At 41.5% G+C, this 144,179-nt stretch overlaps 3 protein-coding genes across 14 annotated transcripts in view; 1 reads left to right on the top strand and 2 right to left on the bottom strand.

The window, feature by feature from the left end:
* Positions 1–27,267: 27,267 nt before the first annotated feature.
* LOC135515374 (chromobox protein homolog 5-like) lies at positions 27,268–33,141 on the bottom strand. Its single transcript, XM_064939049.1, has 2 exons — positions 33,053–33,141; positions 27,268–27,949 (listed from the first exon to the last, which is right to left on the bottom strand). Exons 1-2 carry the CDS (start codon positions 33,069–33,071, stop codon positions 27,714–27,716), a joined length of 255 nt encoding a protein of 84 aa, XP_064795121.1. The 5' UTR covers positions 33,072–33,141; the 3' UTR covers positions 27,268–27,713.
* Positions 33,142–42,942: 9,801 nt separating this feature from the next.
* On the bottom strand, positions 42,943–117,244 carry LOC135516326 (multiple PDZ domain protein-like). 4 transcript variants are annotated; one of them, XM_064940512.1, is made up of 49 exons: positions 117,067–117,244; positions 115,031–115,104; positions 112,412–112,581; positions 105,917–106,078; positions 103,293–103,432; positions 102,670–102,883; positions 102,031–102,159; positions 101,822–101,905; positions 101,542–101,646; positions 100,867–100,969; positions 100,639–100,727; positions 97,035–97,251; positions 94,714–94,794; positions 93,251–93,330; positions 92,775–92,921; positions 90,338–90,508; positions 89,339–89,515; positions 87,207–87,416; positions 86,029–86,160; positions 85,377–85,538; positions 82,823–83,182; positions 82,203–82,311; positions 81,596–81,794; positions 77,361–77,402; positions 73,016–73,111; positions 72,725–72,820; positions 71,865–72,042; positions 71,632–71,742; positions 65,430–65,483; positions 63,171–63,327; positions 61,267–61,463; positions 60,869–60,960; positions 59,757–59,832; positions 59,445–59,525; positions 58,444–58,533; positions 57,614–57,688; positions 54,832–54,997; positions 53,825–53,973; positions 52,844–52,927; positions 51,304–51,497; positions 49,943–50,090; positions 49,525–49,611; positions 49,137–49,239; positions 48,994–49,034; positions 48,654–48,776; positions 45,221–45,325; positions 44,801–44,910; positions 44,449–44,572; positions 42,943–44,168 (listed from the first exon to the last, which is right to left on the bottom strand). In XM_064940512.1, exons 2-49 carry the CDS (start codon positions 115,044–115,046, stop codon positions 44,022–44,024), a joined length of 6,183 nt encoding a protein of 2,060 aa, XP_064796584.1. In that variant the 5' UTR covers positions 115,047–115,104; positions 117,067–117,244; the 3' UTR covers positions 42,943–44,021. The 4 variants fall into 4 exon arrangements, with proteins under 4 accessions (XP_064796584.1, XP_064796585.1, XP_064796587.1 ...); XM_064940513.1 differs by lacking the exon at positions 77,361–77,402; XM_064940515.1 differs by lacking the exon at positions 82,823–83,182.
* Positions 117,245–126,226: 8,982 nt separating this feature from the next.
* Positions 126,227–144,179, top strand: part of LOC135516327 (adhesion G protein-coupled receptor L3-like) — a 318,499-nt gene continuing 300,546 nt past the window's right edge. For all 9 annotated transcript variants that reach the window (XM_064940528.1, XM_064940527.1, XM_064940520.1 and 6 more), the window contains exon 1: positions 126,227–126,825. The gene's annotated coding sequence lies outside the window, so the exon portion shown is untranslated. The remainder of the gene's footprint in view (positions 126,826–144,179) is intronic.

Here is a 144,179-nt window from a genome sequence, read left to right as displayed (position 1 = left end):
GAACAAAGGACAATGCCAAAGGACTAGTCAGCCCTTCCGTCCTCTGAGGAGAACAAAATGTGTCTCGGTTACAGTATCCAAAGGACTGACTATTGAATGAGTGATAGAATAATGATATAGTATCCATGCTTGATATCTATCTGAAACTTGTTCTCTGGGGATAACTCTGATGCTGTCTATATGGATGCATGATCTCTGTGGTAACTTGTATCTGGACAGGGTGAACTCTAAATTACGCTCAACAAGGTTCTATTGTCCTCTCAGGCATGTTGTCTGATTTTCATTGGTCTCATCCCCCACACAAGCTATTAGATGCTATGACATCCTGTGGAGATTGGACCTTGGTTACACTGTAAACTTGGTATTGTTTGACTGATCAAAGGTGATAGGTTTTGTGTTGAAAAGGTTACAGATGTTATGAATGGAATTGAATGCCTTCGTTCTCTGTCTTATTCTGTATTCAGTCCACGGAGGAAGGTTGTACGATCAATTTTCATTTCCAAAGCTCCTAAGCCTCTGGCCTAGTAAGACTCTCTTTGTTCATGCTTTGTCTTCTAAGTTAACCTGAGGATCCATATGCCTAGAAGTATGCTTTGTAATGCTTGTTAATACTTGTTACTTAAGCTTCATGCCTTGTATGTGAATCCATGAATTGTACCATGTTAATTAAATATCCGCCTTTGATATAGACCATTATCAGACCAATTCTTACTAGTCAATGTCAACTCATTGCCTAATGTTTGCATGCATATTTTACTTATCTTTATGGAGTCAGATAAACATTTCAATAGGCTAATTGCTTATTACAAGTCACATGTGAGGTATTTATATAATATCATATACAGTATACTGTATATACACATGTCAAATATTATTGCCCACTACACTCCCACCAGCCTCCTCTGGACCAGAGACTGTGCTGCAATGAATCTGAGCCCAATACCTATTTTTAGTTTCGCAAGCTGTAACACGTGAATATGCAGTAACCACATGAATATGCACAAGCAAAGCAAAAAGCGAAGCCTGTCTCAAGCATTTGACAAAAGCTTTGATTCGCAATACATGGCAGAATTAGAGCAGCAGCAACATTAATCACAAACCAAACTGGGCTCCCGAGTGGCGCAGTGGACTAATCAAATAAAATTGTTTTTGTCACATGCGCCAAATACAACAGGTGTAGACCTTACAGTGAGATGCTTACTTACAAGCCCTTAACTAACAATGCAGTTTTAAGAAAATACAAGAGAAAAGAATAACAAATTATTAAAGAGCAGCATTAAATAACAATTGCAGGGCTATATAGAGGGGCAACCGGTACAGAGTCAATGTCTGGGGGCTCCGGTGTCAAGATAATTGAGGTAATATGTACATGTAGGTAAAGTTATTAAAGTGACTATGCATAGATTATAACAGAGTAGCAGCAGTGTAGAAGGGGGGGCGCAATGCAAATAGTCAGGGTAGCCATTTGATTAGGAGCCTTATCGCTTGGGGGAAGAAGCTGTTTAGAAGCCTCTGGGACCTATACTTGGTGCTCCGGCACCGCTTGCCATTCGGTAGCAGAGAGAACAGTCTATGACTAGGGTGGCTGGAGTCTTTGACCATTTTTAGGGCCTTACTCTGACACTGTCTACTATAGAGGTCCTGGATGGCAGGAAGCTTGGCCCTGGTGATGTGCTGGGCCATACGCACTACCTTCTGTAGTGCCTTGCGGGAGGATGGGCCGAGCAGTTGCCATACCAGGCAGTGATGCAACCCGTCAGGATGCTCTCGATGGTGCAGCTGTAAAACCAGTTGAGGATCTGAGGACCCATGCCAAATTTTTTCAATCTCCTGAGGGGGAATATGTTTAGTCATGCCCTCTTCACGACTGTCTTGGTGTGCTTGGACCATGTTAGTTTGTTGGTGATGGGGACGCTAAGGAACTTGAAGCTCTCAACCTGCTCCACTACAGCCCCATCAATGAGAATGGGGGTGTGCCTGGTCCTTTTCCTGTAGTCCACAATCATTTCCTTTGTCTTGATCACGTTGAGGGAGAGGTTGTCCTTGCACCACATGGTCAGGTCTCTGACCTCCTCCCTATAGGCTGTCTCATCATTGTCGGTGATCAGGCCTACCACCGTTATGTCATCAGCAAACTTAAAGATGGTGTTGGAGTCGTGCCTGGCCGTGCAGTCATAAGTGAACAGTGAGTACAGGAGGTGACTGAGCACGCACCCCTGAGGGGCCCCTGTGTTGAGGATCAGCGTGGCGGATGTGTTGTTACCTACCCTTACCACCGGGGGCGGCCGGTCAGGAAGTCCAGGATCCAGTTGCAGAGGGAGGTGTTTACTCCCAGGGTCCTTAGCTCACATAGGTGTTCCTTTTGTCCAGGTGTGAAAGGGGGCAGCAGGTAGCCTAGTGGTTAGAGCATTGGGCCAGTAATTGAAAGGTTACTAGTTTGAATCCCTGAGCTGACAATGTAAAAAATGTGTTGTTCTACCCCTGAATAAGGCACTTAACCCACTGTTCCTAGGCTGTCATTGTAAATAAGGATTTGTTATAGTAAATAAGAATTTGTTCTTAACTGACTTGCCTAGTTAAATAAAGGTTCAAAAAAGGGCAGTGTGGTGTGCAATAGAGATTGCATCAACTGTGGATCTGTTGGTGTGTTATGCAAATTGGAGTGGGTTAGGGTTTCTGGGTTAATGGCATTGATGTGAGCCAGCATTTCATGGCTACAGATGTGAGTGCTATGGCTTGGTAGTCATGTAGACAGGTTACCTTAGTGTTCTTGGGAACAGGGACTATGGCAGTCTGCTTGAAACATGTTGTTATTACAGACAGGGAAATGTCAGAGAAGACACTTTCCAGTTGGTCAGCACATGTTCGGAGTACACTTCCTGGTAATCTGTCTGGCCCTGTGGCCTTATGAATGTTGACCTGTTTAAAGGTCTTACTCACATTGGCTGCGGAGAGGTGATGCTCTCATGCATGTTTCAGTGTTACTTGCATAGAAGTTATTTAGCTCATCTGGTAGGCTCATGTCACTGGGCAGCTCCCGGCTGTGCTTCCCTTTGTAGTCTGTAATAGTTTGCAAGCCCTGCCACATCCTACGAGCATCAGAGACTGTGTAGTACGTTTCGATCTTGGTCCTGTATTGACGCTTTGCCTGTTTGATGGTTAGTCGGAGGGCATAGCGGGATTTCTTATACGCTTCCGGGTTAGAGTCCCGCTCCTTGAAAGCGGCAGCTCTGCCCTTTAGCTCAGTGTGAATGTTGCCTGTAATCTATGGCTTCTGGTTGGGGTATGTACGTACAGTCACTGTGGGGACAACGTCCTCGATGAACTTCTTGATAAAGTCATTGACTGATGTGGTGTACACTTCAATGCCATCGGAAGAATCCCGGAACATATTCCAGTCTGTGCTAGCAAAATAGTCCTGTAGTTAGCATCTGTTTCTTCTGACCACTTTTTTACAGACTTTTATAGACACTGGTGCTTCCTGCTTTAATTTTAGCTTGTAAGCAGGAATCAGGAGGATAGAATTATGGTCAGATTTGCCAAATGGAGGGAGAGCTTTGTACTAGTCTCTGTGTGTAGAGTAAAGGTGGTCTAGAATTTTTTCCCTCGGTTGCACATTTAACATGCTGATAAATGTGCAACTGATTAAAGTTTCCCTGCATTAAAGTCCCCTGGCCTTCCCCTTGTCTATGTCTAGGGCACTGCATCACAGCGCAAGAGGCGTCACCATGGTCCCTGGTTCAAATCCAGGCTGTACCACATCCGTGATTGGGAGTCCTATAAGGCGGCACACAATTTTTCCGGGTTTGGCTGGGGTAGGCCGTCATTGTAAATAAGAATTTGTTGTTAACTGACTTGCTTGGATAAATAAACGTTAACATTTAAAAATTAAAAACTCTAAATGATATGCGATAAGACCTTCTGTATTGAATATAGCCAGTAATGCATCCAGAAATGTTTTATAATTTGTAAATTCATATTTATATTCAATGTGGAGATGATATAGGAGTTAAACAGTTGATAAAATGCTGAATGGGATTTAGCTCTGCCTGCCTGTCTGACTGACTGTCTGACTCTCACTCTCTCTCTGTATACTTATGCACTGAACAGCTGGTAAGAACAGCTGGAGTAGATCTGATTGGCTGCCTGATTGGTATTCAACTACAGTCACAACTAAAGTGCTCATTATACAATGTGCCACTTGATCAAAATCTTGATGTCCCCATCCCCAAAGTGCTGTATTGAATATCAGGAATATGATGGAAGATTTGTGTTAGTAGGGAATGATATGTTGTGATACAACTCTGTCAAAGTAATGAAAATCAATGGTAGCATTCCCCCCCCCCCTTGACGTTAGTTTCATTCCTCTCACTATTTCTCTCCCCTGCCTATGTAGTTTCATTCCTCTCACTGTTTCTCTCTCCCATTTACTTTATTTTTCACATAATCTCCCTCATCCTCTTCTCTACTGCATAATCTCATTCCTCTCTCCTCTCCACCCCCTCTCTCTCACCCCTCTCCTTCATGACCCCTATCTCCATCTCCCTCCCTCCTCTTCCAGTTCCTCGCCTCTTTGCCTCCCTCCTCTCTCTCTCTCCCCCTCCTCTCTCTCTCTCTGCCTCTCACCCCCACCCCTTTCTCTCTCCCTACCCCTTTCAACTCCCTCTTTCACCTTGATGTTTGTAGGGTTACCTCCCAACACCCTCTGTCTGTCCTGTTTGATTTCTATCTGGGATAGATGCGCTCTCTCCTCTACCACTCTATACAGAAGCTGTGTCCCAAATGGCAGCCTATTCCCAATAAAGTGCCCCATGGGTCCTGGTCCAAAGTATTGATCTCTAAAGGGAATAGGCTGCTATTTGGGACACAACCTGATTATTAATCTACACAGCTCAGTGGATTGATTAACACAGTGGAACATCAGCCAGGAAGCTTCAACTGTAAAAAAAAAACATTTTTTTAAAATACAGTTAAAACATACTCCTCATTGAATTTGATCTTTTTACATTTTTAAATGTTACTTCTCTCGAGCCCAGAAACCCTACATAGCTATATTAGGAATCAAAGACTAGGCTGTTTCAAGGCTTTGACACCTTCAGTGCTTTTGACAGCTAACTTTATGTATCATGAGTGGTAATAGATTGCAGAGAAGAGACAGGAGTTATTTGTTGTTGTTTACTTTGAAGAGATTGTTGATTGTTCACTTCTTATTTCCACCAGCATGGAAATTGTTATCACGCCTAATATGACAAATGTGGAAAGTTGTAACTTCATTAGTGTAGAGAGCTGGAAATTCCACCTCAACACCTCAGACACTGACCTTTGAACATCAGATCCGATGAGGCCAGTTTCAGGTCAGCAGTGTGTGGTCAGACACCACATCAACAGATAAACAGGCTTACAGAGGTCAAGTGAATTTGATCTTCTGCCCTATAGAACATGACCCCCCCCCCTCTGAACCACAGCCAGCATTGGGCTTCCGCAGTTGACTCTGGATTTTGGTTTTATTAGCTCATGGTACATGTTAAAACCTTTTTGGGTTAACGTTAATATGGTAAATTCATTCAATTTGACTATTGAATGTTTGTGTTCCCATATGGCAAGACACATGACAAAAAAACATTACTCATGAAAATGATTAATCTTATGTATTTCCAATTCAACAACATTACACTGCAATCATGTCATTTCTAACTTCATTCCATCAGAGAATTCATCTAGAACCCCATATTGTATTGGCCTTTCGTGGCTCCTTTCCTGTCCTGTCCATGCATTGTGGAAAGAACAATGTGCAGCTTTTTAAGACTGGCTGAAGAAAAAAAACACAGCCTCAAACCCACACACACACACACACACACACACACACAGTATTCAGTGAAGACAGACCAGACAAGATGTGACAGAGACACAAGTGTGTAACCTGTACAAGTGTGTGGGGATAAATGGAAATGTGTTTTTTGCATATCCAACTGCCCTTGAGAGAGACACACACAGACATGTCGAAGAAGGTAGTTGACATCGGAAAAACATCCTGTCAGACTTCAGGAGGACTCCCCATTACCACTGGCTGGAGCATCTACAGCGCTAGTGCTGGTGCTGACCGATCTACTTCATTAAGTCTTCATTTTAGTTCTGTCTTTGTCCCCCGTCCCTGTCCCCGTCACTCTTTTGGCTCAATTTCTCTAGTTGTATTAATGTGTTCATTCAGACTGATTTCATGTCTCATTATTGTCATTCAGGTTCAAATACTATTTTATATCATCTCAAATACTTGACTGAGCTTGCCTTGCACAATGGAACAAATAGAATAGTTTGAATTGCAAACCCCACCTATCTGGCACTCCAGGCAGGCTAAAGCAAACTTTAAATGTATCTGAAAGATTTCAAATAGTATGTGAACCCAGTTCTGTCATTATGGGGCACCCATCATCCTCTGTTCCAAACCGTCTGTCTGCACTTCCTCATAAAAATGTCTTTGAATGTTTTGACATTTCTTAATGTGGCTGATGTGAAATGGCTAGCTAGTTAGCGGTGGTGCGCTCTAATAGTGTTGAAATCTGTGGCGTCACTCGCTCTGAGACCTAGAAGTAGTTGTTCCCCTTGCCCTGCAAGGGTTGTGGCTTTTGTGGCACGATGGGTAACGATGCTTCGTGAGTGACTGTGGTTGATGTGTGCAGAGGGTCCCTGGTTCGAGCCCAGGTTGGGGCAAGGAGAGGTACGGACGCTACTCAGCAGGGATGCAATTCCCATGGGAAGAAGCACAAAGTATGTTCCCGATCACTCTTTTTCCAACCAGATCGTGTAACTAACTTTATCGGATCAGTATACAGTATATCTTCCTCTTTCACAGACCTCCACTTCTTACAGTCTGAGATATCGCTTTCAGCCCCAAGTTTGATGATGTGACGGCGCAAAACAGACAAAGGTCTGGTTGTCCATCCCGCTGCAACTGGAGTATCGTAGGGAGCCAGAAATAGGAATTCACTATTCAAATTTGAGGCTAGACCGCAAAAAAAAAAAATCTATTGCAAGACAGTTCTAACCGATGTAGTATATAAAAAAATCTACCCAGGTGACCAATCCTCATCAGAACTGGGTTCAACTACTATTTGAAATCTTTCAAATACTTTGAGCGTTTGCTATACTCTGCCTAGAGTGCCAGATGGGCAGGGTTGATCGTTTTAGGACTATTTTATTGGGCCATTAAGCCAGACAAGCTCAATCAAGCACAGATGAAGTATTTAAAATTAATTCAAGTACTATTTCAACCCAGGTCTAATCCTCACTCCACCATCAAGACCGTCTAAACAGTGGTTGGTTCATGAGGAACCTCTAACATCTGGGCAGACTAAGCCTTGATACTGACAATGGTTCCTTGGCACAACCTAAAGCCCCATATTCAAATAGGAAGAAGATAAATAGAAGATAATTTGTAGAGAGGGGATTTGGAGCAGCATAATGTCAGCAGGTCCAAATAACTGTCAACGACCCCTCTACTCTCTCAACGACCCCTGTTCTCTGTGGTGTTTGTTCTCAAAAAAACACTGATGCTTTGTAGACTCATGTTATTTGGCTTCTGTTTTTCCAAGAAGAAATTCCAGACACTAGAATTATATCCTAAATTAGTTTTACATATGCGCCATGATACAAGAGCCTGATGGATAACTAAGCCGATGAGTACAAATGAAGTATATTAAAAAACTTCAAGTCTTCTTCCAGTAGCCCTTTACACTCGTACCTGTGTGCGGGTTGAAAACAGCAGATTTGGACATTGAAAGCGCTTAAATTGGAACGCAGTGGCTTTATACTAACATACTATACTTGACGTCAGACCTCAGGGTCTGCGCTTCACAGCGCTGTATGGGTTTTTGCCAATGATGTAAAGTACCAGTCAATTGTTTGGACACACCTACTCATTCAAGGATTTTACTTGACTTTTTACTATTTTCTACACTGTAGAGTAGTAGTGAAGACATTAAAACTATGAAAAAACACATTTGGAATCATGTAGTAACCAAAAAAGTTTTAAACAAATCAAAATATATTTTATAGTTGAGATTCTTCAAAGTAGCCACCCTTTGCCTTGATGACAGCTTTGCACACTCTTGGCATTCTCTCAACGAGCTTCATGAGGTAGTCACCTGGAATGCATTTCAATTAACAGATGTGCCTTCTTGAAAGTTCATTTGTGGAATTTCTTTCCTTCTTAATGCCTTTGAGTCAATCAGTTGTGTGGTGACAAGGTAGTGGTGGTATACAGAAGACAGCCCTAGTACTTTTGTACAATGTACAAAGAAAATAGTAAAAATTAAGAAAAACCCTTGAATGAGTAGGTGTGTCCAAACATTTGAACACAGTAAACGTAAATCCTGGATTGCTGGTACCATGTATTGGCCATTGAGTTGCTTTGACGCCACCGGTCGGCCATATTGGCACTCCCCAGTAGAAGTAGTTTTCCATGGAAATGAATGGAATTCCACAGTATTTCAATTAAATGTTTCAAGGACAAAAATCATTTGTATTTAAGTATTTTTGTTGTTGTTGCGGGGACAGTAACATTAGTAATCTCAAAATAATATATTTTAAGAAAATGTTTATATATTTCTTATTTTTTATGTTTAGCTTACATAATATCATTTAACAGTAGACATTAAGGTGTCTGAAATAGAATTCATGTGGCAAAAACAAATGTAGACATTACTATAGCTTCCAAAATTACAACAGTGAGGGAGTGCAAAGATGAAAAATGTGTCTGAGTGGGGACTCTATGTATTTTCAAAGATGAGACATTGAGGATTATAATAAATACAGCTTTGATGTCATACAAGCAAACCATTCACTCGTGAGTCCAAATGTGCACTTCACATTTCCATATCATGAAACCCATGTAATATACAGTGTCAGCGTTTATGATTACGACTACCTGTCCCGATAACTCTTGGCTGTCCCCGTCCTCCTGGTCATGCTGCTGATCCAATTTCTGCTGTTTTGCCTGTGGCTACCGAACCCTGATCTGTTCACCAGACGCGCTACCTTGTTCCAGACCTGCTGTTTTCGACCCTCTCCCTCCCTCCCTCCCTCCCTCCCTCCCTTTACCGCACCTGCTGTCTCGACCTCTGAATGCTCAGCTATGAAAAGCCAACTGACATTTACTCCTAAGGGTCTGACCTGTTACACCCTCTACAACCACTGTGATTAGTATTTGACCCTCCTGGTCAACTATGAAAGTTAGGAACATCATGAAGAACGATCTGGCCTTAATAGCCATGTACTCTTATAATCTCCACCCGGCACAACCAGAGGTGGAGAGCCTAGTTCCTCTCTAGGTTTCTTCCTAGGTTCCTGCCTATCTAGGGAGTTTCTCTTAGCCACTGTGCTTCTACATCAGCATTGCTTGCTGTTTTGGGGTTTTAGGCTGCATTTCTTTATGAGCACTTTGTGACATCTGCTGATGGAAAAGAGGCTTTATGAATACATTTGATTTGATTTAAGAGTTTTTACTGTCTTTTATGTCCCCAACATGTATTCTTTTTTTGCTCAGAAAACTTTGGGGGCCAAATAAAATCACCACCTGATGTGGGACCCTGCTCTAGCTCCTCAACAGTACAGGTTAGGAGAGCTCAAAAAAGCACCTTGTGGAAGAAGACTCTTCTTTGAGTCATAATAGTGCAGTGAAATAACTTGGGGACTGTGCATCCTTTGGAGAGGTGTGTGGCCGCTTGAGCTCTCACTCAATATCCTTGCCATTTTATTGTTTTATGTTGCACCTACCCAACATTTTCCAGGAATATTCTTATCATGTTACTGAACGTATCAAGAGTATTATCAGATTTTGTCATCAACAAATGCGGCGAAAAGAACAGTAAATGTAAAATTCACATAAAATCAACACTAATGTTTGAATTCAGTCTTGTGTCAGGTGAACTGTTGTGTCCTCACCTTTAGTCTAATAATTTCCCCATAATCTCCAAACTGTTCCCTCTCAATTGCTACCATGGTTATGCATATGCATTTCTTCTGTAAGAAACATTTCGATTTAGCCCTATCCCTATAGGCCAATTCCCACAAGTGTAAGGAGTTAAGTGGCCACAAGCCATTACCTACAGCTGTGGAAAACAATTTAATGCATGGAAAAGGCGGTTGAACTCTTTAACCGTTCTTTAAGCCTCTTCTCTTACTGGCCATTTTGAACTGTCCCAATGTTTATTACCTCTAACATACAACAGAATATCCATTATATTGACCAGATACTCAAGTGGCTGCTCATAAAAATGTATTGTGGAAAAAATTGAAGGCAGTCGGGAGTAGGCAAGATCAGGTGGGACCATTCTAGCCAATGAGGGAAGCGGCAGATATGCGTGTGGAACAACAGGGACAACTCCGATATAAAGTGTTTTTTTCTCAGAATAGCCAGGATGTGACGTGTCCTACGTATATCAGTACACTCGTAACAACCTAAGCATTATGGAACTTCTATTCGATCAAATAAGACAAAGAAAATAAGCCATTACATTTTTGTTAACCAAATTTGACACTCATTGACCTCAAAACAAAAACAAACAAAAAAATATGCCACTTGCTGGAGAAGACAGATTTTGGGCGCAGTTATCCCTCTCGCATCGCGCCTTCCTCTCTGGATATACCTTTGACCCAGCCATGGTAAGCATGTTGTTGAACAGTTAGAAACCGTTTGAAACACACACCACACACCAGCCGACACCACCACAGCGCATTTGTCTCAGCCACTCACCAACCACCCTCCTCAGCCCCCACATACACTCCCCCTGAAGATAGCCCAGTTGACTCCAGGGATCCCCGGATCCCCTTGGCCTAACAGACAGCTCTTTGTGCTTAGGAGTAAAGCCTCTTGGCAGCATGTTACTCATAGGACTCCTGGGGCCTCTTCTGTTCAAGGAGGAAATACAACTCTGTATGTTCACTCTGCTGTCGTGGGTTTGTACTGTTATGTTTTTACTCAACGAATACATCGCTTTTTTGTGAGCAAAGAGTTAGGGAATTGAAGTTGTTCTTATTTACTTAGCTATTATTGCTACTCTGTTCAATTTTGATTCATCTCTACAGTATGATTCAGTGTGATTTATAAATAACAATGAACAGAAGGCTAAAGAGCCAATGAGTCATTTGAATCAATTGCAGGTAAAGCATTTGAGCCTCCCCTATGCCAGCGTACTTTACCAGACACATGAAGTAGCTACATTTCAACCTACAACACTACTCTGCCCTGACTATTTCTCATTGGTCCTTACAGCGAGGTCAGATTTGATCATTGCAATTATTAAATTTTCTACAACACATTGTAAATGTGTTTGATTTTTTCTGATTTGAAGGTGAAAGAAATGCACACCTGTTTAGGCGAGGTGCTGGCTAGCAGAGTAGAACACTTGAAAAAGAAAAGGAGAGCTGCACATTCTAGGAGCTCAGATGCAATAATTTAATAACCTAATAACCAACATTTGGACAGACAAGCTGATTTCTTCTGATTACCTGAGGACTCTGACCTTTGCTCTATGCCAATTTACAATGACTTCAACTCAAACACACGCCAGAGAGACATTGTCTGCTTCCCAAAACGGCACCCTATTCCCTGCATAGTGCACTATATAGGGAATGGAGTGCCATTTGGGACGTAACCAGCTGGCTGTGCATTGCAGCGACCAACAAGGGAGGTCATTGCAGTAAGTCATTCAGCAGTGACTGTTAATGATTATCTTTAGGCGGACTAATCATTATGCATCCCACTGACAGGTACCTTGTCTGTTCATTGAGGAGGATGTCTAACCCTTATCACAGTCCTCAGTTACCATTGTCATTGGATAGTGAGACATGTCGTACGGCTGGGAAGACTGATAAAGACAAATTAGTTGTCAGATGTGTAAATGGTCATTTATGTGGGAACGTGTGAATGTTGTGGGATTACATACGTATACATTGTTGTGTGCCTCACGTTTGAGAATCTCTCCCTCGTTCCCAGAGCAAACGTTTGTTAAGTATTGTTAAAACCATTGGTCTGACAGGAAGATCTGGGACACATTGTCCCAATGTAACCCCGTGGAAGTTTATTTAATGTCGGTAAAAAACTTTTGAAAGTGACTCTCTCGTAGCTTTCACTGCATTTCCTCATTTCAATTCTCTCTACATCACAGCTTGTTTGCAACATCTCTTGTTACTGTCTTCAGAGACTCTCAGAAGATGGACAAAATAGGATGTCACACATCACTCAAAGATAAGCCCTTTCTGTTACTCTGGAAAAGGAAAGCATTATTTCATTACCTGATGAAAGAATGAAAAATGCTGCTAATTCTCTTTGGATATGGAGGTTTTTCAAATAGCGCAGCAAGTCTTACTGTGAGTAGCACAGTACAGAAGTGGGAAGTCGAGCGTTTGTAGAAAGAAAAGTAATTCTGGCATAAGCACAGATAAGTAGCTGGCATTAGTCATTTGCTGAATGTTGGCTAGCTAGTCACAATGCAGTAATTCCTTTATAGCCCACCAGTGAAAACAGTAGGATGATAGATTCCCAGAACGAACTGGTTGGCTGAAAGACCCCCATTTGTAGTCAGAAGAGGGCTATTGTCTGTGGAATTATGGCCAGAAAAATAGCATTTACTGTATTAAACATTCATTAGAATGTTAGTATTTTGCATTTCAATTGAATACACAGTTATATTTTCAACCTCAATGTTTTTGTCTATGATATTTTCCACTAAGGAGTGTCTACAGCATAGCAGATGTACCAACCAGACATACCAACTAGTAACTACTAGCCAAACTGGAACATTCAGGTAGGCAATTGGTGACTGATAACCCTCAAACCACAAGCGAGAGACTTGCTTATTGGACGTCACACAAGTTCAAAAGATACATGTTCTACTATTGTATAAGGCTGTTTCCCCCTAAATGGATTGAAATAGCATTGGAATGAATGACATCGATTGAAATGCAAACAGGCCTAGCCCCCAAGTCTAATTTAAATGTACATGTGAATACGAGAATTTAGCGGTACCATTCAACAGAAAGAAACACATGGGAGGATTATCCATTATTGAATCACATCACCATTAGTCATTGACAGCATTGATGATTATGTAGTACCTACAGGTTTTGACCCAGGTGAGTGTGGCATGCTGTGCTGCGACGTGTGCAAAACAAATACTGCATCTTTAAAGGGATACTGTGATACAGGCGTTTTTCTACTTTTCCAGAGTCAGATTAACTTGCGGATACCATGTTTATGTATCTGCAAGTTTATGTATCTGTATGTTTTAACTAATCTAATGTGTCTATAAAGTAGACTCATGCAATATAATTTTATGGTTATGAATTACGATCTAATTCTATCATTCTTTCTTAGACATTTGCCTGTAGGAGAACAGATTAACATGAGGTTTGAGCATGTCTAAGTTGTTGATCCAGTGAACAGGTTGATACATGTCTGATGGAACATTTCAGACAATGTCAGTGAAGGAGGACTCATTCTGCAGTATCGGATGCTTGTGTATGTAGCCAAGACCTATTAAAGACAACTACTACCACAATCGGGACAAATCGAGGTCGCGTTCAGTAGACACCAAATTGGAGGAAAGGTTTTGATGTACTACCTGAACTGAATAGGAATTGACACCTTTCATTTTGTAGTTCAAAAAGCACACAATTGGGTCAAAGTGAGCCAAGCAAAGACAAGCTGTACTAGAACCAGCACAGTAAGGTCCCGTTCGACCCTATAGTGTGAAACGGGCAAAAGTGAAGTATGATTTTTAAAAATGGAACTGACAACACTTTTCAGAAGCTGAAAGCCTTTACCTCAATGAGTAATGCTCTGTACTTTAGACAGTGCAGTCAGTTACCAGGTGTGTGTGTGTGTGTGTGTGTGTGTGTGTGTGTGTTTTAGTTTGGTTTTATTAAGGGTTGGTTTAAGGGAAAATAGGATTTTGAATGGAAATACATTCTTGGGTCCCCACAAAGATAGTAAAACAAATGTGTTTGTGTGCGTGTTTTGTCTGTATTTATATTCTTTATTAATGTGCCATTAATTATATCCTTGTTTTTGCCGATCCAGTCGGGAGGCTAGTGGCGCGTATCTTAAATGCTTGTTCAAACCCTTTAGCCTCCAGCACCATGGCATGATCTTAACCACACTAAAGAATCCACGGGGTGAACATATTTCTGCTGTAATTATTGCCTGGAGACGGCGGACGGCATTCCACTCTCCACGGTGCAAAGGTGACAGACAGCATTTGCATCACAAAATTGCTTCCATGGAATCCACTCCCAAGGAGAGATGAAGAGTTTAGGCTGTTGTTAATCATGACTGCAGCTGTACGTAACCTACACCATCAATGTTTACTTACTGTATGTATGCATTTGGGTAAGTAAAACAGATTGGTGCAGTGTAAAGGAATGCAAAAATTCCATCCCAACATGGTCGTGAACTCACAACCCTCTGCTCACCAAGTCAAGAAGCACTGTCAATACCACTGACCCCAAACAGCAGCAAGGTTGTCAAGCTGCATGTTTTATGGAATTTAATGGGGAGGTAACACTCACCTGGCAATGGGAGTGTAAACAGGTTTTAATGCCCCTTTGAAGATGGTATATTGCCTGTCACACTCTATTTAAGAGGCATATGGCAGCTCTTACGAGCGTCCGTCCTAATGTAGACATTCTATTCCCTACATAGTGCACTACGTTTGACCAGAACCCTATGGACCACGGCCAAAAGTTGTGTACTATAAAGGGAATGTGGTGCCATTTGGGACAGAACCCTGCTGCTTCCTCTCCAGGGTATGCTCGTAAATCAAATGGTGGAACTGGATTTGAAGCACTGCACAGCCACTATGATACACTGGTAGTTCATGTTTTGCAAAGACAGCATATGAGCATAAAAAAATTCTTGTTAACAAAAGAGACCTTGTGTTTTGACATTCATTATGGAGGACAATACCATGCATTATTGTGTTCACCGTTACATGTGTGGTAAGGTGAAGTATATACAAATCAAAAGAAAATACATTTCTTTAATCTCATTGGCCTATAATGTACTGTAAAGCCAGACTGAACTTAACATTTTCAGCATCTTCGAATTTAGGGATACCTACAGTACCAGTCAAAAATTTAGACATACCTACTCATTCAAGGGTTTTTCATTTACTTTTGACTAATTTCTGCATTGTAGAATAACAGTGAAGACATCAAAACTATGAAATGACACATATGGAACCATGTAGTAACCAAAAACAATGTTATCTTTGAGAGTCTTTAAAGTAGCCACCCTTTGCCTTGATGACAGCTTTGCACACACTTGGCATTCTCTCAACCAGCTTCATGAGGAATGCTTTTCCAGCAGTCTTGAAGGAGTTCCCACATATGCTGAGCACTTGCTGCTTTTCCTTCACTCTGTAGTCCAACTCATCCCAAACCATCTCAAATGGGTTGAGGTCAGGTGATTGTGGAGGCCAGGTCATCCGATGCAGCACTCCATCACTCTCCTTATTGGTCAAATAGCCCTTACACAGCTTGGAGGTGTGTTTTGGGTCATTGTCCTGTTGAAAAACAAATGATATTCCCACTAAGCACACAACTAGATGGGATTGCGTATCGCTGCAGAATGCTGTGGTAGCCATGCTTGTTAAGTGTTCCTTGAATTCTAAATAAATCACTGACTGTCACCAGCAAAGCACCCCCCAACATCACACCTCCTCCATGCTTCATGGTGGGAACCACACATGCGGAGATCTGATCACCTACTCTGCATCTCACAACGACATGGTGGTTGGAACCAAAAATCTCAAATTTGGACTCAGAAAAGGACAAATTTCCATTGTTCGTGTTTCTTTGCCCAAGCAAGTCTCTTCTTATTAGTGTCCTTTAGCAGTTCTTTGTTGTTGCAGCAATTTGACCATAAAGGCCTGATTCATGCAGTCTCCTTTGAATAGTTGATGTTGAGATGTGCCAGTTACTTGAACTCTGTGAAGCATTTATTTGGGCTGCAATTTGAGGTGCAGTTAACTTCATTACAGTTATCCTATGCAGCAGAGGTAACTCTGGGTCTTCCTTTCCTGTGGAGGTCCTCATGAGAGCCAGTTTCATCATAGCGCTTGATGCTTTTTGCGACTGCACTTGAAGCAACATTTTTTTTCCTTCGAATTGACTGACCTTCATGTCTTAATATAAAATGACTCAAGTAAAAGTGAAAGTAACCCAGTTAAACACTACATGTGTCCAACATTTTCAGATTTGAAATGTACTTAAGGTCAGTGGTGGAAAAAGTACTCAATTGTCATACTTAAGTAAATGTACCAAGTAAAAGTAAATTCTACACAAATTCCTTATATTTAGCAAACCAGACGGCACAATTACCTTATTCATGACTTTAAAAAAACTTTGACAGCCATGGGCACACTCCAACATAATGTACGAAGTCTACCATATCAGAGGCAGTAGGGATGACCAGGGATAAGTGTGTGAATTGGACCTTTTTCCTTTACTGCTAAGCATTCAAATTGTAACTCGTACTTTTGGGTGTCAGGGAAAATGTATGGAGTAAAAAAGTAGTCAAAAATGTAGTAATAATATAGTAAAGTACATATACTCCAAAAAACTTATTGAGTAGTACTTTAAAATATTTTTAGTTTACACCACTGGTTATTTCATAGTTTTGATGTCTTCGCTATTATTCTAAAAATGTAGAAATGAGTAAAAAATAAAGAAAAACCCTTGAATGAGTAGGTGTGTCCAAACTTTTGACCTATGTCGGGGAACTTGTGAGTCATTTTTCCTTTTTATAGGTCCGTCTTATTGCCTAACCTTTCAAGAATGTCTTTGACTTCCTAAAACCATCCCTGGAACACTGCTCGGCTGATGAGACGATAATAGAACGCTGCATAGGAATCGCTGCAAAAATGCCATTGAGGGGTTTTAACTGGGGAGCTAATAAATAACATTACAAAGACAGATTTGACAACTTTCTTGGATTAAGCTATTGTTTTGATGTGGCGATTATTAAAGGCTATGCCATATGCTTTCATCTGGATGTAATTATGGCTCCCCACGATGACATACACAACAGAAGTGATTCACAATGTGAAAGACAATGACTGATTTTGACCTCCGTTTACAATGACTGATTTTGACTGCCGTAGACGAACGCCCTTATCTTGACCCTGACAATAACAGGAAACGGCAATAATATGTCATTTTAACACTTGAAGTGATGACAGAACTGAGTACACCATGACATATGGCTTACTTCTAACCCTAAAAAAAATGTAGTCAACAATAGTATGGAGGGTTAAGCTTTTGTTATGTTTTGTTGTGATTGTAGAGAAAACTGTTGTTTGTTATGTTGTTATAGCTAGGGTTGGTTTACACTTCTTGATGTCTGATGTCTTTTGAAGTCGGATTTGAGTGTTAACATATTGACAATGACGCTCCACAAGCAATACCTCAACAGATATGGATAGACATTTTAGATCAAAGCTTGAAGAAATCTCATTGACTCCTTGGGTGATACAGTATATCATACTTGATGACGATGAATATTGTAGGACCTACTCTGAAACTGACGGCATTTCATGAAATGGTTCAAAACATAGCTGTTTATCTGTGTAACATCCAATCTAAGATCTACTCAGAATATCGTCTACAGCCTCTCCCAAGTCCGTACGGGAGTTGCAGCGATGGGACAAGACTAACTACCAGTTGGATATCATGAAATTGGGGAGAAAAAGGGGTAAAAAAGTGAAATATATATGTATATAGAATGTTGTCTACAGTTCAGTATAGTTATTTCTTGGCATTATACAGGCTGCTTTTTGGATGGTAGCCATGCTTTCTCATTTTGCTCACAGATTAAATGGTTTAGCCAGTCGATGAATGATGATAATGACCCGTAACAGTGGTGTCAGCTGCTTAAATCCTATAGGGGGATCATGGGATGTTTCTATGCCTACTTCCCACCCTCAATCAATGGAGTAGCTTTGTTTTTACATACGTGGCAGAGACTGACATCAGTTAATAATGCAGTAGGTCCATTAGCAAGTCTAAACACAAACACATGACAGACTGTAATAGTGTAGCTTGCTTCACTAAGTTAGGTCCAACCGATGCACTATTGTAAAGTGGCTGTTCCACTGGATGTCAGAAGGTGAATTCACCAATTTGTAAGTCGCTCTGGATAAGAGCGTCTGCTAAATGACTTAAATGTAAATGTAAATGTAAAATGTGTTCCATCTTTGTCAAGCATTGTGGAAGTTTTGGACAAATCCACGTTAACAGAATGATGCTGAGACTCTGATTAATTACAAATGTAAACAAAAATCTCCATGCACAATTACAACTTTTAACAATTGCCACAGAAAATTTAACAAAAATCAATTTAACTCGGAGAACAGTGCAGATGTAAAGTTTGGTAACAGAATGACAGTACAATCTCCCTCAGTTTTAAATGTTTTAAAAAACAGAAATAATGCAGAAATTCTGCAGAAATATTGGGGTGTCAGCTAATGACATGACACCTTGACTTTGAAAAAAATATATTTTAGTTATTGAACTACAGTAAGTGAAGTGGACTAACACCTGGTAACAAAATGATAGTAAAAGAATGACATCACGGGTCTCTGATCTGTACTATATAGAAAGGCATCATTATGAATGCCATTCTCTTCATGCCAATGTTTTCTGAAAAGATACATAAAGGTAGAAAAATAGAACATCCTTATTTGTATGTTTGGGTATTATTCTTCACACTGGCTATTATTCTAATGAGCCAAACAAGACCAAATTTGGTTGGTCCGGACCAAATCTGTAGCAATCATAGATGTCCATATTTCACAAGTTTGGACAGTACAGCACAGCACCGTAAAGCACAGCACCGTAAAGCACAGCGCAGTAGAGCACAGCACAGTTCAGTACACTAAAGTAGAGTACAGTACAATACAGTAAATTATACCTTACTTTTCTTTACTGTACTGTATTGTACTGTACTATACTGTAAATATAGACTGGCTTACATCAAGCTGCCCACTCAAGAAGAAGCTTCAAACTGTAACCAGTGCCTTCAACCAGGTTCAGGCTATCAGTCAACCAACCAGGGTATTTACAAACACAGGAATGAAGTCATCAACATGTATTGATCACATCTTTACTAAATCGGATGAAATTCGAAGTATCCAAATCCATCAGAAGTAGTGATCACAATACAGTAGCCATATCTAGGAAAGCCAAAGTTCCAAAGGCTGGGCCTAAGATATTGTATGGCCTATTATACACTAAGTTTTGTAGTGATTCCTATGTTGATGATGTAAAGGATGATTACTGGTCTGTGGTGTGTAGTGAGGAGCCACCAGACGCTGCACTTGGCACATTTATGAAATTGCTTATTCCAGTTACTAATAAGTATGCACCCATTAAGACAATTACTGTAAAAACTATTAAATCCCTATGGATTGATGAGGAATTGAAAAACTGTATGTTTGAGGGTTTTGGGAAAAGAATTGTCAAATAAGTCTGCCTGCACAGCCGATTGGCAAACGTACTGTAAATTGAGATATCATGTTGTTAAACTGATGATATTGCCACTCCTATTTTCCATCTCTTCAAGCTAACCCTACAGGAAAGTGTGTGCCATCAGGCCTGGAGGGAAGCAAAATTCCTTTCGCTACTCAATAACAGCAAAGAACCGTTTACTGGCTCAAACAGCTGACAAATCAGCCTGTTACCAACCTTGAGCACACTTTTGGAAAAGTCTGACCAGATACAATGATATTTCACAGTAAACAAATGAACAACAGATTTTCAGCATGCTTATAGGGAAGGGCATTCAACATGCATGTCACTTACACAAATGACTGATGATTGGCTGAGAGAAATTGATAATAAAAAGATTATGGGAGATGTTTTGTGAGTCTTCAGTGCAGCTTTTGACATTATCGATCATCATCTGCTGCTGGAAAAACAAATGTGTTCTGGCTTTACACCTCCTGCTATATTATGGATTGCCTGTCTAACAGAACGCAGAGGGGGTTCTTTAAAGGAAGCCTCTCCAACATGATCCAGGTAAAGTCAGGCGTTGCCCAGGACAGCTTACCTTTTTCTAATACTAATGACCCTGAGTAAAGCCTGTGAGTCTATGTATGCTGATGACTCAACACTATACACGTCAGATACTACAGTAAGTGAAATCAGTTCAACACTTAAGAGTCACAGTCAGTTTCAGGATGGGTGGCAAGAAATAAGTTAGTCCTAAATGTAATTAAAAAAACGTTCACTAAACCTCAACTAAATCTTGTAATCTTGGAAATTTAGCTGAGGAGTTGAGGAGAGTTGAGGAGACTAAACTGCTTGGAGTAACCCTGGATTGTAAACTGTCACGGTCAAAACATATTGATGCAACAGTAGCTAAGGTGGGGAGAGGTCTGTTCATAATGAAGAGTAACTCCCTAGTAACGACACTATCAACAAGGCAGGTCCTACAGTCCCGAGTTTTGTCGCACTTGGACTACAGCCGTGTGGTCAGGTGCCACAAAGAGGGACTTAGAAAAATGACTATTGGCCCAGAACAGGGCAGCACGGCTGGCCCTTAAATGTACACGGGGAGCGAACATTAATAATATGCATGTCAATCTCTCCTGACTAAAAGTGGAGGAGAGATTGACTTCATCACTACTTTCTTTTATAAGAGGTGCTCACAAGCTGAATGCACTGAGCTGTCGGTTTAAATTACTAGCACACAGCTCAGACACCCATCCATACCCCACAAGACATGCTTCCAAAGGTCTCTTCACAGTACACAAGTCCAGAACAGACTATGGGAGGCACACAGTACTACATAGAGCCATGGCTACATGAAACTCTATTCCACATCAAGTAAATAATGCAAGCAGTAAAAATCAGATAAAAAAAAAACAGATTTAAAATACACCTTATGGAACAGTAGGGACTCTGAAAAGACATGTACAGACACACGCATACACACACAAATAACATACGCACTCTACACACACGGACACACATGGATTTTGTGTTGTAGATATGTGGTAGCAGAGCAGTGGCCTGAGGGCACACGCTTAATGTGTTGTGAAATCTGTTGCGAAATGTAATGTTATGTTTTATAAAGAGTAGCTGCTGCCTTGGCAGGAACTAATGGGTGTCCATAATGAATGCAAATATAAGTACTGTGCTGTCTAAACTTGTGAAACATTCTAAGATTGGTTCGGGTTTGGAATGACCAAATTTCAACTGCTTTTTAACATCCATGGACATCTGGTGTTAGTCAGAGCTCAGTGGGTGAGGGGACTGGTTACAGTACATGGAAAGAGAGGGGGCTCATGGCTAGGTGTCAATAAGAGCTGGGAGAAGTGACATTAACTGGAGAGAGAGAGATGAGAGATAGGGGGGAGAGGGATGGGTTTTCCAGACTGTTTTATCACTCCAGGCGTCAGAAAGAGAAAGAAAACAGCTATGAGCTGAACAGTATGCCAGTGGAAGGGAGGACAGTAGCAGGTGACCCAACTGTGGTTTGTGACTATTATGATTCCCCATTGTAGCCAATTCAGTAACAGAATGACACATTTGAATCACTTAATGAATCACAGTAACCCAAATTGTTATTAGTAAAAACAATAAAACTAAATGGTCTACCTTTACTTGTAACTTCGGTGAACTTGTTTGGGATGCTCATGATCGACAGCGTGTTCCAGTTCCCACCAACATCCAGCAACTTCGCACAGCCATTGAAGAGGAGTGGGACAACATTCCACAGGCCACAATTAGCCTGATCAACTCTGCGAAGGAGATGTGTATTGCTCTGCATGAGGCAAATGGTGGTCATGCCAGATACGGACTGGTTTTATGATCCATGCCACTACCTTTTTTTAAAGGTTTTTAAATACATTTATTTCAAGTGACTGATTTCCTCATTTGAACTGTAACTCAGTAAAATCTTTGAAATTGTTGCATGTTGCATTTATATTTTTGTTCAGACTCTTAGCTTTCATTTGAAACCAACCTGAATGTGCTCCTACAAACTTCACATGTGTAATAATGGAGCTGTGAGTCAGGAAGCAGGTGAAACATTTAATAAAACCAGGAATGAGACAATTCCATGTCGCTACACACCGGTACACAAGAATAATACCAACTGGTGAACGAACATGAGTGACATATAAAGGGGAGGAAATGATAAAGGTAATGAAGTCCAGGTGTGAATCATAATGATTAACAGGTGCGCATAATAATGAGTGCCAGGTGTGCGTAATGATGAATCCCTGGACCGGTGGTTGTTATTCCGGCGACGTTGTACAGGGATAGCTCACCCAAATTACACAATTACATATACATATTCCTTGCCAAGTAACCGATCTATATGAACCAGAAGAGACTGCAATCTTCGGGTTTGTTTACCTAGCCACTGACACCAATTAATGATACATAGCCATTGATTTTTGAAGAATGTAAGTTAAAAATGTCCGTGCTTTTGAGAGTGGTTACATTTCTCCAGCCACATCCCTCAGCTGTTTAACAAATTAGTGGCAGGCCAACCACTTGTTGTTTTTCCAGTTGCAGATTGACCCTTTAATGCCCATACCAAGTTTTTGGGCTACACTGTTAAAATCTGAAAATACATGTTTGCTTCTCACACATTAAATCCTGAGTTCTTGATTACATGATTACTTGAATCCAAATGCATTTTTTCATCCAGTTTTATTGAAAAATACCATCAAAAGGCTTTCTTTCTGAAACGTTGCTTGGACCACCATTTGTTGTTCATTCTTACCGATTTCCCGGGTAACTTTTCTCACTGTATTTTCTGTCAGGTTAATAAATTGTCATTTACAGAGGTTACGCAGCACGTGACCCTGTCGTGTTCAGCCTGGTGGTCTCCCAACCGTCAGTTCTGTAAACATACCGTGCAGCTCGCTGTGTCATTACATCACTTCGCACAGGGATCATAAAAGGTTGATTAAACATTGACTTATCAGGCTGCAGTGATATAATGAGTTGGAAGCTGTAGTTAGAAGACAAACATACCAAAGGTAGCACACAATGTTTGTATTTTCTCCCTCCTCCCTTCCAGGGCATAGCTGACAGTTATCAGCTGAGATATGAGAGGCCCATGGGAATGGGAGACTGCAGCTACATGGGTATGGAGTGAAATTAGTGCCAAAAGAAATTGAACCAAAACTGTAAATGTTTTACTGAAGCAAGGACAATTACACAATTATTTACTTAAATATGATTGATGGATGGTTCTTCACCATAAGGATGATTACAATTCAAATCTATTCTACATTTGCCGATTTATTTAAATATTTGTCCAGTTTGTCTAGTCTTTACTAGATATCTCTGTACTGTGTCAATTTAACTTGAGTATATTTAAACTAATCCAACATGTATAGCGGGGCTTCCAACCTGTCACAATGTATTACTCTACCCTGTGTGACAGCACACCTTGTCCAGACTTCAGGGCACTTTACTGTGCTGCTGTAGGTAATGTTATCTCCCTCAGACATCTTGCTAAGACAGTGAACCATTGCTTACTGAATTGATGATCGACTTCAACCTCTTTAAGAGACAAAAAGTCTAACACGCACACGCGTACGCCATCGTGCGCTATCGTGCATAAATGTATTTTGTCCCCCTACACCAAAAGTGATCACAACACGCAGGTTAAAATATCAAAACAAACTCTGAACCAATTACATTAATTTGGGGACAGGTCGAAAAGCATTAAACATGTATGGCCATTTTTAGCTAGTTAGCTTGCACTTGCGAGCTAATTTGTCCTATTTAGCTAGCTTGCTGTTGCTAGCTAATTTGTCCTAGGATATAAACATTGAGTTGTTATTTTACCTGAAATGTACAAGGACCTCTACTCCGACAATTAATCCACACATAATACGGCCAACCGAATCATATCCAGTAATCTCTCCTCCTTCCAGGCTTTTTCATCTTTGAACTTATATGGTGATGGCATCTAAACTTTCATAGTATTACCACGACAACCGGCAACAAAGTTCGTCTTTCAATCGCCCACGTGTGTATAACCAATGAGGAGATGGTACGTGGGTACCTGCTTCTATAAACCAATGAGGAAATGGGAGAGGAAGGACTTTCAGCGCGATCTGCATCAGAAATAGGAATGACTTCTATTTTAGCCCTTGGCATCGCAGACGCTCGTTGGCGCGCTCGACCAGTGTGGGTGCAACAATTGAATAACGTGGATTTCTAAATGTATTTTGCCACACTAACGCACGCAACGTGACCTGTTCTGAATCGCAGGTTATAAGAGGCTTTCCTGGCGTATTTTTTCATTTGTTGGTAACAATTTATTTGACACCCAGCATCATAACATGTTATGACACGGTCAAATCCATGTCTTAATATGTCATAACTGCTGAAGTAACTTTAACCTGTTAAAATATGGTCGTAACACTGTCATGACCCATATACAGTACCAGTCAAAAGTTTGTATACACCCACTCATTCCAGGGGTTTTCTTTATTTGTACTATTCTCTACATTGTAGAAAAATAGTGAAGACATCAAAACTATGAAATAACAGATATGGAATCATGTAGTAACCCAAAAAGTATTAAACAAATCAAAATATATTCAATATATTAAATTCTTCAAAGTAGCCATCCTTGATGAAATCTTTGCACACGCTTGGCATTCTCTCCGCCAGCTTCTTGAGGTAGTCATCTGGGATGCTTTTCCAACACTCCTACACTTCCTACATATGCTGAGCACTTGTTGGCTTATTTTCCTTCACTCTGCGGTCCAACTCATTCCAAACCATCTAAATTGGTCCAACTCATGCCAAACCATCTCAATTGGTTGATGTCGGGTGATTGTGGAGGCCAGGTCATCTGATGCAGCACTCCATCACTCTCCTTCTTGGTCAAATAGACCTTACACAGCCTGGAGGTGTGTTGGGTCATTGTTCTGTTGAAAAACAAATGTTAGTCCCACTAAGCGCAAACCAGATGGGATGGCATATCGCTGCAGAATGCAAAAATCCCAGTTTATATTGACGCGTTACCGTGCAGTAATGTTTTGATTCCAAAACATCCGGTGATTTTGCAGATAGCCACATCAAATCTCAGAAATACTCATAAAACATTGATAAAAGATACAAGTGTTATTCACAGAATTAAAGATAGACTTATCCTTTTAAGTGTGCCTTGCATTCTAAATAAATCACCAACAGTGCCAACAGCAAAGCACCCCCACACCGTCACACCTCCTCCTCCAATGTTCACGTGGGAACCAGACATGCAGAGATCATCCGTTCACCTACTCTGCGTCTTATAAAGACATGGTGGTTGGAACCAAATATCTCCACCGGTCTAATGTCCGTTGCTCGTGTTTCTTGGCCCTATCAAGTCTCTCTTCTTATTATTGGTTTATTTTAGTAGTGGGTTCTTTGCAGCAATTTGACCATGAAAGCCTGATGTTAAGATGTGTCTGTTACTTGAACTATGTGAAAATGTATTTTGGCTGCAATCTTAGGTGCAGTTAATTGCCGATTTCTGGGGCTAATGAACTTATCCTCTGCAGCAGAGGTAACTCTGGGACCTTTCCTGTGGCGGTCCTCATGAGAGCCAGTTTCATCATTCTGTGGTCGGCGTTGCCGGCCTTCTCGCCATCGCCGATCCACCTTTCATTTTCCATTTGTTTTGTCTTGTCTTCCCACACACCTTGTCCAAATTCCATAATTACATATTGTGTATTTAACCCTCTGTTTCCCCCATGTTCTTGTTTGGAGTTGTTTATTGTAAGTGTTTGTGCATGTTATGTCTGGCGTGCGAAGAGTTTTTGTCCCATTGTATATATTTATTGTTTTTGTTCACGGCAACAGTCTTTGCTCTCCTGCGCCTGACTTCTCTGCCGCCAGTACGTAGGGCTATCTTCTGTATACCAACCCTACCTTGTCACAACACAACTTTTTTTAAGCAAGTCAGTCAGAACAAATTCTTATTTACAATGACGGCCTAACCCGGACGATGCTGGGCCAATTCTGCGCCGCCCAATGAGACTCCCAATCACGGCCGGATTTGATTCAGCCTTGATTCCAACCAGAGACTGTAGTGCCGCCTCTTGAACTGAGATGCAGTGCGTTAGACCGCTGCACCACTCGGGACCCCAAACTGATTGGCTCAAATACATTAAGAAGGAAAGACATTACACAAATTAACTTTTAACAAGGCACACCTATTAATTGAAATGCATTCCAGGTGACTACCTCATGAAGCTGGTTGAGAGAATGCCAAGAGGCACATGTGGCTACTTTGAAGAATCTCAACTATAAATTATATCTTGATTTGTTTCACACTTTTTTGGTTACAACATGATTCTATGTGTATTTCATAGTTTTGACGTCTTCATTATTATTCTAAAATGTTCAAATAAAGTAAAACCCTACGTGTCCAAACTTTTGTCTGGTACTGTATGTACACCTGTTGTGACATATATTGCGTTATTTTATGGCTGGTTATGACACCTACAAAGGAGTGTCACAACCCTCCTTTATTTTCCTTGCCAAGAAGTGTGCTTCTTACTGTAAGTCCTTTGTTGTTGTTGTTTTCATGAAATCTTTAAAGTCATGTTTTATTTGAAAAAGCTTGCAAAAAAATACACTTTATGACACTATCATGAAGCACTTTGACCAACCTATGTCACTTTTCTTGGACTCAAAAAAATGCACTTTAAAACAGTGTCAAGAATCATTATGACCCTCCTGTGTCACTTTACTTGGACTTAGAACATACTCTTTATGATACCGTCAAGAAGAATATAAGCCAGATAGGTCTATCACTTACATGCCCTTATGTCAGTTGTCAGTCAAAAAGAGAGGGTTTTGTCCTGCTCCTGAAATCTGCTCCTGCATTCATCCCAGTCATCAGCAACAGAGCATTGTGCATTGTGGGGTAAGTGCACGCCTGACATCAATTTGTGTGCAATTACAATGAAAATGTAAGATGGTTAGTTTCAGAAAATGTTATATAAGATACACATACTGTTGATAATGGAATATTTTGCCTTGTGTGGTAAATTTTATGTAGGTGTCATAACCAGCCATAAAATAATGCAATAAATGTCACAACAGTTCTAAATATGTGGCATGACAGTGTTATTGTCAGGACCCGGTTACGAACCCGGGTCTCCAGAATGAGAAACAGTCACTTAACCAACTGAGCCACGAATAGTCAGCAGAACCCAGAAGATGAGGCAGACACAGCAGTACTTGAGACGGTGTATTTAATAAAGTAAAAAGTGAAGTCCTTCAGGAAAACATGTAACTCCACAACCTCAAAAGGAATTCCACAAGAACAAGGTAATCCACAAGGTAATCCTCCAAGACAAAAAGGTAAATCCACAAGGTGGTAGGTAAAGCATAAAAAGCCTCAAAAGATACTCAAAAATAAATAAACAAGAACAAAAAAACTGAATTCCACAAGAGCGTCCACCGGGATCAACAAGAGTACACAGAATACTAGGGCTGGGTGCTAACATACAAACACAGAGCAAAGAACTGAGGGAAACTAAGGGTTTAAATACAATCAGGGGAAAACGAGGCACAGGTGCAAATAATAATGGGGATCAAGGGAAAGCAAAAGGTCAAAAAGCACAATGGGGGCATCTAGTGACCAAAAGCCGGGACAACCCTGGCCAAATCCTGACAGAATCCCCCCCCTAGGAACGGCTCCTGACGTTCCTACCAGCTCTCTCGGGGTGGAGGGCCCTGAACTGACGAATGAGGTCAGGGTCCAGTATGTCTTTGGCAGGACCCCAGGAGCGCTCCTCGGGACCGTAGCCTTCCCAGTCCACCAGATACTGCCAGGACCGCTGCACCCGGCGGGAATCCAGTATCCGATGGACGGTATAAGCCGGCTGGCCTCCAATGACACGAGGCGGAGGGGGAGGTCTGTCTGCCGGGACAAGGGGAGAAAAACAACAGGTTTTAATAAGGAAATGTGAAACGTGGGATTAATCTTAAGGGATCTGGGTAAGTGTAGGCGATAAGAAACTGGGTTAACTCTCCTGGCAACCTTAAAGGGACCGATGTATCTTTGGGACAGCTTGCGAGACTCCACCCGTAGTGGTAAGTCTCTTGTGGAGAGCCAGACTCTCTGGCCGGGGCGCAGGGTAGGCCCGGGACGGCGACGTCTGTTGGCTTGTTGTTGGTACCTCTGTGAGGAACGCATAAGATTAAGACAGGTCTTCCTCCACATAAGCCGACAGCGTCTGACGAACTTCAAGGCTGAAGGCACTCTGACTTCTGCCTCCTGGCCCGGGAACAATGGAGGGGCATAGCCAAACTGACACTCGTGCGGGGACATACCAGTGGAGGAGGAGCGCAAGGTGTTGTGCGCGTATTCGGCCCAAACAATAAAGGACGACCATGTGGACGGGTTGTTACGAGTCATACATCGGAGGGTGGTTTCCAGCTCTTGATTCATCCTCTCTGTTTGGCCGTTGGACTCCGGATGGTACCCTGAAGATAGACTGGCAGAAGCCCCCATGAGTTGGCAGAAGGCCTTCCAAAACCTTGAGGCGAACTGGGGACCTCTGTCAGAAACCATATCTTGAGGAATGCCGAAGACTCGAAACACATGATTAATTACCAACTCAGCCGTTTCCTTGGCCGAAAGTAACTTAGTCAGAGGGACGAACCTGGCCGCCTTTGAAAACCTGTCGATTATGACTAGGATAGTAGTATTGCCATGGGATGGAGGAAGGCCAGTAATAAAGTCCAATAAGATATGGGACCAGGGTCTGTGGGGAACAGGTAAAGGGTGAAGGAGTCCTTGAGGGCGGAGGTGAGAAGATTTGCCCTGGCAGCACACGGGGCAGGCATTGACGAAAGTGGCAACGTCTTCTCTTATGGTAGGCCACCAGAACTTACGCTGGATGAACTCCAAGGTGCGACCTACGCCCGGGTGACAGGTGAGGCGAGAGGAGTGCCCCCACAGAAGGACCTGAGTCCTCACTGCCTTGGGGACAAACAACCGATTGGCAGGACCTCCTTTCGGGTCCGGTTCGATAGCTTGAGCTCGTCTCACGGTATCCTCAACTTGCCACGAGATCGGAGCGACGATCTTAGCAGCAGGAAGGACAGGCATGTCCGTGTCATCTCGAATGGCAGGAGCGTAGACTCGGGACAGGGCATCCGGTTTGAGATTCTTCGACCCGGGCCGATAGGTGAGGATAAACTGGAATCGACTGAAGAAGAGAGACCATCTAGCTTGTCTAGAGTTCAACCGCGTCGCCTGCTGGATATACTCCAGATTTTTGTGGTCCGTAAGCAGTTGAAACGGGTGAGAAGCCCCCGAGCCAGTGTCTCCATTCCTTCAATGCCATCTTAACCGCTAGGAGTTCACGATCCCCCACATCGTAGTTCCTCTCAGCCGGGGTAAGCCGGTGTGAGAAGAAAGCGCACGGATGAAGCTTCTTGTCTTCACCCCTCTGAGACAGGACAGCTCCAACACCAACCTCTGATGCGTCTACCTCCACCACAAACGGTTCATCCGTAGTCGGTAGTATCAGGATGGGAGCAGAGAGGATGCGCTGCTTGAGTCCTTGGAAGGCCGTCTCAGCTTCTCTTCCCCACAAAAACCTTGCATTGACACCCTTGGTTAAAGCTGAGAGAGGGGCTGCCACCAAGCTGAAGTTCTTGATGAACTTGCGATAAAAGTTTGTGAAGCCCAGGAAACGCTGAACCTCCTTAAAGGATTTGGGTGCGGGCCAATCCGCTACCGCCCCTACCTTCCTGGGGTCCATTTGGACTCGACCGGGTTCCACTACAAATCCCAGGAATTGTACTCGGGATGAATGGAATTCACATTTTTCCGGCTAAACGTACAGATGGCTGTCTAGGAGGCGTTTGAGTACTTGTCTGACATGCTTTGTGTGTTCTTGAAGGGAGCTCGAAAAGATGAGGATGTCATCCAAGTAAACGAAAACAAATATGTTAAGCATATCCCTAAGCACATCGTTTATGAGCGCTTGGAACACCGCTGGGGCGTTGGTCAGGCCGAAGGGCATCACCAAGTATTCATAGTGACCAGTAGGCGTGTTGAAAGTGGTCTTCCACTCGTTACCAGGTCTGATCCGCACAAGATGGTATGCGTTCCGCAGGTCAAGCTTAGTGAAAACAACTGCTTCCTGGAGCAGCTCGAAGGCTGTGGCCATAAGGGGTAGCGGGTAACGGTTACGGACGGTTATGGCATTGAGTCCCCGGTAGTCGATGCAGGGACGTAATCCACCGTCTTTCTTGGCCACAAAGAAAAACCCTGCTCCCGCCGGGGAGGTGGATGGACGCATGAGGCCTGCTTCCAGAGCGTCCTGATGTAGGTATCCATAGCAGCTCGTTCGGGTGGAGATAGGGAAAAGATCCGACCCCTGGGGGGGCAAGTGCCCGGAAACAGGTCGATGGGGCAATCGTAAGATCTATGGGGTGGTAGCATGGTGGCCCTCTGCTAAACACCAGTTTGAGGTCATGGTAACACTCGGGAACTCGGGTCAGGTCGATGGATTCTAAAGACTCGGGAGTAGAACTCGGGGAATTCGGGAAAATACAAGTAGCTTGGCACGTAGGACCCCACTGCTTGATAGTGCCCACAGACCAGTCGATGTGAGGGTTATGGCTGTGAAGCCAGGGGTATCCAAGGACGAGAGGGAACTCGGAACAGGAGATCAAATGAAAGTTCATCAATTCCTGGTGTTGTGAAACTGAAAGTCGCAAGGAGGTAGTGACATGAGTGACAAGTCCAGATCCCAAAGGGCTTCCATCCAATGGAGTAACCCTCATGGGGTCACTTAGAGGTTCAGAGGGAACGCCATTCTCCTTCGCCCAGACACCATCCATGAAGTTACCTGCGGCTCCAGAGTCTACCAAGGCTTGAAGGTGAAGCTTGTGGTTGTCCCAGCAAAGGATGACTGGAATGAGCAGACGGGAGTTGGACGGATGGGAGGAGGTTATGTTTCCCGTTACAGTTCCTCCCGGTCTGTACGGGACAGAGCGTTTCCCTGGAGCCCGGGACACGTGGAACGGAAATGGCCCGGTTTGCCGCAATATAGACAGCGTCGCTCCCTCATCCGGCGGTCTCTCTCAGCCTGGGAGATGCGTCCAATCTGCATGGGTTCCGGTGGAGCCAGCGAGGATAAAGGTGGGGACTCGGAGCTGGGACTGATAGGGGCTAGAGGTCTACGGTTGAGTTCTCTCTCTCTCAGACGCTGGTCAATGCGTGAGGCCAACTTGATCAGGGACTCGAGATTGTCCGGTGGTTCCCGAGTGGCCAGTTCATCTTGGATAGTGTCGGAAAGGCCTTTCAGAAAGCACACCGTGAGCGCCTCGTTGTTCCAGCCACTCGCTGCTGCCACCGTGCGGAACTGGATGGCATAGTCCGTCACGCTGCGCCGACCTTGGTGGAGAGTCAGGAGCTGTTTGGCTGAGTCAGGACCACTGCTTGGGCCTTGAAACACTTGTTTGAATTCCTCAGCAAAGGCAGAGTAGCTGGCACAGCAGGAACTATGGGCATCCCACACAGCAGTAGCCCAGGCCAGGGCTTTTTCTGACAGCAGGGTGATGATATATGCGATCTTAGACCGGTCTTTGCCAATCAATTTCCTCAACTGAAAAAAAGATGTTAAAACGCATTCAAAAACATCAAGCACTGCTTGGTATATCAATGATATATCCTTATTCATTATATATCCTTGAGAAGCCTAAGAGAATAACAAGGTAAAAACCTGTGTTATTTCCCGTTAAACTCAACATGACACTGGGTCTCTTCCACCCTCCCCCACACACCTATGCTTTTGTAACCGAGCTTCTGTTAACCTAAGCCACCTGTCCACCACCAGTTTCTTTCTCATTTTTTAAACATTTTAATTTTATTTAATTTTAGCTTGTTCTCTTGCAGATAAACCCCTTAAACAGTTTGGGTGCCTCTGTTGTTTGTAATGTGGATTGGTTGCCATTATGACTGAACCTTTACTTCATCACAACGTCTCATCTGAATCAGTGCTAACAACGAGTGCGCTTGCTAATCTTATCATCCAGGTGCATGTTTTCTATTGCCACCCAAACCCATGTCAACCGTGTGTAAATGTGTATGTTGTAACTTTGAAGGTGTTTATATCCATGGAGATTGTAATACTATTGCATAATGCTGAAGAAAGAGATTTAACACCAACATGTGATGTCGCATTTAGATCCTATTTCTATTGGCTACCTAATTCATTGTCAACACGTTGATGAAACACAAACCGGGTGTGTCAGTGGACACAACCATCTCAAACAGAACCTGCCCAAACAATTCAATATTTGACTGACACACACACACACCCCTTCGATTTGGTTACCTCCCATCTCTATTTGACAGTCAGGAGACATAAAACTAGCAAAGCTTAAAGGGGCATTCTGGGATAAGGTTGATACGTTTAAAAGTAAATACTTCAAGAAAAAATGGCTATATTCAAAAGTCCAAAAATGTATGTACCAATCTCAGATTGTCCCTTTAAACCTCCACTCAAGAAGGAAGAAGCTTTAGTAATATGTTAAAATCATAAATCATACCATTTATCATCCTTGCCAAGTATGGCTTTCACAAAATTCAGAATTGTTGCAAGTTTGTTTGTTTATTATGACGCCTGAGACTGAGACATGCCATATCATCTATGTTATTATAATCTAAATTAGGACATAAATAAAGTGTATTTGTCTTCTTGTTCTCGTTCCTTTGCTCTGTCTGGGGCTGGAAAGTGACACCGGAGAGGCAAACGGGGACATGAGCACCTAAAGAACTGTTCTGCAGGTGTGGGAGAACCTGTTCACGCAGCATCTTTTACTGAAGAAGTTGTTAGAAACGAACCACTTGTTTACTAATGGCAGACAACCTCCACTGTAGGTGACAGAAATGACATGCCCTCATCAATCCCCATTGACTGACTTTATGAGTTATTTGATTTATATTCATTAAACAGTGTTGATACCGACCTTATCTAACACTTATAAATAGGTATCTCACCCATGACATGGTGCGTCATCCCAAGTGACTAGGTTCTTGCATCACACGTCAACACTTGCCACCCGAACTGTACACACTAAGTCCTTTGTGTTGACTGAGCAAGACTTTTCGGTGTGACAAAATGTATGCTGACTTCAACAATTCAAGGATTGTGCAACCACGTGCCCTCACTGATCTCTAAAACAGTGCTTCATCAAGAGCACTGAGTAATAAAAAATTCACAGGCAATATACAGGCACGGTGTAAGAAGGACAAGCGATTGCTTCACAAGACAGGACAGTTGGTCAATAAACAAGGCATCTGTTGACGTTAATGGAACGCATTGTACCTCGGTACATTTCATTACCGCCTCTAAGGAAAAAAAAAATTATGTCCGCTAGTTTGTCTGTGCATATATTAGAATTAACTATGGCTCAGTATGCGATGACCTTTGACCCTTTGCACTCTCAACCTGCTCAACTGGTCGGTAGACTGTCTTCCTTGGTGTAGCCTACATAATAAGGCCTTTCATATAAAGTAGAAGCCAGATCCATGCAAAAGATAACAGCCGTGCCCCTGTGTGCAAACATGTATCAGTGTTCTGTGACACGTAATTATTTTTTACATGTTAGGGCATGTCTGAGATCAACAGGAAAACATATTCCATACCAGAATAGTAACTATTAAGCTGCACTGGGGAATCGCAAAAGCAGTCGGTTTGGAAAATAGAACAAGAACATAATTTTTTGCAAGACTCACGTGGAGCCAGCACACTCATGCCCAGATTTAATTGAAATGAATATAAGCGTCTCCCTGCAAAGTTACCAGTCTAGTGTAGTAGTCTAGTAGCATACATGAGTTGCTTTAGCAAACCAGCCATGGCACTTTTATGAGTGTTGCAGTATCATTCATAACAACCTTGAAGAAAACAGTTACCTGAATACCATTGTGATGACAATAATGCAATATACGACTTTTATTTCAAGTGACAAAATGCCTACACTACAGGAAACGATCGTGAGCCCATTTAAGTTTTACGGTGTCGTTATGGAGCAAAAGTTAATTGCCCTTTTGAATCATTGTGTAAGAACTGTCTACTTCAACAACCATCAATTAAAAACATTTGGCTGCTTGTCAGCATAGACTGTTCTGATCCACTGTCTACCCCATTCACTTCTTGGTTAACCAGACCGAATGTTATGCTGCTTGATAGTTTTGCACTCAAACAGGACAAAACAAAGCTAAATCTTGCTAGGTTTGTTGACACGCTGACTGCACACTACTAATCCTGATATAATGTGGTCTTTCCAAACATTGAATTTAGCCACTGTAATGTCTGTAAGGATAATTATTCAGAAGATGACAGTGTGTGTGTGAAAAGTGTGAAAACGTTGCAGTCAATGCTTATCAATACATAAACTACTACTGTTGTGACAGTGAAAAGTGTGAAAACAGTACTAGGACGATGAGGTTGTTATAGGTCAATACATAAACTACTACTGTAACATACTAGGCCGGTGTTATGAGGGGCCTTAGGGGGCCTGGCCCACCCTACTGTGCCTCCTTGCCCGTCCAAATAATATATATAAAGGTAGACTCAGCAATGACGTAGATGCAGAAAGTAAATAGCACATTGGGTCAATGTCTGCATCAACTAAGAGCGTTGAAGTGTGATGCTCAACTTCTCCGCTATTTTGGTCCCATGGGTCCCACGCTTTAACAGCGTGAAACGAATCATGCACATGAGCAGGTACTTTGTGTGGATGTGTGAGAGCATATATAAATCATGCATCTTGCTCTTCTCAATACCTGTGGTGCTGCTCACAGTCTACTTGTTTTTCTGTTGTTGTTTTTTTACAATCTATTTGTTGGCATTTTTTTAATTTTTTTTTTACAATTTAACAATCATCAGCAAATATGACACAGATAATGCCCCGTTATTCCTTCCACCTACACAAAACAGCATGCTACATGGGAGCACATAGTACAAAACACTTCCCTCCCCAACACATGAACACCCCCCTCCCTCCCCTCTACCAGTATTAGCTTCAATGATTAACAACAACAAAAATTAAACAGAATGACCTTCACATCCAATGCTAGAAAATGTATTATTCAACACAAAAACAAATAATAATACATTAATGAAGAAAATAATGAGCCAGCTAAGGTGACGACTCTAGAAACTGCTGAAAGTCCCCCCAAACATTCTTTCAGATGGAACATAGGAAGTTAGTTCTTTTATCAACATCTGCTTGCTTGGCGGAGTGTCACTCTTCCATATAATAGCTGTGCATTTATTGGCTGCAATGACTGCCAATTTAATGAATCTGGTTTCGCTACAATATAACTGGCAGAACAGTCATCTCTAAGACGAATAAGGGAAGGATCTAGTGGTACAGTCATAAAAGTGACCTGTGATAAGATCTGAATAATCTTCCCAATAACTGCCTAGTTCAGGGCAGGACAAAAACATATGCATAAATGTGCCCATCCCTTTTTTACACCTTGGGCAGCATTTTATACATTTATAATTGATCTTATACAGTCACTCTGGTGTAAAGTAGACCTTCAGAGCTTCATCGTTCCCCAACAGAGCTTGAAGACTAGAGTGCATGTAACAAATGAAACCTTTTACCTCTTTCCTCTCCAGCCACAGTTTACCAGTTTCAGGTTTACTCATGGGCTGAATCCTATCTCTCTGCCGAGTGGCAATATAATGCCTAACCTGTAGGTATAGTACGGTAATGACTTTGAGGTAACTGAAAATGAGATGCCAGTTGTTGAACGGATATCAGTTCACCTTCTCTATACAGATGCCCAGTTATTTTAATTCCTTTGTTGAAACAAGAACATGTAACAGCATCTCTCAGGGGTTTGGGTAAGATGGGGGTTATTATAGAAAGGTGTTTGTTCATATATTGATCTTTGCCCTTCTGTTTGTTTTCAGACTTCAATTGATATATTTAAAGTGTTTTTAATGAAAGGGTTGTTTATGAGTCCTAGCAAAGCATTACTATAATGTAAAGATGCCAATGAAACAGGGGAAAGACACTCTTCCTCTATCTGTCTCCAAGAGGGTGAACTTGTTGTATCTTGCCACACAGCCTTTAACTGAGATGCCCAGTGAAACAACTGGAAGAGAGTAGAGTAAGTCCTCCTTCTGAGTATGGTTAGAATACGGTTGTGTTTCACTCCGGGGGGTTTCCCTTTCCACTGAAATGAAGAGATCTTCCTTTTAAAGTTGTTTGAAAAAAACTCTGGGAATAGGAAATGGCGAGGATTGAAAAAGGTACAAGAATTTTGGTAATATATTCATCTTTACACAATTGACACACCCAATAAGAAGAATTGTTAAATCCCTACATCTATCCAATTCTTCCCTAACCTTTTTGAGATGGGGAGTATATTTCAGTTGATATGCAATCCTAGATATGTAATTTTCTGAGGTCTCCAAGAAAACGTCTGGTCTAAGATCGGGTTCTGCAATACTGCCCTGTTAAAAGGCATGATTATACTCTTCTATATATTTTTTTATATCCTCAAAAAGGTCCCATACTCTTTCAGGATGTCAACTAATGCTCGGGTGAAATCTCTGGTTTAGTGAGGTAAAGCAAAAATGTAATCAGCATATAACGAGACCAGATGTTTGCGCCCACCTATACGAACACCGTGGATGGATGATCTACAAGCTTCTGCAAGTGGCTCGATAGCCAAAGAAAAAAGGAGAGGAACAGCGGGGCAACCCTGTCTTGTGCCACGTGATAGGGAGACCTGGGAGGAGACGTTTCCATTAGTCAGGATCTGAGCTACCAGACCTTTGTACATTCATGTAATCAGACCTACATACTGATGTCCAATAATCATCCTCTGTAAAACGTCAAACAGGTAGTTCCATTCTATGCAGTCAAAAGCTTTTTCCGCATCTAATGAAGCCACCACTACAGGTTCTTGGTCATTTTCTACATAATGCATAATATTAAATCATCTCCTGATATTGGTCTATATACATTTACATTTACATTTAAGTCATTTAGCAGACGCTCTTATCCAGAGCGACTTACAAATTGGTGAATTCACCTTCTGACATCCAGTGGAACAGCCACTTTACAATAGTGCATCTAAATCATTTAAGAGGGGGGTGAGAAGGATTACTTATCTTATCCTAGGTATTCCTTGAAGAGGTGGGGTTTCAGGTGTCTCCGGAAGGTGGTGATTGACTCCGCTGTCCTGGCGTCGTGAGGGAGTTTGTTCCACCATTGGGGGCCAGAGCAGCGAACAGTTTTGACTGGGCTGAGCGGGAACTGTACTTCCTCAATGGTAGGGAGGCGAGCAGGCCAGAGGTGGATGAACGCAGTGCCCTTGCTTGGGTGTAGGGCCTGATCAGAGCCTGGAGGTACTGCGGTGCCGTTCCCCTCACAGCTCCGTAGGCAAGCACCATGGTCTTGTAGCGGATGCGAGCTTCAACTGGAAGCCAGTGGAGAGAGCGGAGGAGCGGGGTGACGTGAGAGAACTTGGGAAGGTTGAACACCAGACGGGCTGCGGCGTTCTGGATGAGTTGTAGGGGTTTAATGGCACAGGCAGGGAGCCCAGCCAACAGCGAGTTGCAGTAATCCAGACGGGAGATGACAAGTGCCTGGATTAGGACCTGCGCCGCTTCCTGTGTGAGGCAGGGTCGTACTCTGCGGATGTTGTAGAGCATGAACCTACAGGAACGGGCCACCGCCATGATGTTGGTTGAGAACGACAGGGTGTTGTCCAGGATCACGCCAAGGTTCTTAGCGCTCTGGGAGGACGACACAACGGAGTTGTCAACCGTGATGGCGAGGTCATGGAACGGGCAGTCCTTCCCCGGGAGGAAGAGCAGCTCCGTCTTGCCGAGGTTCAGCTTGAGGTGGTGATCCGTCATCCACACTGATATGTCTGCCAGACATGCAGAGATGCGATTCGCCACCTGGTCATCAGAAGGGGGAAAGGAGAAGATTAATTGTGTGTCGTCTGCATAGCAATGATAGGAGAGACCATGTGAGGTTATGACAGAGCCAAGTGACTTGGTGTATAGCGAGAATAGGAGAGGGCCTAGAACAGAGCCCTGGGGGACACCAGTGGTGAGAGCGCGTGGCGAGGAGACAGATTCTCGCCACGCCACCTGGTAGGAGCGACCAGTCAGGTAGGACGCAATCCAAGCGTGGGCCGCGCCGGAGATGCCCAACTCGGAGAGGGTGGAGAGGAGGATCTGATGGTTCACAGTATCGAAGGCAGCCGATAGGTCTAGAAGGATGAGAGCAGAGGAGAGAGAGTTAGCTTTAGCAGTGCGGAGCGCCTCCGTGATACAGAGAAGAGCAGTCTCAGTTGAATGACTAGTCTTGAAACCTGACTGATTTGGATCAAGAAGGTCATTCTGAGAGAGATAGTGGGAGAGCTGGCCAAGGACGGCACGTTCAAGAGTTTTGGAGAGAAAAGAAAGAAGGGATACTGGTCTGTAGTTGTTGACATCGGAGGGATCGAGTGTAGGTTTTTTCAGAAGGGGTGCAACTCTCGTTCTCTTGAAGACGGAAGGGACGTAGCCAGCGGTCAGGGATGAGTTGATGAGCGAGGTGAGGTAAGGGAGAAGGTCCCCGGAAATGGTCTGGAGAAGAGAGGAGGGGATAGGGTCAAGCGGGCAGGTTGTTGGGCGGCCGGCCGTCACAAGAAGCGAGATTTCATCTGGAGAGAGAGGGGAGAAAGAGGTCAGAGCACAGGGTAGGGCAGTGTGAGCAGAACCAGCGGTGTCGTTTGACTTAGCAAACGAGGATCGGATGTCGTCGACCTTCTTTTCAAAATGGTTGACGAAGTCATCTGCAGAGAGGGAGGAGGGGGGGGGAGGGGGAGGAGGATTCAGGAGGGAGGAGAAGGTGGCAAAGAGCCAAGTCAGGAAGAACGTTATCTAACCTAAGAGCTATGAGTTTGCAAGAATTTTCTCTGAAGTGATATTTGTCTTCACGAACCACAAAGCAGAGGATCTTTTTCAGGTTTTAACAAAACGGTGATCAATGCTTGTTCAAGTGTCTGGGAGCTTTCCTGTCTCTATGGCATAATTAAACATACTGCGAAGAGGCTCAATTAGTTTGAATAGAATTCAATAGAGAATCCGTCTAACCCTGTAGATTTTCCCCCAGCAGTTTTGAAAATTGATTTCCTAATATGTAATCTCTTTCTCCAAGGACTCTCTATCCTCATCAGTTAAATCTTGTAAATTGAGTTTGTTCAAAAACTCATGCAGTGTGGCAGGGGCATCCGTTTCAGACCTATCCAATGTTTCATAAAACTCCCTAAAGACCTGATTATTTTCCTCAGGACCCTGAACAGCTGTGTTATTTGGCAGCTTAATAGAGCTAATAACTCTACTTCCTCTCGCCTTATCTGCCAAGCAAGCAACTTTCCTGCTTGATCTCCATGTTTATAGTAGTTTTGTTTTGTTCTCCTAAGTGCGTTTTCGGTTTTGTGAGTCGTCAGGGTACAATATTCCAATCGCTTTGAGTCAAATTTTTGTAGAGTTGAGTCGTCAAATGTTACAATATATTCCTTTTCCAGATCTCTAATTTCTTTCTCCAACGAATCTACTTGAGCCTTATACATCTTACAAACACCTAAACGAAACAAAATTATTTCCCACCTCAGATATGCAAGGAGAGCTTCCCATCAAATTAGGGGGGAGAGTCTACATTTAAATATTGAAAATGTATTTGACTGAGACACGCACTGACAGAGACTCATCAATCTCACATAAAGCATCCGAGCGAGTGAAACAGCCCCCCTCTGTCTCTGTACGCGTAGCACATGTTTCTGATGCTGTCTGGACAAACATCCCCAAATTATTTGGGACAAACGTTTGAAGGTAACCTACTTTTGGATGTGATTTGCTTGATAATCAGATAAAAACATCTAACATTGACTGTTACTGTTCATGCCACATTAAAAGGTAATAAATAATTACAGTTAAGTTACATTTTTTACTATAAAACCGGCTAAAAACAATTGGGCACGAGCAAGTGCACACAGGAGGTCCTGTGAACAAAAACTTGCCCCTTTATGGAAATAAAATGCCCGTCCAACTGATTTGTTCTGCTTATGTACTGCTACTGACATCCTTATATGAAGCCCCCCTTCAGCTGTAGCATTCCCATGAGATCATTGTATTCCATAAGCAAACTGAAGACTGTTGTAACAAGGGAAAGTACCGTTCTCTGTGCTCAATACTCTAATCCATTCCACCGCCCCACTGCACGCCCTCGGGTATTCCAACTATGTGAGTAAATCCTCATTAAGTGGCAATGAACTGAAATGTCATGAGAGCTTGGTAACGTGACGTACCCTACCTTGGCATGTTAGTTGAGTCATCATGGCACGCTCGGTTTCTGTTCGCTTAACCTCTCAATGTCCACAGCGTGTAGTCACACCACGATGTGATACTGCAGTAGGTTTTGGACAGTTAACTGACAGTTACTGGCTTCACAACCATAGACTAAAGCCCAGTGGTTGAAGCATTAGTCAGGGGTTGACAATTGTCTGTTGGGGAAGACATGGAAGTGACTATCGTTGTCAAAACGTATCATATTCATATTTTGGACCCTACCCTTATGTCTCTTCTGATAGTTCATTCCAAATTCAAACTTTGTCTGACTTTGCTGGACTCATAAGTGGTCTCATGTCGAGATAAGTCCATCTTAATTTCATCATTTCAGTTGGTGCCTATCCTACCTATTAATTTATTGATGAAACTAGACCTACACAAAATATAGTACAGGGCTTGGACTCAACATTTGAGGTCTGAAAATGCCTGACAACATTAACCTCGCTCGCTATAGTAGGCCACTGAAATCTGACCTTGCTCAGCTAAGCGTGACCTGGTCACCACATCTGATCATACATCTAAGGAACTAGCCCAGACAAGCCTTTCCTCGAGTCAGCCATCCCATGTCTCTTAAGTCTGGAGTGTTTAGGTAACGCACAACCCCACAGGAAATTAAAGCAGCAGGTGTTTGGAATAGCTCAGCTGTCTATAGCATGTGCTGGGTTCTTGAGTTGTGGCACTGGGCTAGCAGCTGTAGGCGACAATTCAAGCGAGTAATACAGTGAAGAAAGGTCCTAATCATGTGGCAATCCATGCTGTAAATGTATGTTTATACCCTTGTCAGCTATTGTACTGTAAATGCAATGTGATTTATTTATTGCCCATGTTGGTGTGGTGGGATAGGCTAATTGTTGATGCATTTAAATGTTCCTTGGAATCTCGTATTTACAGTTCTGAAGTCGTAAATATGACATGATTGTGTTCAAGTGCTTTTAAAGTCAGAACAATTCTTCAACATTACATTTTAGCTAACTAGATGAGCTAGCTAACGTCGCAGATATTAAAGTTGGCTAATCTGCTAATGTTGAGAATTGGACAAACCAGCTACATTATCCACATTGTCAAAGTTTGACATTGTTTTATATTTTAGTTGAAAAGGTGTAAGGTCAGTAATGAAACGCCACAAGTTGTTATTTCCCAGTTGGAACCTCATATTTCTGAATGTCTAACACTTGACGGCAGCATGTGTTCTTTTTTGTGATGCTCTTTGTTTGTGGTTCTTAGAGTTACAATAACACAATTGTCCATGAATTGATGGATGTCTAAAAAGGAAAGTTCCCCCACCTGAATAGGGGCAATTGGTGGAATGAGTACTTGTTCAGGTTAGGCTTAAATTGTGAGATTAAATAGGTCTGGCTGACTTGAGATAGTGGGTTGAGGTCATCCTCCCATGTAATTGTGAATCAGTAACCCCTTGACAACGCCTTAGCAATAGCATGACCACGTGCACGCACACACAGACATCCCATTGCTCGATCTACAGTAACAAGCCCAGCCAGAGACCTCTTACAAAAGGTTTCACCCTTTCAACCGGTCCGCTTGACTTCCCTTGGTAATTGGACACTTCTGTTTTCTGTAAACCAGCTTAAGAAAAGGATTTCATGTGTAGGAGGACTTCACATGGACCACGTGATATGTTGTAAAACAGCTGTCTGTAGAGTAAATCTAGTCAAACAGTCCACTGGCAACACTGGTTGAATCAACGTTGTTCCCACGTTATGTCAATGAAATTACATTGATGCTACATGGAATATGCGTTGAATTGATGTGTGTGCCCAGGTGGATAGCCTTCTTTCTCTACCCCACCTTCTCAACAAGCTTCATAGAATAACCTAAGATTATTCATTAGGGAACACACCCAAAAAACGTTAAAACATTTGTAACATAAAATAAGTGTTTATTATTTCTTAGCTACATTTTCTACTGCGGTGCCTAATGAACACAGCCCAGGATGAAGTAATTTAAGACAAGACTACTTTCTGATGCATGAACCCACTGAGCAAAACCTGGTTGAATCAATGTTGATGACACATCATTTAAAAACAGAATTCAATTTGTTTACATTGAATCGATATGGAAAACTAAAAAATGACATGGAGACATTTTTTAAATTTCAAGTTGGATTCACGTTAGTTGTCAACTCAACCACATGTAAATCAAAACAACACATTGAACTCCTACAAAATTCTGTTTTCATGTACTTTACAATTCTACTTATATGTGTGGTTTTGAAAATAAATATATTATTATCTGGCCATACCCACGATTAAGACATCAGATATATAATCCACAGTTGCTCCGCACATCCTCAAAATAAATAAACATGAAAAAATATGATATATTAGTCAGATGTGAGGGTCTTGTGTCATGCTATGGGCCTCCAATAATAACCCCCAGCTGGCTCATTACCAAGTCTCAATAGAATTCACATCAACTGTTAAGAAACCATTTAGCCACAACTGAAGAGCCTATGGACTGTGACTTTACCCAACTAGAACACATGAAATCAATCAATAACTGGGGTTTGAAGGTCAATTTTATTAATTCAGCCTGTGAACTCAATACTGTGCTGGAAATACTAAGTACACATGTACGGTGGGTGACAAGAGTGTGACTGATGCCACGTTGAATAGGGGATCCATTATTGTGAAACTAGAACATGGGGTATCCAGCGAAGGTTTGAGATAGATAGGGAGCACCAACTCCTACCAAAGAGTAACCGGGTGTACAGACTTTTGCTCCAACCCAACACTAACACACTTGATTAGGCTAATCGTGGTCCATATTGAAGAATGTCAACGGTTGATTATGTGAAACAGCTGTGCAAGTGCTAAGTTGGAGCAAAAGCCTGCATACCCAGTAGCTCTCCAGGACCAGGGTTGGAGACAACTGAGCTAGACCATAGAAGTTGGCTGGTTTCACCTTCTATCATATTATGACAAAGTACGGTCATGACAGAAAAAAAACAATTAATACTTGAATGTTAAAATAGTGTAAAACAAGGCTTCACATCATCATATGCATTAGCAGCAGTGAATGTCTCATACACACACTCTCCTTTCCCTGACTGACCACGTACACACACTTAGACTTGGCCTGTATAACTTCTGACCAAGAAACCAAAGATTTCAGACCATGTCCCTTCTGAAAAGGTGCTTTGCATCACAGATAAAACCTTACTCAAAAATTACTGAAATGTTATTCAAAGAGTCTAGACTTGCTCTGTCGCTTCGCTAGATCCACAGTGACTTCAATATAGAAGTGGACGGACAGCAGTTTACAGTAGCATAAGCCTTAAAAATGGCCCTCATTCTATAGAAATCTTTTCAAGGGCTATTAACCCTAAATATCATAACACTACAGTCCATGTCCGAGCACAGAAAACTAGAGTATAGATGATCTGAGCCACAGTGTACAGTGAATACGTCAGTCTACCCGCAGTAGCTTCAAATAATATTGATCACAGTGTTTCTTGCTACAAAACAAGGTTAGCGCTTAGGAACATATGGTTGTGTGTGTTCACATTTCAGTATAGATTTCTTTAGGCGTGTATGTGTGTGTCTACCTCGAGGTATGATTCTTTGTCTATGTGTGCATCTAGGAAAGCACAGTCAGGGTGATTGTTCCCTTGGTCCTCTTCAGGATGCCCACGGCATCCTCGTGGGTGACCCCCTCCAGACTCTGTTCGTTAACAGCCATAATCTGATCCCCCCTCTTCAGATGCCCGTCCTCTGATGCTGCCCCCTGGAGAAAACACACCCACACTTTCAATTACAACCGTTTTAACTATCAATTCAAAAGGAATAGATTACATCAATCTTAAAATCACGTTTCAAGAATGTTCAAATGAGCTTGTAAGAAATACACAAATTTAGTATGATGAAGTTGTTTACCTTTAGTTTTAATGGGAGGTATTCTAACGTCAGATATGCACAAGCAAATCCCTGCAGATCTCAGGTCAGAATACTGACCTGCTTTAGTTAATTCTAAAGTATGTTTAGCAAAAAGAGGAGATTTCCCCAACCTTTCCGAACACGGTTTTCACATAAATGGGCAGGTCTCCGTGTGGGCTTCCGAAGCCACCAACGATGCTGAAGCCCAGTCCGTCTGGGCCTCTGTCCAGTGTGATGGTCTTATATTGAGGAGGTCTGTAGGACGTACAGAAATGTTGTCATTAGATATCTAGATCTGAGGAGGCTGGTGGGAGGAGCTATGAGGAAGGGCTCATTCCATTCCAGTCAATACAATGAGCCCGTCCTCCTATAGTGCCTCCCAACAGCCTCCTCTGCTAGTTCTCTTCTATTGATGTTTATCTAGCTTTTGTACGGGTTTCACAGGAACGACAGGTGTGTGTGTGTGTGTGTGTGTGTGCGTACCCCAGGTCATCGTGGAAGATGCTAGTAGCAGTAAGACCTGAGACTGAGAGTCCGGTAGCAGTTTGCTCATGAAAGGGGCCGGTCACTGTGGTATAACTCCCTGCTACCACCTGTTGGGTTTTGTGGTTGCAAGATGAGTGATACGTGAAAAGGTCATTTGGGTGTTTAATCGTTCAGTTCATCAGCTTAGTTATTGGCCTTTTACAGGAATTTGTCTCGCATTTTAGTAACGCTGAGATAAAGACAACATTAATCAACATTTGCAGACAACATGACACAGATGACGGCAACCACATCAAACAGACAGACAAGCTAGAGATAATACACAGTTATCATTGATGAAGTGGGCATTGTCGCTAAAAGATCAGTATAAGCTTACTGTAGTTGGGAGAATGACTGAACGAGAAGTATTTCACTGACCTGAAGCCCGACGGTGCCGGTGGCGTTCTTCAGCAGGGTGACGGCCTGGCTGTGGCTCATACCCTCAGTAGCAGTCCCACAGATACTGACGATAATGTCACCGATCTGGAGGTCACAAAGAAGTCACGAGGTTCAAATCAAAATGTATCAGTCACATGCGTCGGCAAACATTGTGGACGAACAGGGAAAAGCTTACTTACGAACCCTTACCCACAATGCAGAGAGAAAGACAATAGAGAAATAATCAAAGTAAAAACACATAATATTAGGCCGTCATTATAAATAAGAATTTGTTCTTAACTGTCACGATCGCTGTATGAGTGAGACCAAGGCGCAGCGTAAGTAGAGTTCCATATAATTTTAATAAGCTGAAACTCACCGAACAAAACAACAAACCGTGACGCTACTGATGTGCACTAAGACAACTAAACATAGACAAGATCCCACAACACAAATGAGGCAAATGGGAACCATATCAGGCCAACATAGACATACAAAAACCCTAGACATACAAAAACTAGGGTTTTTGTCATCTAGGGTTTTTGTAAGTCTATGTTGGCCTGATATGGTTCCCAATCAGAGACAGCTGTTTATCGTTGTCTCTGATTGGGGATCATATTTAGGTAGCCAATCTCCCCATTGTTAGTTGTGGCATATTGTCTATGTTTAGATGCCTGTCAGCACTAGTTTGTATAGCGTGTCGGTCGGTGTTTTTGTTCATTCATTAAAAAGAGACTGTAAGCATACCACTCTGTGCCTTGGTCCGATCCTGATGACGAACGTGACATTAACTGACTTGCCTAGTTAAATAAAGGTTGAATAATTTTTTCTTTGATTTCAAATATTAGAAGTAGTAAGGTTGTAATACCGATATATTTGGGTTAGAGACATAATACTAAATCGACCCCTAACCCCTACCTGCTAGGCCCTTGTAGGTGTAAACTAAGACGGGCATTGTATTGTATGCCACTTGTTGGAAGGGGTTAGCAGAAAGGAGATAGTGGTCTGTGCTGATTGAGACTAGAGATGCATTACCCCTAATCAGTCGCCTTTCAGTCAGGCATCATAAAACAATAGATTCTGGTAATGAAAGTAATACTGACTTAGTTATGATACAATGAGATAACAACTGATAACATTACTTTAGGTCATATCTAATGCAAGCGAACCATATGTATCAAAACCTCTGCTTTGTGTCTTGCCTGTTTTAGTTCACCCTGAAGGGATACCAATGTGATTGTTTTCCATTAAAGTGTAAAAAGGAAACAAAAACAGCTTCTAAAGCAAGGACTGTCTGGGAATGGTCTGAGTGGGCTTTTGAAGGGATACCAACATAGATATTCTATTCAAGACATCCACACAGGCCCTCTATTCTGTTACATTTTATGGGTAGAGTTAGATATATGGTCCCAGATGGATTACTGCTTTAGTATTGTCTGCTGCCAGTCTGTATGTGGGGGCTACAATGGTTAGTTTGTCTGTCCTTCTGCAGGAGACCATAGGCCATCGCTTTCAGCTGTGAAGGCCCTCAAGCCTAATGGGACCAACCTACGTGGTGACTTGAAACTGACTAAGGGAAGTATTTAGACTTGAGATAGAATTTTCACCCAAATCCCACATTGACGTCACTGAACGATTTATGAAAAAAGCGATGAGTTACATACAGAAATGTCAAGTCTGAATAGCTTACCGCCCCAAGTGAACCAGCCACAAGTGAACCAGCCACAAGTGAAGGGGTAATACACTTAGTTGTAAATATTCTAGAAGTTGACTTAATAGTGATGTTTGCATTTGTAGCTTTGGGGAATTTGTATGACCAACATGTCGACATGTTGAAGCTCCTGATTCCATGTGATCTGCTGAGTCTGACTTTCTATGAGGGTTCTAGAACTCAACCAACAACAGAGTCTACATAGCCCTTTTCTGTTTAACTCTTAAGGATCCGTCCCTTTCCCCCCAATCTTCTCCTAAAATGTCATGCCCAAATCTAACTGCCTGTAGCTCAGGACCTGAAGCAAGGATATGCATATTCTTGATACTATTCGAAAGGAAACACTTTGAAGTTTGTGGAATTAATGTAGGAGAATGTAACACATTAGATCTGGTAAAAGATAATACAAAGAAAACACCAACCGTTTTTTTGTATTTTTTTGTACCATCATCTTTGAAATGTAAGAGAAAGGCCATCATGTATTATTCCAGCCCAGGCGCAATTTAGATTTTGTCCACTAGATGGTAGCAGTGTATTAGCAACATTTTTAACTGATTCAATTAATCATTTTATTTCTGTTCAACATTTTGTTCAAGACGGCCCAAATGTGCCTAATTGGAATATAACTGTGCACTCTCCTCAAACAATAGCATGGTATTCTTTCACTGTAATAGCTACTGTAAATTGGACAGTGCAGTTAGATGTCACATCTGCTCCTGCAACGCACTCTACTGCTCATCCTGTGTCTCCTTGACCTGCCGCCACTCCCCCAGTACTCTCCCTCTTTTCTCTCTCTCTCTGTTTGTGTGTGATTGTGTGGGCAGAGACAGGTGTGCTGGAATCAGAGCTGATCCCCACCAGCTGCAACCTGTTACATAATCAAGACCTCTACAAATACTAAGCCATGCCAATTCCACACTGCTAGATCATAATCTCTGCTCAGTCAGTCTACGGTTCGAGCCGTTTGGATACTAATCAGATCCTGTTGTGCCTGTTTTCCTCTCCGCTACAGTTCTGCCCGCTCTGACTCTGGTCCCTGTCTCCAGTCCAATGTCTCGTCATCCTGCTACTCTGTCCTGGATTCCGCACTCTACTGCTCCCTTGGATTCCCCTCTGGACCTGCTTACCCTGTCTCAACCCCTCTCGCTCCAGCCTCAGCCTCCGCACCTGGTTTCCAGCAACCCTGACCTGCACTCCATCTCCCCCCTGTGTTTCAATAAATACCTTGGTTACTTCATCCCAGTCTCCTCGTCTGAGTCTGCTCTTGGGTTCCCCTCTTCCACTCCGTGTAACAATAGATTAACAAGAATTGAAGATTTCTGCCAATATCAGATATGTCTATGTACTGGGAAATGCTCTTGTTACTTACGAAATCATGCTAATCGCATTAGCCTATATTAGCTCAACCGTCCCGTGGATGGGACACCGATCCCAAAGAAGTGAATAACTTTTCAAGTTCATAACTGTGCACTCTGCTCAAACAATAGCATGGTATTATTTCACTGTAATAGCTACTGTAAATTGGACAGTACAGCTAGATTAACAAGAATTTAAGCTTTCTGCCAATATCAGATATGTCTATGTCCTTGGAAATGTTTTTGTTACTTACAACCTCATGCTAATTGCATTAGCGCACATTAGCTCAACTGTCCCGTGCGTGGGACACCGATCTGCAGAGATCCTTATTAACAGGACCCTACTGCTGCTGCTGTACCAACCCACCTTGAGTTTGTGTGTCTGGACAACGAGGCTAGTAGGGTTTATCATGGCGATGAAGATGGGCACATCACCCAGGGGACTGCCCACTCCACCCGCAATACTGATGCCCAAGGAATCAGTGGGACCCTATGAGGAAAGACAACCAATTACATAAAGTACTTCAAAATCCCTATAACCACAAGGTGTAGTAAGTTACCCCCCTAAAGACAAATAAAACACATATAGAAACAGTAGTAGTGAAAAACCAGTACAATCCGTATGTTGCATCTATCTTAATACAAGGACAAGCTAAAAACTGTTTTGTTTTTCCAAATAATGATGAATATTATAAAAGAACACTGACCTTAGTGAATTCAACACTTCTGATCTCCTGGTGGTCCAGTGCTGTGCAAACAACAACAGTAAACAGCCCAAATGAATCAAGATAAATGAATCAAGCCAGCTTCAGTTTTCCAATCCACCACATGTTAACTGAAAATGTCTTACACTCCTGATTTGTGTGTTGTAAGCTGTCACAGTCCACTTGCAGGCTTCCAGAGGAGGCTGACAGAGAGTGAGGGGTCACCTTGCAGCTGCCTGTGTCACTCATCTACCCAAATACAAGGGAAGAGAAACTTAAAATGAGTGGCATAAGTTTCTTTAATTCTTTTCATTTTGGAGCTAGCAATATGACATAGAGGCAGGAGAAGAACTGGGGTGTATTCAGTGAGCTGAAATCATCAGATATAATTTCAATTAATAGAGCTGACAGGGTGTCCCTATTCTACATGGGTCATATCTGTTAGATGCATTTCTATCTGAACATGCTGTAATGTTGCCCCCTAAACAGCCCCCAGCATATAATTAAGGTCCAGAAAACAAAATGGCAGCTTACCTGACTGTTCTGTGAGAACCTCCTCTCAGAGTGGAAGGGCCCCGCTTTAAATCTGCCCACCTCCATCACTATGGGTCCCACACCACACTGTAAACACAAACATGTAAACACATCAAATGTTTTTTAACTAAACAAACCATTCAAATAACAGATACTAGTGACGTATTCTACACCAACTGGTGGGAAAAGAGCCAAAACAACACACTTTAACAAATTCCCCAATACATAAATTATTAACAATTTGTAACTTAATATGAGACAACAAACACATTGAACCAAGCCTGGCCCCAGATCTGTTTGTGCTTTATAGCCAAACCTGTGGTAATGTATATGTATCTAGCAAGATGGCAAAAATAGATCTGGGACCAGGCTTAATTTGACCCAGATGGGACTTCCCATGGTTTCTATATAGGCTCACCTTCAGCAGCTCGGCCACTAACTCCTGGGTAGCATTTCTGACGTCCTCCTTGTTGACGGACAGGATCTGGTCTCCCTGCATCAGCCTCCCGTCACTCTCCACCACGCCCCCTTTCACTATGTCGGACACAAACACCCCTGTGTCGTTCCTGTTGGGGATAGAAACATCATGATATGAGTGAACCAGGGTTTATGTTATGTTCGTGTGAGTGCTTGGTGTCTCTGTGAATGTGTCTGTCATTTGTGTGTGAGCATTTTGTAGTTAGGGTTAGATAGATACAAGATCAAATCAAATGATGTACTTTTAAGTGTCATAATTGTTTGTGTCGTCACAAAATGTTGTATTTAACTAATAGGCTGTGGAAATAATTGTCCTCTCTGAGGAAAATAAGGTATCTATCTATCTATCTATCTATCTATCTATCTATCTATCTATCTATCTATCTATCTATCTATCTATCTATCTATCTATCTATCTATCTATCTATCTATCTATCTATCTATCGCCACCTGCTGTAGTTGGTTGACATTCATTTTGTTTTACCCCAGTAAGAGGCATGGCGGTTCAGTATCTGTAGGTTAAAGTAAAGCAGGGTCCAAAGCAGCATAGAATGACCCAAATACACTGAAGGCAAACCCGGGTAAAAAGCCAGGGTATCAGGCCTGGTGTATGTTGGGCTTGTCTATCTACTAGGGCAAGGGCTGGGTATCTTTGGGAATTTGTTCTGTTCCGATACCCGTTCCAGTTATGACTCTTATATTCGGTACCGGTTGGAGAGTTTCCTTTTTCGATCCATATGTTGAATGAAAAACACATTTAAATCTTGAAATGCCTAATATGATTTTTGAGCAACTCGTCAATTCACTGACCGATGTCAATCACTGAGTTAGGAAAGGTCAAACACATTGAACCCTGCTGCTTAACAACCTGTGGCCTACAAGCACACGCACACACACACACACACACACACACACACACACACACACACACACACACACACACACACACACACACACACACACACACACACACACACACACACACACACACACACACACACACACACACACACACACACACAGCTCTAGTGAGTCTAATAGGGGATTAGTAAATCTCTGATGGGTTGTGTAATGACTCGACATCCTAAATACTTGAGGCGCCCTCCATCCTAGTAAAAGAAAGCTTATCTCCAACATTCTTACAGACATCCATTTTAGGACATCCATTATTTACGATGTACATTTTAGGACATCCTTGTTAGCGGTGCACATTTTAAGACCTCCTTTTTGCGGGGTACATTTCAGGAAATCCCATAAATGTTTTCAGTCAAACGTCCCTAGAAGACGTATAGGTTCTAGTACCTTCTCCCCACGATACTGAGGCCCAGGCCCTGGCCGGGCTTCTTGTTCAGCTCCACGGTGAAGGCATCCCACAGGTCCTCCTCCTTGTACTGAGCCTCGTCCCTGTAAACACTGAGACGCACCCGCTGAGGGGTCTGGCGCAGCACGTTGATAGCTTCATCATGAGTGGCGACGCGCAGGTCAATGCCATTCACCTGTGGAGAGAGGGAGGGAGGGAGGAGATGAAAAAGGAAAGGATAGAGATATATATATATAGAGAGAGAGAGATATATAGAGAGAGATATATATAGAGAGAGATATGGAGAGAGAGATATATATATATATATGAGAGAGAGAGAGAGAGAGAGAGAGAGAGAGAGAGAGAGAGAAAATAAATCACACGTCAACCATCCAAGGCCTAGCTAAGGTCGACCGCTGTTCAACAGAGTTTAGAAAATGAGAATCATGTAGCTATGAGCTTTGCTTTATATCACCTGAACTCCAGAGCGAGAGAGATTGCAAGAGAAAGAGCGAGAGATTGCGAGAGAGAGAGAAAAACAGATTTGTCCATTTAAAAATGTTGCAGCAAGAGTACAATCAATAGCATTTGATATTGTTCCTATGTATATAAACACTGTAGACTGAAACACATTGACAAATATGAATATTGGTGAAGGATGTGAATAGCGTGACATACACAGTCAACAGCTAGCATGAGGGTAAGTCTATACATTTTGAAAACCTTGTCTGGTAATAACACCATAATGTACTTAGCTTAGAGCTGAGAACCGCAACCTATTCTCAGGGTCCATATCAAGGGGAAATAGCCCCATTAACGCTAGCATAGCCATGCATTGCATGGCTCTTCCCATAGCAGACTGAAATGGGCCACTAATGACATTGGTTCTGCTTGAACCACAGAATGGGTGGCCACTCTTTCACTTTTCCCCTTGACCCTATCATGAGCAGTATGAATACTACGGCTTGGCTGGTGGCCCAAAGTGAATTACTGAGGGGGGGGGGGTAATTAAGTCATAAGGGTGTGTGTGTGTTTGCGTGCGCTGAAAGGGGTTGAATGAGCTACCATGACTAACTGCCCCAGTCACACCCCTAGTCTCCATAACAAAGCAAAGGGCAAAGGGGTGGCTGTCAGAGAGTTAAGCTGGCTTTTAAGATGTCATTCTATATATCATGCCATCTATACATGCTGACTGTTTATACATTATACATACAATTTGAGATGTTATATATGATTCAAGCGAAATTGCAAAGTTCTTCTTTAGACTATGAACCAATTCCTTAGATTCTTAAGATTCACGTACATATTGCAACACAATATTATACCAGAGAGTGAAATATGTGCCTTTATCTCAAGTTAGGATCGGGTTCTCCTATCTGATATAGTCCATCACACTGGATTGCTGAAGATGTACGGGCCTGGCCAAATAGTCTCAGAGTAGGAGTGCTGATCTAGGATCTGTTCAGCCTTTCATCCCATAATGAGATTACAGCGATGGGGAGGGGGGGGGTCTGAACCTAAATGATGAAAGTGTTCCAATACCTCCAGGATCTGGTCCCCAGCCCAAAGTCTCCCATCTTTGGAGGCAGCTCCGTCCTCATAGACCTCGTGAATGATGATGGTCCCCTGGAGAAAGAGAAGCGAAAGAAAGAAGAGTATGAGAGAGGCGAAAAAACAAGTGACGAAATCGGAGAGGTGTGTGGTTAGAGGGAAGGAGAAATAGAAGGCAGAGGGAGGAGGGATGAACGAAGATTAAATTGAGAGACATTGTCAGAGAGAGAGAGAGAGAAATGAAGATCATATAATAACAAGACATGAGAGGCAGAGTGGAACAGGTTGGCTGGAGTCTGTGTTTGTGGGTGTCCATGGGGGAGGGGTCTGTGGGAGGTGGGTCATTCTCAGGTCAACGGTCACATTCCAGGCCTGGATATTGTCTCCTGTGGCTGAGGCTAGTCAAATGGCTATTCCTCAGGCCTGGCTGAGCAAACAGAATGGAGGGGAGAGAGGAGCAGCGGTGTGTGTGTGTGTATGTGACAGACTGCATCACTTCCTATATTCCTTTGCCATTCCACTGCCTCCACAGCTATTTCCGCCCGGGATACTACTAGCAGCTCTAATAGCACAAGAACAAAAGAGGGTGGCACATCTTTCAACTTTGTGTCATTATTTAAGTAGTAGTGGGTCTTCTCCTAATGTTGGTGTTAGTGGTTGAACACATTATGTATTGTAATAAATATATAGAATTGGACAAAAACACATTGTAAATTCGGGTTTTAAAACTACAGATAAAACTATGTACATATGTAAAACTATGTAAAACTAACCCATATTCTTTGTCAGTATCTGTGAATTTGCAGTCTGATAATTGAGATCCAACAACCGTTCTGTCATAGATTACTCAGAAATACAAGTTCAGATATTATTCTATAACACAAGTGGACACTTCAAAAGCCCACAGTCATATCCACAGTCATCACAGAGCTGCTTTGATGAAAAGTTCCTTGGTCATGGTCTTTGGCCTACCAGTAGAGTGTCACAGCCCCCCACGATGCTGAGGCCCAGGCCTGTGCGGCCCTTGGATATGTCTATGGTGGTCTCACAGCCGGGGATGATGGGACAGGTCACAGGGTCAGAGGAAGCCAGAGTGCCAGGGGTGGACGAGCGACTAGAGCCTGATGAGAGAGAGTGGGAAATTGAGATGAAAGGATCAAATAAATATATGCCTAGCCTGGTCCCAGATCTGTGTGTGCTTTTAGCCAACTCCTCTGATTATTATTGGCATGCCATTCAATATACCCCAATGACAAAAATATTGGCTAAAGCACATATCCATTCGATGCCAGGCTGAAGTCAGACTAAAATCTCTTCCGACACTGTTGACAAGGTATACAGTGCATTCAGAAAGTATCCAGACCCCTTCACTTTTTTCACATTTTGTTACATTACAGCCTTATTCTATTAAATCCTCCCCCCCCCCCCATCAATCTACACACAATACCCCATAAAGACAAAGCAAAAACCTTTTTTTTTAAATAAAAAAACAACAACATTTTAACACATTTAAAAAATAAAGAAAAACTGAATTCTGAAATTTACTGTATACGGTATATTTAGGTAATATTGCTCTTTGGAGTTTTGGCTGGGTTTGTGTATAAGCACTTTGTGATAACTATTGATGTAAAAAGAGCTTTACAAATACATTTGAGTGATTGAATATTATAATTTTTAATAATACTGTATCTGGTTTATTCTCCATTATGTAAATCAACAGAAACAGTATTGACTAACAATCACAGACGAGATTTCTATACCAAGTGATTGGTATTGAAGTTGGGGGCACTTGCCCTATAAGCATATAACTCTGCTCTATCTAACTGAGTGAATCATACTTCTTTCAGATTTTGTGTTATAACTAGCTCCAATATTTAAGTGTAAAACATCCTCAGTTAGGTTGTTTATGCTTAATAAACCCAATTGCTAATGATCTATCACATTTCCTCCTGACAACACATGACAAGTGGTTTACTCACTCCTGATTGGCTCTGACTCAGACTGGCCCAGGGTAGCCATGGAGATTCTATGAATGCTGGCTCGGCTGGTTGCCTGACCAGTACAGTGAGGGAGAAGGGGCGATGACTTGTCTGTGCAGATAGTCAATTTCACGGAGCTTTTGGCCTTCTTCAGTAAAGAGTGGACCTGAAATGTAGGAAAAAAACATGCTTAGAAAAAGAAGTGCTATCTAGAACCTAAAAGCATTATTTAGCTGTTCCCTTTGGAGAACCCATTTTGGTTCCAGGTAGAACCCCTTTGGGCTCCAAGTATAACCCTTTTCACAGAAGGTTCTACTTAGAACCCAATAGGGTTCTACATGGAACCAAAAAGGGTTCTAGCTGGAACCAAAAATAGTTCTACCTGGAACCAAAATGGCTTATCCTATGGGGACAGCCGAATAACCATTTTGGAACACTTTTTCTAAGAGTGTAGTCCCCAACAGATGGTCTATGTACGGGATAATAAACGAAGGGCTATGCGTTTTATGGAAAATAATGAACGACGTGAAAGGTGTGTTCGACGACACGCTAGCGGAGTGGAACTGACCTTTCACGGAGTTGCATTATTTTTCAGAGAATGCATAGACCCCCGAGTTGATTATCCCTTTTATACCAAGGCTATAATTGACCACATTTGAAATGTGTTAATTTGTTCAACATCCACTGAAGTAGCTAGCAAGTTGCCGTGGTGACTAAACAAAAAGACTTGCTAGTTGAGCTAATCAAATCATCAGTCCTAGCTTGCTATTATGAATTGTAAAAATGAACTAATAGCCATTGAATTCTACATTAAATTATACAGTGGGGCAAAAAGTATTTAGTCAGCCACCAATTGTGCAAGTTCTCCTACTTAAAAAGATGAGGGAGGTCTGTAATTTTCATCATAGGTACACTTCAACTATGACAGACAAAATGAGAAAAAAAATCCAGAAAATCACATTGTAGGATTTTTAATGAATGAATTTGCAAATTATGGTGGAAAATAAGTATTTGGTCACCTACAAACAAACAAGCAAGATTTCTGGCTCTCACATACCTGTAACTTCTTCTTTAAGAGGCTCCTCTGTCCTCCACTCGTTACCTGTACTAATGGCACTGATTTGAACTTGTTATCAGTATAAAATACACCTGTCCACAACCTCAAACAGTCACACTCCAAACTCCACTATGGCCAAGACCAAAGAGCTGTCAAAGGACACCAGAAACACAATTGTAGACCTGCACCGGGCTGGGAAGACTGAATCTGCAATAGGTAAGCAGCTTGGTTTGAAGAAATCAACTGTGGGAGCAATTATTAGAAAATGGAAGACATACAAGACCACTGATAATCTCCCTCGATCTGGGGCTCCACGCAAGATCTCACCCCGTGGGGTCAAAATGATCACAAGAACGGTGAGCAAAAATCCCAGAACCACATGGGTGGACCTAGTGAATGACCTGCAGAGAGCTGGGACCAAAGTAACAAAGGCTACCATTAGTAACACACTACGCCGCCTGGGACTCAAATCCTGCAGTGCCAGACGTGTCCCCCTGCTTAAGCCAGTACATGCCCAGGCCCGTCTGAAGTTTGCAAGAGAGCATTTGGATGATCCAGAAGAAGATTGGGAGAATGTGATATGGTCAGATGAAACCAAAATATAACATTTTGGTAAAAACTCAACTCGTAGTGTTTGGAGGACAAAGAATGCTGAGTTGCATCCAAAGAACACCATACCTACTGTGAAGCATGGGGGTGGAAACATCATGCTTTGGGGCTGTTTTTCTGCAAAGGGACCAGGACAACTGATCCGTGTAAAGGAAAGAATGAATGGGGCAATGTATCATGAGATTTTGAGTGAAAACCTCTTTCCATCAGCAAGGGCATTGAAGATGAAACGTGGCTGGATCTTTCAGCATGACAATGATCCCAAACACACCGCCCGGGCAACGAAGGAGTGGCTTCGTAAGAAACATTTCAAGGTCCTGGAGTGGCCTAGCCAGTCTCCAGATCTCAACCCCATAGAAAATCTTTGGAGGGAGTTGCCCAGCAACAGCCCCAAAACATCACTGCTCTAGAGGAGATCTGCATGGAGGAATGGGCCGAAATACCAGCAACAGTGTGTGAAAACATTGTGAAGACTTACAGAAAACGTTTGACCTCTGTCCTTGCCAACAAAGGGTATATAACAAAGTATTGAGATAAACTTTTGTTATTGACCAAATACTTATTTTCCACCATAACTTGCAAATAAATTCATAAAAAATACTGTGAAATCAATGTGATTTTCTGGATTTTTTTTCTTATTTTGTCTGTCATAGTTGAAGTGTACCTATGATGAAAATTACAGGCCTCTCTCATCTTTTTAAGTGGGAGAGCTTGCACAATTGGTGGCTGACAAAATACTTTTTTGCCCCACTGTATACCGGGTGGTTCGAGCCATGAATGCTGACTGTCTGACAACCATGGTATATCAGACAGTATACCACGGGTATGACAAAACATTTTTTTTTACTGCTCTAAAAAGTTGGCAACCAGTTTATAATAGCAATAAGGCACCTCGGGGGTTTGTGCTATATGGTCCATATACCACGGCCAAGGGCTGCGTCCAGGCACTCCGCATTGCGTCGTGCATAAGAACAGCCCTTATCCGTGGTATATTGGCCATATACCACACCTCCTCAGGCCTTATTACTTAACTAACACTCAGCAAGATAATCATCTAATATACATTAACCCTGGAATAGGGTGTGGGTCTAAAATGGCTGCAGAGGCAGCTCTTACCCTGTCCACAGTGTAGCCCATCACTGGCTTATCCTCCACAGCCAGGAGTTTATCTCCAGATTTGATGCTGCCGTCCTGCATAGAGAAATACGGGACTGGTGTCAGAGAATGTTTTGCAATGGGTAATATGTGGGCAACCAATTAGCATAACATGTAGGATTGTCCAATAGGATTTTCTGTAGAGTATTGTTCTTTAAAACTAGTCATGGACCACTACTCTGCCCTACCAAGCAAACAGGCAGTAACTGCTCATAGCGTGGAACTGAGAAATATGCCTTTAATTTACCTTGGTTTCACAGTAACTTTATGCAGTTACAGCTAACATGACCCCCATTTTCTCCAAAACACATTACAATAGAGGCAGGATACTAGTCCACATGGTTAAGCATGTATTTAATGTAGCAAAATCAACATCAACTCATTTTTGATCAAATGAGCAGGTACTGCCTTTTTGCTTGATAGGGCAGGCAGGCAGTAGAGGGCATATAGGCTTTTGATCAAACCCAGCCTTTTATTGATTCAACTAATCAAGGTCCTAATCAGCAATTGCTTAGTTATTTATATTTTTGCAGACACTCTTATCGAGAGCAACTTATAGTAGATTCATTTTCAAATTTTTATCTTCCATACTGGTCCCACATGGGAATTGAACCCATGACCCTGACGTTTGCAAATGCCATGTTCTACCAAACGAGCCACATGTGACCAATAATAGTAGGTGGTTTTGCGCTGGGCTGGAACAAAACCCTGCTCCCCTTGTGGGTCCCCCAGAACACTTCTATAGAGAATACCTCTGAATCAGAAGAGTAAGAAACAGTAGAGTGACATACCTTTCCTGCTGGTCCTTTTTCATTTATACTCTGAATCACAAGCCCATCCTTGGTGTCCTCACTGAAAGTGATGCCGAATCCACCCTCCTCCTAGAGTTAAACGATGATAATGTAGTTGAATTGTACTCAATAGCTCCCTGTCAACCATAATTATTGGCACAGTGAATCACAATTGAAAACATAATTATGCACATGAAATGTGCATGACGACACATTAAACATGAACATAGCGATCAGAAACAACATAGGTTTGTTTTATAAATTGTGAGGCATTTTGGAGCATTATGCTTCTACCGCCATCAAAGACTCTAAAGAAGCAGGGAGGTACCATCTGAACGTGACTAATACGAAACACTTGTTTATATTTTCTATGGCAAAATGTTTTGGTACGATGTGCCGTAATGAACACTATCCAGCTTCACTCAGCATCTTGATCTTTTGTTCCTGGAGAGCGAGAGGAAGTTACAGGGAAGTACGTGTCTGGTATGTGCCCAAACCAGATGTTACCTTCATACCTTGATCCTCCAATAGACCATGTGGATAGATAGCTAGGCTGAGACTCCCATCCAGGTGTTTGGCTTGTCAAAAGACCCATTAAATTAGAATAGGTTCACACCCCCCTCTCTTATTCTTTCTTTCTCTCTCTGTCTGTCTATCCTGCTCTTTCTCAGTTCCTAGGGTAGATTGCTGTCGTTCCTCGATCATTTGCTTCCTCCTCTCTCTGTCTCTCTAATAACAGACTATCCAATTAGAATAGGCCCATTTTCTCCACTCTCTCATTCTCTCTCTCTTTTACCAGCCTATTAAACTAGAATAGGCTATTTCGACCCCCCTCCCTCTCTCTCTTTCTATCACTATGGTTCTCTCTACTTCCCTTTGTTTTATGACCTCATCAATAAAACCTTTTCCTGAAAAGGTCTGAGATTATATAAATCATAGCAGCACGGGAGCTTCTCCAGGTAACATATAGCAGAGCAGCATGGGAGTCTTGAGTGTCTCACCTTCAGCAGAATGACGTGCTGCACATTTTTGAACATGTCGACATCGATCGCCGAGGGTGCAATGGAAGAACATGTTTCCAGCTGTGAGAAAATGAATAATAAAGAGATTGAAAGAGTAGAATACATGAGTGTATTTTTAGTCATTGAGCTGCCTCACACTGTAATGTATTTTATATGCATGTGTGTATGCATGTGGCGTGTGTGTGTGATCGTGTGTTTGTGTGTGTGTGTGTTAGCGTACATGCCCGCATGTGTGTGTATGTACTATGCCTTTGTGTGCACATGCCTAAATGTGTGTGTGTGTGTGTTTACTTCTGTCTGGGGCTCCAGTGTGTCTCCATGCTCCCTCACTGGTCCCACAGCCATCTGGTTGAGAGCATCTGTGTTCCTGCCCACCAGTCATAACTCAGAGTAAATCACCAATCAGAGTAAATCACACCCAGCTTTCTGCCTGTCTGATACTTATAGCTCATATGAATCACAGAGCTTGTGCCCCAAACGGCATCCCTTCCACTATACAGTGCACTACTTGTTGTCTTAAATGGTTGGACTTTAAAAAATTATGGAAATTTGTTCCAAAATATTCCTACGCATAATAGAGAGATATATGTGGCCGTATGAAATGATTATGTTTAAATCAAATAGTCTATCTGCTTGGGCTTCTTGCGGTCAATTTGCAGTTGACTAATTATTTGTAACTGTGTTCCGGCCCTCTGATCATCCGCTCAAGAAAAAAATCGGCCCAAGCTGAATCTAGTTGATGATCCCTGATGTAGGGAATATTGAGTCAACTGGGACGCAGGCTGAGTCTGTCAACCACACAAGTCTAATTGAGGCTATCAGGTGAGTTAAGTGGTGTGTGTTCCTGCCCGTGTGTCGAGAATCCCTTATTTTGGTCTGATTCATTTGGGCCTGTCTATGTGTGATAACTAGCTGGGTTTTCAATGGATCCTGATTGATAGTAACACAGGTAATAGAAGAAGACATCTTGGAGTATTGAGATGCCCCTTGTGTCTTCACTGATATCAGTTTCCATCAGTCCTTTGTAACACCACAGCTCCCTCTACTGGGCTTTATATGGTGACGCATTAGACTTGAACTAGTCCTTTGCTATTGAAGGGGCTCAGCCACAACAGAGTTTTCCAACTCCAGTCCTCCACTACCCCTAACAGCAAACAACCGAATCAACTTATTGAGGGCTTGATGATTGGTTGACAAGTTGAATCAGGTGAGTTTGTCCTAGGCGACAACAAAAATGTGTATGGTTGGAGGTACTGGATGACTGGAGTTGTGAAACACTGAGCTACAGTATCTATACATTTTTATCCTTGTTAACACTTGGTAAAGATACTTGAAACAATACTTGGTTGGGGGATGGAGATAAGGACTTGGGATATATGTCCCTGTTTCTTCAAATACACCACCTGATGAATATGATCTTGACCTTCGATGGGGCACTTTTAATGATGGAGGAGGCATTCTGGTGACTCCGCCCATACAGAATCTGCCCGTTGATCTGATAGGGGGCAGAAATGTACTTATTACTACTGTCTTCATAGCACTTTATTCAGTTGAATTCGATGCAATACTATTCAATTCAGCAACTGTCATTAAATTTGCTTGCTTCCTCCAAACCTCAGATAATATAGTCAAGACTAAAACTCAACGCAGATCTCAAATCAGAGAGGAGAATCTAAATCAAGTCATATTTGTCTGATTCAGACCATACAACACAGTAATAACCACTGGGCATCGACTCCTGGTTAAGGAACACCCATCTAAAGCATCTGTGACCACTAAGTTACTAATCCAAGCCCCTCACCTCCAACAGTTCATCCCCGACCACAACGCGGCCGTCTTTGCCGGCGGCTCCACTGGGGTCGATCCCGACCACAAACACGCTCATGCGGGAGCGGTCACGGTTGCCAGCCAGGCTAAGGCCCAGGCCAGTCTTCCCCTTCTCCAGCTCAATCATGTGGAGAAGCCCTGGGAGGCTGTCGTACCTCTGACTGATGTTCTCTGTAGAGAACAGTAGATAGATTGAAATGGGTTGAAACACTGACAAATCATACTGATGGACGTGAATACAGTGGAGGGCTTGACTACAACCTGTGTGTGTTGTGTAATTATAATTCACATGTGAAATGATTAAATAGAGCCACATACAGCTATAATGGATAGATTTCTATGTATTTTATAGTATAGCTTTAAACTGGATTTAAGCTGGCTTTTCTTGACTTACTACACTCACAATCCGAACATAAGAATAATGTGACAGAGAAGTCATGAATGGGAATCAAACAAAAGGGTTCAAAGCACAAGGATAACATCAAATGCAAAGTCATAATCAATACAACATCTCACAAGAGTCAAATTATTCTATTACACTCCCTGACTGACAGGCCTCTCTCTCTCTCTCTATCTCTCATCTATGTTGTTCTGGGCTGTATGCCTAAATGCTCCTGTACTAATCTCCCTGACTCACCTCTCTTCAGTCTCCACCTCATTAATCGGATCACCACAGGACACACACGCACACGCACACGCACACACACACACACACACACACACACACACACACACACACACACACACACACACACACACACACACACACACACACACACACACACCAGGGGCCCAGGAGGGACTACACTGCCTGTAATCAGAAGAGCCTGAGGCCCCATCCAGCAACAACCCCTTTCCCTACCCCCTAGGCTAGGGGTATTCAACTCTTACCCTACGAGGTCCGGAGCCTGCTGCTTTTCTGTTCTACCTGATAGTTAACTGCCCCACCTGGTGTCATAGGTCTAAATCAGTGCCTGGTTAGAGGGGAAGAATGAAAAAAAAACACAGTGGAACTGGCTTCGGGGTCCAGAGTTGAGTTTGAAGGCCCAAAGCACTTCATTTTGAATAACTGGATAGGTATAATATCACTGTGCGAGTCTCGTTCACTTGCCTTGGGATCCTAGTAGCAAGACTTACATTGAACTCCATTCCACATCAAGTATCTCATGCAAGCACATTATGGAACAGAGGGGACTGTGAAGAGAATCTGTTGTAAATGTAATGTTGTTTTTTATTGTATATTACTGGCTTAATTGTGCTGGACCCTGGGAAGAGTAGCTGCTGCCTTGGCAGTAACTAATGAGCATCCATAATAAATAAAAATAAAAATACTTAGCTCTTGAAGTGGACTGAAATTGGTGTCGGTAAGAATTTTGGGTGTACCGTTGTGTTCCGGCCTAATTCAAGCACGAGCAAGACCATGATAGCAATGTGGAGGCCCTCTAGTGGCCACTAGGTCCTAGCACATGGGAGCAGGCAAGCCAAAAGGGAAATATCTGAATCCATTGCATAGTCTAGAAACAAACCCTACTTCCTACCCACTGTGCAGTGGATATTTGTGTAAATCTGAAAGGAGTATAAATATGGTAGTAGCTGCACATTGACCTCTTAAGAATTTGTTGGACTGTCCCCTATCAAATCTATCCAGTTCTCCACAAGTGCCTAGGGAGTAGGGGCTTGGGGTTGGGTCTCTGGACTGGGCCCATGGGCTTATTCATTGTGTAATGATCACTAATAGTAATGTGAGAACTCAGATAACATAACTTGGCTTAGCCAACTTCGGTCCTGTCATTAAGGGGGCAGTTGCCCATAATGGCCATGGTTAGGATTAAGAGGAAGGCAAACTGTTCCTGGATCTGTTCATAGAGTCACACTCACTCCATCTGAAGTCAAACTTATCCTCCTCTTCTGTCTGGGACGGTCTGGCGGGAATCTCTGTCAGAGTATCCGTGTCTGTCTCTCCAACGTGGGGAACCACAGGAAGAGAGAGGTGAGGAGTGGTGGACGATGTCTTTCCCGCTTCCCGCTTTGGCGGCTGCCACATCACAGAAGTATCGGGAAAATAGATGTGTTGTGTGGCAAAAAGGCAAATAACAATCGCTTAGTTTCAACATAGCAGGTTTAGCTGACTACAACCTAAAGCTGTATTGTTAAATTCAATCGGTAAAGCAGGTTTTAGTCACTCGTGTGCAGATGGGACACTTGAAAATAATATTACCCTACTTTTTAGGGATTCTTATTTGTTTGTGCCTGTAAGCAAAGTCATAAGCAGTGTATTTCTAGATTCCTTCAATATTCAAGACTGAGTTTAATAACAAATGTTCCTTACTGATAGAATTCAATCCAACCATTGTATATAAACATACCCTTGTAAAACTGACTATCCTACCGATCCTTGACTTCAGCGATGTCATTTACAAAATAGCCTCCAACACTCTACTCAGCAAATTGGATGTAGTCTATCACAGTGCCATCCGTTTTCTCACCAACGCCCCACATACCACCCACCACTGCAACCTGTATGCTCTCATTGGCTGGCCCTCGCTTCATATTCGTCACCAAACCCACTGGCTCCAGGTCATCTATAAGTCTTTGCTAGGTAAAGCCCCGCCTTATCTCAGCTCACTGGCCACCATAGCAGCACCCACCCGTAGCACGTGCTCCAGCAGGTGTATTTCACTGGTCACCCCAAAGCCAACTCCTCCTTTGGCTGCCTTTCCTTCCAGTTCTCTGCTGCCAATGACTGGAATGAACGGCAAAAATCACTGAAGCTGGAGACTTAAATTTCCTTTACTAACTTTACGCATCAGCTATCAGAGCAGCTTACCGATCATTGCATCTGTACATAGCCCATCTGTAAATAGCCCACCCAACTACCTCATCCCCATATTGTTATTTTTTTTTTGCTCCTTTGCACCCCAGTATCTCTACTTGCACATTCATCTTCTTCAAATCTATCACTCCAGTGTTTAATTGCTAAATTGTAATTATTTCGCCACTATGGCCTATTTATTGCCTTACCTCCCTAATCTTACTACATTTGCACACACTGTATATAGCCTTTTCTATTGTGTTATTGACTGTACGTTTGTTTATCCCATGTGTAACTCTGCGTTGTTTGTGTTGAACTGCTTTGCTCTATCTTGGCCAGGTCGCAGTTGTAAATGAGAACTTGTTCTCAACTGGCCTACCCGGTTAAATAAAGGTGAAATAAATAAAAATAAAATACAAATCTGATAATGGATACAAAGGAAAACAATGGATTATTTTGATAAATTTAGTTAAATTCAAATGCATTTTTATTCCGAATCAAACCATTGCATATTTTGGGGATGAATTTGGCAATTTCAATTTCCACATTTTGCAAAAAGATCCAAAATTCAGAAATTTGTATCGATGCTATCTGTAAACAACAAAAGGCAAAAAAAGAAAAAGGTATTCAAACAGGTTTAGTGAAAAGATGCTAGGACAGCATGCATGCATGTAAGGGCTGTCCAGTATGTGTCTCCACATATATTCCATAACACAACCGTACGAGCATACATGGAAATAGAAGGTGAAAAGCACGACAACACTAAGACCCACAAACCTTAAACGGAGTAGGAGTGAAAAGGTTAGTTGGGGAGAGGCGTAGGAATAGTCTACTGTGACACTCAACCTCCTACAAAGAACAGAGAATAGTCAGTGACTTTCTAGGACAGCATCATAGGGAAACTAAAGGCAGAAACTTCACTCCACTGCTATGATGGAGAGTATGAGTGAAGTGCTAGGTCTACTAAAAATCCTAATTTTATGAGCTAAATATGATTCATTACTGCGGACTAAAACTGGATAACTGAAGGGTCATGTGTATGCAATCACACATTCACGCGTTGTGATGGGACCTGAACATTAAAAGTACGATGAACAAAAAAATGTTTCCCAAAGCCCTGCGGAAATTTGGTTTGAGACTTCTACGACAATACAACGTCAAGTTACAGGCATTACCTAAGTATAAAAGACCGTCGCCCAAACACTTTCAAATACAGTACTTGAGCAGTTTGCTTGCTCCGAGCTAAATCCAGAGCACCTCAAGTATTTGAAATGATTTGACATATGTATTTGATGCAGGTTTGAAGGTTGCATAGAGACACTAACCTTGTCACTATTGCGCCGCGCCACTCTCTCCTCGTTGGTGTCCGTGGTTGACGACTGTTATGTACAAGAGAGACGGAGACATGAAAAATACACCATTAGGCATTGTCATCAAATTACATATCAGCAAAGGTTGAACTTACAATGGTGAGACATCATACTGTATTTAAATTGGTGAGGCTTGCATGGTAAATGTCTAAAATGTATAGAATGTACATTCAGCAAAGTAAAATAATCCATATACACTACCGGTCAATGTTTAAGAAAACCTACTCATTCAAGGGTTTTTCTTTATTTTTTTCTATTTTCTACAATGTAGAATAATAGTGAAGTCATTAAAACTATGAAATAACACATATGGAATCATGTAGTGACCAAAACAAGTATTAAATATTAAATATATTTTGATTTGTTTTAGATTCTTCAAATAGCCACCCTTTGCCTTGATGACAGCTTTGCACACGCTTGGCATTCTCTTAACCAGCTTCATGAGGTAGTCACCTGGAATGCATTTTAATTAAAAGGTGTGCCTTCTTAAAAGTTAATTTGTGGAATTTCTTTCCTTCTTAATGCGTTTGAGCCAATCAGCTGTGTTGTGACAAGGGTATGAGTGGTATACAGAAGATAGCACTATTTGGTAAAAGACAAAGTCCATATCATGGCAAGATCAGCTCAAATAAGCAAAGAGAAACGACTGTCCATCATTACTTTACGACATGAAGGTCAGTCAATACGGAAAATGTTAAGAACTTTGAATGTTTCTCCATGTGCAGTCGCAAAAACCATCAAGCGCTATGATGAAACTAGCTCTCATGAGGACCGCCACAGGAATGGAAGACCCAGAGTTACCTCTGTGGCAGAGGATAAGTTCATTAAAGTTACCAGCCTCAGAAATTGCAGCCCAAATAAATGCTTCACAGAGTTCAAGTAACAGACACATCTCAACATCAACTGTTCAGAGAAGACTGTGTGAATCAGGCCTTCATGGTCGAATTGCTGCAAAGAAACCACTACTAAAGGAAACCAATAAGAAATAGAGACTTGCTTGGGCCAGGAAATATGTCCTTTGGTCTGGAGTCCAAATTTGAGATTTTTGGTTCCAACAGCCGTGTCCTTGTGAGATGTGGTGTGGGTGAACGGATGATCTCTGCATGTGTATTTCCCACCGTAAAGCATGGAGGAGGTGGTGTTATGGTGTGGGGGTGCTTTACTGGTGACAGTGTCTGTGATTTATTTAGAACTCAAGGCACACTTAACCAGCATTGCTAACACAGAATTATGCAGCGATACGACTTCCCATCTGGTCTGGGCTTAATGGAACTATCATTTGTTTTTCAACAGGACAATGACCCAACACACCTCCGGGCTGTGTAAGGGCTATTTTACCAAGAAGGAGAGTGATGGAGTGCTGCATCAGATGACCTGGCCTCCACAATCCCCCGACCTCAACCAAACTGAGATGGTTTGGGATGAGTTGGACCGCAGACAGAAGGAAAAGCAGCCAACAAGTGCTCAGCATATGTCGGAACTCCTCCAAGACTGTTGGAAAAGCATTCCAGGTGAAGCTGGTTGAGAGAATGCCAAGAGTGTGCAAAGCTGTCATCAAGGCAAAGGGTGGCTATTTGAAGAATCTGAAATATAAAATATATTTTTTATCTGTTTAACACTTTTTTGGTTACTACATGATTCAATATGTGTTATTTTGTAGTTTTGATATCTTCACTATTATTATACAATGTAGAAAATATAAAAATAATAAGAAAAACCCTTGAATGAGTAGGTGTTCTAAAACTTTTGACTGGTAGTGTATATTAAAAACATTTGTTTGAATATAACAAAAAAAGTAGCCTGAGCAAAATATCAGTGTTTTTTTTTTCACGAGTTGTGATTGTATAAGCTTGGCTACACTAGAGTATTGATTACCCTTTGTCAGAGTAGTTACTGTACACGTTACACATAGAGAAAACTAAAACGATGCGTCCAGTGAGGTAGGCAGGCCGGTAATCGATATTCCACCCAAGCCTGACCACCTCTCAACCAGGAGCTGACTTAATATATTCTGCCTGCCAGCCAGAAACCACAACAGCAACATGGCAGTGAACCTTGTGGTTTGGGGTACTGAACATATTGGCTATTATGTTATTTTAGCATTTCCTCTTCCTTAATTCTTTCTCAGTTCACAAAACTTTATGAGCTGGTATCCCAGGCAGGCACATCTATTCCTGGACTCAAAAGGATTTTCAACGGTGATTTTCCACTGAGCATCCTTTTGAGTTCATTAGTAGAATTAATCTGGGTCCGGGAAACTGGGACAAAAATAAACTCTTTTACACTGAGAGAGTATATTATACACTGTAGGATTGACCACCCAAAAGCAGACCTTGAGCAGCAAAAGGAGGAAAAAGCAATCAGTCTAAATGAAGTAAGATTGGGCACTGACAACATTTTTATCAAAGGCTCTCATGGAAAGAAGGGAATTTGGAGGCTCAAAATTTGAAACACCAAGACAATTTAGGCTCAATAGTAAAAACACCTCTGTAGTTCTTCAAATGATTCCAAAAATAAGTGACTGGTAATAAATGTCCTCGAGGAGACCAGTTTTTTAAAGAAAATCAAAGTTGAGCTCTTTCTTAGAAGCCAAACAACAAATGTTTCTGAGAATCCTCAAGGGTGCTTTTGGATTATTCACTAGTGACAGAGAAGTGTAGAAGGCTATAAAGGGGAAACTGCTAGGAAGCATCATTACGATCTGTAGGTGGGCCCCAACGGCACCATTTAAAAGGGCAAGAGCATAGCAGTTAACCTTTGCAGCATATAACGTTTACCCTGGATGCAACCCGATTCCAATTTTTTATTGGGTATCTTTTTTTTGCACACACATACATACAGTAGTCTATAAGCAAGTCTGTGAAAACTTCTGAATGGAGAGATAAAGCAACATAGACTCCACTGATGTGCAAAGAAAAAGAGGAAGAAAGATAACCGAGAGAGAGTGAGAGAGAGGGTGAGACAGAGAAGGTGAGAGAGAGTGAGAGAGGGAGAGAGAGGGTGAGAGAGAGGTGGGAGAGAGTGAGAGAGAGATTACCTGGCACATGTGATGAGGCAAGCGTTTTAAAGCGGTGCTGTACTCTATGACTGGTGATGAAGTGGGGCTATAGCGGGACTTGGGCTGAGGAAGAGGTGCATGCTGGACTGGTTAGTGGAAGGTTGCAGAAAAGGTCTGTAAAGCTTTAACCATGCATGCAAATTGATGATTGTGAGTTGTATGTCAATATACACAATATACACAATTTATTAGGTACACCACCCCATTCACGAAAATGGTTTGCTCCTACAGACAGTGAGTCAATTGGCCGTGGCTAGCTATATAAAGCAGGCAGACAGGCATTCAGTTACTGTTTGATTGAATGTTATAATGGGCAAAATGAGTGACCTTAAGTGACTTTGAGCGTGGTATGATCGTAGGTGGCAGGCGCGCCAATTCGACTATCTCAGAAACGTCCGGCCTCCTAGGCTTTTCACGCACGACAGTGTCTCGGGTTTACAGAGAAAAACAGGCAAATACCAGTGTAGTACAACAGTGCTGCGCAGAACGTCATCTTGGAATGCACAACTCATCTTTCCTTATCACGGATGGGCTAATGCAGCAGACAAACAACACCGGGTTCCACTCATATCAGCTAAAAATAAGAAGTGGCTCCAGTGGGCATACGACCAAACACTGGACAATTGAGGAGTGCAAAAACATTGCCTGCTCCAATGAATCCCAGTTCCTGTTGTGTCATGCTGATGTCAGAGTCAGGATTTGGAGTAAGCAGCATGATTTCATGGCCCCATCCTGCTTGGTGTAAACGGTACAGGCTGGTGACGGTGGTGTGATGGTGTGGGGAAGGTTTTCCTGGAATATGTTAGGTCCCTAGATACTAATTGAGCAACATTTGAACACTACACTATGTAGAATCCATGCCCCGAATAATTCAGGCTGTCCTGGAGGCAAAGATGGGTCCGACCCGGTACTAATAATTTGTCCACTGTGTCAGGATTTGGCCAGGGTTGCTCCGGTTTTTGGTCACTAGATACCCCCATTGTGCTTTTTGACCTTTTGCTTTCCCTTGATCCCCATTATTATTTGCACCTGTGCCTCGTTTCCCCTGATTGTATTTAAACCCTTAGTTTCCCTCAGTTCTTTGCTCTGTGTTTGTATGTTAGCACCCAGCCCTAGTATTCTGTGTACTCTTGTTGATCCCGGTGGACGCTCTTGTGGAATTCTGTTTTTTGTTCTTGTTTATTTATTTTTGAGTATCTTTTGAGGCTTTTTATGCTTTACCTACCACCTTGTGGATTTACCTTTTTGTCTTGGAGGATTACCTTGTGGATTACCTTGTTCTTGTGGAATTCCTTTTGAGGTTGTGGAGTTACATGTTTTCCTGAAGGACTTCACTTTTTACTTTATTAAATACACCGTCTCAAGTACTGCTGTGTCTGCCTCATCTTCTGGGTTCTGCTGACTATTCGTGGCTCAGTTGGTTAAGTGACTGGTTCTCACTCCGGAGACCCGGGTTCGTAACCGGGTCCTGACACACTGAGTGTATGTCGGCGATTGCAAACCTTGTAGCAATTCCAGTAGGATATTAGTTAGTCATGCTAATGGTGCTTTCAAACCAATCAAGATTATGCAGCAAAAATACAGTCAGTCTAATGTTTTGTCATTCTGTTGAACTTTTAATTAAATGGTTCGGACAAGGAATCTGTCAATTAATTGAATGTAAGCAAACGTTTTTCTCCCACTTGAAATCCGTCCTCTCACAAAGCGCACTCTCGGGTGTGAAAGCACCTTAATAGCCAGTCATGCTTTTGAAGCCATGTCACAGATATAGATACTGTAGCTACTGTAGTCTTTGTTGGATAAGGGATGGTTAAGTAGCTTTTAGAATGGGATAATTAATGGTGACAGATTAGGAAATCTCCATCAACAAAACAAAGGAGATGATTGTGGACTTCAGGAAACAGCAGAAGGACCAACCTGCTATCCACATCAAAGGGACAGCAGTGAAAAGGTTCCTAGGTGTACACATCACATACAAACTGAAATGGTCCACCCACGCAGACAGTGTGGAGAAGAAGGCGCAACGTCGCCTCTTCAACCTCAGGATGCTGAAGAAATTTGGCACTTCACCCAAAACCCTGACAAACTTTTACAAATGCACAATCGAGAGCATCCTGTCGGGCTGTATCACAGAGGGTGCATCCTGTCGGGCTCAACCGCAAAGCTCTCCAGAGGGTGGTGCAGTCTGTACAACGCATCACCGGGGGCAAACTACCTGCCCTCCATGACACCTACAGCACCCGATGTCACCGGAAGGCCAAAAAGATCATCAAGGGCATCAACCACCCGAGCCACTGCCTGTTCACACCGCTATCATCCAGAAAGCGAGGTCAGTACAGGTGCATCAAAGCTGGGACCAAGAGACTGAAAAACAGCTTCTATCTCAAGGCCATCAGAGTGCTTAACAGCAATCACTAACTCAGAGAGGCTGCTGCCTACATTGAGACACAATCACTGGCCACTTTAATAAATGGATCACTAGTCACTTTATACAATGCCACTCTAAATAATGCCACTTTAATAATGTACATATCTTACACTACTCATATCACATGTACTGTATATACTGTATTTTATACCGTCTATTGTATCTTGCCTATGCCGCTCAGGCATCGCTCATCCATATACTTACATCCATATACTTATACTTACATGTACATATTCTCATTCACCCCTTTAGATTTGTGTGTATTAGGTTGTTGTTGGGGAATTGTTAGATTACTTGTTAGATATTACTGCACTGTTGGAACTAGAAGCACAAGCATTTCGCTACACTCGCATTAACATCTGCTAACCATTTTTTTGTGTATGTAACAAATAAAATTTGATTTGATTTTGATTTGAAATTAAGTATTGTTGTTGAAAGACATTAACCACACAGCCAGCATGCTAACACGGGGAGCTAGGAACACTTAGCTAGCATGCTATCACAGTAAGATAACATGCTAGCATGCTAACACAGGGAGCTAGGACCACTTAACTAGAATGCTATGACAGTAAGCTAGCATCCTAACATAAGGAGCTAGGACCACTTGGCTAGAATGCTGTCACAGTAAACTAGCATGTTAGCAGGCTAACACAAGGAGCTAGAGGGCTCACCCTGGGCCTGTGGACGATACTCTGGACCAGGAACACTACAGGGTTTCCTGCCCTGCGGATGGCCTCCACAGCCTGCTCGTGACTGGCATCACTCAGGTCCACACCGTCCACCTGATACATTACAAAGAAACAAACAAGTAATTCATAGGTTATTACTGAGCAATTACCATTTCGCCATGTTAAAGTAAATGCATGCTAATCTCTATAGTGTGAAATAGTATTGATTGGTGTACCTCAACAATCCTATCTCCAGTCTTCAGGGTTCCATTGCGGCCGGCGGGGCTGTCCGCCATGATATGTTTGATGAAGATGCCCCGCATCACCTCGCCGTTAGTAAGGCGACTGCCCATCCCTCTGCCCCCCACAATGCTGATGCCAAGGGACTTGCCCGCTTCTCTTTTGAGCTCCACCCTGAGCGAGGCAACACACATTGTAAAATATATTTTTAAAGGGTACTGTATTGTGCCACTTCTTGGGACAGGGTTGGGGTTGTTATGATTTCATTTATTTGCATACAAAGTCAAAATAAGAAGTGACATTGAGTGAGGAAATGGGTTATGTAAAAATCTCACCTATTGAATACAGATTCAGGGAAGTACAACAGTACAGAAGGTTCAACAATTGAGAATGGAAACAATTGGGGCATTGTGGCGAGTCGGTAAATTAGGTAGACTGGATATGATTCTCAGTCATTTAGATTAGGGAACTGTGTCAGTTCTGCAAATTGGCTAAATTTCTATCTGTGACATTCTAAACGTTGAAGCTCATTGAGTTAGCCGAAGCTATCAATAACCCTACTCCTGGAGTGCTACAGTGCTTGCTGATTTCCTCTTCTAGATATATATGCAGGCGCTAGCTCAGTTCCAAAGCGGTATAACTAATGCTTGCTGTCCAAACACTGCTTATTACTTATTTAACCAATCAGCTTTTTTTCCTTAACATTAAAGTTGGAAAGACGGTGCACCCCCCATCTTTAGTGAATAGTGAAAGCCTTCAATGGCGCTGCCCATGCTAAAACAGGCTTTGTGCCAAGGGCATGTTGTTTGTTCAACTCTATGTTCTGGTCCAAGCCAAAGTCCAACTTCCTACTCACTTCATAGGCTGGTTCCAGTTACTGAAGGTGGCGGTCTGTAACTCGCTCTCCTCTCCCTCTCCATCCTCCCGCTCAGGAAGTTCTGGGATTCCTCTTCTGCAAAGAGACAAACAATTGTAAACCTGGTGGTTTGTTCATCGACTTGTTTTGTATGGAGTTAAACAAAATAATGTTGTGAAAAGCTGGTCTATGCTGGAAAACAAAAGCATATACTTTTACTTAAGGCATCGTTATGAAAACACTTTCTATAAATGCATGGCTTCTATAAAGTTTTATTAAGTTTGAGCTTACATTGGGGCCGGAAGTGCATCAGAGCAGATGTCATCTTTAGGCTGCTCCAGGCTAGTCTTATACTCCTCCAGATACTCCACAGGGACATAGGTAATGCTGAGAACACACACACACCAATGAGCATCAGCACTCCTCCGAACAACAAACCTGACCAAGATTTGTCATCATCACTGCAAATACCCCCAAAATATATAACCTGCCCATAAACATATGACACGGGAGTTCAACCTTGTGTGCAAGCATGTCAGAATTCATCATTAGGGATGATATGATCGTTTAACAAAGCATTCAAGTGGAAGTGCCTGCATTCATATGCAACCCGATATGTCAGAATGAGCCTTTTTACAAAACAGCCTTTTATTTATTCACCAATTTACATTGTTCTCCTCCCCGTCCAATTTACCTCTGAGGCCCTCTGAGATTGCAGGAGGGAAAGGAATGAGCTCTGTAAATTTCTCCGGCAATGATTTCTGCCTATCATGAGCCCAAGGTGAGCCATCAATGAATAATGTAGTGAGCCGTCAATGGATTGAGTGTGGGAATTCTTTCCAAAATAATGTCATTGAGTTTTGAAGGGAACATCAATTGAAACAGCAATTCTTATTTTACTGGAACAGTAGAGAACGTTCAAACTATTAAGAATCGAGGGAAAGGGAGTAGAAAAGCGCATAAGTCCGCTTTGGCAAGCCAGGTTTCAAGCAATTAATCATCCGTAGTTGATTCTAAAGCACACACACACACATTTGAGTGAAGATGACAGATCTAACAATGATGGGATGACTCATACTTCAACATTAGGACATGCAGACACGGAGGTACTTGAATCCCTGTTCATTCAAACAGCAATTCAAATGCCTCCAAAAAACAGATGAAGGAAGAAATAAGTGAATTAGTGTGTGATGGGGTGGATACAGCACAGAGGAAAAAGTGCAAAAATCAATGGTTATCACCCCACACAAATGGACCTGCATGCCCAGTAGTCAACGAGAGGCATGCCAATGAAGTGTTAAGGATGAAGTGTTAAGGATGAAGTGTTACGGATGAAGTGTTAAGGATGAAGTGTTAAAAACTCATGGTTAGTGGTGCAGTCCAGTGAGAGACTTTTCCAGACACATTGACTTGTGTGTTGGGACGGCGGTCAATGTGCTGTATGTAGCCTATACGATGATCTAATCTAGTGAACTGTAAACTCCACAGATGTCCACATTATTTGATTATTAATGAGTAAGTGGTAACAGTGCATTTAGCGAAGAAATCTGTAAAAAAAAATGAACAGTTCAGATTAATGTTTGTGTATGGTTGATTTAAACTTTGGTGGATTTACAGTATGGTTGATTTACAGTATGGTTGATTTACAGTATGGTTGATTTCCACTATGGTTGATTTACAGTATGGTTGATTTACAGTATGGTTGATATACTGTATGGTTGATTTAAACTATTGTTGATATACACTATGGTTGATATACAGTATGGTTGATTTACAGTATGGTTGATTTAAGCTAGGGTTGATATACAGTATGGTTGATATACAGTATGGTTGATTTATACTAGGGTTGATATACAGTATGTTTGATTTACACTATGGTTGATATACAGTATGGTTGATTTACAGTATGGTTGATATACAGTATGGTTGATTTAAAATAGGGTTGATTTAAACTATGGTTGAATTACAGTATGGTTGACTTACATTATGGTTGATATACACTATGGTTGATTTAATCTATGGTTGATATACAGTATGGTTGATTTAAAATATGGTTGATTTACAGTATGTTTGATTTACATTATGGTTGATATACAGTATGGTTGACTTACATTATGGTTGATATACACTATGATTGATTTACATTATGGTTGATATACAGTATGGTTGATTTAAAATATGGTTGATTTACAGTATGTTTGATTTACACTATGGTTGATATACAGCATGGTTGATATACACTATGGTTGATTTAAACTATGGTTGATATACAGTATGGTTGATTTAAACTATGGTTGATTTACATTATGGTTGATATACAGTATGGTTGATTTACATTATGGTTGATATACAGTATGGTGGATTTACACTATGGTTGATTTAGAATATGGTTGATATACAGTATGTTTGATTTACATTATGGTTGATATACAGTATGGTTGATTTACATTATGGTTGATATACAGTATGGTTGATATACAGTATGGTTGATATACACTATGGTTGATATACAGTATGGTTGATTTAAACTATGGTTGATATACAGTATGGTTGATATACACTATGGTTGATATACAGTATAGTTGTTTTAAACTATGGTTGATTTACAGTATGGTTGATATACACTATGGTTGATATACAGTATGGTTGATTTAAACTATGGTTGATTTACAGTATGGTTGATTTAAACTAGGGTTGATATACAGTATGGTTGATTTACATTATGGTTGATTTACAGTATAATGGATTTACACTATGGTTGATATACAGTATGGTTGATTTAAACTAGGGTTGATATACACTATGGTTGATTTACAGTATGGTTGATTTAAACTAGGGTTGATATACAGTATGGTTGATTTACATTATGGTTGATATACAGTATGGTTGATTTACAGTATGGTTGATATACACTATGGTTGATTTACATTAAGGTTGATATACAGTATGGTTGATTTACAGTATGGTTGATTTACATTATGGTTGATATACAGTATGGTTGATATACATTATGGTTGATATACAGTATGGTTGATATACAGTATAGTTGGTTTACATTATGGTTGATATACAGTATGGTTGATTTACATTATGGTTGATTTACATTATGTTTGATATACACTATGGTTGATTTACATTATGGTTGATATACACTATGGTTGATATACACTATGGTTGATATACAGCATGGTTGATTTACATTATGGTTGATATACAGTATGGTGGATTTACACTATGGTTGATTTACATTATGGTTGATATACAGTATGGTTGATTTACATTATGGTTGATATACAGTATGGTTGATTTACATTATGGTTGATTTACATTATGGTTGATTTACATTATGGTTGATATACAGTATGGTTGATTTACATTATGTTTGATATACACTATGGTTGATTTAAACTATGGTTGGTTGATATACAGTATGGTTGATTTAAACTATGGTTGATATACAGTATGGTTGATTTAAACTATGGTTGATTTACATTATGGTTGATATACAGTATGGTTGATTTACATTATGGTTGATATACAGTATGGTGGATTTACACTATGGTTGATTTAGAATATGGTTGATATACAGTATGGTTGATTTACATTATGGTTGATATACAGTATGGTTGATTTACATTATGGTTGATATACAGTATGGTTGATATACAGTATGGTTGATATACACTATGGTTGATATACAGTATGGTTGATTTAAACTATGGTTGATATACAGTATGGTTGATATACACTATGGTTGATATACAGTATAGTTGATTTAAACTATGGTTGATTTACAGTATGGTTGATATACACTATGGTTGATATACAGTATGGTTGATTTAAACTATGGTTGATTTACAGTATGGTTGATTTAAACTAGGGTTGATATACAGTATGGTTGATTTACATTATGGTTGATATACAGTATGGTGGATTTACACTATGGTTGATATACAGTATGGTTGATTTACATTATGGTTGATATACAGTATGGTGGATTTACACTATGGTTGATATACAGTATGGTTGATTTACATTATGGTTGATATACAGTATGGTGGATTTACACTATGGTTGATATACAGTATGGTTGATTTACATTATGGTTGATTTACATTATGGTTGATATACAGTATGGTTGATTTACATTATGGTTGATATACAGTATGGTTGATTTACATTATGGTTGATATACAGTATGGTGGATTTACACTATGGTTGATTTACATTATGGTTGATATACAGTATGGTTGATTTACATTATGGTTGATATACAGTATGGTTGATTTACCGTATGGTTGGTTTACAGTATGGTTGGTTTACAGTATGGTTGATATACACTATGGTTGATTTACAGTATGGTTGATATACACTATGGTTGATTTACAGTATTCTTGGTATACAGTATGGTTGGTTTACAGTATGGTTGATTTACACTATGGTTGATATACAGTATGGTTGATTTACAGTATGGTTGACTTTCAGCATGTGTTGTAATGTCTAGATCTGGATCAAACTCCCTTCCATGGACAGGTGATGAGATTCGGGTGAGGAAGTGAGAAAATGTGGACAGAGAGGAAACAAAGTGGTAGATTTCGGTTGCAGACCCGTCGGCGTGGGAGTTAGCGGTACTCACACATAAAAGGGGAACAGATCTTCCTCTGGGGCACAAGCAGATCTAGAAGGTGAAGAGGAAGTTATGCACCGTGGCTAACATACTGGAATGTACTGACATGTTTAGCGTTAATCAAGCAAGACTTGAGATACCGAAAATGATGGTGCCCCAGACTTAATGTAGCATCCCTCGAATGCATGGAGAGAATATAATTTAGGAATGTAAAAGGCCTTAGTGAGTTGTTCAAATTTCACCATTGAGCATCTTGTGCTAGGAGTCCAACTGCTGTAGGAAGCTTTACCATATGACTGGAAGTCCTACCTTCATGTAGCCTAGAGTATTCAATTGGTGGTGTTCATCAGAAATGTATGTACGGAAGCCTACATGCTATCATACTTTGGATGGCACACCTTTTAAGGGATATTAAGGTGGTCTCTATGACTCACAACACTGGATGACAATGACATTGCCCACTATCGACCTGGCTAAAAGAAAACTGTGAGCTCCTTAACACAATTTCTACTACATTATAATGTTTACTGCATGGTTCATAAACAGGTGTTGTATGTATTTGTTTATTTATTATGTTTGCTTATTTATTTGTTTATTTGGATCCCCATCAGCTTTTGCAGAAGCAGCAGCTACTCTTCCTGTGGTCCACAAAAAACCCAAAGCCCAAGTAACAAAACACTGGCACACTGACAGAAAAGTCACACCAGTTTGTGAGGTATGTGTATTAGGCATCAGTTCAATTAAATGTGTGTTTGGATGGTTTGGGAAAACAGTTAGCTTTTGTATGGGAGATGTAAAAGGAGAAATAAAACTGTTTCTACGAGAGATGCAGAACAAATAAGCCTTAATGGGATCATTGGGAGCAATTTACCCAAATGCCATACACTACAAAGCTTCACTTGATCATAATTGTACACATAAGCTATAGAAAAGCGAGCAAATCATTCAGAAAACAAAAAGTAAAAGGACCATATTTGTTCAAGACGCATTTATTTAGTGTGATGTCAGGTGACATTTATCTGACTCTATAGTGGTGTGTCGATGTACAGCACCAGTCAAAAGTTTGGACACACCTAGTCATTCAAGGGTTTTTCATTATTTTTACTATTTTCTACATTGTAGAATAATAGTGAAGACATCAAAACTATGAAATAACACATATGGAATCATGTTGTAACCAAACAAATTGTTAAACAAATCAAAATATATTTTATATTTGACATTCTTCAATGGAGCCACCCATTGCCTTGATGACAGCTTTCCACACTCTTGGCATTCTCTCAACCAGCTTCATGAGGTAGTCACCTGGAATGCATTTCAACTAACAGGTGTGCATTGTTAAAAGTTATTTTGTGGAATTTCTTTCCTTCTTAATAACCTCTTACATCTATGGGGGCGCTATTTCATTATTGGATAAAAAAACGTGACCGTTTTAAGCGCAATATTTTGTCACATAAAGATGCTCGACTATGCATATAATTGACAGCTTTGGAAAGAGAACACTCTGACGTTTCCAAAACTGCAAAGATATTGTCTGTGAGTGCCCCAGAACTGATGCTACAGGCGAAACCAAGATGAAACTTCCAACAGGAAATGAGCAGGATTTTTGAGGCTCTGTTTTTCATTGTCTCCTTATATGGCTGTGAATGCGCAAGGAATGAGCCTGCCCGATCTATCGTTTCCCCAAGGTGTCTGCAGCATTGTGACGTATTTGTAGGCATATCATTGGAAGATTGACCATAAGAGACTACATTTGCCAGGTGTCTGCCCGGTGTCCTCCGTCGAAATTGGTGCGTCATCTTCAGCTGCACGTCTTTTTCCAAGCGATTCAGAGGAGAAAGTAGACATCCACGAACGATATATCAATGAAGAGATATGTGAAAAACACATTGAGGATTGATTCTAAACAGCGTTTGCCGTGTTTCAGTCGATATTATGGAGTTAATTTGGAAAACAGGTACCCAAACGTGATGTACAAAACGGAGCGATTTCTCCTACACAAAGAATCTTTCAGGAAAAACTGAACATTTGCTATGTAACTGAGTCTCCTCATTGAAAACATCCGAAGTTCTTCAAAGGTAAATGATTTTATTTGAATCCTTTTCTGGTTTTTGTGCAAATGTTGCCCGCTAAATGCTACGCTAGCTATCAATACTCTTACACAAATGCTTGTTTTGCTACGGTTCAAAAGCATATTTTGAAAATCTGAGATGACAGTGTTGTTAAGAAAAGGCTAAGCTTGAGAGCTAGCACATTCATTTCATTTCATTTGCGATTTTCATAAATAGTTAACGTTACGTTATGCTAATGAGCTTGAGGCTATAACTGGATACAGGTTTTATTCATAGCCAAACTTGAACAAAACGGAGCGATTTGTCCTACACAAATAATATTTTTTGAAAAACTGAACATTTGCTATCTAACTGAGAGTCTCCTCATTGAAAACATCTGAAGTTCTTCAAAGGTAAATGATTTTATTTGAATGGTTTTCTTGTTTTTGTGAAAATGTTGCTGGCTGAATTCTAGTTCAAATGCTTGTTTAGCTATGGTTGAAAAGCATATTTTGAAAAACCTAGATGACAGTGTTGTTAACAAAAGTCTAAGCTTGAGAGCAAATATATTTATTTCATTTCATTTGCGATTTTCATGAATAGTTAACGTTGCGTTATGCTAATGAGCTTGAGGTTATACATAGGATCCCGGATCCGGGATTGCTCGATGCAAGAAGTTAATGCGCTTGAGCCAATCAGTTGTGTTGTGACAAGGTAGGGGTGGTGTACAGAAGATAGCTATATTTGAAAAAAAAATAACAAGTTCATATTATGGCAAGAACAGTTGAAATAAGCTAATAGAAACGACAGTCCATCATTACTTTAAGACATGAAGGTCAGTCAATTCGTAAAATTTCAAGAACTTTTCAAGTTTCTTCAAGTGCAGTCATAAAAACCATCAAGCGGTATGAAACTGAATGATGAAACTGGCTCTCATAAGGATCGCCACAGGAAAGGAATACCCAGAGTTACATCTGCTGCAGAGGATAAGTTCATTAGAGTTAACCGCACCTCAGATTGCAGCCCAAATAAATGCTTCACAGAGTAACAGACCCATCTCAAAATCAACTGTTCAGAGGAAACTGTTTGAATCAGGCCTTCATGGTGGAATTGCTGCAGAGAAACCACTACTAAAGGACACCAATAATAAGAAGAGCCCGCTTGGGCCAAGAAATACGAGCAATAGACATTAAACCAGAGGAAATCTGACCTTTCGTCTGATGAGTCCAAATTTGAGATTTTTGATTCCAACCGCTGTGTATTTGTGAGAGGCAGTGTAGGTGAACCGATGATCTCAGCATGTAAGGTTCCCACCATGAAGCATGGAGGAGGAGGTGTGATGGTGCTTTGCTAGCGACACTGTCAGTGATTAATTTTGAATTCAAGGCCAACTTAACCAGCATGGCTACCACAGCATTCTGCAGTGATACGCCATCCCATCTGGTTTGAACTTAGTGGTACTATAATTTGTTTTCAACAGGACAATTACCCAAAATACACCACCAGGCTGTGTAAGTGCTATTTGACCAAAGACAGTGATGGAGTGCTGCATCAGATGACCTTGCCTCCACAATCACCGGACCTCAACCCAATTGAGTTGGACTGCAGAGTGAAGGAAAGGAAAGCAGTGCAAACAAGTGCTCAGCATATGTGGGAACTCCTTCAAGACTGTTGGAAAAGCATTTCTCATGAAGCTGGTTTGGAGAGAATGCCAAGAGTGTGCAGAGCTGTCATCAAGGAAAATGGTGGCTACTTTAAATAATCTAAAATATACAATATATTTTGATTTGTTTAACACTTTTTTTGGTTACTATATGATTCCATTTGTGTTATTTCATAGTTTTGATGTCTTCACTATTATTCTACAATGTAGAAAATAGTAAAAATAAAGAAAATCCCTTGAATGAGTAGGTGTGTCCACACTTTTGACTGGTACTATATGTTTGTAGAGAGGAGAAAGTTTGGGGTTTTGGTCTCCACAATATTATCCTCTGACTTTACATTGTAATAGAAAAGGAGTGTGTATCAATGTGTAGGGATTCTAGGGAGAATATATTTGTGGTGAAATCTGCACTCTTTGTGTTGGAAGTAGGTGGATATTTTAATGAAGGCCTATAGTGAAACCATATAAAACAGGTTTCCATGGACAAGGTATAAAAACACTGAACATGTTGCCCAAGCCCAGGTCCTTACCCCAAGTCTGGCCCGATGAGGGAGTGTCTCCGGAGCATGGCGCGGGCCTGGGTGTTAGTCAGGTTGGCCATGGACTCGCCGTTGATGACTAGGATTAGGTCCCCCACTCCCAGACGGCCGTCTCGGCTGATGGAACCTCCGTGGATGATGCTGCGGATGTACATCCCCAAGCCATCCTTGATTGTGCTCACAGTCATTCCTGTAAGGATGACAGTGACAAAATGCACAACATTTCCAAATACCTGGAACCTACAGTATAGGAAAAACGCTTACCCACAATTATGTGTCAAATGTGTTCAAGCCTGATTCATAGCTGAGGCCCCTACGCTCCACTTGGAGCTAAACGCAATAAGCCAAGTAAGTTACTTCCTTTTTTTTTACATGAAATACAAATACTCCAAATGAACTGAAATACAACACATTTAATAAGTAATATCCGACAACCCTGACAGATATAAAGCATATAAAAGCATAATCAGATATTTTGCTAATTTAAATACAATTATGGTACTGTATGTAAGGAGGAAAGACTGATAAAGTGAAGGCTGTTCTCTATACAACAATTACTCATCAATATACAACATATTGCCAAAGAAATAATACAAACCGAGACTGGAGTTGCCCTTGACAACAGTGATTGTTCTTTCAAAATGACTCCCAGTGATTATAACCTCATCCCCTTCCTCTTTGGACTGCTTTACAGATGGCTCATCCCCCTTGAGAATAACGATTCAATAAAAAGTTTTCATGAAACAAATTCAAAAATATTTCTTTGGAGGAAGTTTAAGTACAGCATTTAAAAATGAATAATAGTGACAGAATGAAATTGAGGTCATCTAAACTACCAGGGAGGTTAGGTGGAAACGATTAGTGAGGGCCAGGGAATCAAACATACAAAGTAAGGAAGGGATTCATCTTTAAATAAATATTTTCTGTGATGCCATTACCTTAGGAAAGTAAGTAATACCTAGGAATGTGATTCTAGTAAAAAGTAGAATGTTTCAAACTGGTTGGGTTATCATTATTCTCGATTATTCCCAATTTCACATTGGCCTGTGATCAGTCCAGTGCATTTCGACATGGGTTGAATGTAACTTGTTGCATTTCAATTTCCTGAGCATTGCAGAGGACCGATTTACTCATGCTTGTTTGATTACGAGGCACACACAATGACATTCGATGGCAAAACGAAAGATGGCACGGCTCTTCAGATCAACGCTCGTTTACCTTCATTAAGCCTTCCATCTCCCCTATGTCCTCAACGGCCATGGTGGACTCCACCTGAAAATGGAGAGACTGCACTGGCTCCTCCAAATCATTCAAACCAGGCTCAGGGTCAGTGTACGGACTGTATGAGTTTGACAGATCCGATGGCTCCATTGGCTCCATTTGGGTTAAGTGATGCGCCAAGTACTGATCGGAGCTAGTTAGTGCGTTGTCGTCAACCGTTAGGGCATGACCTCCAATACTCCTGGGCAGGGGGAAAACGATGGGCTTCTCCTCTGGGGAGAAGGGTTCAGTGTCGTCCACAAGGCCGAACAACGTCACCAAGGGATGCTCAGTCAACAAGTCCAGGCGAGCACTCCGCTATGTAGAAGAAGAAAAAAAATGACGAGTCGAAATGGAGGTTACACCTCGTTAGTTTCTACCTCGATCGCCATTCTGCACTCCTCCTAATGAGCCATTGAAAAGCCATCAGCAGCTGATGGGGAATAGCGATAATTACAGTACAGATGATCGTGCGCGATGCACCAAATATCTCTGTATTATCTCCCTAGATATAATTCATGAGACCCGAACTGTATGGAAATGAATCTCTTCAGGGATTCCTTAATTAACTTCTTTGGGATAGGGGGCAGCATTTTCACTTTTGGATGAATAGCGGGCCCAAGGTAAACTGCCTCCTACTCAGTCCCAGATGCTAATATATGCATATTATTATTAGTATTGGATGGAAAACACTCTGAAGTTTCTAAAACTGTTTGAATGATGTCTGTGAGTATAACAGAACTCATATGGCAGGCAAAAACCTGAGAAAGAATCCAAACAGGAAGTGGGAAATCTGATGTTTGAGGTTTTTGAATTTAGCCCCTATCGAATACACAGTGGGATATGGGTCATTTTGCACATCCTAAGGCTTCCACTAGATGTCAACCGTCTTTAGAATGTTGTTTCAGGCTTCTACTGTGAAGGGGGGCCGGATGAGAGCTGTTTGACTAAGGGGTCTGGCAGCAGCCTCGTTCTCAGTCATGCGCAATTCACATGAGAGGTAGCTCTAGTTCCATTGCTTTTCTACAGACAATGAAATTCTCCAGTTGGAACATTATTGAACATTTATGATAAAAACATCCTAAAGATTGATTATATTCCTAGTTTGACAAGTTTCTACGACCTGTAATATAACTTTTTGAACTTTTGTCCGACGTTCGGCTGGATCTGAACGCGCGTTTGGATTTGTTTACCAAACGCCCTAACAAAAGAAGCTATTTGGACATAATTGATGGACTTTATGGAACAAATCAAACATTTATTGTCAAACTGGGATTCCTGGGAGTGCATTCTGATGAAGATCATCAAAGGTAAATTAATATTTATAATGCTATTTCTGACTAATGTTGAATGCTTTTTCCGTGAAGAGTTTTTAAATCTGACACAGCAGTTGCATTAAGGAGAAGTTTATATATATTTCCATGTATAACACATGTATTTTAATGATCAATGAGTATTTCTGTAAATTCACGTGGCTCTCTGCAAAATCACTGCATGTTTTGGAACTACTGAACATTACACCCCAATGTAAAATTAGATTTTTGGATTTAATTATGAACGTTACCGAACAAAACATACATGTATTGTGTAACATGAAGTTCTATGAGTGTCATCTGATGAAAATCATCAAAGGTTAGTGATTAATTCTATCTATATTTGTGCTTTTTGTGACTCCTCTCTTTGGCTGGAAAAATGGCTAGGTTTTTCTGTGACTTGGTGGTGACCTAACATAATCGTTTGTGGAGCTTTCTCTGTAAAGGATTTTTGAAATCACACTGTGGCTGGATTAACCATAAAATGGTGCCTAATACTTGTATGTTTGAGAAATTTGATTTATGAGATTTCTGTTGATTTGTATTTGGCGCCCTGCAATTTCATTGGCTGTTGATGCTAGCGGAACCCCGTTGCCAGGCAGGTTAAGCATCCAAGACGGCACAATAAAACTGGGAAAAATAAATCCATAGGAGAGGAAACTGTGGAATAACTGCAACAAGCAGAAACGCTGAGAGCAGGACTGAAGCACGCAGTGGGTCATATTATTCTAATAGGGTGGTAATAGCTTGATAAGATGAAGTACAGTATCTATAGATAAATACTAATACAAAAAAACGATCAACCATTCATACATAAGGACTCTGGAGGTTGGACTCTGGGGAGTGACAATGATCTACAAGCTTATGCAAAATGTGAGACAAAAACAAGCTAAATGCATACAAAGAAGCGGCTAAAAACTACATAAACATTTTATCACTTCAATATAGCTGACAGTTTGAAGTAGTCAAACAATTATAGCACAGCACTTCTGTCAACCTCGTATGATAAAATAAGCAACTTATTTTGATTACGCAAGGAGTTTTCTTAAGGAAAAGGGCAGCAGCTTGCTTCAGTGAAATTCAAACAAATGACAGGGAACAGATACTGTTTTTGCATTGTAACAAGCTTTCTTAAAATTGCTGACTGTAATGGCTTTAAAATTGACTCAGCTAACCACAGTGCACGTTTGTTGGCCTACTTTGGGTGTGGAGGACTGCAAGGTAGTCTGGTAGTCCATATCGGCGCTGCAGGTGCTGCCGTGCAGGGCGATCATGGATGCCTGTAAGGTGTCATCCTCATTGCCAGAGAAGCGATGCTCCAATGCCCTCTCATCGGTCAAGTCTCCCTCATTGGAGTCAATCTGCACCAAAGAATGTGAATGTAGTGAATTAGATGGTGAATATATCTCTCTATGCCATGGATGAGATATCCATTCAAGGATAGCTTTGTTAATGCCATGAGAGCTATTTCAAAAGGATATTCTAACTCCGATATTGGACTTTGTTGCTCTTTCCCATTGTGTCTCAGAGAGTTTAGTCAAGTGATACTCCATAAATTGTTTGTCTTCTTTTTTTGTGGCTAAATTTTGATTAGATACTATTGAGTTTTGCATTAAATTAAATGCACTTGATACAATATTTTAAAGGATGCATTTTAAAGTTACAATGGTTATTTTGTGTCTTTAATTTTGATTGGTCGTTTTTTTCTTGTCCCTCAATTTCAGTGGTTAATTTACATTTACATTTCAGACTCTTATCCAGAGCGACTGAGCGCACATTTTTTTGGTACTTTTTCGTCTTTGTACTTTTTTGTGCATACATATTTTGTACTTGTCCACAATGGCGACTAACCAATACAGGCTCTGCCCGGAAAAGGTGATCCTCCGCTGGCTCCTCCTCATCGCTTTCTTTAACCAGCAGTGTTGAAGATAAAAAAAAACTGATTCCAGAGGATGACGACGGACTGTCCTCTTCATTGTATGGCTGTGGAGACAGGGCAGGAAATGGGAAAAATCCCCAGAAAATAATACTGAGGAAATTCCATTCATTGTCTACAGGTTTCAAATTTCTAGTCAAATATGATTGTAGTTGGGTTGTTAAAAAATATAAATGAGGTTGTTAGTAGCGAAAAGCATGTGTTGTAACGGTTTGATTTGGTCTCCATGGTTTTGTCTGTAGTTAGGAATCATGGGCTGAATCTCAGACTACATCACAAGGTAATATATCGGTAAAAAGTTATACATGATTATTCGATTTCCAAAGGCGTTGCCACAGCTTTGCTTTAAAGGACCTTTCGATCTTGATTTTGTCTAATACGATGCCCGGAGAGAGAGAGCGCGAGAGAGAGATAGATAAAGAAAAGAGGGAGAAATTGGAGAAGGTATTGGAGGATCAAACTCAATTTGGAGAAGCAATACCACAACCCCCCCCCCCCCCTCCCCCCATACATTCCAGGAAAGCTTGATAACTCCACAGAGGATTCCCAAAGACAATAACCTTGACATCCCAGAACCAGAACTTACTGTATGTTCTCATCATAATGACAAGCCCAAGAGAGAGAAATGTAACTTTAAAGCTGAAAGGATGTGGCCAATTTTCACAGAAAACAAGACTAGAAATCCCTCAGGTGGTGAATGTGTTTGTGAACAACCCCTTTTGTTAACAGCTTCCTCAAGGCATTTATATACAAGGAGTCCAAAAAATATGACACAAAGGGCAGGGATGTTTGTGCTGCCTTGTGCTGTTGTCAGGGAGATTGGAGTTGAGTCAGCATGCAGCCTAACTATACTGCCTTATCAGCATGAATAATACAAGCCATCTGTAAGATGAGCCCTCATTATTGGGTGGCCACACACCAGAGAAAATGCACACACAAACGATCACATACATATAACACATGCACACACACACACACACACACACACGGGCACACAGAACACATTGCACCCCCACCCCCTCCCTGCACACACACACAAATACACACACACCAGCCTCTCTTTAGGACAAAAATCACAATAGGGTTCCCTTACAGGCAGTGGCTTGGCCACCCCAATGTGAACCATTCCGATGTTAGCCCCCTTCAGTGCCTGGACGGCTTCCTCCAGACTGGCGTTGTCAAGATTGGTGCTGTTGACGAACATGAGCCGATCGCCTGGCAAAAGCCTGCCATCCCGTTCGGCAACTCCTTCTGGCACCAGAGAGCGAATCACGATCACCGTCTTGGCCGGATCCATTGGGTCCTATTACAAGATCTGTGTCAGTGAAGTCAATGGACGCACTCGACAGATAATCTTATACAATAAGGACTAAAATCTATTATGTACTTTCAGTTGGAGGATTTGTTTATTCTGAATGTTCTGTATCAGGTGTTCGAAATTAAGAGTAAGCAATTTAGTTTAAAAAATACAGCGCATTACAGTGTAATGAGTCAATTATCCTATTTGTTGAACTTCATCTCTCAGAGGGCAAAGGTCCTAAAGCTCACATGACCACTTCCTCCCAAAGTAAGAAGACAGAAACGACCTACAACAACAACGAATTGAAGTGAATGATAAGTAAATAAGTAAATTCTATCATTTGGGAAAATCACACTTGACTAGCATGCGGGGTTGGGTAGATTACTTTCCAAATGTAATCCATTACAATTACTAGTTACCTGTCCAAAATTGTAATCAGTAACGTAACTTTGGTATTACCCAAACTCAGTAATGTAATCGTATTACTTTCAGTTACTTTTAGAATACTTTCCCCTTAAGAGCCATTAGAAGAAGACACAAATTTATATTTCCAATTGAATGACATCTATTGCAGGATAACTCAATGTTAGAGTTTACATAGCTTGCCATAAATGGACGTTACATTTTACTTTATGGGATGGTTATGTGGGCTTCTTCTAACTCATCCTTTTTTACTACAGATAACAACACGATTAGACTATATCTTTACATTAAAAACCAAAGTCGGTCAAATTTCCAGCAATTACAATTCATAATTTATTACCCCTTGATCTTCAAAAATAGAACTTGGAAATATGGAATTATAGATGAGCCAAATTGTTATTAGCCTACTCGGATGACCATAAGAGACTACATTTACCATTGTTTCGAGAAATACTGCGCTCATAGACTGGTATGCTTTGGGCGCTACTGAAGAGTGAAACATGTGTGCCATAGGTTCCATTTGCTATAGGCCTATTGTTAAAATAGTTTGTTGGAAATACTTTGAATTCACTATCATTTGCAGCAGTTTAAGTATACCAAAAGGGGCACAAGTTTGAGGATGTGTCCATTAGGCCTATGGACGTAGGTTTTTGAATCAGCGCGAATTAGATTGAAAAATAGAAGCCCCACAGTATGGAGCACAATACCATGGAGGAATTGGGGAAAAAAGGTTTATTCCAAAGGATGGGATCGGCACTATGCAGCGGTTGCAAGAGTCGTTTTTCACTGGCTGGTCGCAAAAACAATGCTTGATAGGCAGCTTAACTTCTTCAATTCAACCATTATTGGGTTAAAATACTAATTTCGCCTATATTTGTGAACAGCCATCCACAACAACCACAATCCAAAAGGCCAAAATAGCTTAATGAGAGCAGCAGTGTGATTCACATCAATGCGCTATGTAGATATCAATAATATCCGTTTCGCCCGTAGGCTACATCACTGCTGTCGTCTTTACCTCCAAGTGTTTATTCAAGTTTGATAATCTTTGGATACCAACAGCAGTCGCACCATCGGAAGACATACCTTGGACTGAAGCCTACAAAAACCTATTCCTGTTATACTCCCTCAAACCATAAAATGCATTTAGTGTGTCATCATAGTGGTCTCTGACTTGCGGTCAGACTTGCTCAGGCTGAACAAACAAACTTTTTGCAATGCTGATTTGGATTTTATTGAGAAAATAGAAAGGTGTCAAAGAATTTCTACGCAAACATCCTTTTTAAAATTTAAAAGTAATCCTAGAAGTAATCATCTATTTTTTTCAAAAGTATCTGTAATCTGATTACAATATTGTTGCTGTTAACATAATGGATTACAGTTTGTTTTTTGTGTAATCGTTTACATATAACCGATTACATGTAATCTGTTACTCCCCAATCCTGCTAGCAAGTATAATTCCCATGACAATCATTCCCAGAATTCCCATTCAGAATTCCCACCTGGTAGTCCAAGATGCTGAATCCCAGTCCACTCTCTCCCTTCTCCAGCTCGATGTCCTGTATTTCCGTCTCCCACATGGCCAAAGGAGCTCCCAGAGTCTCCTCCGTCACATTTTCCCTTGTTGCCGCCCCCTCGGAACCTCCGGGATCCAAGAAACTGCTGAGGTCTCCCTGTATCTACAGAGATATATCCTCAATACCATCCCTGCGCACGCATTCCTGACTCACTCCGAGTCACTCCCATAGACCCCTAGTTCTCCGCTAGTTTGATTTTTGTACGTTTTTTTTGGCAGCACATCAAAGGGAATCTTTGGATGCTAGGCAGCAGAAGTGCTGTATGTTGTGTTTTTTACCTGAACTGATGCAGCTGAAGAGCTGAGGAGATATCCCTCAAAAATCATCTGAAAGCAGGTTTCCTTTGAAGGTTAGCTTTGTGTACCTCCCTGGCTACTATCTCTTGTATCCCATGCATTGTCAAATTATCTGAGGTATTACTTTAGATGGATTGGTGTTAATGAACGGTCAGAGTCCTTCCTAATCCTAAATCTTAATCCTTTATTGTTAGCAGTCTGGAGCCCCGGCAGAGCATTGGACAGACTGTGCTAAAATAATGAGGGTGGATGAGTCAAGTAGGACTTAATGATGTTCATTCCCAATTATATTAGCCATTCAGTATCAAGGGGTGTGGGAAACATTATTTACTGTGAGCTACTGTATGTCCAGCAGCCACCATTTTATGAAGGGCTTTCTGGCTTTCATTCAGTTTTTAATCACTTCTTGAACAATTAATTTGCTGAAATGACTGAATTATATGGTTGAAAACAGAGTTGTCCCCAACCATGCATGTTACATTATGTGGAGCAATATTATGCAATGCAATGACTATAATAGTAACTCAAAAATTGACCGTTTAAAAAATATGTACCAATGGTGATGTCAATAGCATATACTGTAAATGGATATTGTACACGTTTTGTGTATCAAGTGTAGGGAAATTACCTTAATTTTAGGTTCAGTGGAAAATTCATCCAACCCTGTTTGGCCAGAATCCCTGTCACTCTGAAGGAGAGGGGCGGGCCTACAGCAGGCCATGTAGACACAGACAGGAAGCTCCTTCAGAATCCTCACCACTTCCTTGTGGGTCTCACCAATCAGGGATATTCCATTGACCTGGATGGAGAGGGGTGGACACACACATCCAATGGTCAACACTCATATTGAGTCAGGCTGGGATTCATACCTTGACAACAAAGTCAAGTCAAGGTATTGGAGTGGCCTTCACAAAGCCCTGCCCTGAATCCTGTCATGACTGTCCTGACCAGGTCAGGTTACAGGAGACCATAACCCTACAGATTATATCTCAACCCCAACAGAGGAGGAGACATCTAGGGGTCTGAAGATATAGGGGTTTTATGACCCGTCAAGCCCCTGGTAAATCTCAGGCCACAGATACATTCCTCTGTCCTGTTACTATGGAGAACCAGCCTCAGAACATTAAACATGAAATAAAGGGACTTTGGAACAATGGTTTCCGTCAGCCACAATGGTGGTTATGACAATAGATGGAATATGAAAATGTATGTCATTTTTGTTTTGTTATTAAGGGTTAATAGATTATTACGTTATTACGAAAACATTGTAATGTGAAGAGTTTTCCTAGTATATGTTTGATGTTTATATATTGTACGTTGTGTGGAAAATGTCCAAATCAAAGGGAATGTTTTGCTAAAGATGAAATGTGAAGTTAGTTGTCTAAAATTGGATTTGAGTAAAATCTAGACCTTGCCTCATTAACTTGGTACACCCAGAGAATTGCCCTAAAGGCAGTTACGCCCACTTCTGACCCAAGGGTATAAAACCTGTGAGTATAGAATTTACAGACAAGACTACCCAAGCTGCAGCCAAGGTCTAAAAAGTCAACGAACCCAGAATGCAACACAAGTTTGAAGACAAAGAATGAGTAGCTGTGTCTAAGCAGGTGAATTCAAGTCGAACCACCTAGCCTCCATCTCCCATCGAATCGTGGTATCTACACTGTTTCATTCCAACGCTGTGAGCTCTGAGCTACAGAGCTGTCTGTCCTCAGAAGACCCCTTCCGGACACTGACATCGGGAGGACGATCAGAGTGGTGCGCAGGAGAAGTGCGTCATCGAGCAGCTGAACGGTCCCCTGAACGGTCCACGCAGAGAATCCTCGGAGGTCTACCCCACGTAATTACATCATTATATTCTGACCCATAAGAGCGGCAGTTTGGGGCAAGGCTAGGGTTAGAATAGCATAGCTGACAAATTCACCCAAATGTATATTTCTCTCATTTACTTTCTCTTTTTCTCTCTCTTTGAAATCCCCATTTTGGGTAACATGCGCCATAGTGTGTTGGCCCATTATACTAAGTTCTAATCAATAGCCTATAATGTGTTTTGTCTATGTGTATCTTTTATCATCATTTAACTTTTTAGTAAATAAATATTCAACTAAGATTGGTGTGGTATGAACTCATTGGTGAGACCCGGGTCCGTGCAGATTCACGGGCTATACGACATTCAGAACGAGATTGTAAGAGGTAACTGGTTAATTAGCGGCTGTTGTAAAATCGATATTCTGATATTCTTTGAGTTAATTTGGGAAATAGAAACTCAATAAAAAATATTTTTCGCATGGTGCCCCAGGTTAATGAGTTAATAATTGCTTGATTCAGTTAATCACGCAATTAGAAACTATTAATCATTCGATGAACAACAGTCGTCACATTAACTAATACAACGTCACGACAATCCTATAGAGAATTTGTGGGCAGAACTGAAAAAGCGTGTGCGAGCAAGGAGGCCTACAAACCTGACTTAGTCACACCAGCTCTGTCTGGAGGAATAAGCCAAAATTCCCCCAACTTATTGTGGGAAGCTTGTGGAAGGGTACCCGAAACGTTTGACCCAAGTTAAACCATTTAAAGGCAATGCTACCAAATACTAATTGAGTGTATGTAAACTTCTGACCCACTGGGAATACGATGAAAGAAATAAAAGCAATAAAGAAATCAATCATTCTCTCTACTATTATTCTGACATGTCACATTCTTAAAATAAAGTGGTGATCCTAACTGACCTAAGACAGGGAATTTTTACGAGGATTAATTGTCAGGAATTGTGAAAAACTGAGTTTAAATGTATTTGGCTGAGGTGTAAGTAAACTTTAACTGTATGTCACTCCCGTTGGTTCCTTCCCCAGGCATCATTATTTCTGTTTCAGTTTCCTGACTGTGCATTGTTCGTGTTTCTTGTTTAATTAATTTGTTTATTAAATTATGCACTCCCTGAACTTGCTTCCCGACTCCCAGCGCACATCGTTACAGCAGCAAGTAAGTTCAAGGCTAACTGTTGTTCACCAGGGGTGTATTCATTTTGCCCGATTCAATACGCTATTGGCGGTGTCCCTTACCTCGAGCAGTTCGTCCCCACTGATGAGTTTCCCACAGCGGCCCACTGGCCCCTCGGGCAGGACAGAGCGAATGTAGTGGTGCCCGTTGTTGGCCTCCAGACTGATGCCCAGACCACTGCTCTCACTGAACTTCTCCACCTGGGCAATCTGGCACAACAGGTGGATACAACTCAGTTGGCATGAAAATAAAACTTCTTTTTTTCAGAAAATCCCACTTTCACACATTTTTTTCAATTTTCCTTTCACAGTCAGCATTACATTAACATAGTGTGGCATTATGGTTGGTGAGTTTTTTCCTGACCAATGTTTTGACATTTTCCATTGATGACAGATACAACAGTGTTTTATTCTGCAAACAGTGCATGTCCATCCATAAAATGCCAATGTAATGTGTATAAAAAAAAAATAGAACTACAGTATGTATCATTATGTAGAGACAAACTGGGCTTGGGTGAATGTTTCTTCTGTTTACTAACCTCTACTTTGTTGCTGGGGCCGAGCGTCTCCTGCCACTTCTTCATCAGCTCCAACTCTTCATCCTCTGTTAACTTTGCTTCTTAAAAACAGCAATATAATATGGACGTAAATAGAATATGAAGCTTAACTTACATTCAGCAAACTGCCGTGTCCCACATGATTACAACGAAATGACTCATACTGTTATCTTAGCTCCTTAAAACACAGAAAAATAATACTAACCTAATTAAAACGTAACTATGAAACCGACAGACAGTCACACGCCATGACAGTCGTGAAGAGGGCACGACAAAACCTATTCCCCCTCAGGAGACTGAAAAAATTTGGCATGGGTCCTCAGATCCTCAAAAGGTTCTACAGCCGCACCATCGAGAGCATCCTGCCTGACTGGTTGCATCACTGCCTGGTATGGCAACTGCTCGGCCTCCGACCACAAGGCACTACAGAGGGTAGTGCGAACGGCCCAGTACATCACTGGGGCCAAGCTTCCTCCCATCCCAGACCTCTATACCAGGCGGTGTCAGAGGAAGGCCCTAAAAATTGTTAATGACTCCAGCCACCCTAGTCATAGATTGTTCTCTCTGCTACTGCACAGCAAGCGGTACCGGAGTGCCAATTCTAGGTCTAAGAGGCTTCTAAACAGCTTCTATCAAGCCAACCGACTCCTGAACATCTAATCAAATGGCAACCCAGACTATTTACATTGCCCCCCCTCCTCTTTTACACCACTGCTACTCTGTTGTTATCATCTATGCATAGTCATTTTAATAACTCTACCTACATGTACATATTACCTCAACGAACGAGTGCCCCCGCACATTGACTCTGTATATAGTCTACATATTGTTATTTTACCGCTGCTCTCTAATTACTTGTTACTTTTATTTCTTATTCTTATCCGTATTTTCTAAACTGCATTGTTGGTTAGGGGCTAGTAAGTAAGCATTTCACTGTCAGGTTTACACCTGTTGTTTTCGGCGCATGTGACAAATAAAATTTGATTACAGTACATTCAGCCACTGCAACGTCCCATCTGATTCCGACCAAATGATTCACAGCAAGCGGAAGGCTACAGTTAGACAACTCCAAACACACTACTTGAAAGAGTACTTTAAGAATCACTTCAAAGGCATCGTTCATCTGCACTTTTATGCAATAAAAACAACATACCCTTATGCTCTACATGCACAGTCTATAGTTCATCTGTAGATGCTCAACAAACTATCAGCAGTAGAACGTTGAATTACAATAGGAAAAACATATATAGACATTCATTGATAGTTTGTTGAGCATCTACAGATGGACTATCCAAATAAAAGGCTACTGAAAATCTCTTGAAATACACAGTAGCCTTAAACCAATCATCGCGACAGTAGCATATTTTAAAACAGATTGCGATCCATTATCTCTACCACTGTACTTAGTAAAGGATCCCAGATAACAGGGGGCTGTATTGACTTACCGTCTCTTGTGTTCTTAGTTAACTGATCCTTCACAGTGGAGTCATCCGATTCCCCACTCAATGCCTGGTACTGTTTCTCACCTGCACCGGAGTACACAATACAAACAAGTTAATACACACATACACACACAACACACTTGTAGAGCTCTTGGTTAAGTCATCTTGCTCCCAGCCCGAAACATGATGGCTATGATGTTATGGGGTGTGCATTGTGTCTTGTATGGTTAATAAACACATACACACACACACACACACACTCACAGACACACACCGCAGAAACATGTGTAGAAGTCTGCTTTAGTTCCTCCTGGTTCCAGCTTTGAACATGCTGGCTATGTCATTATGGGTTGTGTTATTATTGGCAGTATGCGTGAGTCTGCTTAAGCCTGTGTGTGTGTGTGTGTGTGTGTGTGTGTGTGTGTGTGTGTGTGTGTGTGTGTGTGTGTGTGTGTGCGTGCGTGCGTGCGTGTGCATGCACGTGTGTGTATGTGTTGTAATGCATTTTCCTACGCCTACGGTTCTTATGACGCTGGCCCAATTACAGTCTAAATGAGTTCAGGGTTTCCAAAGCAGGGTGGAGGGCGCTGCCTTCTAAATCTGGAGCTGTGGTTGTGGTGAGAGGGTTTAAGTCCCTTGCCCATCCTAACACAGATGGAAGCCATTCAAGTAGGGCATTGTTGTGGTATGTGTACTGTCGTCAAGTGGGCACAGCCCTGCAGCGTCACCAGGGATGTGATCAGGGGTTGTATGTATGAAGCTTTTCAGAATATATGTGTATTGGTCAAGGATCTGGTCTTCTCTGTCCATGTAACCTTAATCGTTGTCATCTAAAAGGCAATACTGATCCTAAATCAGCACTCTGAGACATTTGATGCATACGGCACTAGGACGACATAGAAATCAGGTATATATGGGGGGATTTTGTCTAGGGGATAGGTCCATTTCAATCATGTATGAATGAAGGATAATGACAGAGTACGATCTCCTGTGCCCTTGAGCAAGGCACTTAACCCTAATAGCTCCTGTAAGTCACTCTGGATAAGAGCGTCTGCTAAATGACTAACGTAAATGTATATGGAATAAAAATGTGTTTTGCTTGACTATAGACAACTGTTATAGGAGGTATTTATGACTGTTAATCAAAGATGCAGTTGCCATGGTCAGGATCATTAGGGCACGCCACGGAAAACATTTAAAGCACTTTGTGAATGTTTTTTTTGTTATTGGACAAATACAGGTAGTCTAGAGCTGACGTTTAGTCGACTGGTCGATTGTTTGGTCGACCGAGATTTCTTTAATCGAGCAGTCAGTTGCGAAAAAATGCTTTCATGGTGCACCAGACACCTGTCTTATTCACGCCTGTCTGAGTTGACTAACCCATTGCGGAGGCCGTGGGGATGGCACAGTCCATCACTCTAAGACATGTGCTACTGAAATTGTATTTGGTTATATTATGTAAGAACAATGGCGCAACATTAATACAAATAATATTAGTTCATAACAAATGCGCTTTCTCCGGCATTGGACAACGGTCGCTGTCCTCAGTTCTGAAACATCAGTGCGCTGTTGAATTGGCGCCCTTTCCTAGACCATGTTGCTATGTGCATAATAGCAAAGTTAACCAGCATATTGATGTTGAGAATGATAAGAAATAAGACAGATCCTGCTTCTGTTCCCTGTTTGAGTGTTTGGTTAATAGCCTACTGATTCCGTGAGCTCCAAGCCTCACGCAACCACAACATGTCGGAATAAAGTAATTTCCCAAATGCTGCTGTTTTTAACTTGTGCTATGCTGTAATAAAGTCTTTACACTTTTTTGTTTGTTAGAAAAGCCTCAGAAATGGCTGTAATTATGATGCAGCTTCAGCATCACAGATTGTGTGATAAACACTATTGATGTTCTGTGGTGGTTGCTGCAGCAGGGAGGAGAGCTGTAAAAAATATATATAAATAACACAGCGCACACAGTGTAGCGAGTCTGAGCCGGGCCCAGCACAATCCAATCAATTTTGGTCAGACTCCACCTAAAGTAATTTGTGTTTCTTCATTATTTCATCAAACAGCGTGCTTAAAGCATCAGACAAGCTCAGTGCATATAGCTGATTTTTGATTTCATTAAAACACATAAGGTGTGTCTCTATATGGAAAAATACACATTTACACATTTTGACCAATCAATTGGTCGAAAGAACAGACAACTCTTGGTCGACCAAGATTTTTTGGGGTCGGGGACAGCCCTAAGGTAGTCTCTCCCTGTTTCAGTCCATTTTCTTCCATTCCGTGCCTAATGAACACGGCCCACGCCCTTTGTCCACTGGTACCTTGAGCGGTGGTGTCCACAACATCTGTTCTCTCCAGTGTGGGGTCTCGGCCCCCTGGGGTTGGTGGAAGTACGATCACACTGGGCACCACAGCGGGTGGGATGTCCTCTGGACGGAAGCCACTTCTGACCAGCTTCAGGTGAACCGTCTGGCCCGTGTGTCTCAGCACCTCCACGGCCTGCTGGTTGGTGTAGCCCTGGATATTCATCCCGTCCACCTGCAGGCGGCGATCATTCATGTAAAGATTATTGATACATCATAGAGTTGGATAGAGGCCTCTTCTTTGCATCTTTGCCATTATGGCTCCTGTGCCATTATGGCTTCTGTGCCAGCATGGTCATTGTCATTGAGGGCTTTGTCCATGCTAAAACAGACTTTGTGCTACATGAGCCATCTATCCAAGTCAATAGGACAGCACACAACCAGGCAGGCAAGCACACAGACACGTACACACCCATACACACAGGCTGCCACACAGGCAGACACACACCCATACACACAGGCAGACACACACCCATACACACAGGCAGACACACAGGCAGACACACATTAATGATCGCAACCAACAGACAAACATACATCACAAATAGAAAACAAATCATGATTGAAGATTTGCTCATGCTTCAAATCAGGGTGTAACACAGAAAGGGTATTGTATTCATTGTAATTGCTAAATTTAGCGTGATGATTGATTGGAACAGCGTCTCAATACCAATGCAAGAAACAACACTTAAAATAATAGCTCTCCACTGGAGCTAAATTATTCAAATGTGGGGCCTTACTCTCCCCACATGATCTAAATCAGTGGTTCCCAAACTTTTTATAGTCCCGTACCCCTTCAAACAAACATTCAACCTCCAGCTGCATACCCCCTCTAGCACCAGGGTCAGCGCACTCTCAAATGTTGTTTTTTGCCATCATTGTAAGCCTGCAACACACATACTATATGATACATTTATTAAACATAAGAATGAGTGTGAGTTTTTGTCACAACCCAGTTTGTGAGAAGTGACAAAGCGCTCTTATAGGACCAGGGCACAAATAATAATAAAATTATCATCAATAATTTGGCTCTTTATTTAACCATCTTACATATAAAACCTTATTTGTTCCTCGAGAATTGTGAATAAATCACTGCAGGCAACTCCATTGTGTCCTCCTCCCAGAGCGCTAAGAACCTTGGCGTGATCCTGGACAACACCCTGTCGTTCTCAACCAACATCATGGCGGTGGCCCGTTCCTGTAGGTTCATGCTCTACAACATCCGCAGAGTACGACCCTGCCTCACACAGGAAGCGGCGCAGGTCCTAATCCAGGCACTTGTCATCTCCCGTCTGGATTACTGCAACTCGCTGTTGGCTGGGCTCCCTGCCTGTGCCATTAAACCCCTACAACTCATCCAGAACGCCGCAGCCCGTCTGGTGTTCAACCTTCCCAAGTTCTCTCTCCCGTCACCCCGCTCCTCCGCTCTCTCCACTGGCTTCCAGTTGAAGCTCGCATCCGCTACAAGACCATGGTGCTTGCCTACGGAGCTGTGAGGGGAACGGCACCGCAGTACCTCCAGGCTCTGATCAGGCCCTACACCCAAGCAAGGGCACTGCGTTCATCCACCTCTGGCCTGCTCGCCTCCCTACCATTGAGGAAGTACAGTTCCCGCTCAGCCCAGTCAAAACTGTTCGCTGCTCTGGCCCCCCAATGGTGGAACAAACTCCCTCACGACGCCAGGACAGCGGAGTCAATCACCACCTTCCGGAGACACCTGAAACCCCACCTCTTCAAGGAATACCTAGGATAAGATAAGTAATCCTTCTCACCCCCCCCCTTAATGATTTAGATGCACTATTGTAAAGTGGCTGTTCCACTGGATGTCAGAAGGTGAATTCACCAATTTGTAAGTCGCTCTGGATAAGAGCGTCTGCTAAATGACTTAAATGTAATGTAAATGTAGGTAAATGAGAATGGTGTGCTTGAAAGGATGCACATTTAGTTTCATGCTAGTGAGGGCCAATAATCCAATCTCACATAGGTACGTGGTTGCAAAGGGCATCAGTGTTTTATCAGCGTGATTTGCCAAGGTAGGATACTCTGAGCACAGCCCAATCCAGAAATTTGGCAGTGGCTTCTGATTAAATTAAATTTTCACACAACCGCTTGTTGCAATTTCGATGAGGCTCTCTTGTTCAGATATCGGTAAGTGGACTGGAGGCAGGGCATGAAAGGGATAACGACTCCAGTTGTTTGTGTCATCCGTTTCGGGAAAGTACCCAACTCAGTCAGGTGCTTCGCTATATCACATTTGGCATTGTCCGTAAGCTTGAGTTCATTTGCACACAAAAAAATCATACAATAATGGAAAGACCTGTGTGTTGTCCTTGTTACTGCAGACAGAGAGGAGCTCCAAATTCTTAATAATTGCCTAATTTTGTCCCGCACATTGAATATAGTTGCAGAGTGCCTGTAATCCTAGATTCAGATCATTCAGGCAAGAAAAAACATCACCCAGATAGTCCAGTCGTGTGAGAAACTCGTCATCATGCAAGCGGTAAGACAAGTGAAAATTATGGTCAGAAAATTTGAAGCTCGTCTCTCAATTCAAAAAAACGTGTCAATACTTTGTCCCTTGATAACCAGCGCACTTCTGTATGTTGCAAAAGCGTTACATGGTCGCTGCCCATATCATTTCATAGTGCAGAAAATACACGAGAGTTCAGGGGCCTTGCTTTAACAAAGTTAACCATTTTCACTGTGGTGTCCAAAATGTTTTTCAAGCTGTCAGGCATTCCCTTGGCAGCAAGAGCCTCTCAGTGGATGCTGCAGTGTACCCAAGTGGCATTGGGAGCAACTGCTTGCACGCACGTTACCACTCCACTATGTCTCCATGCCACGGATTTTGCGCCATCAGTAGAGATACCAACATGAGCAGCAGCTACGTTTGGCCTCATACGGACCGTTAGTGGAATTCCCACAAGAGAGTAACGGTTAGTGTGATTGGATGTTAATTATTTGACTAGGTTACCTGTATTTGACATTGTGTTGTTATTTCGCTGAAGACTAGATGGTTTAATTACATTTTTGGCAGTGAAACGAGGCTACTGAGCCGAGAAAAAAACTCACCCAAATGTATAACTCCGTTGGAAAATATAAATGGACTGTTGAAAATGTGATTTTATGTGAATCACATTTTTATTTGGCGTACCCCCGACGGCATTGCGCGTACCCCAGTTTGGGAATACCTGATCTGAATAGATAAAGCTCCAAATGATCCAAAATGAGAGATACCTCTGCACACTTTATTTTATACTTTGGAATGGAATTTAAATGTACATTTCATATTATTCAAAAAGTTGAGGATTTTGGCCTGGGGTGGTCTAGCATTTAGGGCTGCTGCAGAAATGGTGTTGGCATAGGTTTGAATCCTGCCTACTGCACAACCTCTATCTTTCCCCACAGTCAACTTCTCTCTCTCTATCTGTTCAATAAAGTCAGAACTCTATCTGTTCAATCAAGTCAGAACTCTCTCTATCTGTTCAACAAAGTCGGAAATCTCTCTGTCTGTTCAATAAAGTCAGAAAGGTCCGTAAACATATATAAAATAGACACTTACGGCTATTATCTGGTCCCCAACATGGATGCGGCCATCTTGCTCTACTGCACTGTCTTTAGTTATACTTTTCACAAAAATACCAGAGGGCTCTGAAAATAGACACAATGACAATGTGTGGATAACATTCATAAAACAAGCAGAATCCTTTATACAGTACAAGAGACATCCTTTAACTGAATCTGCAGTAAATAAAACAAAAGTCTATTAAACAGCACTGCCAAATCCTACCGGAATTTTTGTCCCCCACATAGCCGGCGATAGTGATTCCCAGACCCTGGGCATTCTTGGTCAGCCCGACGTCGAACGATTCAGCCTCCTCTTCCTCATAGCCCTGTGAAGAAACAGAGGAAGAGTGAGTCAGCTTCTACATTCTACAAAACGGCCTACAGAGAGCACATTAGAGGGGGCGAGTCGCGGGGGCCAATTGTTACCAATTTACCAACAAGCATTCCTCACCTATGTATTCACACAGTCAGCCAGATGACTTGTTATTTATTTTATGAATCAAGCAACAAGTTTATGGAGACTGAATATACTGTCTAGTTTGGGAGAGTGAGTCATGGAACTCATTCATATGTTGATAAGGGGAAAGGCTAATACTGCTTGATAATGGACAGCGAATTCCAGTTCTAAGCCTTTTGGAAAATGATGGCTTCTGAGACCAAGTCACAGATGATGTCACGTGTCACAAATTATACTCACTGGATCCCTGAGACGAAGAGAGATGGAGGAAAAAAGAGACAGAACCATGGGCCGTCTATGGTGGACAGCTGTGTCATATGTAAATATACTATTTTTATTCAACTAACCTAATAAAACCACCCCAATCCCCCCCCCTACCCACCCACCCAACCAGCGACCCACCCACACCTCTGCTGTACAAAGAACATGTGCGTGTCATACCTGTTGCTCTGTGACAGTGGGCAACGCCATTGGGACGATGGAGGTCTCCTCTGGAGGGCCTCTGGTGATGACCAGCTTCACTCTGTTACCACACTGCCTCAGGACCTGGAACAATCACAATACAATTGATATCAGCACTACACATTAAACAGTGTACTTGTCCCTGAGGGCTATACTGGAAAGAACTATAGACAAATTAGGACAAAGGGGATACAATTTAGATGTTTTTGTCTCATTATCAGTAGTCAATTCGATACAAGACTGAAACCAGTCTTAGTACCTGAGCCACCTGCTCACTGCCCATGCCATAAAGGTCAGTGTCCCCAATCGTGAGGATGTGGTCCCCACTGTGCAGACGCCCATCCTAAGGACAAAGTACAGTAGGAAAGTCATTGGTTATTACTACTAGGTATGTCTTCCAAAAACCAAGCTTTCTGCTTTCACACCCTTAAATACCAATGAGTGGTGCACCCATCACATTTAAGTCACCTGATCAGCGATGCCTCCAGGCAGGATGGTTTTGACAATGACACCGGTGTTCTTTCCTCCCACAATGCCAAAGCCCAGGCCTGTCCCGTCGTTGACCAGCTCGATGGTCTCCACATGATTCCAGTGGGCCTAAGGAGAAGCTCATTGGTTGAACTCAAATTGTTAAGGGGATGGCCCACACGGGAGAAAATTAAGGGGAAATGGCTCAGCAGAGCTTCCAGAAACACAGTCGCTTTCAAAAGAGGGATTTCGTTTGAGGTAAGACAGTAATTTTCCTCATAGATTATGTATGTATGAACTACACATTGACACATCCAGCCCAAAATGGAAGGTTTAAAAAAAAATGTAGTAGTCGACAAAGCATGTCTAAGTAAGTGCTCAAAGACAGAATTTGAATATTGTGGTGTGTGTGTGTTCCCCAGTGAGCTAACATTATACAACTGTCTGTTTATGAGGGGTGGATTTGTTTCTGTTTGTTACTCATCACACTAGAGTGGTCATGCATGACACTAGCTTCCCTGGGAATGTGGGACACCATAGTGTGTGTGTGTGTGTGTGTACAGAATGTGAATGTGTTCATGTTTGTGTGTTTATGTGTGTGTGTGCTTCCACAGGCCTCTGTGTGTGCATTCTCCTCACCGCACTGGAGTGGGCAGACAGGGTGCTCGCAGCGGAGGGCGTGCGGGACACCACGGGGCTGGCCAGCTGAGGGATGGGTCCTCTGGCCACAGTAAGCTGCACACGCTCAGATGCTCTTTGCAGGATGCCTATGGCCTGCTGGTGGGTCACTGTCTGGTCCAGGGGCTGACCGTCTATGGCCAAGATCTGGTCTGTCTCCTTCAGATTCCCATCGCTGTGGGAACAGGATGATGCTCATTGATTTGTTTATTATTTATATTGGTAAACTGTATTGAGATAAAACAGGCATTTTGTGAGGGAAACATGTAATGTACTCTGGTCAAACATAGTTCATGAGGATGTGCCTCAGTGTAACAAAGGCCATTCTTGAATAGTTGATTGTCAACCGCTGATTTTCTGATGGGCAAGAAAGTCTTAGAACTGTGAATAATCACACTGTATAAAAAAGACGCAGGTCAAAAAAGACATGGGTCAGTAGTCACCAACTATGGTTTTGGGGAGATACTAACACACTAGATAATCAACTATTGACCTAGTGGCCAAAACTGGGGAAAAAACTGGGCCAAAACGGGATTTCAACCAGATCTATAAACTGGGGATGACCCTTATTAACTTTCCCATACCAGTGGGCCACGCTCCCGGGCTGGATCTCCTGGACGAAGATGCCCAGCTCCCCGCGGTTCTCACTCCTCAGACCAACCACGCTGAAGCCTAGGCCCCCAGACAGCGGCTTCACCAGCTCCATGTGTGTCACGTAGCGCCCCTAGACACAAACACACGGGCGCACACACTCAGCATTAGCACTCCCCTCTCACAACAGCATCAAAGACATACTCTCTCCTCTGAAGTCTATTTGAAGTCACTCAAGAGTGTGTAGTGTAGCGTGCACTTGTCTTGGAATGTCTTTGAATATTTATCTGGCTTGACTGTGAGTGTAACCAGCCTTGCTTGTGATTATCAAGAGATATTTCTGGAGATATTTCTACAGAAATAGTGCCAACCACCAGCATTTGTGCAAAAGTCAAGTCAGATTAGAAACAAAAACTTTATTACGAAATAAGTGCCTCTTAATAATTGCAGCCTCGAGAAAATATACAGTGCTGTGAAAAAGTATTTTTGATACTGAATGTTATCAGATCTTCAACCAAAACCTAATATTAGATCAAGTGAACCTGAGTGAACAAATAACACCACAATTACATACATATTTCATTTATTTAATGAACAAAGTTATACAACACCCAATGCCCCTGTGTGAAAAATGAATTGCCCCCTTATACTCAATGACTGGTTGTGCCACCTTTAGCTGCGATGACTGGTTGTGCCACCTTTAGCTGCAATGACTGCAACTTAACACTTCCTGTCGTTTTTGATCACTCTCAAGTTGCTGTGGAGGAATTTTGGCCCACTCTTCCATGCAGAACTGCTGTAACTCAGCGACATTTGTGGGTTTTCAAGCATGAACTGATCGTTTCAAGTCCTGCCACAACATCTCAATTGGGATTAGGTCTGGACTAGTCCATTCCAAATTGTTTATTTTCAGCCCTTTTCACGTTGATTGTGTGTTTTGGAATATTATCTTGCTGCATGACCCAGCTGCACTTCAACTTTAGCTCACAGACGGATGGCCTGACATTCTCCTGTAGTAATCTCTGATATAGGTCCTGGACGACTTGTGGCCCAAAAAGTTATACTTTTGAATCATCTGTCCATAGAACATTCTTCCAAGAGTCTTGATGATCATCCTGGTGCTTCCAGGTGCTTTTTGGCAAACTTGAGTGAACTTTTTGGATGACAAGAGTCTCATTATGCCTGGTGAAAACCAAACACTGCATTCCACAGTAAGAACCTCATACCAACGATCAAGCAAGGTGGTGGTAGTGTGATGGTTTGGGATGCTTTGCTGCCTCAGGACCTGGATGACTTGCCTTAATAGAAGGAACCATGAATTCTGCTCTGTATCAGAGAATTCTACGGGAGAATGTCAGTCTGTGAGCTGAAGCTGAAGGGCAGCTGGATTATGCAGCAAAACAATTATCCAAAACACGCAATAAAGTCTACAGGAAAATGGCTAAAAAGCAACAAAATTGAAGTTTTGGAGCGGTTATGCTAGGCATACACTTCACGACTTCTAAAATCTTGACATCTTGGACGTGCTCACATTTTCCGGTTTCCTTTTCCCAAATCTTTCATTCCATCCATCCTCAGCCCCAGGACGTGGGTGCTCACATTACACGTTTATTCCCTAGTTGATCCTGCCCTGCGTTGGTTGTCGTAGGAAAAAAATGCCGACATGCAAACAGCGAGCTGGTTTATAAGTGTGCACATTATTATGTGCAGAAACATTAAAAAAAGAGACTGAGGCACAGAATATGGACCCACAAATGGTTTGGCAGACCAATACAATATGGACTTATATTCTACAAAGGGAATTGGAGGTGAGAACTTTTAATATTAAAAAGGAAGCTGCATTCTCTCCACAGCGCAACCAATCTGTCTTCCAATACCTCGGTCCACACAGTGCGTGTTGGGTCACTAGTTACCACATCCACAAAGTCATAATTATGGCTAAACCCCACCTATTTCTAAAATGTATCTTCTTAAAATCTGATTTCTAATCTAACCTTAACCACACTGCAAAACTTGTGTCTAAATTTAAATTAAATCAAGATTTTTCTGATAAAGCCAATTTTGACTCTGTGGCTGTGGCAACTAGTGACAACCTGCGTGTTGTTGCATTTTCTCTTCTCCATCATTGTTTTGGTCTCACATGCTAAGTGCTGACTGGCTTTTGGCAGTAGTCCTTGTCCAATCGCGTTGTAGGACTGCTAATACTACAAGATGCAAAACCAAAATGTCCGAAAATGATCTGGACCTCCGACAGGAGTCTGGAGAACGGTACAGTGCATCCTTGACCCACTCAAACTACGCGAGTCCCGACATACTGATCCTAGACCAACTCATAGGATTTCCTTCCCTTTATGAAAATGAGTCTGGGATGGCAAAAATGTGGCAAATTCGTGACGAAATCGTGTAGTGTATGCCCAGCATTACAGCATTGGGGCAGTAACTGAAAAGTTGCTGGTTCGAATACCAGAGCGGACAAGGTGAATAATCTGTCGATGTGCCCTTGAACAAGCCACTTACCCCTAATTTGCTCCAGGGGCACTGTACTACTAAAACAACACATTTCACCGCACCTATCTGGTGTACGTGACAATAAAACCCATTTTTTGGTTTTCTTTACCTGAGCCATGGAGCGAATGATGTGCTCAAACTCCTCAGGAGACGGCTTCCCATTGATCTGTGTACCAGTGGCGGATTCTGGGTAGGCAAGATGGCTGCCATTGGCATGGGCTGTTGTGTAGCATTCACTCAGGTCACCGCCAAATGTTGCTGTGACACCACCCTGAAACCATTCATGGAAATACAGTCAACAAGGGATGCATTCGAGACCGCAGGGTTGTGCAACATGATACATGCAATCTTGAACTGTGTGAATTCTGTCAACTGTGTAAATTCTGTATGAAAAACATCAGCTGCTAAAAACTGTGGCTGCAATAGTTTGAATTTGTGGCAGTTGTTTGATTATCACACACTGTAACCAAGTGACAGAAGGAAATATACATCTAGCCAGAAACAGACTTAATCCACAAAATGACAGTTCTATTTTGGGATATATCAACTTGGGTTGCAAAGGGTCGAAAACGTTCCATAGGAAGTTAAGCCCTGGAATTTGGGGAATTTTGCTTAAATTGATTAAGAAAAAGTTAGCAGATATCAGTGAAGCTTTTTTTGTGGGATACACATGAGGCAATTCTAGGTATTGTGGCATATTTAGGTTAAACTATCCCCAATTCAATGGAATTGCAACCCTCTGCATGCACAGTGCATTCTTCCATCACATGTGCAGTGCACTCTTCCATCACATGTACAGCTGATTCTGAAGATCTTGCACACTAATGAGATGCTATTGAGCCCACATTCCTACACTGTCTGAGCCAAGGACTAAAGGCTTTCTGGTAAGTTTTGATTACAATACTGGGTGGGGTGAATATTTTATATGACATACATGATTTTGTTTGTTAACTAGTAAATAGTAGCCTACAGCAAAGTGTGTTTAAATCATTTCTAACTTGTTAACCATTTCTCCGAGGTAGTTTTTGCTACCATGTGGGTTTTACCTTGCTTAAGCCTTCTAACTGAGGACTGTTAATTCACCTGTTTCCATACATGTTTCAATTTAAAATATTTATCATACAAAGGAGTTGTTTAATCTAACTGCTTATTAACTATTTATTTGTACATGGAATTGTATTTGGGGTTTTTGACCATTTTTTTCCTAATCTTTACAGGAAGATGCCACGGGCACTATCTGATGTGTGGAGCCTACGGAGCTGTGAGGGGAACGGCACCGCAGTACCTCCAGGCTCTGATCAGGCCCTACACCCAAACAAGGGCACTGCGTTCATCCACCTCTGGCCTGCTCGCCTCCCTACCACTGAGGAAGTACAGTTCCCGCTCAGCCCAGTCAAAACTGTTCGCTGCTCTGGCCCCCCAATGGTGGAACAAACTCCCTCACGACGCCAGGACAGCAGAGTCAATCACCACCTTCCGGAGACACCTGAAACCCCACCTCTTCAAGGAATACCTAGGATAGGATAAGTAATCCTTCTCACCCCCCCCTTAAATGATTTAGATGCACTATTGTAAGTGGCTGTTCCACTGGATGTCAGAAGGTGAATTCACCAATTTGTAAGTCGCTCTGGATAAGAGCGTCTGCTAAATGACTTAAATGTAAAATGTAATGGAGCCATTTCGCTGCAGCTAACGTTGAAGGAAAAGCTGTGTACATTTGCAAATACTGTGCTAAATCATATGTGAAGAATGCAACAAAGATTCAGGATCATCTTGCCAAGTGCATGAAGTTCACTCAGCGCTCACAACAAGCAACCTCTGACAAAAGTCCCTCTACTTCTATTTGAGGTGAAAATTATGAATCAGACACCTTATCGATAGCAACAGCTCATGGTCCTCCTGGAATCAGAAGTTTTTGTTGACTCAATGGAGGAGCGTAGTCAGAGAAATGCTGATGAATGTCTTGATCGAGTTATGTATGCAACTGGTTCACCTCTGATGCTCACAGGCAATGTGTATTGGAAGAGGAGATTTCTGAATGTTCTTCGCCCAGCATACACCCCCATTAACCAGACATGTTTTTATCTACGGTACTCATTTTCTGGATGCAGAGTTCAACAGATTTCAAGTGAAGGTCAAGCAAATCATAGAGAAAGCAGACTGTATTGCAATCATCTCTGATGGGTGGTCGAATGTTCGTGGGCAAGGAATAATTTACTACATCATCTTCACCCCTCAACCAGTATTCTACAAGAGCACAGGCACGAGGGACAACAGACACACCGGTCTCTACATTGCAAATGAGCTGAACGCAGTCATCAATGACCTTGGACCACAGAAGGTATTTGCACTGGTAACAGACAATGCTGTGAACATGAAGGCTGCTAGGTCTAAAAAGTGGAGGAGTCCTACCCTCACATCACACCCATGGCTGTTCTGCTCATGCATTGAATCTGCTCCTCAAGGACATCATGGCACTGAAAACAATGGATACACTCTACAAGAGAGGCAAGGAAATGGTTAGGAATGTGAACGGTCATCAAGTTATAGCAACAATCTACCTCAGCAAGCAAAGTGAGAAGAATACGAGCATTTCAATTGGGATTAGGTCTGGACTAGTCCATTCCAAATTGTTTATTTTCAGCCCTTTTCACGTTGATTGTGTGTTTTGGAATATTATCTTGCTGCATGACCCAGCTGCACTTCAACTTTAGCTCACAGACGGATGGCCTGACATTCTCCTGTAGTAATCTCTGATATAGGTCCTGGACGACTTGTGGCCCAAAAAGTTATACTTTTGAATCATCTGTCCATAGAACATTCTTCTAAGAGTCTTGATGATCATCCTGGTGCTTCCAGGTGCTTTTTGGAAAACTTGAGTGAACTTTTTGGATCTCATTATGCCTGGTGAAAACCAAACACTGCATTCCACAGTAAGAACCTCATACCAACGATCAAGCAAGGTGGTGGTAGTGTGATGGTTTGGGATGCTTTGCTGCCTCAGGACCTGGATGACTTGCCTTAATAGAAGCTGCCCAGCAACACCCATTGGGGTGGTGTTGTCATAATGTTTGACAGTCTCTTGGAGGGGAAGGAGTCTCTCCAAGAAAGTCTGACCCAAGTCTCTCCCCATCAAGAGGATCCTCCTGGGTGATGTATTTTGAGAGAGAGTGGTAAGCAGCCTGAATCTCCTGAAACATATAGCAGTAGCCATTGCACAGATTGAGGGAGCCAATTCCATCCTGTCTGATTTTCAGAATCTGCTTGCAGATGTAAGAGAAAAAATCCTTACTGCCGTGCCCACTTTACTTTTGCTCCAAGGAGAAGAAACTGCAGTTCTGAAATACATCAAAAAACATGAAGACTTCTGCCTGAAGCCCATACACGCTGTAGCGTACATGTTGGACCCCAAGTATGCTGGCAAGAGCATCCTGTCTGGTGCGGAGATCAACAAGGCCTATGGTGTCATCACTACCGTGTCTCGCCACCTTGGCCTGGATTAGGGCAAGGTTCTTGGCAGTCTGGTGAAGTATACTTCCAAGCAAGGGCTTTGGGATGGAGATGCAATATGGCAGTCATGCCAACATATCTCATCAGCCACCTGGTGGAAAGGGCTTTGTGGATCTGAGGCTCTTTCCCCTGTTGCCTCCATCATCCTCCAAATCCCACCAACATCAGCTGCCTCAGAGCGCAACTGGTCCTTGTTTGGGAACACACAGGCAACAGGCTGACCAATACAAGGGTTGAAAATTTGGTGGCCATCCGGGCAAATTTGAGGCCTTTTGAGCCATCCTCAACAAGGTTGGAAAGTGACACTGAAGATGGGGCCTCAGAGTCTGATGTTCAAGAGGTGGACATTGAGGAGGTCCAGGGAGAAGACATGAAGCCTGAGAGGAAGACAACCAAAGATTTAGTTTTTAGACTATCATTTTACAGATGTATGTTGAAAAGGTTTTTGGAAGATGTGATGGATCATCGGGGATCATTCAATATTCCCTTTCTTTTGTTGTTCAGTGAAATCATTCCGTGTGAAAAGTCAACTCATTTAATTAATGTTCAATTTGTAACTAAATCATTTTTTTACATTTCTATTGGAAGGATTTAATCATTTAAGCAATTATGTGTACTTATGAAATGAAGGTAAAAGGTTTCTGTTTCTGTCTCCATATGATAGGGTAAATATATACAATACAAAAAACATCCACATTTAACTGGTATTAATATTAATCTGTATATTTTTCCGTTAATTCACATATATTCCCGTTAATTCCAATATATTTCCGTAACTTCCCACGGAAATTTCCCACTGAATATTCCCCAAAATGTGCAACTGTAATATCAACACAAACCATGTTTACATGTCACATTCTGTTACATGCATTGCATTGAGTAGAACTAATATCCAAAATATCCTAAATGAGACTACACAAGCTGATCCAATCAAGTTCTAACCAAAAAACTGCCATCACTGCTGTTAAAATAAACAGAGGCTAATTTTGTGAATTCCCTAAATCTAACTAAGTCTAGGAGCCTAGGAGCGTCAGAGGCGGGCCAGCTCGTTACCCAACCATGATTAGCTGGATCTATAGTAGTCTAATCCTTCAGGGATAATAGCTTTTTAGCTGATCCAACAATGACTCTGCTTCCAATGCAATATTTCCATCATAGCCATCTGGATGCCTTGATATGCTATTCGTTAAAGGGGCTGCAACCACTGTGTTTCTGTGACTAATGGATTATATGAATTAGACACTGTGTAAAACCCTATTTTTGAATATCATTTGCTTGTTGGCTCTAATGTTTGCTCATGATGAGTTTGAATGTGATCCACAAGGACTAGCGATATATAGCTAACACTTCATAAGCACTTTGTTTGAAATATAGCATACTCAGTTGCCCTTTTGAACTTGTAATTGTGTGCTTAACATATTGAAGAAGCATTGTTGACACACTAGCTGACATATCATCCAGCCAGTTACCTATGTAGTGAGGTTTTAGCCTTTGTAAACAGAAAAAACCCTGTAGTCTATGCTAAGTTAGCATAGCGCCCAAGTTGCTGTCCCATTCACAAGCTATGTTAGCCAGCCGAGCTAAGAGGATTAAAGTTCCAGTTTGGTTCTTGCACATTTAAGAAATTGTTTCTGCCCCACTTGACATGGTGGCGGCCTCTCTCTTCTGCGAGCAGGCCCTGTCGCCATAGCGACACCGACAGTTCAGGCCCTACTGGCTGGAGCAGACAGACTGCATGTGGGTTTAGGTTTCGACTGACACCAAAAACACTAACTGCGTCTTTCCTGCAAATTGGTTTCGCCCAATGAAGCCGGAAACGTCTCTTTGTATCGCAAGCACTCAGCTTAATCTCTGTTCCACTAATTTGAATTTAAATTATTTAATGGTTTTTTATGTTGTTTTCTGTGATTCACTTTATCTTTAAACATAGACTCCATTGCACATGTATTTTAGCTTGAAAACATTGGGGTGGAAGAGCAGTAGATTAGCATGCCACACAAACACCGTTAACCATGCTATACTGTGTGGAATGGGTTGTTACATTGTGCATAAGAATGTGACACTGCTGAAATAAACTATAAAGCACCGGCACACAAAAAAAATGTCTGCAAGGATTTTATAATCTAAATTCCTTCAGGGTTGAAAAAAATACAAGCTGTAGCAGCATCTTTGCCTCCCACTGCATAGCTCACATACTTTCTCTCTCTGTCTCAAGCACTTACCCGGGCCCGTTCGCATACATCCACAGTGACCTAACAAGAGCTCTTTCTTGGGTAAAAAAATGCTCAATTTCTCATGGGTCCTGGATAAGTCAAGGAGGCCTTTTGGCTTTGGCTGGCTGTGTCTGCTTATATAACCTTATTAAAAGTGCCCAGATGAACTCTGACTGCAATATGCCCACAGTAATACATGATTTGAGAGAGAAAAAAAGCTATGTCTGTCTGGAGGCAAGCCAAAACAGAGAATAATTTGATTTGGATTCAACGCAGACTAAATCAAGACTGAAATAAGTAGTAGTAATTTCCTTCATTCTAACTCCTAGACATAATAATACTGTTGCAGCAGAGACCATACTTGGTCAATCCTGAGCTTAAAATTGCACATTTAAGCTAGTGAATAGGCAGTGAATTATTTGCAAAAAGTCAAGCTGGGTCTGCCGCTATGCCATTAACGCATGTATCTACAATGTGGACTAAAACTTAAAAGACCGATTAGGGAGTCGAAACAAGAGATGGGGTGAGGTTAAGTCTGTTTACTTTATTGCGTCATGTTTATGACCCCCTGTAAGGGTTAGAATGATGGCTACCCTAACCATCATTCTTAAAGGGATAGTTCACCCAAATTACAAAAACAAAACCAAAGCATGGATTGCTGTCATATGTAATTTGGGTGATCCCTTTCACAGCTTGGATAAAACAGCCCAGCTGACATATAAATTGGCTCGCCAATCCCAACAATCCATTGACATTAAAACCAGAAAATCAAGATCTATATTTTATATTGTTCATCAAAGTTACTTAACTGATCCTGAGTGATCCTGCTTTGTGAATTTAGTGATCCTATTTCCCAACCCCCAAGAGAGGCCTGGTCTTACCCCCTGGTCTTTGAGGAGCTGGACAGACTTCTGCAGGGCCAGAATCTGGTGGAACAGGGGGCTTTGGAGCACCGACTTGAGCAAGCTTAGCTTCTCCTCGGTGGGGACCTCCCCCCGCTCCTTCAGCTTGGCCTGGAGCCGCTCCACTGCCTGCAAGGCACGCTGGGTATCTGCAAAGCATCGCATAGTTCAGTGACAGCATGGGGCGGCAGCCATGTGGAGAAAAGGGGACGAGAGAGGCGGCAGGGGGATAGCTATCAGTATGAACAGGCAGGCTGATCACAAGTGTTTTGAAATTGTTTATAAGTTGAGTATAGTTAGATAGGAGGTTGACATGCCCCCTTCAGCTACTCTAAAACATTCTGTGAGTTTAATCCAAGTGTTCCTAATTTGTTGTCAGTGTTTCTTCAGGTTTTATTGCTGAGAATGTGAAGTCCATGGCAGATTTCTAACGTTTTCATCTTTTCATCTTCGTCTGAGTAACCCATGCTCCTGTTAACACACAGAACCAAACATGCTTGCTAATGTGATAAGCCCTATGTGAATGATTCATTGGGAAGAGAGAGAGAGAGAGAGAGAGAGAGAGAGAGAGAGAGAGAGAGAGAGAGAGGAGAAAATAAATCACACGTCAACCATCCGAGGCTTAGCTAAGGTCGACCGCTGTTCAACAGTGTTTAGAAAATGAGAATCATGTAGCTATGAGCTTTGCTTTATATCACCTTTACTCCAAAGACAAACAGATGCATACAAAGCTCTCCCTCGCCCTCCATTTGGTAAATCTGACCATAACTCTTATCTTCCTGATTCCTGCTTACAAGCAAAAACTCAAACAGGAAGTATCAGTGATGTGCTCTATATGGAAGTGGTCCGAGGAAGCTGATGCTGAGCTACAGAATTGTTTCACTAGCACAGACTGGAATATGTTCCGGGACTCATCCGATAGCATTGAGGTGTTTACCACATCAGTCACCAGCTTCATTAATAAGTGCATCAACAACGTTGTCCCCACAGTGACCGTATGTACATATCCCAACCAGAAGACATGGATTACAGGCAACATCCGCACTGGCTGCATTACTGCTTGGTATGGCAACTACTTGACATCTGACCGCAAGGTGCTACAGAGGGTCGTACGTACAGCCCTCTATACCAGGCGGTCTCGGAGGAAGGCCCTAAAAATTGTCAGACACCAGCCACTCAAGTCATAGACCGTTCTCTCTGCTACCGCACAGCAAGTGGTACTGATGCACCAAGTCTGGAACCAACAGGACCCTGAACAGCTTCTACACCAACAGGACCCTGAACAGCTTCTACTCCCAAGCCATAAGACTGTTAAATAGTTAGTTAAATAGTTAACCAAATAGCTCCCTGGACTATCTGCATTGACCCTTTTTTGACTCATCACATATGCTGCTGCTACTGTTTACTATCTGTGACTTTATTCCTAGTTATATGTACATATCTACATCATCGTACCCCTGCATGTTACCCCTTGTATATGGTCAAGTTATCATTACTCATTATGTGTCTATTATTTCTTTATTTTCTTTCTCTCTGCCCTGTTGGGAAGGGCCTGAAAGTAAGCATTTTACTGTTAGTCCACACCTGTTGGTTACGAAGCATGTGACAAATAAAAATTGACTGGATTTGAAATTTGATTTGATTTGCACCTTAAGAAAGAAAAAAATCATCAATGATTCACTGTTCGACTCACAGACCCGGAATGGGCAACCAGAGAAAAAGGCCCTCCACAGTTTGCTTGCTGGACTCTGCATAAGCTCCACAATCAAACAACTCAAGCCTACTCGCCTCTCTTGACTCCTCAGAGCAGCCTGTTAGCCGAGGATGGGTTTGACGTCCTCTGGTCCAGGAGGACGGGCCAATTTCAGAGGACCGCGGACGGTGACAAACACCTAATAGGGCGTGCACAAGTTCAAAAGCACTGTTCCTTCTGAGAGCAAGCCTACAGATGTAGAAACTTAATTTGATCACTCTTTTGTTGGTCAGAATTGTTCTGCACCGCAGGAAATGCAGATGAGCTTCGCGACTGAAAACCCATACTAACACACGGTTATATTAACAGTATTAGACTTTTCATGTAGCCTACATTTGTACAGGTAATAGCCTAACCACCGATCAAGCAACATGATGGACTAAACGTTATTTTGCTGTGACAATATAGGTAAAATTCAGATCCTAAACATGTACCTCATTGAGCAGAGACAGTAAACAAACCAAAAATACGGGAGTCTCGACAGACACATTTCTCTGTTAACGGCTTGTACCTTTTGGAGTACTTTGTTTGAGTTTTCGTAGCTGAGTGTTTGAGCATTCATAACAAGGATTCTCCTCAGACTCTGAGTTTGTTAGTGACATAGGCGGATTTTACAATAACAGAGGCCAAGTCAGGATTCTTTCTGTTTGGATGGGAGATGGAGAGTTAGGGAGTAACATATTATCTAAATACGTAATAACATCAATCAAATTCACTCTCTTGATCGAAACATTACAGTACCACCTCTCGCTCTTTTCATCGGATAAGACCTTGCACATAACCGACAACATTAGCAATCATCACTTTTCTAACTTTAACATATCACAAATTGACTGATCTCTTACCCATTGTCTCAATCATGTCTTTTATTCCCGGTAGATGTGATAGCTGCCCATCAACCAGAGAGTGTAGTCAAGGCCTGCAAAATACCCATATCTGTGTTACACACCCTCCAAATGAATATGACATCAACATAAAACCATGATGAGTGTTGCTGCAATGCTACTTTTATCACTCATTATCACGTACTTACTTAATCAACGTTTATATCCGGCCAGTGTTTTCATACTGACTGACAGTAGACCTTCAAAATATCTCAGTAGCCCACTCTGAATTTTCATACATTCAGATGATATTATATAAAGTACCCGTTTTAACCTGGAGTATTTTTTTTACTTCTTCAGAGGAGAGCTGCTACACTACTAACTTACTTACTTACTTTATTGTCGCCATGGGGAGATTTTGTTGCAGTGTCATGTACACGTTTAAAGCGCCATTTAAATACAAAACAAAATTGACAATACAACTTTCATAACAGTTACATACCAATAAAACGTAAATTTAAAGAAAAAGCCTAGCCTGCTGGCCTTACTGAGTCGATAGGAACATTAGCCCGAAGAGCTGCTACACTACAATAATCAGGGTCTTTACTAGGCATATGTAGTTTGTTGGAGACTTTGTATTTGAACTAATACACTTATTCAGAGATTAACATCTGCCAATTGCCATTCCTGGGGCCTTAATTGACATTGGTGATGGCTTTGTGACATGCATGTTACCATCAGGAATCTGTGTGGCCTTAGCAAATCCATTTACTATACATATTAGGCCTATAACAGGCAGGTGTTCTGCTTCTGTGTTCAGTAGCCTAACCAATAGCCCTATATCACTTCTCAGTTACTGTAAATCAAGTATTCATTAACACATTCAGGAATAAATTATTTGTGTTACCATACCAAGCACAAGAATGATAACTTTTAAAACTGAAATATTAAGTGATGGAGATTAAGTCAGTGTTCTGACAGATGTTTCATTTTATATTGGGACACTTTTTATACATCAAGATACAATAATGTACAAATCCTGGAAGATGAATATAGCATATTCATGACCTACAGTAAATCGTCTCACCAAATGCTCTGTAGTTGTAACCTAGTCATACCCACTCCAGCCATAGGCTATGCAAGGACATTTTTCCCCTTTAATTGCATTCATCCATTATCAATAAGAAGCGGTATGAGGGATGATCTTCATTTTTTGTTGGCACCTTATTTAATTTGTTTAAATCCCATTTTAGCCTAATAATTAACGTTAGGTGCAGGTGTAAATGCTGAATAGCCTTTTCGAATGTAATCATCAGTAGGCTTCACAACAGGAAATGTCAATACACTTTTTTACAGACAATAGCATTTTTTGTCTCCCAATATAAAAACGAATTTGAAACCAAAATGAAAACAACTTCAAGTTTCATGAAGGGCCTTTCACAAGGTTTGGACAAACAAATAGCATAGCCCTAGCCGAGACGCGCGAATGGATAACGGTTTCTCGATGTATGTTTTGCAAGCCATAGCCCATATTCATAATCATAAAACCGCTATAGCATAGGTTTCGTTCTTCGCTCACTCAAGTCATATTTTTTCAAACTTAAATCTGTTTGTATACGTGTCTGTTAATGAATTTAAATTGTATTATTTTGAAGCTAGTCTCGGCTACTGAGGCAAGGAACACAATCCGCTTTTCTCAACTCCTCCTTCTTCTCCATCTCATCTTCGGGACAGTGAATCAACAGGTTTCCGACGTTATCAGATAAAACATAAAAGTTGGATAATGTTGTGACAACGATCGAAACCACCCAAAGTGCTTGAAACATTCTCACAAAGCTATAAACGTATAATATCATAGGCTGTGTAAAATAATACAGATACCGTCGAAACATTTACTAAGCCAGCGGCTGAGAATGTAGCCTTTACAATAGCAACATGTTGCTCACAAATCCGAACTCGGAATTCAGTTTTAGATTTGTGTCCAAAACAATTAGCCTATTAACTTTTATCTAGTCAAATTAATTGGAATTCGTGTTTTAGGGACGAAGGAAACTTACATAGGCGTTGACCCTTCTCTGACGGCTGGCATAGGACGTATATTGCCTGTCCCGTTGTCCTTCGACTAACTGCGCATAGACAAGAGTTTAAAGATGGGGCGTACTTGTAACTCGATCTTCTACATACATTTGCAGTAATAGCGGCACGGAGAGTTGAGCTTGAGACAGTCTATGGTACAGATGGCCGAGGTTTATTGGGAGATCACAAGCGCCGCTTGGTGGATACTGTGCCAACTAGGACTGAAGTGCAGCCTGCTGTAATGTACTACAGGTAATCTTATGTATTGCACTCAGAGTAGTATATTTTACGCCTGCTACATTAGGTTACACTCAGAAAGACGTGATTGGGGATTGTTGGGGTATTGCAACAGGCATGTCTGCAATTGCATGGGCTCGGGCTCAGTTAGGGTTTGGCCGGGGTAGGCCGTCATTGTAAATATGAATTTGTTCTTAACTGACTTGCCTAGGTAAATCAAATAAATGTAAAAAATCCCATGCATAAATATTATAATGGATATATTGGGGGGAATGCAATGCAATGTAACTGAACACAGGCTTTCACAATGTTGCAGGTAACATCAATGCTTGAAGAAATAGTCACTGGCAGGAATGTTAAACCAGGGTCTCCACTCTTATCCATTTTTCAAAACATAGATAACAGCTCTTTATCTTTCTGTTTGTTCTTCACATTGTGAAGTGCTGATCTCCTCTGCTATTCTGATTACTGGCAAAGTAGGGGTCCTGAAACCTATTCAACTTGGTGCAGAATGGTTTCCTAATAAACTTCAGTACATATGCCTATCAATAAAGACAAGAGCCCTTAAATTATAGACACTAATGATTGTATAGTACTAAAACGTTATGTTTACCGTTGGTATTTACCGTTGGTATCATTCAACGTATAGCTGCATCTAGAGCCAATGCTGCACTTGCTAGTGCTCTTCCGGCACTATTGTCTCTCTGTTTCTTGCTCTCTCTCTCACACACACACACACAGACACACACGCAATTTCCAATTCCAGGGACGTGCGGCCAAAGTACAAACGACATGCATTGGCCAAGTGCAGATGAGCATGCAAATGTAGGGGCATTATGTGATCGCAATGTGAAAAAACTAAAGCATTTCTGCTCAGCAGACACCTTGGAAAGGACACGGCGCGCTGTTTAGATCTTCTGTCTGTGTCCTGTTTATAGAATAATGTGCTCCATCTCAGACCCAGATGTGCCAAGCTTCTAAAATGTTGATATGAGAGAGAGAGAGGTGTTACTCAAAGTTAAATGTATCAAATGCCTGTGGGGACACAGTCCCTTTTTGCCTGTTAAATTTTGGTTTCCTTGTGGGAACATGAAGATTGTTCATTCATTCATCTATCGATTTGTTAATTCATTCATTTGTTAATTCATCCATCTATGTGGGTATTAATACAACTTGAATTTGAACTAGTATCATGCATTCTCACTCATTGAAATGTAGGCTAGCAACATAATTAAACACTTGTATGTATGTTTTATGAATAGGGTAGGCATTTGTGTACTATTGTTCCACAGATCGGGGCAGCAGCTCAACTATGTAGATAGCGTGGTTGAATTTGAGGTGGTTACTTGCTTGAGACCTGAAAATGTATGTTAGCTCCCTGAGGTAATGCCTAGGCTTTAGCTCAGTGGGCTAACACTATCTTGTCGCAGTGCAGAATGTGCACACCTTGACATTGGTATCTACATCATTGGCATTGTCTAATGCAGCTTGGTTCATTCGTGTCGATATCATCATGGCACATAATAGACATTATTATTTCAGAAATCCTATCTAATTGCTGAGGAAATAACTGCCATCATCTCACATATTGGGCTAGAATGGGAACTGTCTCTTGTCAAATCTGCCAGCTCATCCAATGATTCCCCCACTTTCGTCTTGGCCTCCTATTGGTTGATACATTAAACTGTCTAGGAATCGGGAAATGCATCACTGAACAAGAACGTCCTGTTTTCAGAGCAAAATGGATTGGAAATGGGTTTTGTCTTCAGAGCTATTTAGCAAAAAAGTGTCCGACATTATCTCAATTCACATAGGATAAAGGTAAGACCAAGATGCAGACTGTGTCAAAGTAACAATGTTTATTACAGCAACAGGGGCAAAGGCACAGGACGGCAGGCATGGTCAGGTCAGACAGAGGTCGGTAATCCAGAGGTGGGGCAAAGGTACAGAATGACAGGCAGGCTCAGGGGCAGGCAGGCGGGCTAAGAGTCAAGACAGGCAAGGGTCAAAATCAGGAGGACGAGAAAAGAGAGACTGTGGAAAACCAGGAGCTGATACAAAAACGCTGGTTGACTTGACAAACAAGACGAACTGGCAACAGACAAACAGAGAACACAGTTATAAATACACAGAGGATTATGGGGAAGATGGGCAACACCTGGAGGAGGGTGGAGACAATCACAAAGACAGATGAAACAGATCAGGGCGTAACAGAATATGGAGAAACTGTATCATAAGGGTGGCAAAACGGTTTGGCAAAAAAAAAGAAGCTCTATAAAGTCTACCAAATCAAATTTATTTATATAGCCCTTCGTACATCAGCTGATATCTCAAAGTGCTGTACAGAAACCCAGCCTAAAACCCCAAACAGCAAGTAATGCAGGTGTAGAAGCACGGTGGTTAGGAAAAACTCCCTCAAAAGGTCAAAACCTAGGAAGAAACCTAGAGAGGAACCAGGCTATGTGGGGTGGCCAATCCTCTTCTGGCTGTGCCGGGTAGAGATTATAACAGAACATGGCCAAGATGTTCAAATGTTCATAAATGACCAGCATGTTCGAATAATAATAAGGCAGAACAGTTGAAACTGGAGCAGCAGCAAGGCCAGGTGGACTGGGGACAGCAAGGAGTCATCATGTCAGGTAGTCCTGGGGCATGGTCCTAGGGCTCAGGTCCTCCGAGAGAGAGAAAGAAAGAGAATTAGAGAGTTGTTCATTTAAAGTGGGACTGTATTGTATGTGTAACTCTTGTAGCGATGTTGCTCATCGATGACCCTTGCTGAACACTCATTCCAGTCCAGTATTTTTTAAATGTTGTGTTATTTGTTGTTGACGCTGATGATGAGAAGCAGGTACAGAGAGTTGAACATTTAATTTCGCACAGACATGGAACAGGACAGGAACCGCGTCAAAACCAGGCAATACAAAGACGTATGACAATTAATGCTGAAGTGGGGAACATAGCTGGGGAACAGACAGATATAGGGAAGGAAAAAACACAAGTAATTTAGTCCAGGTGAGTGCAATGAATCGCTGATGCACGTGACGAGGGAAGCAGGTGTGCGTAATGATGGTGGCAGGAGTGCGTAATGCCGGGTAGCCTGGTGCCCACGAGCGCCAGGGAGGGAGAGCGGGAGCAGGCGTGACAAATAACTATGTTGTTTTGATGGCAAATGTGAACGGATTTGTTGAATATATTTAAAAGACTGAAATATCCCTGTCAATATTTATGGCTTGTTAGATAATCAACAATGTTATATCTACTTCCGAACATTCATTGAATTGACAGTTTTAAACAAGGGCATGCCAGTAAGGGCTTTTATTAGTGGAGAAGCTAAAATGTGGCAAACTTCTGTAACACCTATTTCCAACAAACAATAACAAGCATGATGCAAACTATTGACAGGAAACATATAAACATATATATATTTGTAACATTATTTAGTAAATATTTTCTTAAACCTTATTTTTCTTTAAACTGTATTGTTGGTTAAGGGCTTGTAATTAAGCATTTCATAGTTAGGTTGACAGCTGTTGTATTCACCGCATGTGACAAATAACATTTGATACTCAGATAAATTAAAAACAATCGACAACTCAAAACAGAGCTCTGAATAACACAGGCCTCAATCACACCTGATAGAATGCCAGTATGATAAACGTATCCTATCTGGAAGAGGAATGACAGGTTTTAGACAGGATGGGAAACCCTCAACATGGACCTTACCATTTTAGACTAATAATCAATGAATACTCTTCCATATAGTCATGATATCACGATTCACATACAATGCAATAACTATGCATAAAAAAATACAATAGACCGGGGTAGACCTACGCCTTGATCACAACTACAGCAACATTGTATTTTTGGTACACCGGAAGTGCATTCATTTCCAATGGAACGCTGGGGTTGCCTTGCAGCATTGCCTTGCCATTGTCTTGCAGTGCGTCCTGTGTGGTGCATAGTATGGATCTATTAATCCTATGCGTGACACTGTATGCGTAGACGGTTTAACAGAAATGGTAGCAGAATGGTGAATGTTGAATTTTTGTTGCACACATATCTTGATGATGATGCGTACTATTTTGCGCAATGATGCTTCGAACACACCAATAGTGTCATTGCGCAAAATAGTATGCATATTCATCTGAATATGTATGCAACCAAAGTTCAATATTTACATTCTGCTACCATTTCTGTCAAGCCTTCTATGCATACAGTTTGACCATACATTCGATAAATCCAACATATGTACCAAACCGAACACACTGCAATTGCCTCTGCACAGCAATCAATGCTGCAAGACAAACGCAGCGTTTCAGTGGAAATGAATGTAATTCTGGTGTCCCAAATGCAATGACACTGTTGGTATGTTCGAATCGTGACACTATTGCTGTGATTAAGGCGCAAACTATGGCTGTCTAGTTTGGCTGACACCAGAGGGGGCTGTGCTTTTTTTAACCGATTGGTACTCTTTCTCACGGGTTCCTGTCCAGACCAGTGAGCACGGTTATGTTAATATAATAGCTTGTTTAAAACGTTTACATGCATTGCAAGAAGAACATTTCCCAAATAATCCTGTTTACATGGACACATCTGAAATCAGGCAACTGATAGAATTTATATAAAAATGCAGGAAATAGCCAATCAAAATAAACTTTCTAACACAGTGGCCATGTTATTTTTGCAAATACTAGTTTGGACATATAACGTATGTATGTGAAAACTATTTACAAGATGCATACTTTAAGTTTTTACCAAACTCACTTCACTTGCGCATTAGTGGTAAGGATGCGCTACCTGGTGCTGGCTCATGCGCAGATTAAATACACCACTGGAACGGCGATTAAACTGTTTACATGTCCTCATTATTCGAAAGATTGCTCAGAAAATCAGGTGTTTTAATCGCCGTAAATTTACTTCGATTATGAGTATTCGCCGATTAAGATAAGCATACTCGGCCTTCTGCCATAATCAGTTGAAAATATAATTATTAGTGCCCATTTAAACGTGCTCAGCAGCGTCACAGCTCTTCCTAGCTGTGTACCAAGTGATTTGCATCAGCCAGGCGATTGACTGTCAGCATCAGACTACAAACTGCATTGTTTTTTCGAAAATTCTTTCGGCAATATTGACATGTTACCACTTAACCATGTCTCCATCAATTTTTAGGCTACATTTTTAAAAAATGTACCTTTATTTAACGAGGCATGATGGCCTAGGAACAGTGGGTTAACTGCCAGTTCAGGGGCAGAATGGTACCTTGTCAGCTCAGGGATTTGAACTTTTCGGTTACTAGTCAAACGCTCTAACCACTAGGCTACCCTGCCACCCCATGATGGTTAACAGTATTTAGTAACTGTCAGTATGCCTTCCAAATGTCAACAGAACTTTAATCTGCACTACCTCAGGCCATAAGAAAGTAGGCCTAAAGCAAACATGAAAACATAATATTCAATTGCGCTTACTTCAAAGACTACAATCAATTAGTAAGAAAGGAGTAACCCGACATAGTGGCTCAAAGGCCTAACAATTATGGCCCTGTAGTATAAACTAGGTTCATTATCTCTATACTGATGTTAAAAATATAAAATAACCCTCTATAAAGAATACAAAAACAACTGCGCATTCACACATTTTACCACAATAAGTAGACAAATAAGCTTCCAGTTGTTTCAGCACTTTCAGCATTCAGTACTATTAAAGAGTCAACACTCAAGACAAAATTGCTTGGAAGCATAATGAGATTGTGTCCTACTTTATTGGGTTTCCTTCATCTCCCCATAAGGCTTAATTTTCCTAAATAGCTTTATATTTGGCATAGTTTCGCAGCGGCATGTTAAGTTTGTGCATTGAGCTTTTATGGTGCTATGTATCACTTTATGATGTTCATTTATGATAGTCTCAGGTGCTTAACTGTCTGTGTTGGTAAACCCCACTGTTGGCAGCTGTATTTGGCAGGAACACACACGCAATTATACATTGTCCAGTAACTCAATGGTCGTGTTTACAAGTAATAATACATTTAAATGCACCCTTGTCTATTCACAAATGACTCAATAATGGTATCCTCCACTCAATGAAGCTCACTATTCTAAATCTAGTCACTACAGCTCCATAATCAACATACCACATAGGGCATACACTGGTTGAATCAACGTAATTTCCACTTCATTTAAATTCAATTACGTTGAAACAAACATGGCATAGATGTTGAATTGACATCTGTGCCCAGTGGTAAGGCTGCAAGTGTGGCGGAGGGGGCCTGAGTTAGTAACATGATGCAGCAACAGGACGCATGCCTCTCTGTCTCTCTCAATCTCTCCTTCTCCTGCAATTGGCACCCTATTCTCTATTTACTGCACAACATTTGACCAGGGCCCATAGGCCTCTGTTGCAAAGTAGTGTACTATAGAGAATATGATTCCATTTGGGACGTAGCCTTATGTGCTGTGTTGTTGTACATAGAGACCTATACTATTAAACTGTCTTGGTCTCATTTGTGTCTCTGAAATGTGTGATGGTACAAGATCTCCGATGTGGTGACATTTCCATAAGTGGTATGACATTCACATGATTGTTTGTGGAAATAGTTATTTTGCAGGCCGTTTTCATGTATTGTTTTACGCAGTCAAGATGGCAGCAGTATATTACAGCTATAGGCTATATACACTCTTACACATATTTATTTGGACAGTGAAGCTAAAACTTTTAATTTGGCTCTATACTCAAGCATTTTTTTTATTTGAGATCATATGATTCACATGAGGGGACAGTACAGCATGTCACCATTTATTTGAGGGTATTTTCATACACATCTGTTTTACTGTTTATAAATGAATGTGCTTTATGTTCTAATCCCCCCCATATGAAGGTGTCATAAGTATTAGGACAAATTTGCTAATCGTGTATTCAGGTTGGTCAAAAGTTTAGTATTTGTTCCCATATTCCTAGCACACAATGACTACATCAAGCTTGTGACTCTACAAACATATTGGATGCATTTTCACTTTGTTTTGGTTGTGTTTCGGAAACACAACCAAAACAAACTGCAAATGCATCCAAGACGTAGAATATAAATTAATGGTAAATAATGTATTGAGTAATTTTGGAGTCACTTTTATTGTAAATAAGAATAGAATATGTTTCCTTACAATTCTACATCAATCTGGATGCGACCATGATTATGGATAATCATTAATGAATCGTGAATAATGACGAGTTAGAAAATTACAGATGCACAAAGATCATGCCCCCTAAAACATGCTCCCCTATTACCAATTATAGGGGAGGTTAGCATTTTTTGGGGGGGTATGATCTTTGTCCCTCTGTAATTTTCTCACTCATCATTATTCATAATTCATTTATGATTATCCATAATCATGGTAGCATCCACATTGTAGAAGTGTTCAGATCTGATCCAGAAACATCTTCTATTCTTATTTACAATAAAAGTGACTCTAAAATGACACAATCAATTATTCATCTTTCAGTTCCTATTGGGAAAACATATTCCGAAACAAATTGCAAATGCATCCAACAAGTTTTCAGAGCCACAAGCTTGATGTCATTGCGTGCTAGGAATAACGGGACCAAATATTACACTTTTGACTACTTTATTACACTATAAGTGAATTTGTCCAAATAATTAGAAGAAAAAGAAAACGTATTCAAATCGGGGACTAGATACATAGAGTGCATTAATTTCTAAAAGGGTAGACAGATGTATGAAAATACCCTCAAATAAAATGTTACATTCTTTACTGTCACCTTATATGAAACATTTGATCTCAAATAAAAAATGCTGGAGTAAAGAGCAAAATTAAAAGTTTTAGCTTCGCTGTCCAAATAAATACTTTAGGGGAGCGTATAGCCACACAGAAGCTAGCAACCAGGGTTTTCAAACACTGGTACAGATGTAGGCTCTTAGTTTGAGCCAGACTACTACAGCAGGAAAATCATTCTGCAGCAACAAGAAATGTGAATTATTATGTGGATTATAAATAGGATAGTGTACATTTGTTTTGTAAGGGCTGATACCTTTTTTTTCTTAGGGCAAATCCAATGACATTTTAAAGTGGAAATTACAAACTTTTTAAACCTTGAATAAGCTACAAGTTTGCATTTTCTGCTGTGCAGGAACATTACATTTTCAGCAACAAAAGAGTGATCAAATTAAGATCCTACATCTGTACAGTAATGACATCCAGTTTTGGTCAGCGCACTAACTGCAGAAACCATTTCCATCTGGGGTGCATGGCAAGCAGTGCCAGCTCAAGATAACGATTCATCTTTTCAAATGCAAGCCCCGTTGAAAAATATACCACTCTCTGCACTAGTTCAAGGTGTACCAGTATACTTAATATGAATGTGCGTCACTATCAAAGTCTACACCTCATTGATATTCAAACATCTTTATGTAAAAGAAAGAGTGCTATTGGTGATTGATTTGGAAACAATTCATCATCTGAATCTTTACATTTTCTCGATTGAAAACATTCCCAGTCACACACACAATTTCAAGCAATCTTAAAACGGTGTATTAGCCTACAGCTTTATAAGGGTGCAAACTAAGAATTGTACAGGCTTATACTGATCAGTAGAGGCCTGCGGTGTTGCTAGCAGTTGACAATTGCCTCGTTTCCCCAGCCTTACCAAGCAGTTTTAGGGCGCACTTAGTCTGGTAAAGGCCGTCTGTTACACATAAATATTTTCCTGACAAAATGTAATATGACTTTGACATGAGTAATTTAAACACGATACAGGTAGAGGGCGCGTAGGTAGTTGGTTGCATTTTTATCCCATTTTTGCTGCTAGGTGGAGCCCGAGTATATGTTGTGAGCGTCAATCCAGATCCGAGTTTTGCCTCTCGCCGTTCTCGCATTCTACCTTGAGTCGAATCAAGACCGCATTTCTCTCAGGCAGTGCTCCGAATTTGGTTTGTCATGCGCCGAGAGCTCAGTTTTGGAAACAATTTCTCGAGTTCTTTGCCGTGGTCCTTTTCCTAACAAGAGGCTAAATACATTATTTTGGATACTCTTTTTTTTGTTTTGTTGGTATAACATGTTACGCCTTTGAGCCTTTTCTTTAGGACATGATGTAGCCTAGCTACTGCACAAAAGAGGACGTGTGTCAATGTTGAGGGATTGACATCTAGATAGAACGGGCTCCTTGTGTAGGCTTTCTCCCGCAATATCATCAGTAGCCTATAGGCTACACGGATCATACTACAGACATTTCCAGCTCTTCTATTAACTTACCGGACTCGTGAAAGAATGGGCTATAGCCTTAACGGAGTTATTCGAAATAATTGTTGGGAAACGCGTTATTTTCCCTCGATCATCTGAGTAGATTGATATCTGCATGGTTCTCAGTGCGCAAGTACGATAGCCTATCCATTGGGGAAAGACACTATCGTGTGAGCAATTTTATCACTTACACTTTCAATGGGATGACTACTTGAAGGGTATAATCGTTTCACCAGTATCATCTTCTAAAACACGGTAAGAATATTCTATGAAAATGTAGACTATGATTTTAGCTTCATCTGCGTCTATATTTTGATGCGCATATGCACTTCAATTAGGCTACCTGCAGTTTCTCCTATATCAAATATTTGCGACAACGCTGAGTGTTCAATGCAATGTGTAGGCTAGTGATGTTATATGCTAGGCTGCCCCCAACCCCCCCCCCCCAAAAAAATATGCTAGACTTAGATTTTTAAATAAACTTGTCGGCATTATTTATTGGCTATGCAGTTTGCAATGAATTGCTTTGTCGAGATATCGATACTTTCTGGTGTCAGTTGCGGTGATTAACGAGCGTCACTTAATTAAAGACAATAGGTATTTTTCAATGAGCGCGTCCGTCCTGCTCGAGCCAAACACGAGAACCGATGCGTACATTTTCAAATAGTTTGGTGCATCATGGTTTATTGTGAAGGGAATGGTTGGAACTATGCTCGTGCAAGGTGCGTTTCTTCATTCACTACATTTCTTTCAGAGCATCTTGAAAGGATGTGCACCGATTTTAACATATAGCTTTTGCGCAATGTGAAGTTGGATGATGAATGTATTGCAATGAATTAAGTTTGTGTTGAATACTGCAAAACCGTTCAAGTTGTCCCGTACATGCCATGTCTGCTTGAAACAGGTTTTGTATACAATAAGATGTTCAAGGGAAAACGGAAAATGGATGTATTTTATATGCAAATTTCCTGCTTTTGGAATTCTGACAATTTTTAGTGCCACCATGCAAGTTAAAGGGGAAAAACTGACGCAGTAACAGAGCAGTGGGGCACCTCTGCATCTCGCCAGAAATGAACTGTAGGCTTATGAGCAACCAGAATTGGTTACATTTATGTTGATCATCTCATTTCAAAGAATGCATGTTGGGCTGATTTGATTTATTTCTCAAACATCACTTGCACGAAGAGCACAGGTTATATGTTGTGTTGCATAATGTTATAGAAATGTATTTCAACTCATGTAGTGATGGATTTTACATTGTGATTCCTGAGGAAGGCCTATCAACAACCGCTCTGAACACTTTTGCCTACCTCTACCTTACTACCATGAAGCTTACAGGCTTCTATAGGCTCTTATCTGGAAATTGTGGGGGTTGGACAAACACTGGAGATAAGCTTTGATTCGTGCATATTAAATCTAAACGGGCAGCGGTAGCTAGGCTAACATTTTGATCAGAACTTTTCTTAACCCTCCACAGCAGTGATCTTAGTTGTCCTTTTGGTCTCGTTTCAATACATTTTGTTATTTTGTCAGTAACATTTTGAATCCGTCCCATCAGATACCTTAGATTGTTTGTGCTTTATTTCCCAGACATTCTACCCAGGGCTAGGTCTACTGGCACGCACTCTCTTTGTCGCTGACTCTTGTCTCATCATCTGTGAAGTGCTCTCAAGGTGGTGACACGTGATTACAGCAATATCGTCAATGTGGTGGGTGTACGGTAAACATGCCCACAACAAAACTAACACAGCCATCTACCTCAGACGATGAAAGCCTTGACATTCTCCTCCCAAGAGGAATAACGAGAGGACAGTTGAAGCTTTCTGTCTTAATTGGATGTCAACCTGTAGTTTACTTTCAATGTATCTTGTCTTTGCTTATCCAATGCCACGTTGTTCTTCATAATATTTGCTCCACAGCTGTGGACAAAGTGTCCCAACGGTGGTATGTCTGACGGATTTGACTTTTGACTATATTGAGAGATGCTGACCTTGATTTACCTCTTGTTGTGGCGCCGCCCCATTGCAGTGCATTCTGGATGTCTGGCCTAATTCATTTTAGCCAACTGCTTATGCAGTAAAGTCAACATGTCTGGAAAATTGGTAATCCTGTCAGTAGCATCAGTTGCTCTGTCTGTAAACTGCCTTTTATTGCCAAAAAAAGGAAATTAGGGAGTCACACAGAGCCGGTACTTAGATTCTTTATTTAACTTGGAAGGTCAGTTAAGAACAAATTCTTACATTACAATAACGGATTATCTCGGCCAAGCGACACTGGGCCAATTGTGCGCTGTCCTATGAGACTCCCAATCACGGCTGGGATCGAACCAGGGTCTAGTGAGACTTCTAGCATGGAGATGCCGTGCCTGAGACCACTGCGCCACTCGGGATCCTTTACCTGTGTGAAAACAGTGGTTCCCTATGGTCATTACTGCTTTAGGTGTTCGAAGGCTTAGTAGATAGTTTTTCACTAAACCAAACTTTATCTATTTGTTCTGGGCTGGAATTCAATCAAACTGGTACATATAAATGAAGGAAAGGAAGTGTTTTTGGGCAGTTAGCTCAAACACATTGATTTGATCAATCTAGGCCTAAATTTATCCAATTTGGAAGTAATTATTTATTTGGGTTTAATAAGCAGTTATTTGAATCAACAGTGCGGTGGATGGTTATCAATGTTCAATTCTCGCCAGGTGGTCCCACCCATGTTTACAAGCCAGGCAGAGAGCTACCTACTGAGAGCCTAATGTTTTAGTGAACAGCTGTTGTATACAGGATATGCAGCTGACAAGGTCCCGCAATGATGTTGATCGAACAACAAAGGTTTAACAAAGCCTTCGTAAAACCTTCAAAGCCTATATGCTTTGTAATAAAAGTCATACAATTAAGGTGTAATGACATAACCAGTACTTATGCTAAATACCCTTTTTACTGTTTAGTATGACATTTACTTATAAATGGTTTGTGAAGCATTATAAAGGTGCTTATAAATGGTTATAGTACCCTTTTATGAATGGTTTACCCCTCAGGATGGCTGTTTCCCTCGTCTTTATTGTCTGTCGTTTTGTGGTCTTGACAAAGATGGTTTTACTGAGATGTTTCTCTAGCAACTACGCAACAACTGGTTATCTTTCTTAACCCGGATGATGTGTGTGTGTGCATTGTCTCTCTGGACAGAGCCTCTGTTTTTACATCACTCTCATGATGTAAGCCCTCCCCTCTATTCGCTGCCTCACATTCCCTCTAATGGCGTCAATTTATAATGATATGGGTTAATTTGGTGAACAGGTTTCACCAAAACCAATCCTGACTACTTCCATATGGGCTGCCATTGCATTCCGTTCTCTGAAGCAATCTCATTTTGTGTGCTGTTTTTGCCGTTTTCCTTACTTTCCTTTTCTCCAAATGCACTGTCTTAGTTCTCAGTGAGTGTATTTGCGTTTTCCTAAAGTCTATTTGATTAATGTGAGTTGTTCTTTCATTTTGAACATTAATACGCAGCAGGTGGAATCACATTTGCCATTACAGTATGAATCGAGACATGAGCTCTTCAATTCTCTTCATCGATTTAACTGTATAGGATATGACTTAATAGCTCCTCTGTTGTAAATTAAGGCTTTGGCTGGAGTTAAAAAAGTACTGGCCTTGTATCGATTTGAATAGCCTACAAAGGCTAGAGGCTACTAGGCTATTTAGGGTATTTAGATGTCTGTAAATTGCGGTGCTCACACTCTTTCACGGTCTCACTCTAATCTTTCTCTTGCGACAGACTCGGCCTTAATTATTTTCAGAGCTCAAATTAGTTGATAGCTTTAGGATGAGAGGTTGTGATTTATCTGAATATGAGTCGTCTTTGAACAAAATCAATGGGCACTTCCTGTACATCACATTCAGCCCTAAGACAACGTTGCCGCTTGAGGTACAGAAAGGGAAGCTATTAAGAGGGAGTGTGGAATGTTGAAGTGGTTTGATCACTAACTTGTGGAATATCACCTCAATCTATTTTCCTTTGCCTGTTTGGGTGCGGGACATGGCTCATGTAACAGTATATGCGTCTTATTGCTCAGGTACATGTACAAACTGGTTTTGGGGGTGAAATTCATATTCATCTCGGCGCCTGCATGTACAATCATCTGTTCTTCAATCAAAAGCCATTTGTTCATTGTGGCTTCTGCACCGACTGCCTTCTGTCTCCATGTACATTGTGTTTAATGAGGGAAATTAGTTTCTTTATAGAAGCCAGAAAAACAATTACAGGAAGAGAGGCGAAGCCAGCAGCACCTGGTAATTGTGTTTTTTTGCCCCCCCTCCCTTTCAATGCTTCCCTGACCAACCAAAATAACACTTAGGTCACACCAAATTTGGTCATTGCCAAAATTGGTGTTGGAATAGATGTTTGGGTTGCTGGATGGCATGAGGGGGTAAATGTATGATTGACGACTTGGGCTTGTCAAAATTGACCTTGGATCCCTACAGATTGCCGTATGCAGCTGGCGGTTGCATTGTTAGACATTTGTGATTCTACCTAGAATAAAGGCTTTAGAAATGCTAGCGTAGCATCAATCATATTGCCTGACAACTCAATGAGTTCTTCTGCTGCTCTATCGTTTGTTACATACTTTAGTCTGAGACTGCCATCGTTGAAGTTGTTTGTGGTGATGTCAAAATGAGGAGTGTTGTACAAAACAAAGTCATCAGCAATGGGATCATCTCTAACCAATCAGAGTATCGAAACTGATGGCACATTTTTGAAACGCCGCTTGACCTACGTGGTTAGAATGGTTAGAATGTTTGTGTTCTAGAAATCGTCGGAGGTATTCAGATCTAGACTCATGGCGGAGAAGAAACTAACGTCCGTGGCGTTTGGCTGAAGCAAGGAGTTTGGGTAGCCAGGCAATCAATCATGTCCTTTTATGGTTACAAATAACCAGGCTTGGCTAAATCCTTGCATACAACCAGGTAGAATGACTGATGCCAAGGAAACAACAGTCGGGCTACCTGCCCTGACTCTCTTTCACACACACACACACACACACACACACACACACACACACACACACACACACACACACACACACACACACACAATCATGTAGGCCAAAAGGCCCCTGCTGCCAGTGTGAGGGCCTTGGCTCTCTGGGGTCTCCAGGACAGGAGTGATCATGCTGTTAAGGTGAGACAAGCCGGTCTGCCAGGACTCGTCTGTGGCAGGAATGTGACAGAAGAAGAAAAGAGTGGCAGAAAAGAAAAGAACCATGGCCGTGGAAAGTAAAGGTCCTTTTGAGGCACGTCTCGCTCAACACTTTCAGTGTCCTGGGCTACAAAGAGCTCGGACAGAAAGGTTGGGGTGAAAAGCTTTCACAAACTGTCAACAAAAGGAAAGTCCGGTAGAAAATGAGGCTGTATTGAGGTGTCCAGAGCATTGTGGTGGATCCTTCCTCGATTGACATGTTTGAAAGATAGGGTCGTGCAATTGGATGCTTGATGCTGCAGCTCGGAAAAAGGGATGACCTCGAAGTGTGTGAGTGTTTTAAAAGAAAAGGCCTAGAGGAAACACCATGGACACGATACAGAACATAAGAGCCATTAAGGCCAAGGTTTGCTTTCAGGAAGTGACAAAAGGCATATTTGAGTCCCGTAGCCGTGGCTTTATATATCGAAGGCGGGCGATTGCAGGGTCAGAGTAGTGAGATGACAGGGGTTATTGTGGTACAAGTTAAGTGCTTCTGCATCAGCGTTTGTCTCCGCACAAAAGATGGAACTGGAAAGGTTTTGAGTTCTTAAGAGTTTTTGAGTGGTTTAAAACACAAGCACACACAGACAGACACATTTGGTGCCCTATGAGTCACGTAGTGTTTTTATTTTTTTATTTTCTATTGTCAGACCGAGGAGAATGATGCGGTGTGTGGCAATGTGAGTGTGATAGAAGACACATTCATCCCACCATCCCTCTCATTCGCTAACCCATCCATTATCCTCAAATAACCCCATTCTTCTCCCTTATGACAGGGATTATCAAATTCATTCCAGCGCCTATCTCTTTGCTGAGTTTGCCCCCAAATGCGATCGGGAAGAGGGTACGAGGGTAGGGTCTAGGGCTGGCACAATTTACCGTGTAACGATGGTTATGGTTGAAGATGGAATCTTAACAACGTGATGAAACTTTGTTGCTCCTTGCTGAAACAAGCAAGGTTTTCGGTTGCCTAAGCAACACCCCCCCCCCCTCCCTGCAGCAGCACACACAGAACTAGAATGACTGGAAATGTGCTTGGAACCTCTAACCCTGTCAATTTGACTGGTAAACTTATGGGTACACTCGCAGTGGCTGCCTGGTATAATGATGCAATAATTTCCATAGTAATGTAGAATGTTCATTCAAATTGTTAATTGATGTAGCTCAGTCAATGGAATATATTTTTTTGTAGTTTCAGTTAAGGTCGACCGATTACAATTTTTCAACGCCGATAGCCATACCGATTATTGGAGGACCAAAAAAGCCAATCGGACGATTTTTCTTTTATTTACTTTTTCATTTATTTATTTTTAAAAACTTTTTTTGTAATTTAATTTATTTGTAATATTGACAATTACAACAATACTGAATTAACACTTATTTTAACTTAATATAATACATCAATAATATCAATTTAGCTTCAAATAAATAATGAAACATGTTCAATTTGGTTTAAATGCAAACACAAAGTGTTGGAGAAGAAAGTAATATGTGCCAATATGCAATATGTGCCATGTAAAAATGTGTGCCATGTAAAATATGTGCCATGTAAAAAAGCTTAAGTTCCCTGCTGAGAACATATGAAAGTTGGTGGTTCCTTTTAACATGAGACTTCAGTATTCCAAGGTAAGAGGTTTTAAGTTGTAGTTAATATAGTATTTATAGGACTATTTCTCTATACCATTTGTATTTCATATACCTTTGACTATTGGATGTTCTTATAGGCCCTATAGTATTGCCAGTGTAACAGTATAGCTTCCGTCCCCCTCCTCGCCCCTACCTGGGCTCGAACCAGGAACACATCGACAACAGCCACACTCGAAGCATCGTTATCCATCGCTCCACAAAAGCCGTGGCCCTTGCAGCGCACTACTCCAAATCTAAAAGCGAGTGATGTTTGAAACTGTACTGTTGCATATACCCTGACTCTGCGTGCAATGAACGCAAGAGAAATGACACAATTTCACCTGGTTAATATTGCCTGCTAAACTGGGTTAGTAGTTACAACTAGTGATTATGATTGTTTTTTTATAAGATAAGTTTAATGCGAACTAGCAATTTACCTTGGCTTCTACTGCATTCGCGTAACAGGCAGGCTCCTCGTGGAGTGCAATGGTTAGAGCATTGGACTAGTTAACTGTACGGTTGCAAGATGTCATCCCCTGAGCTGACAAGGTGAAAATCTGTCGTTCTGCCCCTGAACAAGGCAGTTAACCCACCGTTCCTAGGCCGTCATTGAAAATAAGAATGTGTTCTTACCTTTATTTAACTAGGCAAGTCAGTTACCAAAAATACCGATTTCCGAATGTTATAACTTGAAATCGGCCCTAATTAATCAGCCATTCCGATTAATTGGTCGACCTCTAGTTTCAGTTGACTTGATCAACAAATCACAGCACGTATTGGTGTACACTTCCTACTTTTACTTACTGCTTTGCTCCTATGGGTACACTTGCAATGGCCGACAGTCCACTATTATGCCATCATTGATTTTTAATCTGGACGCTCATTCTATTCATTCTATTTCTATGGCAGCACATGTAGTCAGGAGGAGAGGAGAGAATTTGAGTCTTAAAATAAGAACGATAATTAACGGTGACCGCGGTCATTTGGCTGGCCAATAACTGTCATCCAAAATTACACGACCATCACAGCCCTAGTAGGGGCCGACGATCGACCGCTTTGAGGCGGGATGGAGTTGTGGGGGATTCATGCCCATACGCTTGCAGTGTTTTAAAAGCACAGCTTATGAATTGTTCTAGTCATGGAATTGTCCTAGCTGCTTCCAATAGGCTTGTCAATCAGACAATGCACTGGAAACTTATGTGTTGAGTCAAAGAGGCAGAGAGAAAAGTAGGAAATGTGACCATCATGGAACATAAAATCACTCTAAATCAACTTGGCCCCCGTTGATTAGATGACTCCTACAATGAAACCCGTTATGCTGTTGCGGTCCATCCAATAAAGACGAAACGATACACATAAAAATAGCCCGTCGGCTATCTTTCCCGAGTTCTGGTGCCGCGTCACATTAATTCAAGTCATTTATGCATTCCATTTGAATAAAAACCTACGAGGGTGGCATGTCAGCGAGGGCAGAGCTCGACCCGCGTGGCGTGCGCTTGGCCCCAGCATTACCAATTACGTATTTTTTGCCCCCCCCCCCAGTCAAATTTCTTTGCTCGTTGACTTTCCCCGAGCCTGCAGTTTTTCAATAATCTGCTACCTCCCTTCCACCTTCAATTTGCCACTTAGTTAACTTGTCCCTGGTGGGGTCAAAACAGTTAGTCTGAGCAGTGTTGCAATTTACAACTCTCAAACCTCACACCAGGTATCTCAGACGCTGAATGTGATGCATTTGCGTTGTGGTTTTGAGTGCCGCCGAGCTCACAAATGGACATGCGTCCTTAATCACATGTAAAGGAAATACAATTCAGAACGGTCATCCTCTATTTAATTGTTGTTCATAGGCCTCCTGTAACTGTGACAGTAGCAGATGGATTTACAGAACAGGGATAAAAGCTTGATGTGATGAGTGTTGTTGTAGATTGAGTGCCACCTTTTACCTACAGTAGTGTCTTAGAATAGCCCTCCTTTTGATTAAATAGGGTGATCTTTTAGGGTTTCTATTGATGTACACTATATGTGGACACCCCTTCAAATTAGTTGATTAGGCTACTACAGCCACAGCCATTGCTGACAGGTTTATAAAATTGAGCAGAAAGCCATGCATTCTCCGTAGACAAACATTGGAAGTAGAATTGACTTCAAACGTGGCACTGTCATAGGATTCCACCTTTCCAACAAGTCAATTTGAAAAATTTCTGCCCTGCTAGAGCTGCCCCGGTCAACTGGAAGTGCTGTTATTGTGAAGTGGAAACATCTCGGAGCAACAATGGTTCAGCCGCAAAGCGATAAGCCACACAAGCTTACAGAACGAAACTGCCAGGTGCTGAAGCACGTAGTGTGTAAAAAAATAAATAAATCTGTCCTCGGTTGCAACACTCACTATCGGGTTCCAAACTGCCTCTTAAGCAACGTCAGCACAAGAACTGTTTGTCGGGACCTTCATGAAATTGGTTTCCATGAACGTGCAGCCGCACACAAGCCTAAGATCACCATGCTCCAATGCCAAGCGTCAGCTGGAGGGTGTAAAGCTCGCTGCCATTGGACTCTGGAGCAGTGGGAATGCCTTCTCTCGAGTGATGAATCACGCTTCACCATCTGGCAGTCAGACGGACAAATCTTTGTTTGGTGGATGCCAGGAGAACACTACCTGTACCAATGCATAGTGCCAACTGTAAAGTTTGGTGGGGAGGAATAATGGTCTGGGGCTGTTTTTCATGTTTTGGGCCAGGCCTCTTTGACCAGCGAAGTGAGATCTTAACGCTACAACATACAATGACTTTCTAGACAATTCTGTGCTTCCGACATCAACCTTACTAATGCTCTTGTGGCTGAATGGAAAGCAATGTCAGTGGAAAGCCTTCCCAGAAGAGTGGAGGCTGTTATAGAAGCAAAGGGGGGACCAACAACGTATCAATGCCCATGATTTTGGAACGAGATGTTTCGAAGAGCAGATGACCAAAAGTATGTGGACATGTAGTGTATCCTGGAATAAGTAAATTCTTCTGAAGTGATGGTGTCATTCGGAGTAATCAAATGTTAGTTACGAAGGTGTTAAACCCACGAGAAGGACGAGTTCATGGGCAACTTCTTTTCTCACCAGTTATACATTTATTGTATGGTATTACTGAACAATGTGTAGAACTGTTATATACGTAAAGCATGGGAGTTGTGTGATATACACAATTATATTCAGTTACTATATGAAAGTAAGTGGTTAGAGCGTTGGACTCATAACCAAAAGGTTGTGAGTTCAAACATTGACAAGGTTTATTAAAGGCAGTTAACCCACTGTTCCCAGGCCGTCATTGAAAATAAGAATTTGTTCTTAACTGACTTGCCTGGTTAAATAAAGGTAAAATAAATAAAAAACTAGTCTCCCACAACAGGAATGAATCAAATCAGAAGTTAAGTTTGGTAGTTATGTATGTGCGACCTGACCTGACGTGTGAGTGTGAAAAAGATTGATGTGAAATAATTTATATGCTGGCTATAATTCCTGAAATGTCGATTTAGCATTTGAAGGAATCCTAGCTTCTCTTATGATCCTCCTGGTGTTAAAAGGCACCCAGAAGCTATTAAACTGACACAGTCCGACGAAGCCCCAGTACATCAACCTCCTTTACTACTCTGTAAAGTGTGATCCATTTGTCTATATGTATTTTACAATGCGACACGTTTTCTGAGGAGAAGATTGATATTGAAACTTTGCTAGGTTTGGAGGTTTTTTCCTTAACTAGATGTGGTGGGGACGCAAACAAAACAGGGCTTTTTCTGCTAAATGGAGGGACTTGGGTTAATTTATGGCCTGTTTGGAAGGCAGGTTTGGATCTGAATCCGTAATGAGCAAGTGCACCTGCAGTCGCATACAAATGAATGACGATGACACTTCGTATTTATGCCTCCCAAACCATGGAGACCTCGTGATCTGACCACTAATTGCTGATCAAAAAGGCTTTAGTTGCATGCATCATATCAATGTATAGTTCCTATACCGCACTGTACAATGGTGGACAATGCCAAATGTGTCACATGCCTAAGGAATACAGATGCCACCCATCAAGTTATCGCAAAGGTTTTCAAATGATAAATGTCTTAATTGTGTCCCAAATGGCACCCTACACCTTGGGTTTCCAACCACACCTGCACATTTGTTTTTATTTTGAAATACATGTTTCATCTGTAAAAAAAGGGCACCCTACTCCCAATATACTGATTTTGATAGGGTTCTGCACCATGGTGTAGCTGGAGGATAGCTAACTACTGTTCTCCTTGGTACATCGACCTCAATACAAAACCTAGGAGGCTCATGGTTCCACAGACTTCCACAGTAATTATGACAACTTCCAGAGGACGTCCTCAAACCTATCAGAGCTCTTGCAGCCTTAACTGACATGTTGTCCACCCAATCAAAAGATCAGATAATGAATCTAGTACTGAAAGCATAAGCTACAGCTAGCTAGCACTGCAGTGCATATCATGTGGTGAGTAGTTGACTCAAAGGGAGAGAAAGATAATAGTTTTGAATAAAATCATTTCAGAGAGTGAGGGGGAGAACACCCGGGGCTAGCTAAGTTCAACCACTGTTCAACAGAGCTTAGAATATCAGAATCATGTAGCTCTGACAGAGTGAGTGCCATATTTGGTTGTATTTTTGATTATTTAAAATAAAATTACGTTCAGTTAGAATACAGCTAGATATTTTAGCCTACTCAAACACCCAGCTCACAGATCACTGCACCTGTACATAGCCCATCTATAAATAGCCCAAACAACTACCTCTTCTCCTACTGTATTTATTTATTTATTTTGCTCCATTGCACCCCAGTATTTCTACTTTGCACACTCATCTACTGTCAAATCTACCATTCCAGTGTTTAATTGCTATATTGTATTTACTTTGCCACCATGGCCTATTTATTGCCTTTACCTCCCTTATCTCACCTCATTTGCTCACATTGTGTATAGACTTATTTTTCTACTGTATTATTGACTGTATGTTTGCTTATTCCATGTGTAACTATGTGTTATATGTGTCAAACTGCTTTACTTTATCTTGGCCAGGTTGCAGTTGTAAATGAGAACTTGTTCACAACTTGCCTACCTGGTTAATTAAATAAAGGTGAAAAAAAATAATACTAAAAAAAAATATTTAAAAAAACATGCTCAACAAGTCTCATAATAAATAGCATGGATTTTCTCTGTGTGCAATAATGGGGGGAGGGGGGGTTACCATGATTTTTGTTTTTAATGACTACCTCATCTCTGTACACCACACATACATACAGTGGGGCAAAAAAGTATTTAGTCAGCCACCAATTGTGCAAGTTCTCCCACTTAAAAAGATGAGAGGCCTGTAATTTTCATCATAGGTACACTTCAACCATAACATACAAAATTAGAAAAAAAAATCCAGAAAATTGTAGATTGTAGGATTTTTTTATTAATTTATTTGCAAATTATTGACCATGAGAAACAAGATGACCTGGTCTGATGAAGCCAAGATTGATCTCTTTGGCCTGAATGTCAAGCCTCATGTTTGGAGGAAACCTGACACCATCCCTATGGTGAAGCATGGTGGTGGCATCCTCATGCTGTGGGTATGTTTTTCAGCAGTAGGGACTGGGAGACTAGGATCGAAGGAAAGAAACAGAGCAAAGTACAGAGATCCTTGATGAAAACCTGCTCCAGAGCCCTCAGGACCTCAGACTGTAGGGAAGGTTCACCTACCAACAGGACAACGACCCTAAGCACACAGCCAAGACAACGCAGGAGTGGCTTCGGGACAAGTCTCTGAATGTCCTTGAGTGGCCCAGCCAGAGCCCAGATTTGAACCCAATCGAACATCTCTGAAGAGATCTGAAAATAGCTGTGCAGTGATGCTCCCCATCCAACCTGGCAGAGCTTGAGAGGATCTGCAGAGAAGAATGGGAGAAACTCCCCAAATACAGGTGTGCCAAGCTTGTCGCATCATACCCAAGAAGATTCGAGGCTATAATCGCCGCCCAAGGTACTTCAACAAAGTACTGAGTAAAAGGTCTGAATACTTATGTGAATGTAAAATTTCAGTTTAAATTTGTTTTATAAATTTAACAAATGTCAACTGTTTTTGCTTTGTCATTATGGGGTATTGTGTGTAGATTGAAAGGGGGGGGGGGGACAATTTAATCAATTTTAGAATAAGGCTGTAAAGTAACAGTGGAAAAAGTCAAGGGGTTTGAATACTTTCCGAATGCACTGTATGTCAGTGGTTGTAAGTCCTATTTGCATGTGGGAATGTTACCAAATGCATCTTTGAGTCAGGAGAACAGTACAATGTAAAATGCCAGTGTCAGTCCATTTTTTGTGGCGATAATCCACAATATAGTGTCATAACCAGAAGTAAACACTTGTATAATGCGTAATATTTTTTTGCACGACTACAATGTCCTCAAAAGCCCATCTGCCATACGATCTGAGGTCTTCCAATTCAGCATAAAATGACGGTGTTGATAAACAAAGTCCTTTACACTTCTGTCTTTTTCCTTCGATATCTGAAAGGGAATGATGAATAGAAGCATTTCTATCAAGCCCAATAGGCCGTAGTACCATTCCTGTTTTGAATTATGCATATACAGTGTAATATTGAGTGGAAGGTTCCTTTTTAATTAGTAGAATGCACATTTCCAATACATTCAACGGGGCTCAATCCATTCACTTGATCAGAATCTGGTCTCGAGTGCATCTTTAAAAAATATATATTTCAGTATCTCCCGCTACACTTGTCTGAGCCCAAATAGTTATCACTAATCAATAGTGATAGGATTGGATATAAACTGAGCGGGACAGACTGCCTTATCCAGGAGGCTCCTTGCAGCAGTCACTCACTCAGTCACAATGATGCATGCGATTGGCCCATGGGAGTAGTGATGTTGGCTATTCCAGACCCAACCACTGTGTTCCTGCAATCATCCCTTGAATCAGGATCATAATCATTATGGCACACTGTAAGAATAAAAAAATTGCATTTATTATTGGACAGGGTCAGGTAGTCCCTCCCTGTTTCAGTCCATTTTCTAGCATTTTGTGTCTAATGAAAATTTCCCAGGTTGGTATATAAGGAAAGGTTCCCCTTTCAGTTTGTGGTGCTGCGGAGCCAACTGGCAAAATAATCTTGCCTGCCAGACCTTTCTCACCTTTCAATGTGGAGATGCCTGGATTGATGCAGCGGCCTGCTGGAGCAAAACGTTTTTAAAAAAGGACCCGTTTTTGTCGTACCTTGAACTTTATTAACTGCCTAAATGCTGACGTTGTCTGAAAATCGCATAAACAGATTAGTTCTTCTTCCTCTGTCATTTGAAAAGGGTAGCTGTTGATATTGACAATGCAGACCCCCCTGCCTCCCCTGTCGTGCTCTTTTCATACGTATTTTGACACTCGTGCCCACGTGTGTGTGTGTGTGTGTCATTCATAAGAGTGCAGGCAGGGTTGCCAGGTCTTGCAAAAATGTCCACTCAAAACCTGCAAAAGCCTGAAAACAAGCCCAATTAGTTGTTTTTCAGAGCAGGAGTTGCCACATGTATACAATAAACCCTTTTCCCCCAACGTTATCTAGCCAATAAAGAAGTAATATCAATGTAATTTGTAATGACATTAGAAGCCACATTCGGTTGAAATCAAAATAATATTTCTTGTGAATTATGACATAATAAACATATTTGAAAAGGTAATTTGCCCTTTTATTAAACTCGCCAGATCATTTTACATCAATCAATGTGGATTTTAACTCGTTTGACTGCTATGATTAAAGCAATAATGCATGACGCAACGCGCAGTGCCTGAATACAGCCGTTTGCCATGGTGCGCGTGTGTATATCACAAACCAGATGTTAAGACTACAAACCGTTATAAACGGTCTATTTTTTTGTGAGATTGACTTGTCATTTCAATAGCTATAATCTGGATTTATGGTTGTAATTCAACTTTGGGTTGCAGGTAGCCTATAGGCCTACGTCTTATATCAGATAGTCTACAGTAGTCTAGGCAAGATGTAAACGGAACCATTTAACAGCTTGCTTTTAGTTCAAATCAACAGGCTCATTTATTCAACATGAATAGCTTGCCGATTTTCTATTGTAATTGCTTGTGTTTCCCAATAGCCTGCTGGAATAGGCTACTAAAGATGGGGTTGTACTTTCAATCACTGAATTAAATATTAATATGTATGTGAAGTGAATATACTTGTCAACAGCAGCCAGTTTATTTATTTTTTTACATGTAGCTCAATCTGTCTGATTTATGTCAATTTAATGCGTTATGAGAACTGATCGGCAATTGCGAAAAACGTATTACTTAAAACCAATTTATTTAACTGAACATGGCCATTTAATAATAGCATAATAACACAAGGCTACTACAGCAGCAATACACTGAATTTATAGGCCGCTCCAGGTAGACTACATAAGTGGCAGATTGATTTGTAATGACTCCAGTGATATAGTAATGTCAACATATTTCTTGTATAAAACTGTACAGTAGCCTACAATACATTGATAGGCTACTTGATGGCCAACAAATGTTAATAAATGCAAATGTTATTCTCCACATTTCATGTCAGTTTCATTGAGTACTTTTCCCCATAACAGAAGCAGGTGAGGGAGTTCCTTAATAACTTGTTCACGCTACAGGTTCCCCAAGGGGTACCACACCCCCCCGCTCAACTCAAACCGTGGCGCACAGAATGCAAAAATATTCTTAGAAATATTTAACCTCCACACATTAACAAGTCCAATAGCTCAAATGAAAGATAAACACCTTGTTCATCTACCCAGCGAGTCAGATTTCTAAAATGTTTTACGGCGAAAACATAGCACATATGTATGTCAAACCACCAAAGACACAGACGATATGTAGCCATTTTGTCAAACAAAAGATGCAATCACAAACGCAGGATTAAAAGAAAAATAATTCACTAACCTTTTGAAAATCTTCATCAGATGACAGTAATAGGACATGTTACACAGTACATTTGTTTTTTTTTCAATAATATGCAATTTATATCCATAAATCTCCGTTTACATTGACGCCATGTTCAGAAAATGTTAAAAAATGTCCGGAGAAATTATAGATGACTCCGCCAGATAACAGCAATACACATCATAAACTTTGACTAAATATACATGTTCTACATATAGTTAGAAAGATACACTGCTTCTTAATGCAATCGCTTTGTCAAATTTATTTTTAACGTTACAGAAATCGTTTAATATTCAATAATCTGAGACGGCGCTCAGACATAAGCAATATTTCTCCGCTATGTTGGAGTCAACAGAAACACAAAATTACAACAAATATTCCCTTACCTTTGATGGTCTTCGATCAGAATGTAGTGGAAGGAGTCATACTTACCCAATACATCGTTTGGTTTCAAGTCGTGTGTCTTTGTATTAGCAAATGCGACAAATTCCAGCTGAAATGCATCCAAAATTACTTCTGGTCTCGAAGGGTTGCGCATCAAAATTACATATTATATGTTTACTAAACTGGTCAAACTAAGTGCAGAATCAAGCTTTAGGATGTTATTAACGTACAAAACAATTCTCAAATCGACCAGACAAACTGACTTCTTCTCGTGCTAGTTGGAACAAAAGGAGCTCTGTGCCAAACGCGCGCCTGGAAGTTTATGTATTTTCTCGCGACACCCAGTATTTTGCCTGCCAAAGGGTCAAAGCTCGCGGGATTTGCACAATTAAATGCTCTACTGATAGAAGACATCTCGTGGAAGACATAGAAACTGATCCCAGATCCATAGCTGGTTGGGAAGGGTGGGGGCGATGACGTCAAAGTTGGCCCAACTTTCCTGATGAGAAAACTAGTTTGGGAGATTGGCTGCCCTGTGAGTTCTGCTATACATACAGACATAATTCAAACGGTTTTAGAAGCTTTAGAGTATTTTCTATTCAATAATAATTATTATATGCATATATTAGCAATTTTGGACAGATTTCCTTCCTCCAAAGGGGGCAGTATTGTCCCGAGCCTTAACAGGTTTTAACTGACATTTCATATTCCCTCTCATGCATTTCAGGTCGCAATTGTAAATGAGAACTTATTCTCAACCTGCCTACCTGGTTAAATAAAGGTGAAATCAAAAAAATAATGACAAGTTAAATAGACTACCTACAACTGGTAAAACGTTGTCACTATGTGAACGTGCTGCTCTGTCTCCTCTCACTCACGTGTGGACCAATGGTGGACTAGGCTGCAGTGCTCTCTCAACACACACACCCACCCCTCCAGCCCTACTCACTCACTCACTCACTCACACTCACTCACTCACTCACTCACTCACTCACTCACTCACTCAGCAACAGCCTGCCTCATTGCCTGATAGTCAGCAGCAGCAGTGAAATAGAAACGTTTTTTGTTTATGCCATGGCGGCCACAGAGCAACTTAGAAGTAGCCCAAAAACCTGCGACCAATACATTGTCACCCACGACATTGTTTTCAAAGTAGCCTAATTTACCTGGAAAACCACAGATATGGCAACCCTGAGTGCAGGAACTTGAAAGGCAGGTAGAGCGGGATCATGCAAATCATGTATACCACCTGTCTCCTGTCATAATAAAAGAAAGTGTTGCCATGTACACCGGATATGTCAACCTGGACTTTGGGGTAGACGTGAGGTGGTGGGTTCGTGACAATCCGTGATGGGCACGGAGTGACCCAGGTGTCCAGCCGCGTCTCTGTCAGCCGTGACAGGTAGAGAGGT

The sequence above is a fragment of the Oncorhynchus masou genome, chromosome 27, assembly GCF_036934945.1.
Source record: "Oncorhynchus masou masou isolate Uvic2021 chromosome 27, UVic_Omas_1.1, whole genome shotgun sequence".
In the NCBI taxonomy this organism is placed as follows: domain Eukaryota; kingdom Metazoa; phylum Chordata; class Actinopteri; order Salmoniformes; family Salmonidae; genus Oncorhynchus; species Oncorhynchus masou.
This window is presented reverse-complemented; position numbering and strand designations above follow the sequence as displayed.

Coding starts and splice junctions, on each gene's coding strand:
- LOC135516326 (XM_064940512.1), bottom strand. Junction 57,689..58,443: donor AAAAAGGACCAGCAGGAAAG/GTATGTCACTCT, acceptor TTCTCTATGCAG/GACGGCAGCATCAAATCTGG. Junction 44,169..44,448: donor TGAAAACCGTGTTCGGAAAG/GTTGGGGAAATC, acceptor TGTTTTCTCCAG/GGGGCAGCATCAGAGGACGG.